Below are 139,937 nucleotides of genomic sequence, written 5' to 3'. Positions count from 1 at the left end.
CCAGCAGAGCCCTCCTGAGGCAGCCCCAGCCTCACCATGGGGAGGCTCACCTGCCCCAGCAGTGCGCCCTCACATGGCCCTGTCCACAACTTCTCTGTCATTCGCTGTAAAAATGGAGGGTTCCGTGGTGAAACAGCACCACCTGTTTCCATTCTTTAAAGCCCTCTGGCACAGCAAGCATTTGGCAGTACAGTCCAGAACCAGCCCAGTCCAACTAAGCGCAACCCCAGCCCCAACCCAGCCCAGCACACCTTAGCACAGCCCCAGCATAGCCCTGCTCAGCACAGCACAGCCTCAGCCACAGCCTCAGCCCAGCCCAGCCCAGCCCAGCCCAGCCCAGCCCAGCCTCAGCCCAGCCTCAGCTCCAGGCTAGTCCAGCCCCAGCCCAGCCCAGCCATAGCCACAGCCATAGCCACAGCCTGCCCAGCCCCACCCCAGCCCAGCTTCGGCCTCAGCCCAGCCCAGCCCAGCCTCAGCCCTAGTCCAGTCCAGCCCAGCCCCACCCCAGCCGTAGCCCATACCCGGCCCACCCCCAGCTCTAGCCCAGCCCCTCTCCTGGCTGGTGCAAGCTCTGTGGAGGGGATGAGCATATGGGAGCTCTGTCTCCCTTTCTGTTTGTCTCTCAACTCGTTTTCTAAATAGCTTCCTCTAGACCCCAGGCAGGCTGGCTACCAACGCTTCAAGCTGAGGGGATAGCTGTGACATCTAGGCCAGAAGACGCATCGCATCACCGGGTACGCAGGCTGATGGTACACAGAACAGCGTCACTGCCAGCAAACAAGTGCAAGGTACTCTGACAGCCACACAGCCACAACCCCACTGCCCATCAGACCACACGACCCTCCCCACCTTTGGTCCCACCGCCCAGCCACACTGTCCTGCTGCCCCTCAAGCCAACCAAGAACACTCCGCCACAAGCCACTCCTCTCTAGAAGATTCTTCCAAATCCCTGCTTTGATTTTCTCCCTTTCTTACAGGCCTCTGGTCAACCTGATCAGACTGCACAGCTCTCCTGAACTTAGCACACCTCCCTCCCCACACATCTGCTTGCTTTCTTGTCATGCCCTGTCTCCCCACTGGGACAGGTACCCCCCTCGTGAGGGAGGCAAGGTTCTCCAGGACCAAGAAGAGGAACAGAGGAGGTAGAAGACATGTGAGAGGGCACTTAGCAGGAGAGCTGGCTGAGGCAGGAGGCCCATCTGCAGCGTAGAGAACCTGGGATGCAAGAGCAGGCTGACCAAAGCCCTAAGCCTTGGAACCAGGCAAGCCAGTGGTGTAATTCTGGTCCAAGGCCAAAGGCTTGGGAAGCTGCGGAGGTGGCAAGGGGCAGGGCAGTGGTGCACATCCTGGCATCTACAGTCAGACGGCCAGACGCAGGACAAGGACGGCATTTCAACCCCACAAGAGGGGCAGGGGACACTTCTCTCCTTTTTCATCTCCGTTTGGGTCCCAACTGGTGTGGCTGGTGCCCCAACATGCTGAGGCAGATCCCCTCCTCATCCCACAGACTCACACATCAGTACACTCAGCAGACACCTCACAAATGCCTGCCCAGCTCACCAGGTGGACCCCTTATGTCAGCCATCACCACGAAGGCAGGCACATGGCCCAGAGTCCACTGCTGCGGTCCTGGACCCCACACACAGGAAGTGGGTCTCACACACCCAGGAGCATCTGCTCAGAGCAGGCCCTGGAGGCAAACTATAAGCAGACACAGGGCCCTCCTTGTCTTGGTGAAGGTATCCACTCAACCAGGGAAGACCCCAGGGAGAGAGAGGATGCCAGAGCAGGCACCAGGACTGGGGTTCTAGGAAGAGTCCCCAGGACAGGTGGCCCGGGGCTGCCAGACAGTTGGCACCCCAGGAGCCAGCCAGCTGGGGGTCCAGGGCTAAAAGAGGCCCATCCCTCATCAGACAGCAGTTTCAAATCCAGCAAGCATGTCAGAACCACTCTTAGAGGAAGTGCACATCTCTCCAGCTGTCCAGCTGAGGGATATTCACCCACCAGGAAGCCAGGGGCCCTGAGCTATGCCCAAAAGTCTCAGAAGGACGTGGAGGGCCGACACACAGCCTTACACTGAGCACACCCCAGCAGCAGGCCCAAGGCAGGGAGGAAGGGACAAGCCATCCTGCACGGGGAGCTCCCCCAAACACTCTGACCATGAACTGACACTGAGCTGAGGTCCCCAGGTTCTAGCACAACTCTCAATTCATCACTCATGTCGGGGAGGACAGCTAGGCAAAAGCAATGTCGCACCTGCCTGCCTGGAGAGCCATCATCACTGCCCCCTCCCACCTCCAGCCAGACAGACTCACTGGAGCCAGTTAAGGGCAGCAGGACTTCCAGTCACCACCTCACCATAGCCAGAGACCACAACCTCCAACTTAGGAAGATGCTGGTAACACTGAACTCAGGCGTCTCCTAATCAAATCCAGCTCCGGGCCCAGCATGACTTCTGACAGGAGGAAGTGGCTGGGTCCCTACAGCCTCTGGCCGGGCTTCTAAGGAGCTCACACACTGGGGTGGACACTCCACGTTGGCTGCTGTCATTGCCAAGATCTCTGGGGTCCTAGTCTCCCTCCAGCCTTCTCCAGCTCTGCATAGCTGTCCTTCCTGCCAGGTTCCCAGGCCCTAAGCCTGCAAGTTCAATTGCATTTCTCCTCTCCTTTGCCTCCAGCCAATCCCCAAGACCTACTAAAGTCAGCTCTCAGACTGGGCATGGCACGGACCTCTCCAGCCACCTCCCTATTCAACTCTGCACCTTCTCCACCCTGGGACAGTCCATTCTTACAAGGCATTAGGATCCTATGTGACTCGTGAATCCCAAGGAGCCCACACCTGGATTAATGCTCTCCATCACTGTCTGGAAAGTCATACCCCATTTTGAATGGGGTGCATTGAAAACTCCTGTCAGTCCTAACCACTGCAGGCTCCTCTGGGCGTGTGGGCCGGGCCCCGCACTGCGGCGTCACCCGGGTCAGCTCACTCCTCCCCCCACCAGGAGGGTGGCACCAGCCTTCTTCTGTTCATTTGACCTCCCCAAGGACAGGCAGCTGTCTGGGGCCTCTGGGATGGCTTACATTTCTTTGTGAGCACCTCGACTGAGAAGGAGGAGCTGAGCGATGCTGTGGCTTGGAGCCTGCACAGCAAGAGCTCAGACCCAGCTAGAACCTTCACAGCCAAAGCCTTCACCAACCTGAGACAGCAGCAACGTGCACACAAAAAGAGGCCTAGCATCCACATCAGCCCTGGGGTTCTCCTAAGACACACAGGCAGCACACAATGAGGCTTACAGCCACAAGAAAGGTGCTGTGCTATGACAGGACCCTCCCCTTCCCGTACCCATCAGAACATCCAGGACAGAAAGGCCCCATTGATTGGGAGTGCTGGAGGCGACTCAGAGGTGCCTGTTCCCTCAGGCACTACAGGCAGGGACGGGAAACTCCACAACCACCTCAGACAGTAGCCTGGCAGGTAAACCAGACACGAGCCGTGGAGCTGCCCCTATGACTCAGGGATCCTGTTCCTGGGGAAAGGATGGAGAGAACTGGAAGGAGACGCACACACTGACACGTGTGCACTTCTGTTCTCAGCAGTGTGAGTCGGACTGGCCGACACAGAAACCATCCCAGCATCCGTCAACCAAACCGAGGTACTGGACATGCATTTTACAGAACAGTGAACACCCCTCACAAGGAACAAAGCCCTGGTCCATGATACAGCATGGGGGAACCGGGACAGGACCAAGCTAAACAAAGGAAGCCAGCTACACAAGGCACCATGCAGCACAGCTGCATCAGTCTTCAACTGTCTACAACAGGTGTAGTCACAGGGGCAAACAGGAGTCGCGGTTTCTGGGGTTATGCAGAGCGGAGGGGAGCAGCTGCCCAACAGGTGAGGGGTCTTTTCAGGCGGAGAAGAGATGTTTCAGAATTAGACAGTGGTGAGGGTTGCCTGGCAGTGGGGACATACAGGGAATTCACACAGGTGCATGGTGCAGGACAGAGGGTGCCTTTGGGGCTAGTTTCACAGTGAATTGTATCTTAATGAAGTTAAAAAAACAGATATATACTAGACTGGATGGTGGTCCCCCAAAACCATGCCCTTCTTGGCACCTCAGAACATGACCAGACTTGGAAGCAGAGTCTGCAGATGCCAGCTGAGAGGAGGTCATGCTGGCACAGGGTAGGCCTGTGAACCATGTGACCATAGCCTTACAAGAGGAGATGGGGAGGCACAAGTAAGGGGCCAGGCCATGTGATCACACAGGAGAGGCCACACTGATGCACCCACAAGCCAAGGAACCCCGAGCACTGCCACCACTATCACATGCCGGTGGGGAGGAGAGAGGGCTGCCCAGGGCCTGGAGAGCGGGCACAGCCCTGCCAGCACCCAGGCCAGGACCGGGCAAAGCTCATTTCTGCCAGAAGCTACACAGGCTGCAGCACACTCAGGCTGCAGCCCTTAGGAAAGTCACATTCACATGCCTCTGTGTGTGTGTGTGTGTGTGTGTGTGTATGTGTACACACGCAGGCATGTACATATACTGAATAACATACTGCCGTTCAGATGGACTGCCAAACACCAAGCCTTGCAGCTGACAGGAGGTCAAGTCCTTGCCCAAACCGGCCAAGGGCAACCACAGACATGCAGGGACAGAGACACTCAATCCTAGCCTCAGGGAGCAGTCCGGGGCTGTGGGCATCAGGCGTTGGAAGGCAAGGAGAGTAAGGCCCAGGGCGTACTGTGTCCAGGGCATCCAGTGTCTTGTAGCCTCACAGCCTACAAGAGCTGCCGGCCCCTCATCAAAGCCCCCACTGGCCACATGACACGGACACAGGGCAAGGAGGCAGTGGCAAGTCCTACAAAGCCATGGCAGGCAGAAACACAGCCCAAGGCATCTCCTGAGGGGCATCCCCACCTTCCTGCTGCCAGCTGGCACTTCCCATACCAACCTACAGATGCCTCGGGGTCAAGGATCCCAAACTGGGCTCCCACTTCCTCCTCCCAAGCTGAGCATCTGTGCGGCCCCCACTGGCTCCCAGGTCAGACCCAGAAACACTCCTTAGGCATGAGAGCCTCAGGCCATCACTTCCGAATCCTCAGCAGGCTACTGATTCTGCAGGACTCCTGTGGCAGCGAGATTTGAGGGTCCTGACATGCAACCATCCATGTCACTCAGCCCTCACTCCTGAGTGGGAGCCATTGAGGTGAGTCCTATTTACAGAGCCACATGTGCATCCACAATAGAGCACGCACACACACACAGCGGACCCAGAAGGTGACACCACCTTCTTTGCAAGTACCTGTGTACTCTGTAGAAATAACAAAACCGCGTAACAGCACATCATCCAACAAGATAGCACTGTGGCTTCTTTCTCCCACTTCCTAGACTACTGCAAGCTCAGGAGATGCTGCCCAGGTGGACAGAGGTGCCATGTCCCCCACCCCAGGAGAGCACAGGCAGAGTATCCTTCTGCCTGCATCAGAGCTCCGTGGCTGGCTGGATGAGCCCGGGGTGCCTGATTGCTTCGCACTGGGCTCATGGCTGCCCTGGGTGGGGACAATGCCTGCTTCCCATAGGGCAGTGCACGTATCCTTACAAAAGCACACAGGCGCACAGAAGCCAGGCAGGACTGACATTCACCATCAGTAAGCAACGAGCAACAGAGAAACACACCTTCCCTTTGTTTCCCCGAGTTTTCCAAATGACACCAACCACTCCTCACACCACGTGTAAACTCCCAGCCCAACTCCGGCCAAGCCTTTGAAACTCCCACATTTCCCAGGATCCTGCCACCAGACATGCCAGGAGTTGTCCGGGAAACTGCTCTAAGCAAAGAAGCCTCCTCCACGCAGCCTGCACACACCAGCCACCAAGCCAGCTCCCGGCAGAGCATCCTGCACAACTTCCTGCTCCCTGATGCCCAGCTGGCCCCTGAACTGCCCAAAGGAGCTGCACCAACACCAAGTCTCAGCTGCAGAAAACAAGCAGCTCTACTGAGAAGGAACCTCGGCCTACGTCGTCGCCCGCCTCATCCTCGGGGAGGAAGCAGGAACTGGCCGGTGTGCATCTCTCAGCAGCTGCAGCCAGCTCGCAAGCCCAGCCAGCAGCGCAGTCAGCCAGGGCACAGGACAGTGGGGTGGCCGTGACCATGTTCCCCTCACTCACCTCCTGGCTCTGGCTTCATAGGCCCAGGGCAGGAAGATACATTAAAAACCTGCCCACGTGGCCTCCTTGCCCAGGACGCTCCCCTGCCTGGGGCTGTGCATCTCTTAGGCTCCCCACAGGAAAGCAGGTGGCGAGGCAGGTGTGGCTGCCTCCCATGTCCCCCCAGAAGTGCAGGGAAGGCAACACAGTCACAGGACTGGATCAGGAGAGGGCAGCACTCAGACCCTGCAGACTTGCTGGAGGAGGTGGTCCTCACAAACTTAGGAGAAGCCACAGACTGAAATGAAAAGGAGCCAAGCCCTATGGGGAGGCCTGGCTGGCACACCTGTGTGTGTCCCAGGAGCACAGGTGGAGTTCAGGGACTCCACCTCCCACTGGCTACTCCCCTCCCGGACCTGCTCCCAGAACAGAGAATCTGGGGGAGGAGGTGAGGGCCATCCATTTCTTTCTTCTCCTCAGTAGCAAATACTGCTTCAGCGCTTTCAAAAGGTAATCAAACTTCAGGAAAAACTTGGGGAGAAGTGAAAACCATCCTAAAAATGCAATGACTTCTCTACATAGCATGGTAGGGAACGTCCAGCCCACGGGCCATAGAAGACCTGAGGCCGTCATCTGGACTGGCCCCATCAAGGCACCCACAGGGAGGACTCGAAACTCAACACATCACAGCCTCATTTTAAGTTGACAATATTGTGTGGTCTGCAAATAATGCTATAATATGCCCAAAAATCACTGGGCACAGCGATCAGATTCTTGGTAAAACAAGGGTTCCTGGCCCACTTGTAGGGCAAGGAATGAATTTTGCCAAATGCCTTTACTTCCAAACTTGCTCACCTCGGGGGTCATCCAGAACGAAACCACGGGGCGAGCAGTGGTCTTTTTCTAGAGATCCACAGCATGAAGGGGCTAAGGGGTGCCCACAGAAACAATGACCCAAGAAGTCGCTGCCACCAGAAATACACTCTCAAAAATCTCTCATTTTGCAGTTTCAAAACCTAGAGAAAACTTGCAAGAACAATGAACTTCCTCCAACCTCCAGCAAGATCTGCCAATTCTTCCCTTTTTTCTCACACCACCTTTGTCTGTACACACAGATTTCTATAAATAGCCTTCCATTTTCACAAATCATCTGAAAGGAAGGCGTTGACATCGTGACCTCTGACCTTAAATGCTGCGGCTCTTCTCTCTTAGACCAAAGACACTCTAAAATCATAGACAGTGATCAAACCCACAATTCTGCCCGTTGACACACTCGAGTCAAGTGTCACCAACTGTCACCACAGGGTCCTAAAACCAGCAGAAACTCTTTTTTCCTGACGCAGGCCTCAGAGTGCTTAGTGAGTGTGTATAGGAGGGACTTCAAAAAGCTCGTGCAAACAGGAACTGCAAGACTAATTTATTTTGACACAAAATGTGTTGAAAGCCATGCGTGAACTTTTGTCTCCCATCCAAGTACTAACCAGGCCCGACCCTGCTTAGCTTCCGAGATCAGACAAGATCATGCGTGAACTTTTGTAACACACACTATCCTTGACATATCTGAAGGTGTAGCAGAGGCTCTGAGCCACAGATGTCCCCAATACCACGCAAAGTGTAAAGGGGAAAGAACCACCTTTGACAAACTCCAAGGCCAGGCAGCTGCAGGGAGCCCGGGCACAGGGATGGGATCATATAGCCCTCCCCGGTGGAGGCAAGGTGGGCCCTCGGGCCCTCAGGTGCCCTCTGTCCTTGCAAGCTGCCCATTGTGCACAACAGCAGGGGACCTGGCTGTGCACCTGCCACACCTACCCCCCCCCCCAGCAGGGAGCAGCACCACTGAGGAGACACTGCTGAGCCCAGGGACGTCAGAGACACCACGAAACCTGCCCATGGCACACGTCCCCACCCAACAGGACACACCTGCACTCCAAACAGGCTCCTTCACCTACCCGAACCAGCCCAACGTCCAGTCAACACCACCCACCTCAGGACACAGCTGCAGCATACACACTGAGGAGTCAGAGCCTTGCTGCTCCCTGCAAAGCTTAGCAAGCAGCTTCACACCCTCCCAGTGGGAGCCTGGGGTCAGGCACGGCGGTTAAGCCACCACTTGCAATACTTACATCCCATCTCAGGGTCACTGGGTTCCAGTCCCAGCTCTGCTTCCAATTCTAGCTTCTTGCTAATGTACCTCCCACGATGCACAGGTGATGGCCCAGGGACTTGGGTCCCTGTCACCCTTGTGGAAGACCTCAACTGAGTTCCTGCCGGCTGGCTTGTCTGGCCCAGCTCCAGCTGTTGCAGCACTGACTAAATGAGCTAGCTCTCTCACACACACAGTCTCTCTCTCTGCCTTTCAAATACATTTAGACAGTATGTCGCTATGTCTATAGTCAGTAGTTACTAAGTGACCAAGAACCTGCCAAGCCTCTAGCCAGCTCATGCTGTCCCACAGGACTCCCCGTGGTGACTGACTCCCAGGGGCCTTCCCAGCAGCCCACCTCTGCAGTACATCCCTCCCTGCCCCCGCACGTACCTGCAGCAGGCCTGCTGGTCCAGGGCTCTGCACTCCTGGGAAAACCTTGGGACTCAAGGCTCAAGCTGTTTCACCCTTAAAGTAACAGGTGTCTCAGGACCCCTTGAATGAGGTGAAGAGGTCTGACGTATACTCACTCCACAATCACTTCCCCCACTGAGGCTCTGGCCAGGCCTGAACCCCAGTTTCTGTGCCTGTACATCAGAGGCAAGGAGCTGACATGGTCCACAGTGCAGCTGTGGCACCCTGGCAAACACACACACACACAGAGCTGTGGCACCCTGCCCCCCCCCCACCACCACACACACAGTTGTGGCAGAGCAGGGAGGTACTGCAACAAGGAACATGGGAGAAAGCCCTGGAACAAGACACTGAGCACTCAAGGGAGTCAGCGAGACGCTTATAGCTACAAGGAAAAGGTCGTGTGCCCGGGGAACTTCATACTAGCTCCCCCAAGGATGATGGTGGGGGTGGAGGAGGGGAATGCTAGGGGGTGAGGGGGCTGTCTGGGGGAGGGGCTGCCAGGGGAGGGAAGGGGTCTGCCTGGGGGGGAGGGGCTGTCTGGGGTAGGGGCTGTCTGGAGAAGGGGCTGTCTGGGGGGAGAGGGGCAGCCGGGGAGAGGGGCTGTCTGGGGGAGGGGCTGTCTGGAGGAGGGGCTGTCTGGGGGGAGAGGGGCAGCCGGGGAGAGGGGCTGTCTGGGGGAGGGGCTGTCTGGAGGAGGGGCTGTCTGGGGGGAGAGGGGCAGCCGGGAGAGGGGCTGTCTGGGGGAGGGGCTGTCTGGAGGAGGGGCTGTCTGGGGGGAGAGGGGCAGCCGGGGAGAGGGGCTGTCTGGGGGAGGGGCTGTCTGGAGGAGGGGCTGTCTGGGGGGAGAGGGGCAGCCCGGGAGAGGGGCTGTCTGGGGCATGGGGTGTCCCAAAGCCAGATTACCTGAGGCCGTGTCCTCTCTGGGCAGAGGCCCACCCCGCCCCAGGGAGCCCTGGGCATTGTGGGAAGCAAAGCCATCCAGGAACGGGGACCAGGGAGCGTTGCCCAAGCCCAGGTTCGGCCCTCTGTACCAAGCCACAGGCTACATGAGGCAGTACAACGCCACACCTCCCCGTCCCTCCCAGCTGACAGACTAGAGGCTGGGAGGTACAGGACCTCCGGAGGGACACAGGGGAGACTGTGGCTGCCTCAGCGGAAGAGCCCGTCCAAATGTGCCTGGACTGGGGCAGTCAGCGGGGTCCCCGTTCGTGGCGGCCCACTCCCACCTCCAGCAGCACTGCCCGGCCTGAGTGACCAGAAAGGACCCACTTGCCGTGAACATGGACACCTGCCTGGACACCCGCTGTAATGGAAATCCAGGGTGGAGAAAGGGTTACAAGATGGAGAAAACCCTCCGCCAACAGGGACACAGGGGTGAGGGCTCGCAGTCTGGGAGTGTGGTGGGGGCTGCAGGGGACAGGCTCTCGATATTCAGCTATAGGCCTAAGAGGCCCCAACATCGGACCTGCAGACCCCAGGAGCCTCTAAGTGGCTCCAGTCCCTATGCCTCGCCCGCTTTCATCAACACGAGGCCAGCTCGGTAACATAGGCCTCACCCAGCCTCACTTCCACGTTAGACGTCCTGACCCCTCCCTTTCCGCTTCCTGTCCTATCCCCGCCCCCTGACCATGGCTCCTCTGCATCCGGTCCTAAGCAAACAGAAGCCCAGCCCTTTGGCGTCATTGGCCACGCCCACCCCAGCAGCTTTCGCTTGGTTCGCAAACCCGCCATCTTCTCTGGTCACTTCCCAGGAGACAGTTGCGCCCACCCTAACCCATGGGGCCACCTGTCCCATGCTTGCCCTTGACCCCTGCCCCCAGGGCACACCCGTTCCCCAATGCCCCCCCCCACCCTGCAGCTGCCCTGAACTCCCCAGCCCCTGCAGATGCTGTCAGCAAGACCAGGACACCAACCCACATTCCACTCTCAGCACCTCGCTGGGCGGTGAGCAATGTGACCTCCAGTTCAAAAACAGGAAGTCACTTGTCCAAGATCCATGGCACATCAGTGGCAAAGGCAGGACTCACACCCAGTCCGTCTGGTGCTAAAGCCAGTTCCTTACAGCCCAAAGAACCCTGGCAGCTCTGCGTTCTACCCCCAGGACCATCACCACACCCGGCAGATTCTTAGAAGGCACCCAAGAACATTCCAGGGCTGGACAACCAGGCCCCTCTGCACACCACGCCATGCACCCCCCACCCCAGCACATGGACAGAAACTTAAATGCCACTGGACAAGCCCTGATACTCCCATAAACAGTGCTTTTATGAAATGCTTCCAATATCCCCAGACAGCCACCTCCCCATCAAACAAACAATTCCTGATCAAACCATCACTTGCAAGAGGCAGCACCCACACAGCACTGCTGTCTCACAAAGGACACAGCTGCCTGTCGCATCCAGGAGAAGGTGGCGAAGCTTCTCTGGGGACCCTGCACATGAGCACTGGCTGTTCCTCCTCGGCATCTCACTGCAAAGCCTCAGCAGGTGCAGAACACACAAGCTGGGAGGTGGGAGTGGTCAGCAGGTCAATAACTGAGATGTGAGGACTAGGCTAGGTGACAGCACCCACCCCAGCACTCACTGTACAACTCAACAAACATGCATCAAACAGCGCAACAACCACTAGCCATCCATCTCTCTCCCAAGGTCCTCTTCCAACAATGCAGAGTTACCCAAAGCCTTGTGACTGGGGCATTCCCAGTGTCCGATTTTAGTGTCCCGGCAGGACACAGTGAAGCACCTTGGCCAAGATGAGTCAACTGGCAAGTAAGGGCGGCCAGGAAGTCCAGCGTTAGCAGCCATGTCCTTACCTGTTCTGCCACGTGGCCTCCAGAAGCCAGACCCATTCGGTGGAAGGCCAAGGCATGAGGTTAGCTAAGGCCAGGCCACTCTACATATCTGGGCGGATATGTCCACTCCCTCCCGAGTGGGGAAGGACCCCAGCTGCTTCGTGCATATAACCCTGGTGCTCACAAGTTTTTGGGTGAACATGAATGATTTTCTTCATTTTATGGGAAATCCGGTAAAGGGTTTGCTGAAGTTCCCACTGGAATGCAAGGCCTTGCTCTTTCAACTGCCACCTGCTGGTTCTATCTGCTGTCCCCCAACCCTTTTCAGATGCACAGGCTCCTTCAGAAGTCCCAGAAAAGGCCTCGGGTATCAGACACTTCTGTCCCACCTCAATAGAAATGAGTCAACAAGGGTGGCAAGAGACCACACCGTCAAGAACAAGCAGGGGATGGTGCCAGCTAATAGACAAACAGCACCTTCTTCCTGAGTTTCCACATCTGTTCACACAGTTGCTGTGCCTCGGGCACTCCTCAGCAGACAGCGACCAAACACCTCACTTGGGCACAAAGCTGTGAGACCAGCTGCTGGGGACAGGGTACCCAGAGTCCACGGGTGCCATGCCTTCTCTCAGGAACGTTGCTCCAAAAACGAGGCAGCAAGATGCTGACCCCACCAGTGACAGATCAAGAGCCCAAAGAGGGACACTAAAGACAGGCTGGGGGGCTCAGGCCTAGAGGAGCCTCCCGCCCGTTACCGCCTGGCTGCTGTCGGGGGCTGTTGGCTCGGTAGCTCAGTGCTGACATGAGCAGATGCAGACTGCACAGGGCTGGGGGTTCTGCTGGCTCCCCACACACTTGAGGAGTTCCAGTGGCATTAGGATAACACTGTTCTGAGCTCAGGCTCCTGCCCCATGCTGGGCATGAGGGCCTCAGATCTGAGTCTCATGCAGCCCTGTCATCCCAGAAATTCCAGTCCACAGGGAAGACAAGAGCCACACAGCAAGAGCAGGCTGTGACAGAGGTGCAGAAGGCAACTACACATGGCCTGGGGTTGGGGAAGGATGGAAGAGGAAGTGCCCAAGAAGGAGAATCTAGGGACAGAGTGGCACACAGGAGGAGGCATCCTGGCAGGCACCAAGGGACAGACAATTATCTTAGGGAAGATGAGCGTCCTTGTCAGGAACCAACGTGTGTGCCCTCCCCACTCATGTGCAAGACAGCCTTGGGGAAGTGATCTCGCCAAGGGGGTGAAATCCCACAGCTGCAGTAGCAACCTCAGAGGCCACTCACTTCTACTCGCTCTCACCAGCATATGAGGGCACAGCAAGATGGCCACCTACATAGCAGGACAGGAGTCCTCATCAGGAGTGGGTTCCCTTGAGCTATGGTGTTTTGGTTGTAGTGGCCAAAACTGACCAGGACAGTGTGCAAGGGCAGGAGTGTCAACGGATGAGGCCACCACACTTGGCAACAAAGACCTTGTGCTCCACCCCCAGGCCAGTGCACAGTCCCACAAGCAGAGGCAAGTGTACCTGCCCTGGTTTAACCATTCCTCCCCCAACCTCTGGGATACCCCCCTGTAACTGTAGTGCCAGCGCAAGGGAGCAGACAGGACCTGCAGACACTACTGCAAGGACAGGACATGGAGCCTGCCAGATCTGCTCAGAGATAGTAAAGCGAGCCCAGGCTCTAACCGCAGCTCCACCTGCAGCCCCCAGCTCAGCCAGGAAGGCTCCTGGAGGCTCCGGCTTGCCAGGCCTCTGCCTTCCCAACAAACACGAGAATGTGCAGAGAAGAGGAGCAGAGAGTCCACTATGACAGGCGATAACAAAAGTCACAGGTGTCACGTTGGAGGGGTGGTGGGCGACACCTCCAATGGAGTGGAACCATCAGCCCTCAGGTGCTGAGGGCTGGTTTCAGATCACACCCATGCAGGCCTGGTACTCCCTGAAGACACTTGGGGAGGGGGAACCAGGGGTATGGAGCCACACATGATTATTCTTCCTTGTCCGAGGTGTAGTAATTTCAACTGCTGACACCTTATACCAACTCGGATGGGCTGCACTCCATGTTACCCTCAGGTCTGCCACTGCAGGGACCTGGGCTTTGTGTAGTCCTGGGATACAGCCTGCTCCAGTGTGAATGTGACCCCCAAACAACTCATGTATTGGAAGCCACGTGTTGATAGTGCTTGTGGGGTCTTTAGGATTACAGGCAGTGAGGCCCCCAGGGCCACCCCTGTGGCTGCTGGCGAGACCCATACTAACACACTGGCCCTACCTAGCCCCATGACACCATCTGCCATGCCTGCTGAAGCGTGCAGCCCTCGCCAGCTGCCGACAGCACATTCTTGGACACCCCAGGCCACAGAAGCTTTAAGCCAAAGACAAGGAAACCTTGATTCTGTCAGTAACCCAGGCTTGAGAATGCTCTGGCAACAGAAAGCAGACTCACACACCACCCTCCTACCCTCTGTTTGAAACAGGACCTGAGACAGCAAAGCAAGTGGCTCACAGAAACGTCACCACGGGCACGCCTGACACACACACTATGCAGAACATACAGGGAAACCCCCAACTCTTCACAAATTCACCAGTCGGCTCTCATTGGCTGACTGTCACCAACTCCTTCCTGGTTTGCACGTTGGGGCAGGGTGGCTTCACTGTGAGACAAATTTGGGGTTTGTGTTTATAAATACTGCATTCTGCAAAGGGAGGGATGGATCCAGGGGAAGGACGGTGTCACTGTCCCATGGGTGTCGCCCTTGTCCAATATGCAGAACCCAGGCACCTGTCATGGCAAGCAGGCCCCCCCCACACCGACAACACCGGGCTGCCACCTCTGCTCCTTTCCAGAAACATCACAGCCTTCTGCCCCCCACCACAAGGAGGGAGAAAGCAGTGCCACACAGCCCTGAGCAGCCAAGTGCAGCTGGAGCATTGCCCCCCAGGCTTTACCGAGGTCCCCTCCATTTACTGTGACTCCAGCAACAGCAGAGACACCGCCTGTGGGACGGCACCGACCATGGTGAGGGGTTTTAGAAATAATGACTCAGAACAAGGCCAGCGCAGCCACCTCTGCCTGTCCTGCTTATCAAAGGGAGTGCGGGGTCTCTGACTCAGACCAGGATGGCAGGTGACCCTCCTGCTGGCCCCAGGCCCCACTGTGACAGCCCCTTCGCTGACCTGTCCACAGCATAACCTCATCCTGCTGTAGGCACTCCCACCAACAGCCCACAGCCTGCACCTCAGCAGCACATGGGATGATACTTGGTGTCTCTCACTTCGCCTCCAGGGGCAGTCACGTCAAACTGTGCTGGCCAATCACAGGAAAGAGAGAAGGAAGCAGGCCTTGCACTGTTCCGGAGGTGGTGGAGATGAACCAAACAAGCCAGCACCCTGGTTAGAGCTCTAGCAGGGAGAAGGAAGCAGGTGTGGCGAGAATCACACAGGTAGATCCACAGGTGGCAAAGTGACACACACCTGTACACCCCGCCCACCAGCGGAGGTCAGGGGTCAGCCCAGGACCAGGCAGGGCAAAGGGGCAGGATGCAGACTTGAAAAAAGAGAGAGGGAAGGCAGAGAAAGGGCAGAGTGAGCTGAGATGAGGGAGCTGGGCACAGTGGGCGAGGAAGCAGAGGGCTGAGGAGCGAGGGGCACAAGACGGGGACAAAGCAGGGGCCTCGGATGCCCGAGGTCTGGGCGGGACTGGACTGCCACGGGAGGTAGCGTGCTTGCTGCCACACCACTCTCTTGTTTTACTGCCCCAAGAGCAAAGAACACGCGCTCCACTCCTCGCTTCAAAGCGGACTGACGCTGCATTACGGCACAACATATAGTCGTCCTGAAGTGACTCAGGTGCACTTTCGAGGAATGGGGATTCTGGCAACATTGGTGGAATGTTCTACAATGCCTGCTGGGTCTGCTCAGTCCACAGCACTGTTCAAGCGCTCTGCTTCTTTGTTCATCTTCTCTAGCACCCTGGGTACTATTACTACTCAGTCACCTGTGTTTATCTGAAAGAGTAACAGAGGAGAGATTTTCCACTTGCTGGTGTCCTCCCCGAGTGACCACGATGGTGAAGGTGGAAGCCAGAGCCTGGAACTCCATCCAGGTCTCCCCTTTGGGGTGCGGAGGCCCATACACCTGGGCCGTCATCCACTGTTTCCCCAGGAAATAGCAGGGAGCTGCTTCAGAGGTGTCGATGTCGCAGGCAGCAGCTCAACCCACTTAACCCACAGCACCTGCCCTCGCTCCCTTCACATCAGTCACTGCTTGCTTTATATAGTTTAGTGCTGTGCCATGAGGTGCAAATGTTTGATTGTGATATATTATTGATGTTGCTCCTTTAATCATAAATGCCACTTTTCCCCCGATAACACTAGCTTTATTTCAGAGTCAGTTTTGGTCTCATGTCAGTACAGACAGTCCAGCTAAGATCCCTGTTGGTGTGCCCTTTCTTCATCTTCCAAAAGTCCATCTGCTTCTGGCTCTGACCCTAAGCGGTCTCCTAAAGATGGTCCTATGGTACGGATGCTTATGCCTCCCCTTCCCCCAACTCACACGCTGAAGTCACCAAGACGCCAAAGCAGTGGCACCTGCAGATGGGGCCTGCAGGAGATCATCACCCAACCAGTGGCACCGGTGTCCTTGTGGAAGAGCCCTCCGAGGCCAGCCTGGCCCTCTGCCACGTGGGGATGCCACCACAATGGGGCTTCTCAGGAAGCATGCTCAGCAGACACTGACTCTCCTGGTGCCTAATCTGGGAGGTCCCAGGCTCCAGATCTGTCAGCAAGGAATCTGCTGTGCATAAGCCAGCGCCCACAGTATTTTTCACAGCAGCTGAAACTAAGGCAGCACAGTTAGGCCAGCAGTTTTATCCAGCCTGATGCTGTCTGTCTTTAGCTTGCATGTTGTAACCCATTCACGTTTAGTGTTGTTGTGGATGAAGTTGGATTTCCACTTGCTTTGTACTCTTGGTTTTCTGTATTTCTCTTATCTTTTTTGTGCCCCTCTCCTTCTTCCTCCTGTACAGCTTTATTTTGCATTAATCAATTCTTTTGGCACAGAAGCCAACAGCCATTTCTTCTTTATATAAACAGCAAAATGACCTCTCAGATAAATTTAACCTCCTTAAATGGTTCATTCTCAAATCAATCATGGCTCTCTCTCTCTCTCTCTGGTTCCAGTAAATGGTAGCAAATCAATTATTCATTTAATAGTCACAAGATGTCATCTACCAAAATGCCCATCACCAGCCTCCTAGGCTGGAGGATTCAAAGTCTACACAGGGAGTCAAAATAGAGCCATGAAATTCTGGGACTCCCCTCCACAACCTGCGGACAGGTCAGAGCTTCAGACCAAGGTGGGGAAGGGTGGGCAGGTATCACAGCAGCATGCACCATGCATCTTCAGGTGCCAGGGCATTGTTCCTGGCACAGGTACTAAGGAGGCTGCACCCAGTGTGTGTCCTTTATGCTCCTGTGTTGGGAACAGGTGAGCAACGCCCCCCCCTGAGGGCAATCCAACATCTCCCTGTACCCCAACACCTCCCCAAGCCTCGCTGCCACTTGACCTCCTAGTTTACCTCCAAAGCCACTGGTCACCCACAAGCATAATAGGAAGCTACAAGCCAGAAGCCTGTCAACAGCAAAATCCCACATTTACAGAGTGCTGCTGTGAGTTTAGGACTCCTGAGGCATGAGGTGCCCAGCACCCCTACCCCGACTGGTGTGGCAATAGGACTGGTGGGGGGGGTCTTCGGTCTGAATGAGCACCCCAGGTACCGAGCCTTCCCTGTAGGAAAATCCATGGCCCTCATAAAGTTGTTAGTGCATCCTAGGTAACTGGGATGATGTTTCCAGGGTTAGAATGGGAAACAGAGAGAGAAGGAGAGCGGAAAGGGGGATGGGCCGATACAGCACCAGGGGCCTGCTCTAGGCAGAGTAAGCACCATGTGGGGGCAGCCAGGCCCTTTGTCTGCTTGGCAAAAGAATCTCATGGAGCCCTGGGCCAGGAAGGCTCCAAGACTTCAGCAGAAACCCAATTAGCACCAGGCTTAATGAGCTCGCTCCCCCAGCTGTCCCGGCCCAGCCGAACAGCCCTGCCAACTCCCCAAGAGAAGGCTTGCATTCTCAGAGCCCAGCTTGGGAAAAGAAAAAAGCCAGGGCAATTTAATACACCACCCCCAAAGAAAAGAAAGAAAAGAAAAGAAAAAGGAAAGACCTTCCAAAAATTCCAAGGAACATTTTTTTTTTGGCTGCCCCCAAATAATGGCAGTGAGGAATGTCATCTCCGTCTGAGGCAGGCAGGGACCTCCAGCAGCGGCACGCCGGCAGAGCCTGCAGCGGTCAGGGGTGGCGCAGCAGACAGGCCAAGCGGAGGGTGTTTGCAGGGGGAATGGGTCAGAGGTAGCCGCAAGCAAGGTCTGGCTGGCCAGAGAGAGCCAGGGGTGGCAGTGCTGCAAGCAATGGCCGGCTGGCCAGGCAGGAGGAACAGGCCACACCCTAATCCAGCCCCATGACCTCATTCATTCAGTCCACCTGTGTCGAGTATGTGTAGGGTCTCTCCTTAGAGCCCAGGGTACATGGAGAAGTGGCATTCCAGGCCGGCCTGCCCTGTATGGATGGGAAGCAGCAAGGGAGCTGACGGACTGGAGGAAGGGCAGTGCTCAGGGGATGGCACGAGGCGCATCTGGAGGGAGGGTGGAGACGGGGAGGCAGAATAACGGGTGCTGAGCCAGAAGTAAGCCCCGGGGCCTGAACACCAGCTGAGGGGGCTGTACTCCTACCTTTAAAATCAATAACAAATCTGACCAAGGGTATTTGCGGTCTAGCACATGACATCACAGCAGACATGCACAGAGTAAAATAGTTACCAGTGAAGCAAATTAACAACCCCCATACCGCTTGCGACTAGAGCAGCTAATACTACTCACTTAACACAACAACAACAACAAAATCCCTCTTCTGATACAAGTGCCTTAACTCCAATCCCCCAGGAGTAGAGCAGACACCCCCAGCCCGCCGCCCTCCCAGTTCACACTACAGATAACACTGTCCCTTCTGCACGAGCCCCGGCACTAGCTCTGCCCCGCCCCCCACGTGGCCTCCCGTATGCCACTCGCAGGGGCAGAGTGCATGGCCCTGCTGCTGCCCTTAGTCCCCTGCCTCAGGGCTGGTCTGCACCCGTCTGTGAGCAAAGCCCACTCCCTGTCCCACAGCCCTGCACGTAGCAATCTGACCCCTGCAAGAGGAGACAGAGCCTTCCCAGCACACACCCAGTGGGAGGGACCGCTAGAATTCCCAAAGTGAAGTGGCTCCTCTCCGTCACAGCTGGACAGAGGATCCACCGGCCCCTCACTCCAGAACAAGTCAGGACTAGAGGACCCCGTACAGTGCCTGGCAAGGAAGACAGACGGGCGACTGCTGGATGGGCAACCTAACAGAGGCATGAAGACGCAGCAGAGGAGGGAGCAGGTGGGACGGTGACCACCCCGTGCACTGCTGCAAAGACCTGCCACCAGTACCCAGAGAAGGGGACAACCGAATGTCCGGTACCAGGGTACGGGCCAGCACGCTGCGGCACAAGCAGTCCTAAGATGGCACCTGCTGTGGCACGGAGGGACCCTGAACACACACTGCCAAGTGCAGCAAGTCATACAGCCCTGTTCACACAAAGCACCCTGGGCTTTGCAAACCCCGGGACACAGCACAGCAGAATAGGCCAGGCTAGGGAGGGATGGTCGTGGCCACACAACCTCCTCTGGGAGCAGTGAGGATGTTCCAGAACGGACACGGAAGAGGCTCATCCAGCAGCAGCAATGGACTAAACGCTCCTGCATTTAGCCTTCACAGTGGCTAATTTTATGCCATGTGAATTTTGGCCTTCTCTCTCTCTCTCTCTCTCTCTCTCTCTCTCTCTCTCTGTCATTTTACTTTAAAGGCTTATTTAAAAGACAAAGTTACAGGGGCCGGTGTTGTGATGCACTGGGAAAAGCACTGCCTGCAATGCTAGCACCCCATATGCACACCAGTTGAGTCTCCAATGTTCCACTTCCACTTCACCTCCCTGCTAATTCACTCGGCACAGCAGCAGAAGATGGTCCTGCTACCCACTTGGGAGACCCAAAAGAAGCCTTTGGCCTCTGGCTTCTTTTCCTTAAAATATATTTAAAGAGAGAGAAAGGAAGGGAGAAGGGAAGGGAAGGGAAGGGAAGGGAAGGGAAGAGAAGGGAAGGGAAGGGAAGGGAAGAGAAGGGAAGGGAAGGGAAGGGAAGGGAAGGGAAGGGAAGGGAAGGGAAGGGAAGGGAAGGGAAGGGAAGGGAAGGGAAGGGAAGGGAAGGGAAGGGAAGGGAAGGAAGAAAGAGTTGGAGAGAGAGAAGAGACAGAGGTCTTCCATGTGCTGGTTCACCTTGTAAATGCTGCACTCGCCAGGGCTGGGCCAGCTGAGGCCAGAAGCCTGGAGCTCCATCTGAGTTTCCCCGCACAGGCTGCAGAGGCCCAAGCCCTTGGACCACCACGTGCTGCTTTCTCAGCAGCTTCAGCAGGAAGCCAGCTTGTAAGTGATCAGCCCGGACTTGCAGCCAGTGCTCGTGTGAGACACTAACATCACAGCCAGTGGTTTTATCTGCCGTGCATGATACCAAGCCTCAATTTAAAAAAATCACAAAAAGGGAGGGAGGATTTGGGTGATCCTGATAAACAAAACCCCAGGTTGGGGCAAGCAACTCCGAGTGAGCAGCCCTTCTAGACAGACGAGGACCAGGGCTGTGAGGAAACTAGGCTCAGCCGTCCCTCACCTCTATGTCAAGACCCCATGGTACCCACGGGAAGCAGGACATTCCCACCGACACAGGAACCAGGGTCAGGACACCCACACACACAGGAACCAGGGTCAGGACACCCAAACACACAAGGACCAGGGTCAGGACACCCAAACACACAGGGACCAGGGTCAGGACACCCACACACAGCTACAGGGATCAGGGTCAGGACATACTATACACAGGGACCAGGGTCAGGACACACCCACACACAGATACAGGGATCCAGGGTCAGGACACCCACATACAGCTATAGGGATCAGGGTCAAGACATACTACACACAGGGACCAGAGTCAGGACATACCTACATACACACAGGGACCAGGGTCAAGACACACCCACACACACAGGGACCAGGGTCAGGACACCCCACACACACAGGGACCAGGGTCAGGACACACCACACGCACAGAGGGACCAGGGTCAAGACACACCCACACACACAGGGACCAGGGTCAGGACACCCACACACAGGGACCCGGTCAGGACACCCACACACAGGGACCAGGGTCAGGACACACACCCCCACCCTGACACAGGGACCAGGGCCAGGCCCAAACTTCAGAGAAGGAGAAGGCTGGAAGCCAGGGAGCCGAGCCAGTGTCATCCCTCTGACCGGGCACACACAAAGGCATTACTGCCACAGTGAGTGCCTGCTGGCCGGCCCTGCAGGGACACACAGGACCCCTTTCTTGCCTGGAAGTGGTTGTTCAGCCACATCTCGTCCAGGGAATGAGAATTGCTGGTAGCCCACAACCACACAAGGTCCGGGTCCTCTGCAGCCAGCCCAGCCGGCTAGGGAGCTTCCAGGTGTAATGGGGCCTCGGGACACATCCAATCCCTAGGAACAATGACAGGGACCCCTTGGGTCACACAGAGAGGAGCCACCAGGGCCAAGGCTGATCCTATGCCCTCCCTAAGCCCCCAGGCTGCACACAGCAGGGAGTTGACAAGTCTCTGGTTTCCATAAACCAGGAAGTGCACCGCCTTAGGCACCTAAGCAGCTCATAAGAAAGGGAGGACAGTCCTACCAGGAGGTGGGAGGCTCCTCTGTAAAGGGGCTCAGAGTGAAGGTGTGCAGCCCAGCGGGCCTGACAGGCCACACACCTGGTTCACCACAGCACCCACATGGGCACAGCTGGATTCCAATAAAGCTTTATTTATAAAATCCTTGGCACTTAGTAAGTGCTTCACCAAATGCCAGCTGTTACAACCTAAAGGGAGGTTACCTTGACAGGCTTCTGTGGACACGGGAAAAATGGGAAAGCCAGCACCTGGCAGAGCCGGGCCCCGCCCACTTCCACTAGAGGGCTGGCTCCTCCCCCCAGCTGCAGGGGGAGGGTGTGGAGGAGGAGGTGACCATGCCCCAAAAGCATCTACACCTCCCACTCCCCCCGGCATGAGGGGTTCCATGCCACTCCTCCCCTTCAGTTCCACCCAGCCGCCCCAAGATCCCAGAACTCGCACACTTGGCCTTGGAAAAGTCTGAGCAAAAGAAATCCTTTCTGAAGGCAAGCCGGGTGAGAGCCAGGCCCCTATGATGCCACCCACCACTGGCCAACCCCAGGACCCTTTCCAGAGTCTCAGTGACAGCTGCCCAGGGCCGGCTTCCACTAAAAGCTCCCAAGAGGCTCCTTGGATGTCACACTGGTTCCGCAGGAAGGTCAAGTGAGTTTCACGGAGCACCTGTGAGATCTGGGATGAATCCCCTGCCCCTGCTGGCCAGGTGCCCCCATCTATATCTCTCACCTGAACACTGCAGAAACAGCGCTGTTCACAGCCTGAATGGGAGGTTCAGCCACAGCAGCTGCTCTGCTGGTGACCCTCATGCCTGGTGCCAGAAAAGGGACTGAGCAGAGAGGCTGAGCCACCTGCCAGAGGTCACCCAGCAGGGTCTGAGCAGGTCCTGGACACAGCGTCTCTGAGCCAGCCCGGACCCTCACATGGCCCAGCTCCCCCAGCCTGGGGATACTGATAACAGTTCCATCAGGTGCTCCAACGCCCAGTACCCATCCACAACAGAGCTACAGCACTTGTTTGCTTCCAGATCACAACACTCCCTCACCACAAGTAGCAGGAAGATCATCTGTACAGCTGTGACACCCCCACACACACATCAACCCCGCCAGCGACACCACTGTCCCCACACACATCAACCCCGCCAGCGGCACCACTGTCCCCCCATCAACCCCGCCAGTGACACCACTGTCCCCACACACATCAACCCCGCCAGCGGCACCACTGTCCCCACACACATTAACCCCGCCAGCGGCACCACTGTCCCCCCATCAACCCCGCCAGTGACACCACTGAAACCCCACCCCCAACACACATCTCAGCCAGAGACACCACTGGCCCATCTGCCCAGGAAATGGAGGCTAACGCGCTTGGCCAAGATAGCTGCCAAGTGGGCTCTGCTGCATCTCTCCTGTGCTGGCCGGGAAGCCCAGGAGGAGGCCAGGCCAGGGCTGAGTGAGGGCGTGGTCCCTAAGGGACCGGCCAGGGCTGAGTGAGGGCGTGGTCCCTAAGGGAGCTAGCCCAACAATGGCAGTCGCTGCTACCTAATGCTTTGGAAACCTGCCTCTGCCACTTGCCCCAACCCACCCTACACAGTAAGAGGGCAGGCCCCGAGCCTGCCACCTCCCCCAGAAGCTTTCCTGGGTAGGTGCAGGGGTAGCCTTCAGCATCGGCAGTGCCACTGGGTGAGGCCACCCCCTGGAACTACAGGGCCTCCACCCAAATGGGCCGGTTCCTCAGAGCCGACCCCAGCCATGGAGTCCCCCAGCCTGCAGTGGGCAAGATGTACCAAACGGAAACCACAGAGACACTCTGCTCTGTTTATGTGCCCAGTGCTGAGGGCCACACAGACGAACGAGCCATCGATGGGTTGTCAAGTCAGTCAAAGGAGAGCTGGGTCTTAGCAGGTGAATAGGAGTTCTCCAGACAAGCTAGGCGGGGAAATACATTTTGCAGAAGAGAGAACACCGAGTGGAGAGGAGGGGGCCAAAGCGGGAAGATGTTGCCCAGGGAACCCAGAGGTGGCACCTGTGGCTGGAGGTGGGCGTGGACACACACCAGGGGGACCAGGATGAGAGCCATGGTGGTTGTGAAGGGAGAAAGTGGCTCAAGGGTGGGGTCCACCTGCCAGCCTTCTGGGATTCTTGCTGTGGAAAGACTCAAGATGTCACCCCAGACCTGGGGGCAGGGGTGGGCGGGACAGCACATCAGACCAGGTACACCAGCCTCAATAAGCAAAAGTCAGCCGTGAGAGATAAAACAGCAAGTCAGTTCCCTGCCAGGATAGGATCCTGCCGCAAGTGGGGGTCCTGTCCCCAAACCCACCCCTCCTCCAGCTTACTGCAGCAAACGGGACCGCCACCCACCAGCCCCGGCTCCTGGGGGAAGGGCAGCCCCACCCCATCCCCCCACCGGCAGAGACGACAGCAAAGCAGGCAAGCTCAGAGGCAAGGAAGGGGCCCCCTTGACCTTGGGCTACTAGGAGCTGGTCAGATAAAGGAAGGGCGTTCCTGAGCAGGAACACCGAGCAAGGGCCAAGGACGGAGGGCCGGGGGAGCGCGCAGGATGGGCGGAGCGGCGATGGCAGGCTCCTCCGCGGAGCCCCAGAAGCCGGCTCCGAAGCGCAGGCCCAGGGCCAAGGCCGGCCCAGCTCCCTGCAGCACCGCGGGCCGAGGTGCATGGGGAGGGGGTCCTTCACGGTGGTACGCCCCAGTCCGGCGAGGGGCGGCTACCTGGATGACACAGCAGGGAGGACGAGGTGACTGGGTGTGAGGCTGCGGCGCATCAACACCGGGTGGAGAAGCCGTAGAGGGCTGCAAGGTGCGCCGGCCACGGAGCTCCAGTGCGCCCAGGGCGCGTCGGCCGCAGAAAGGTGGGTCCCAGCCTTTTTTCGCAGCGTCCACGTGGGCGGAGCAGCGCGAGGCTTTGCGTGGGGCAGGGATGTGGGGAGCGGCCTCGCCCTGCAGGCCCCCCCGCCAGCGCCGCGCCTCCATCCTCCCGTGCCACCTCGGCAGAGTCCCGGGACCACGACAGGGACCCGGCGCAGGCGGCCAGCCAGCCACACCCCCCATGTCACTCCTGAAGGCATGGGTGGGGGACGGAAAGCGGAGCGGGGAAGGGGTAGGGGTGAGGAGAGGGGCTGGGGGCGGGACGGGAGGGGGCGTAGGGAGGCGACGCAGCAGCCCAGGGCTGTCGCAGGAGTGGGAGGAGTGGGGGAGGGGAGAGGGAGGAGGATGGGGGTGTGCGAGAGTGGAAGGGAGGTCGGAGGGGTCGCGACTGCTGGAAGGAATGCAGGTGGCTGGGGAGGGGGAGGTGGCGAGGGGACCGCCTCGTCCCTCGCCTCCGGCCTCCCCTTCGGCCGCGGGGTCGGCTGTCCTCTCCGACCGGGGCGCCCCACCCCCACCACGCGCACGCACCTGTACCCACCTGCTCGGAGCTCGGGCCCGAGCGGGGCGGCAGCGGCGGGTGTGGCGGGCGCACTCTCGCGCCGCATCCTCCGGCCGCCCCCTCCCCGCCCCGAGCTGACGCCGGCGTCGCCGCCGCCCCCCGCAGAAGGACAAAACGGAGCAGAAAAATGAATGAATGCAAAAAAAAAAAAAATCGTAGCCAAGCCACGGGGGCGGCCGGGCCGGCGCGCGCAGCTCGGGTCGAGGGCGGCGGTGCCCGGGGGGACCGAGCTCGGGGCGGGCGCCCGGCGCGTGCCGCCCGCTCGCGGCTGCAGCTCCCGCGGCCACCGGCGCCCGGCTCGCCGCAGGCCCCGCCTCGGCCCCCGGGGCGCCCCTCCGATTGGCCTGTCCTCCCGCCACTCAGGGAGGGCCGCTCGGCGCCGGGAGCGGTTCTGCCTCCGGAGCCGGGGGCGCGGGCGGCCCGAGCGTGCGCACTGGCCCAGAGACGCGGCCCGCCCAGGGCCGGGGGTCCCGTCGCCCCGGTCCGCCTAAGACCCTCTGCCTCCCTGGGGAGGGACGTTCAGGCTGCAGTCTGGGAGGACCTCCCCAGGCAGGAGCTGTCCCTGCCTGCCAGGGGCGCGGGTGCCAGGGGACAGGCGGAGAAAGACCGAAGGGGGGGTTCCCCGAGGACTCCGGAGATCTACAGGTCAGAGATTAAAAGGGCGATGTCGGAGGTGACATAGGTGGCAGGTGAGTTCGGGAGCGGTGTAGTGAACTCGGCCCCAGGGCAGCTGAGACCCTGGGAAGAAGGACCCGGCCAAATGCCATGAGCTACTGCTGGGCACCCGGGCTGAGGATGCCCAGCGGACAACAGAAGGATCCGCTGCCCTTGAGCCACCTGCGTTCTAGGGTAGAGAAGGGAAAGGGGCAGAAAGAGAACCACCGGGATAAAACAGCTTGAGTTGGGGGTGGGCGACAGGAGGGACACCTTTGAGCACCTGAAAATGTGGGCGTCTGGGCGAGGTGTGGCCAGCACCCCTAAAGTCTAGCAGGTTGCCGCCATTCCAACCTTGGCATTTACCCAGAGACTGTCAGTCAGGGACCACCGTGACACTATCATATTTTCTGGCGGGATATGCAGTGTGTGGAACCACTGTAGCAGCCACACCCGGGTCTCCTTGGACTTGGGTCTGGGTCCCCCGGCACACCCCGCCTGGCTCGGCAGGAGCCCAGGCTGCTGGGGCTCGCTGTGTCCCGGCTCAGCCCCCACAGCTGGTGAGACCAGGTGCTGCTACTTCTTGCGTATTGAGAAAGAGCTCTTCTACTGACTGACTGGTTCCAGCTACAACAGCCGTGGCTGGGTCAGTGCAGAGCTGCAAGCCTGGGATCCCAGCCAGTCTCCCTCGTACGAGGCAGGAACACAAGGACCCTGGCTGTCACCGGCAGCCCCTCGGGATGTGCATGAGTCAAAGGCTGGACTTGGAAGCAAGGCCGAGTCTCAAACCCAGGCACTCTGTATGGGCATAGGACTCTAAGAAACCTGTTGATGAGCAGGCCGGCACCTGCCCTGGGACTGCTAAAGCTTCCTCCCCAGACATATTTTCTTTGACAAAGCAAGCCTCGTGGCCGTGCCTAGCCTCCCACAAGAGAAGACAGACAGACCTCCCGAGTGCCGAGGAGGTGGGGTGAGCTGACCCCAAACTACGCACTGGCTGCCGGTGACACTGGGTGGAAGGGAGCTGGTGTGGGTGCACGGGGGACAGGAGGTCCGGCTGCAGTGGAAGGGAAAAGGGGGTGAAGGGTGGAACTGGTGAGACTTATTCATGGCTTGAACTTGGGCAAGATGGAGTGTTAAGGGCTGGCCTGTGTCCCCTGAGGTCCCCACTCCCGGTGCTGTGTTTGGGTCATTACTGGTGTCGTTAGGATGAGCATACTGGGGGAGGCCGGACTGCACCCCAGGCTGGCGGGCGATCCCATCCACACTGGGAGCTGCACGAGGAACCTGGGAGAAGGTCAGGTGATGCTCTGGATTGCCAGTGGAAGGTGGATCTCAGCTCGGGCTGAGGGCCAGGGAGTCTTCTCCTAAGCACCTTAGCTTTTTCCCAGAAGGAAGAGAAAGAGGAGGAAAACAGGAAGAGAGAAGAGCCCCCCAGAGAGAGCCAGCAGTGGCCCAGCTGCTTGCGTCTGCAAGGGCTTTGAGACCAGCGGGAGAGACAAGAGGATGAGGATGGAAGTGTAGATCTGAAAGATGGGGATAAGAATTCTACTGAGTGGGAAAAACTGTGCAATTCTGGTTGTGTGACGATGAAGATGTCAGAGTAGGTAGGGATGGATAACGGGCTTGGTCACCTGAGGGTGCAGGAGAGCAGACAGGCAGCTGTGCTCCCTTGGGTGGGCTGTTCTGAATCTTGACCTTGGCGCTGGGGACACAGGTTTGCACGTGCAATGAAATGCATAGGACAGCACCCACAGTTCACGTCATGCCAGGGAATCCCAGAGCAGGTGGCTGGATTACATCCAGGGGATTATTTGACTGTAGTTTGGCGAGATGTTATCATTGGAGGGTGCCAACTTCTCAGAACCACATGCTGTGAGAATCCACAGTCCACAAGTTAGGTCACCAGCGGCAGTGCCAACATCCCGTGGTTCTAGTCCCAGCTGCAGGAGACGGGAAAGCAAGCGAGGTCCCCAGTCCAAGAAGGGGCTCGTTCTCTGCGTGACCTTTGATCACAGATGCCTCGCCCTCCTGGCACCCATGCCACCTCGCCCAGTGGGTGCCTCCTCTTAGCAGCTGGGCTCATTTTGTTTCACAGCTTCCTCGCTAAATGAGAGTGTGTCATGCACACGTACACGCGGAGGCCTCAGGACCACTATTTTACAGAATGGATCCACCGTCCTTACGCTCTGCCGCTGCTCACTGTTCATGCCAGCAACGCTACCCAGAAACGCCTCCTCGCACTGAGGGGGAGGGTGGGATCTCCTCCTGCCGGAGGTGCACACGCTCTGTCATCACCAGCAGGTGCACCCAGCTCACCAGTCACCGGCTGTGTCATCACAGCCTGGACCAGCACTCAGCATCCCTCCCCGTGCGTGCTCAGGTGGTTGTACCTCCGTGTGCATGGGCTGGGATCTCAGGTTGCCACGGTAACTTGGTCAGCATGAGCTAGATTTTGCTAAGATTCTCCTCCCCTGTCACGTTTCTGTCCTGCCTTCCCAACAGCAGCCCAGGACAGAAGGCAATGCATCCTGTCTTTCTGACAGGTGGGCTACACCCTTGCATCTCTTGATCTCAGGCCACACTGGCCCACCTGCTCTGGTCCTGTCTCATTTGCAGGTGTACGCCTGTGGCTTGTACCTCACAGAGGCTGTTGCGTGTGCTTTGGCCGGTTGCCTTTCCTAACCTTGACCTTTTCTATCGAGGGTTTTTGTCCATTGTTAAGCGCTGCCTGTGCTCCACTTCCACAGCTGCAGCCTTGTCTCCCAGCGTGCTGGCGTCTCTCCCACTCGGCACACTCTTTACAGAGTCAGATGCTTACGCCTCTTCTTTTCCTTTTCTAGATCTGAGTTTTATTCTTGGTCTCCAAGACAGGTAGATGGCACAGGCATGCCCTGAGCCTCCTTGTAAGTGTAAGACAATTTGGTTTTACTGGAGGGTTTTTCTATTATTATTATTCCAATTGGAAACTCAGATATACAAAGAGGAGGAGAGACAGAGAAGAAGATCTTCTGTCCGCTAACCCACTCCCCAAGTGACCTCAACGGCTGGTGCCACACCAATCCAAAGCCAGGAGCCCCGAACCCCCTACAGGTCTCCCACGGGGGTGCAGGGTCCCAAGGCCTTGGCCCATTCCTGACTGCTTTCCCAGGCCACAAGCAGGGAGCTGGATGGGAAGTGGGGCAACCAGGACACAAACCGTGTCCATATGGGATCCTGGTGCACACAAGGAGGACCCCAGCTGCCAGGCTACTGCCCCGGGTCCTACTGGAGAGTTTTTAATGCAATTCTTATTAATGGTAGAAAGTGGGCTTTTTTGTATGTTTGTTTGTTTATTTAAAAAATAGTTTATTTGAAAGTCAGAGAAAGATCTCCCATCCCCTGGTTCATTGCCACGTGGCTGCCACAGGCAGGCTGGGCCAGATGGAAGCCAGGAGCTTTATCCAGGTCTCCCATGCGGGTACAGGGACCTAAGCTCTTAGCCCATCCTCCACTACTTTTCCCAAGCACACTAGCCAAGTGCTGGATTGGAAATGGAACCAGCGTCCTATGGGATGCCAGCATCGGAGGTGGTAGCCTAGCCCTGCACACCACAGCGGCGACCCCCAGTGTAAAAACAGTGTTAAATGGTAGCGGCTGCCCCTCGACAGTGCTGTGGTAGGAATAGGTACTGAAGCTCGCCAGGCAGGCTCCTGAGCGCACCAGTGACTCCTGAGCTGCCTTGGCAAGAAAAGACACCGACAGGGAAAGGATGCTGTGTGTAGAGGCCTGCAGGGAGCGGGCGGGCTGCTCGGCCAGGAGTGCCAGCTGCCCTCGGCGAGAACACGGGCTGGACAGCACAGGCTCTGCTCTCTGCTTATCAAGCAGGAACTTGCAGGTTTCACTCTATTCCAGGAATGAGAAATGAATAACAATGAACCCCTTTCACACTGAGCTGTGAGCCGTGCCACGCGGCCTGTCCCTGACTGATAACTGTGAGAGGCAGGTGTGTGGGTATCTTTTCGCTGCTTGCATATGCACAGGATCCTGCCTGGACAGCTTCCTCTGTGTGTGACGAACGTCTGTGCCTGAACTGTGAATAGACATTTTCCATTTCTACTTAAATTGTGCTATAACAGCCATCTTCATTTGTATCTCTTTTTTTAAAGTAAGGCAGAAAGAGATATAAAAATGTCCTATTTTCCTTTTCACTCCCTATTTTGCTGCAATAGCCAGAGCTGGCCCAGGCCAGAACCAGGAGCTGGGAACTTGTAGGTGTCCCACGTGGGTGCAGAGGCCCAAGGACTGGGCCATCTTCTGCTGCTTTCCCAGGCACATTAGAAAGAGCATCTGGCTGGCTGTAGCTCTTTTCAGAATTAGCTGTCAACCCTTGCAAAGAGCCCGGCTGGGATTCTGATCCGCACTGCCTTCAGTGCTATGACCATGACCCTATCTCCAACCTTTTGAGTTTCGGCTGACGCAGGCCTGCTGCAGCTCTCGCGTACCCACCACGGATCTGTTCTTCAGTAAACTGTGCTTTGCCGTTAGGTAGGATCCGTGAGTTCCGGCTGTCGGGCGGGGGTCTCTGAGTGTGTTCATCCAATCAAGCCCACTCACCCTGGAGTTCCAGCCTTCTCTGGCTTCCCTGATGCGTGCACGCCGCAGCCGGCAATGAAAAGGCACTGCTGGCATGCACGCCCCGCGGACGGTTGCCACGGCTGAGTGTCCGTGTCCTCCCGCAATGCATGTATCGAAACCTCTCCCCGGTGCGACACACAGTGAGGGTCTCCGGGGCCCTTGGCCAGCCTCTACAGGAGGCCAGCCGGACAGGGCAGTGGCCATGCCTGTGACTCAGCTGACACAGCTTCAAAACCAGCTCTGCCATCCACCCACCAGGCTTATCTTTCTGGGCCTAGATCTCCTCACTTGAAACAGGGCTGGGGAAGACCGGCCTGGTCACCAGGGTGCCCGCAGGGACGCTGCCCGCGGTGAGGACCAGCTGCTTCACTCCCACCCCAACATCCAGGAGAACAGCCCACAGAAACACGGTTTCCAATCAAGGTCAGGAACGGGGCTTCCAGCAGAGGGACACTTTTGGGCAGAAACCCGAGCCTTCGCAGCGTCAGGTCCAACGTCTGCAAGCAGGGCCGGGCCACTCCCTGCTGGGTCCAGCCCTGCTCAGGCCACCGGCGACCCGGACGGACGTCGCTGGTTCTCGAAGGCTGTAGGACGGGTGAGCAGGGTGAGTACGGGGCTGCAGAGCAGAGCCCTGCGGACAAGCTGTCCGCGCCTGGCCACCCCGGGCCCGCAGCCGCCCGCGCTTGGTTCAGCACCGGCGGCCACGGACAGCGCCGCAGCCCCGCTCCAGCCGGGCCGGCCTGGGGGTGGAGGCCGGTCCCGCATCCAGGGCAGTCCCCGCATCCAGCCCGGCCCCGCTCCGGAGAGTGCGGCTTGCCCGTGCATCCACGGACCCGTAGCCGGGGCGCTGACTGACAGGTTCTCAAGCACATGTGCAGCATCCTCCCCGTGGAGCCCTGCGCTCGTGATGAGCTGGCTGTCTGCGTACCTCTCCTTCAGGCATAGGAAACTTGGTGTAAATTCCACCGGAGGAATTCAGCAAGAATAAAAAGTTGCAGAGATGAGAGAGCATTACTGCCTGATAAACTCTTTTGTCTCAACCACCAGAGTTGTTTTTTTTCTAAGGTTTATTTATTTTGGGGCGCAGCGTGGTAGCCTAGAAGCTAAAGTCCTCTCCTCTCGCATGCCACGATTCCTTAGGGGCACTGATTCTAATTCCAGTGGTCTTGCTTCGCATCCAGCTTCCTGCTTGTGGCCTGGGAAAGCAGTCTTGGACAGCCCAAGGCCTGAGGACCCTGCGCCCATGTGGGAGACCCGGAAGAGGCTCTGGGCTCCTGGCTTCAGATCGGCTTAGCTCTAGCTGTTGTTGTCACTTGGGAAGTGAATCCATGGATGGAAGATCTTCCTCTCTGTCTCTCCTCCTCTCTGTATATCTGACATTCCAATAAAAATTTAAATTAATCTTTAAAAAAAAAAAAGAAGATTAGTCAGTTGAGCCCTTGTTCAGGCCTGTCACTGTGGTTGCTTTGCAAACTGAACAAACACTCAAGGAAGATCTTCATTCCATCAGGAAACTGGACCCACAGAGGCCGGGAAGTGATAAGCTCATTTATTTTGATTTTTATGTACATGCCATACAAGAATCTGGCAAGTAATCACAAAATCATTCGGATATTCCCTCACATTTAAAAACAACAACAAAAACTACTTCTGCATGCTACAGCAGGGCATCTGAACAGGGAGAGGAGGTGGCTATGCTGATCGGGGGCAGAAGTGACATGGCAGGAGGGTCAGGAGGTCACCATCAGGAGGTGGCCGCTCTGTCATGGCCGCAGCTATGGAGCGCATCCTGCAGTGGAGATGACAATGTCAGCTGGGATGTCAGCTGGGAATGTGGGGTCACAGGTGGTGGCCTACATGAGTGCCTAGATCAGCCCGCGCGGGGCTGGGAGCTGTCCGTGGTGCTGAAGGACACTCCAGATTTGGCAAAGCCATGTGGTGGGCGAGGCTGAGTTGCTCGTTGACCTACGTTGTGCCCGGCTGGGTGCCCGGTGCCCTCCAGCGTTGCCTACCTGGCTTTCCACCTCTCCTGGCCTCACCCTTCTGCTCCTTACACCCCGACTACAGTGGCAGCCACTGCCCTGAGCTGGGTGTTGCCCAACCCTTCTGTCCACCGCCCCACACCCCCCGCCTTGCCTGGGCACCTGGGTCTGAACCCAGAATTGCACAATTCAAGCACATTCCATCCTCACTGCTGCCCACAGGTGGAGGCTGCACAGCAGGCGAGTGGCAGATGGGGCTGGGAAATCAGGCCGAGCATCAGTGGGACTCCAGTGTCAGCCTTGCCTCACTGGCCCCAGGCCCCACCCTGTGCACCTGGTGATCTCAATCTTGGCTGATTTTCTTTTAATTTACTTTTTTTATTTTTACTTTTGAAGATTTATTTATTTTTGTTAGGCAGATTTACAGAGAGAAGGAGAGACAAAGATCTTTCTCTGCTGGTCCATTTCCCAAGTGGCTGCAATGGCCGGAGCTGAGCCAATCCAAAGCCAGGAGCCAGGAGCTTCTTCTGGGTCTCCCACACAGCGCAGGGTCCCAAGGCTTTAGGCCATTCTACACCGCTTTTCCACATAGCCAGGGAGCTAGAAGGGAAGTGGAGCAGCTCGGACACAAACTAGCACTCATATGGGATCCTGGCATATACAAGGTGAGGATTTAAGCCACTAGGCTACTGCACAAGGCCCTCTTTTTTTAAAAAAAATATTTATTGTAGGAGCATGGTGGCTTGTAGCACCAGCGTCCCGTATGGACACCGGTTTGAGTCCTTCGCTCCACTTCTGATCCAGATCCCGGCCCGGCCTGAGAAAGAAGCAGAGGCTGGCCCAAGGCCCTGTGTCCCTGCACCCACATGGGAGACCTGGATGGAGTTCCTGGTTCCTGGCTTCAGGCCAGCTCAGCTGTGCCCCTTGAGGCCATTTGAGGTGGTGAACCAGCAAATGGAGGATCTTTTCTCTCTGCAAAAATCTGCCTTTCAGAGAAAAAAAAAAATTTTTTTTTTTTGCTTTATTTAAAGATAGGATGATGGAGGGAGAGACAGAGGAAAGAGAGACTTTGCAACTGCTGGTTTACTTAGCCAGTCTAAAGCCAGGAGCCTGGAACGCCCTGCACATCTCCCACGGGGTGGCGGGACCCGAGCACGTGGGTCACCCCTGCTGCTTTCCCAGGCTCACTGGCAGGGAGCGCGAGTGGAAGTGGAGCAGCAGGACCTGAGCTGGCACCAGGTATGGAATGTTGACATTACAGGCAGCTGCTTAACCTGCTTAACGCACTGCACCACGAGGCTGGCCCCAAAGTATCTACTTTCAATCTGGAGACATAGTATTTATTTACTTACTGACTGACTGACTTGTCTGTTTTGCTCTGCTATTAACCTGTCCAGGCTTACTGATCTGTCAGTCGTGCCAGCTACGGTCAGTGGTGTTTATACCTCATGTCCATTTTCAGAACCAGCAGCACAGGTTGAAGGTCGCCTGAGACCTGCGGGGCGGCCCAAGGAAGGCGTTTGAGAGCCTCGGCGTGGACCTTGTGCTGGCCATGGTGGCCTGCGGTGATGGACACGAGAAAGCTGGCCTGGTACAGCAGCCACTTCTGCTCTCCAGTTCTCTCTTCCTCCACACATAACATGCTAACCACAGACACACACGCCACCTGTAAAACCAAAAGCCCTGTGTGACGCCTGTGTGTCCCTGCACTTGTTAATACATGAGTTCACTCTTTCTTCACTCGACTAACATTCCTGCATGGCCACCGCCCCTCCCCTGCTCATGCCAGGTGCTGGGGTGCAGAGACAGTGCTATTGGCCAGGCCAGGTTTGGGGCCGCAGTGCCAGGCACAGAGTGAGTCAAGCTCCGGACTGGGGAGCCCTGGACTGGGGACCCAGAGAAGAGGGAACCTTAGCCCACAAGCCAGAGTCAAGGAGACATCTCTGGGTGATAATGAGGCTGCTGGGGTGCCATGTGCTGGGGTAGGCCTATGCCGCGGTGGAGGAGTTGCTGGGGGCAGGTGGAGACTTGTGGTGGGAGGGCTGTGTCGTCGAGGCCACAGCAGTAGTGCTGGAATGGGATGCTCACAGACACGGTGACAGGTACAGAGTGACTGGGACACAGCAGGTGCACAGTCGTCCTCAGGCAGAGCTGCCAGGGGGCTGTCCTTAGAGCATTCCCATCGCTCTCCCTACACTTCCCACCCTGGAAAGTTTCTACTCACAGATGGGTGCCTCCACATGAAACATTTTCAGAAACGGGAATTTCTCAAGCCACTACACCCCCGGCCTTGTCCTCAGGGTCAATTCCATCCCAGGCCTGTCTCCACACCGTGTACGGCCACAGCTGTCTCCCCGGCAGGCTGGCGGACCTCAGTGCTGCCAGGCCTGATTGGGCCACGTGAACATGTTCTTCCACATGGTGGGCAGGGGCAGCCTAGGCCCCTGGCGGCTGGTGGCCGCGCTCTCTGGAGAGGTCGGCCAAGGCACAGGCGTCTCCCTGGGGAGACCAGCTGGACAGTCTGTGGCTTGCACCTGACTTTGTGCCAGGAAAGCATCCAGCTCTGAGGAATGACTGACGGATGTCCTGACCTGCAGGACATGACGCTCAGACCCTGAGGGTGGATTGGGAATGCTGGGCTGCTGGCCCAAGAAACACACAGACACACGTACTTGGTGGAAGAGAATGCCCAAAGCTCTGCATTTTACTATCTATCTATCTATCTATCCCTTCTTCTCTAGGGGACAAGAGGAAGAGGAGGAGCTTCCTGGAACTAATCATCTATATTGAAACAGGGGAGGAACTAACTATTTGAGCAGGAATAAGGGCGGAGGTTCTATTCTGCTTGCTTTTCATGGGATGTTCTGACCGAAATATCCTGCTTGCTGTGGCTCTGCTTGCCCAAGGTAGGTTCTGCAATACAGCAGGTTGTCAGGCATGCCAACAAGTCTAAGGCCCGTAAGTCTGTAGCTCCTAACAGATAAATTACAGATGCATCTGGTACCAGGTCATGTCAGGACGGCAGTTTTGCCAGCTCAGCCCTGCCTACGCTCTCTCTAGCCTGTCTGCATTCCATCCACATGGCATCTCTTGAGCACCTACTGCCCAGCTGCATGCCAGGCTGGATGCTGGAAGCCCTCACAGGGCTGAACGCTGGCACCACGAGATGCACCCAGCCATCAGGGGCACTCAGGCCATGGGCAGTAGGGATATCAGATGGGGCCTTCTTCCAGACCCTGCTGGGAGCCAGGACAGGACTCCACCTTTTTTTTTTTTTAATTTTTTTTTTTTTTTTTTTTTTTTGCTTGGGTCTCAAGGCTTGGGCCCATCGCCTGCCAGATACTTGGAGCCCCAGGGGCAGGGTTTCCGGCAGTGGGGCTTGGGTTGGGTGGCCCGAGTGCCAATGGCATTGAGTGAAGCCCTCGGCCACATGGCATTGGGCTCTTGAGGGCAGAATGTGAGGACCTTTAAGGGTCAGACCAAAACACCAGCCTTTGCAGGAGAGCAGAGCTGAGGCAGTTAGCATTGACCCATGCTGAACACCACTCACTGACACACACTACAGCTGGGGCTGGGGGCTTACCTGACAGTGCTGCATCACAGTGCCACCCAGTGAAAGTAGGAACCAGGATGGAAATGTCAGTCTGGGCAAGTATGTGGGTTGGTTTTGGAAGGGGGTGGACCAGGAAGGGCCAGGACAACCTTAGCTCACTGGCAAATGCGGGAGCCAGACTGGAATGCAGAACATGCCAGGCTGGGGTGTCACGTCTACCAGTTTGGATGAGTCAGGGATGGGAGTGGACTGGGCAGGGCCACACTGTAGCACCTGCTGGCAAGAGTCGTAACTGGAGGCTGGCCGGGTCAGGCCAGGCTGGGGTATCTAATGGCAAAGGTCAAGACAAGGGCTGGGCTAGGCAGAGTTGAGTCAGACAACCACTGGCACGTGCAAGATCTGTGGCTGGGAACAGGGCTGGTTGGGGAGCCAAGGGGATGCCGAAGGCAGGACAGGGGTTCTGGTCACAGCACCAGCCAATTCACATTAGGGCCAGGACTGGGGGCTGGTTGTGCTGAGTAGGGCAGCAGTTCCCATCAGTTCAAGCTGGATTGGAGGCAGACCGGGCTGGGCCAGGCTAGGCTACAGCACCTGTTGGCAGATACCAAGGTGAGGCAGGCTACACCACACTGGGTCACAGTACCCTCTAGCACATGTGAGACCAGGAGGTTGGGATAAGCGGTGAGCCTGGTAGGGAAGCAGTGGGGACTCCCTTGCTGGGCCACTGCCCCTGCTGGTGAGTGTGAGAGCTAGAACTGGGGACAGAGCAGGCTGGGTAGGGCTACAACACCTGTTGGCCTACATGTGAAATGTAGGGGAAAGCCAGGCTGTTCTAATAAATTATATTCACTGATACAGGTATGAGCCAGAGTAAAGACCGAGGGGTTGGGCTTTGCCACAGCATCAGCTGGCAAGTGCCGGGACTGGGGGCAAGTCATCTAGCTAGACTGCAGAACCACCTGAAGATTGCAATATCCAGGGCAGGGGTTGGGTCCATGGGGAGGTTGTGGGCGCCTCTCTGATGGGCTGCAACTCCCACTCGTAAGCATGAGAACCAGGGCTAGGGGCAGGCCTGTCTGGTCAGGCGGTGGCACCCACTGGCATGAGTGTGGGTGGAGTCGGGATGTGGGACCGACTGGACCAGTCCTCTGCACACACTGACAGGCACAGGAACCAGAGCTAGAGGGCACAATGGGGGTTATTGAGGGTCACTCTGACTGGGCTGCAGCTCCCCTTGGTGTATGTGAGGGCCGAGTGTGTTGGGCAGTGCCGGGCTGGGTTGCAGCACCATTGGTTTACAGAGGAATGAGAGCAGAACAAACAGACCAACTACCCCAGTGAAGCTTGTCAGCAACCTTCTGGGCAAACGGAGACTCAGAGATGGACTATGTCAGCCAGTTGACCCCTTGGAACATTTCTCATCCTTGGAATTTCTCACCCTTGGAATTTCTCATCCTTGGAACAGCGATATCAGCAGCATCTCAGAACTATCAAAACCACAGGAGCAGAACCCTCGGAACATGCTCCACAGTAGGGACCCGGGGGCAGCTGTGGGCACTGAGGCAGTTGGCAGACTGGGCATGGATTCTCTCATTGTATCCTCCCCTCCCTCAGATGGAGGAAGAAGAAAAAGAAATTCTCCAAAAAAAAAAGATGTACTTATGATTTATTTATTTTTACTGGAAAGGCAGATCAGATTTACAGAGACAGAGAGAAGATCTTCCATCTGCTGATTCACTCCCCAAATGGGCAAAGGCTGCAGCTGATCCAGGAGCTTCTTCTGGGTCTCTCACACAGGAACCTGAGCTGCCATGGATAGCTGGGGGCTGGGCGTGTGCCCACCCAGCCCATCCATCTTTGCTGGAGCGTGGTCTTGAAAGGCTATGCCGGTGGTCCCCACAGCAGGGACCAAGTAGCAGCAGCTGGAGGCAGTGAGGAGAGGTCCAGGGGCCAGTGGCGTGACTGGGAGCCCCCAGCCCACTTCCCTGCATGGCTCCCAGAGCTCCTGCACTGGGGCAGGATGGAAGGAGCCCGGGGGACCAGCAGAGGGTGGTGGCCACAAGCAGCGCCCTCCACCTGCATCTCAACGGGCAAGCTGGCCTCAGCTGCACCCCATGTAAGCTGGAAAATACAATTTTTGTTTTAAGTTATTTATTCTGATTGGAAAAGCAGATGTATAGAGAGGAAGATCTTCAGTCTGCTGATTCTCTTCCCAGGTGACCAAAATGGCTGAAGCCAGGAGCTTCTTCTGGGTCTCTCACGCGGGTGTCCCACACGGCACCCATGCACGGCCTGCATTGTGACGGATGCTCACCCTGCCAGGGACGCGACCCCTGACCCACCGGGTGCCGTGGAGTGGGGCCGAGTGCTGTGCAGTGATATTAGGTGCCATGCAGTGGGGACTGTGCATGCCCTGCTGGGGCTGGGCCCCTGCTGCCTGCACATTGCCATGCTCTGGGGGCTGGGCTTGGCTCTCCTTCCTGGCTGCAAGCATCCTGCTTTCAGCTGTCCACACGCTGCACCTGTGAACCGGCCTCACAGGACCCTGACCGGCCGTCCTGGTCGGAGCCAGGACGCTGGTGGGAGGGACTGGCTGCGGCCTTTGCTGTGGAAGCAGACATAGGCAGACCTGCTCCTTGGGGGTGCAGTGGGTACCTCAGAACTCTGCTATGGGGTGCAGAACGGAGCCTGGCCCAGCCCTCCCAGCCCTGGCAGTTGCAGCTGCCTGGAGCATGAGCCAGCTAGTGGGGCTGTGTCTGCCTCTTTCTTAACCATGCATTTCAAATAAACAAATAGAAATCCCTCTTTTTTATGAAAGCGCAGTTCCTGAGGTGTCACTGATGGATGAATTCATGGAAATGTGAGTGAGGAAGAACCTGAGGCCAAGCCGCGGTGTCCATCCATGCTGGTTACTGGCTGCGTCTTCCCACAGGACAGCGGCCGGCTGTGCATTGCAGTGTCCTTGTCTCACAGAGTCAGCCACACGCGGTTACCAGGAGCTTTCCTCTCCCTTCCTCCCTGCGGCACAAGGGCCTGTGTGTTGGCTTTGTGCTGGGCCTCCCACGTCCCGTGGCTGGGCAGCAACGGGACAGGTGGGGACTTAGGCTGCAAGGCTCCGCTGGGCAGATTTTGAGCATTTCCCGCCCTCCAAGCCCTCCAGACTGCTACGTTCCCCAGGGAGTTTGTCACAGGTGCAGTATCTCAGCTCACTCGCCCCAAGCCTGCCTCTTGGTGAACTTGGAGTGCGGGAAGTAGCTCCGACTCCTTTGCCTGAAGTTGTTATTCAAAATGTGGCCACTGGGAGGCACCAGAGGTGAAGGATTAGTTACTCCTTGTCCAACCAGGAGTGTGAAAAAATCTTGGCTTGGCCCACACCTCAGCCCCACCCTCAAACCCTGGAGCCTGAGCATTCTGTCACCCTAACCCTCCAAAGACACTGTCACGGCAGAGCTGTGTTTGCAAAGAGCATGGTGGACCTGAGGTTGTTTGCCAGGGGCTGTGCTGGGATGTGGGGGGAGGGGGCATCAGCGTATCCTGCATCTCAGAACGCAGCATGGAAACAGAAGTGAGTTCGTCGCTCCTCTTGCACACCCCAAACAGCCTCTCCTTGTTGTCCAAGGCTGTGAGGACTCAGAATTCCCTGGATGTGGCAGGGGGGTCTAAGGAGCCTGCTTTTTGGAAACACCTGCTGGGTGAATGTAAGTGGGGAGGTGGCAGAGGGTGGCACAGGGTGCGAGGGTGGGGCACTAACCCAGCAACTTCACAGGTGGAGCTGCTGAATCCAGGGAGGGGTGTGTCTGCATCCCCGGTGCCCAGAGCCCAGAATTAACAGTGGAGCTGGGCCCAGGGGCGCACGTCTGTGAGCTGCGGGCAGCAGCCTCAGCACTGGGACTCTGGGGCGCTCACTGCTGGGGACCCAGGGACAGCTGGCACTCTCTCATGTCCCCAGCGCCACTCCAAGCAGAGCAGGGCAGGGGTCGCCCTACTTTGAATGCTCTAGAAGATTCTGCCAGGAGCATGCGGGCAGGGTGTCTACTTTCGGCTGAGCCTTCCTGCAGCTGCCCACTCCATGCAGACACCATGGGCTGCGCGGCCAGTGAGACCAGCCTTGCTCCTATGCCCCTGCTGGCTCCCCGCCACCTGGGGGAGGGGAGTAAGCAGCTGACATCCCTGGGGCATTGCAGATGCCCTGTGTCCTTGACACTGGGAACTCAACCGGCTGGGGGCACACCTCCAGACCTGGGCCAGGGGACCCACTTGTTGGGTGTCCCATGGGGGCACTGGGGGCAGCAGGGAGCACTCAGCTATAACCCACATCTGGGCTCCTGTTTTGGTGGGAGACACAGACCGACAGGGCAGGGAGGAGTGGGGTAGAGGGGGACAGCCACAGAGACCCCTCCTCCTGACCCCTCCCCCAGCTGCAGCCTGCGTGCCATGGACGCCCCTTAAAGCTGAGCTCAGGGTCCAAGCCTCCTGACTGCCACCCTTCACCAGCTACCTCCATATTCCAGGCTCCCACCAGCACCCAGCTCCTGGCACTTCCCAATTCGCTCCTGCAGTGCACCCTGAGCCCCATCTGGGTGGGCACCATGAGGTACACGCAGGCCAAGACACTGGTGGATCAGGGCACCCATCATAGAGCCCACAGCCTCCAGGCCCAGTCTAACCGGCCCACAGCTGTGTGCTGGAGGGGATGGGAAGGGAGCTGGTGGCTTGGGGGTGTGACCCAAGGCTGAGTCCATGCCCCTGCCAGGAACTGCAGGGCCTGGTTGCCACATCTCCGGGGCCCGCTGTGTTTGCCTGTGTCAGCGGCCTCCTGTGTCCTTTCCAGTGACCCGCACAGGCGGCTGGGAGACAGGCTAGGAGAAGGGCAGGTGCTTGTCCAGGGCTGCCTGGGAGGCATGGGAGAAGGTGGAACTCGCTCGCAGAATGTGTGTGTGTGTTGGTTAGGCCAAGGCTAGTTCCCAGCACAAACACGGATGTAACACGGGAAGTCCCTGCTGGCTGTGGCCGGTGGGCAGCCCATGGCAACCCCCTGCTCAGGCACCCAGGGTCACAGAGCCGCTCCTGCTAATGCAGGCCAAGGGGGTGCGGGAGTCCCCCAAAACAGGGTGCACTGGTCACGCCGCCTTGCAGAGCCAGGGCCGGGAGAGGCAGGTCCCAGCGGGGCACCTTGCACGGTCCACCGCCAGTTCCTCCAGGCCGCAAGGGGGCGCACGAGCCAGCCTGGGGGACACGGAGAATGGCCAGGACCGGGCAGCAGGGCAGCTGGACTCCCGGAGAGCAGGACACTGCGGGCGGGGCGTGAGGGAGGGGGCAGCCCTAGGCCGCTGGCCCCGTGAGGGACAGGGCAGGACGGAGCCGTTGGCAGGTGTGTCAGGTAGAAAGATGAAAACGACAGATAGGCAGGGAGGGGAGATGCTCCAGGCGCTGGGGCGCAGGAGGAGGCCTCCCCGGCTGGGGTCCACTGCCGGGGCTCTGGCTGGGGGACCGGGAGGGCAGAGGGCCGCCTTGGGAGGACTTGGCGTCCTTGAAAGAGCAGGGTGGGGCACGGGTGAGGGCCCCGGGGGAGTGGCCCGGTTTAGGAGGTGTAAGGAGTAAGGACAGTGTGAGTGGTAACTAGGGACCCGACCCTGTGTTGGGGAGGGGCGGCTGAGCTTGGTCCCTCCTTCACTGCCTCCTCCACTGCTCCCAGGAGGCCACTCAGGTCCCCTGACCTTGGGCCAGTTAACTGTGGGGTTGTGCTGTTGGTGATGGGTGAGGGGATGGGGTGGGCCAGGGGGCAGGGCAGGTGGAAGTCGGGCCCAGGACAGCAGCAAGGTCTTAAGAGTTTTAAGCCACGGCTTGGGTTTAACTCACTTGCATTAGGTCAGAAGCACCCAAAGATTCCACCCCAGGATGGCTCAGGAGCAGAGACCCCGGCGGGCCTGAGGAGGGCAGAGAGGCTGGGGGCCGGCTCCTCCTGCCCGGCTGCCCCCAACAGCTTGCCCACTCTGTGCGCCCTAGGGAGCCCCATCCTTCGGGGCTCGCTGGCTCAAAGTGAGGGGGAGGGGTGGCAGATGTACAGCAGGTCCTGTTTCACCCAGGGAGGTCTGGTTTCATCCGGTCATACACGATGCCAGTTCCCGGGAGGGAGGATGAAGCATTTAAAATCCGGTCCACAGCGGCCACCGCTGAAACAGGAGGTGGGGTCTGGCCTGCCAGGGAGGGCTGCAGGGGCGCAGTGGCCTTGGGCATTCCCTGCCGCTGGGGGGGACCGGTCGTGCCCTGTGACCTTGAGCATGCTTCCAGAGCTTTCCGAGGCTGGGCTGCACCACAGCTGTGCCACAGGTGCCACAGGCTTACCTCTGGACTCCCCAGTTCCCAGAGGAGCTGCTGTCTGCTGGCCGCCCTAAGCCATTCAGGGCTGTGGGCCTGGGAGCCCAACATCCCCAGGCGGGGTCTCCATGCCAAGACGCACCGGGCACGGCAGCCTGTGCGCGCTGCCCCAGGGGACGACAAAGCCAAGCAGGATTGAGAGCAGCCTCGGACACCCTCCTGGCACCTCAAACACCAGGAGCAGCAAGTGTAAAGATGTCACTTGGAGACCCAGCTCCACTTCCCATTCATCCCCTGCTGATGCACGCCCCAGGAGGCGGGAGGCAGCCCTGTCATGCCCCAGGAGGCTTGTGTTGAATTCCAGGCGCCTGGAATTCAGAGGGAGTAAATTGGAAGATGGATCTTCAAATAAAATGGGAAAAAAAAAAGTTTATGGGCCCGGTGCAGTGGCACAGTGGTTAAGGTCCTCACCTTGCATGCCCGATATCCCATATGGGCGCCAGTTCTAATCCCGACAGCCCTGCTTCCCATCCAGCTCCCTGCCTGTGGCCCGGGAAAGCAGTTGAGGACGGCTCAAACCTTTGGGACCCTGCACCCACGTGGGAGACCCGGAAGAGGCTCCTGCTTTGGATCGGCATAGTATTGGCCTTTGCACTCACTTGGGGAGTGAATCATCGGACGGAAGATCTTCCTCTCTGTCTCTCCTCTCTGTATATCCGCCTTTCCAATAAAAATAAAATAAATCTTTTTTTAAAAAAGTTTATGTTTGAGGGCAATGTCATGAAAAGATTGCGTTGGTGCAGGATTATTTTGAAGTCATGCAAACTCTTTTTTTTTTCTTTCCCAAGACACAGTTTCCAGGAAGTACATGAGTCAGCCAGCTCTCTGGCCTTTCACGCCCCCCTCCTCCCTGTCCCGCAAAGCAGGGCCCAGTTCTTTATTTTCTGTCTCTTGGCAGCCGACAGAGACCACAGCATGCTGCAGCCAGCACCTGCCGCTTGCATCAGGTGAGAGCTGTAAGGAAGACCTGGGCCTGCCCTCAGTTCCTGGGCCAATTTCTGTTCCCAAAGACCAACACAGAGCGTGTCTCCCGTGCTCCACTGTTCACACTGCTCCGCCGCCCTGCCCCTCCTGGGTCTCCACTGCCTTCATGTGCACACCCCGCCAGGTCCCTCGTCTCTGCTGTCTAGCCTTGGGGCAGGGGAGGAATTGACCAGACATTTGGAGAGAGGATTTTGAGACAGGAACTCCTCTTCCAGGGTTGGCTTCTCAGATTTCCTAGCGAACCAGAAGCTCCCCCTCCCAGCAGTGCTGGCATTTAGGAAGGTGAGCCCAGGGGGCTGCCTAGGGGGCCTGTACCCCAGATCAGAGCAGGGCTACCTGCTAATGTGCACCCCGGGAGGCCACATGTGATGGCCACGTGCCACCCCCTGCAGGGGTTGGGGGTGGGAGAGGGACCTGGCCTGAGGGCTCCCTTGATACCACATCCATCCAGGACCACAGTTCTGGTCTGGGGTGGTTTGGGTGGGAAAAGCTTTCTGGAAAGTTCCACTGTGTGTAGCTCAGAGCTTTGCCAACCTCAGCATGCTAAGATCCCAGGGGCTCTTGTTCCCATGAGTGTTCGATGGGGGAGGGTGGCTCAGGGTCCGTGTCTCTCACATGTGCCCCTGGGTGACAGACCATGTGGCGTGGTGGCTGTGCATCCTGGGGCCAGCACACTGCACACTGCCCATCTAGCTTTGTCCCTATGGGGTCCCCACATAGCAGAGTTTCCCGTACCGCCCCCGGAGGAGACAGAGTCCTGGCCTGGGCCCCAGGGATGTGTGCAGCTCAGATCATCCCCCACGAGGCTGATGCTCCTGCAGGAAGAGGGTCAGTGCAGACTCCGGACGCTGGTGGAGTCTGCCGCAGGTGCCCTGAGGGCCGCGGAATCTTCTGAACAACCATGCTCCCCCGCAACTCCCCATCCTGCGGAGCACACCCCAGCCCTCAGTGTCCCTGCCTGTGCTCATGGGGCTCCCAAAGGCTGCCAGGGCAGCTCAGGTCCTTGATGTCGCAGAGTGACTGGCTGAATGCCAAAGGGCTGCACACCTTTGCTCCAAGGCCACCCTTGCCTGGGGCTGGACAGGTCCATGCCCCACCCCCCGGATCACCCACCAACCTGCCTCTCTCCTGGCTGTGTTTTCAGGGTGTCTCTTACAAGCGGTGCCGAAGGGGGCTTTGGTTGTGGCCCCCATCTCCCAGGCTGTGGATGGAAGTGCCGCCCACCCACACTTGTTCTGCAGGCTGACGCAGCTCCGTGTTTACTTTTTGTTCAGCTGCACTGCTGCTTCACCCTCTGGCCACCCCCCAGCCTTGATGGTGCTTGCTGTCTTGTTCTCCCCAGCCTCCACCCACCCCCTTCTACTTTGCTAGTGCCTGCTGGCCAGCACGAGGCCGCTGGACTCCTGCTGAGGCGGATTGAAGCACCCAGGTCTCCCCCACAAGGCCCTGCCTCTCCACTCTCTCTGTCCACCTCCCTCCTACCAGAAGAGACATTAAAAGGTTCTGTCTCCTGCGCCCACCCTTTACTTCTCTACATTTGTACCCTGCTAAGTCTGAGTGTGTTGTTTTTATTCCAGCCTAGCTCCGATTTGCCTGATGGTGCCCAGCTTAGGAGCCCAGGAGCTGCACCCCGTGACCACAGGACACGTCCCTTCATCACGCTGGGGTCCCTGTTGGCCTTACTTCCTGCTCTGGATCTCCATGGTGGCAGAGCTGTCTTGCGCATTTTCCCCCCAAGAGGGAATACTGCCTGGGCCTCTGTGCCCTGCTGGGCTCCTGGGTGGGTCCTTCCCTGCCCTGATGGGTAGAGCCCCAGGGGGCACCAGCCTGGGTCTCTCTCCCCTGTCTCCTCTCTCACTGAGGTGCTGTGGGACCTACTTTCTGTCCTTGGGTCGCAGCCCTGCGGCGTGACTTCAGGCCAGGGATGCTGTCAGCTTCCGCTCGAGACACCTGTTGGAATGTCGTCCTTCAGGGCTCCTGGTGGATGTCCACCCTTCCCTCTGCATCATGAGACACTCCACAGGGCGACTGCTGGTTGTCTGTTCACCTTGAACTCCAGGGTTCTCTTTCTGAGCGTACCTGTTACTTTGTTGCTAGATGTTGCAGTGCTGGCCATAAGCAGCCTTGCATTGTTCTGTCAGATCTCCTTAGACCACCCCAAAGCAGGCGCTAAGCCCCCTTCACCCAAGGGTCTGAGCCTTCAGGGCCAGGCTGCAGTGCCCGCCTGGGCAGAGGACAAGTCACAGGGCGTGGGTGACAGGGCAGCCAGTTCTCCCCTGCAGCAGTGTTCTGGGGCGGGAGTGAGGACCAGCAGCCCAGCAGGAGTGGACAGCGGCCTCCAGGCTGAGGGCAGACGGAGGGCTGGCAGGGGAGGTGTCTTTCAGACACCCACAGGTTGAGACACAAAGGCCTCCCCAGTGTAGCCTGGCTACCAGGACAGTGCAAGCGAACTCCACCAGGCCATGGCAGTTTTCCACACTGGGAAAGGGTTTTATTAAAAAGGTAATTCCTCCCTCAGAGATAAACTGGAAACAATTTTTAAAAATTTATTTGGCTTGGGGCAACCTTGTGGCAAAATAGGTTGGACTGCTGTGTGCAGTACCAGCATCCTATATGGACACCGACTCAGTCCTGGCTGCTCCACTTCTGATCCAGCTCCCTGCATATGACCGGGGAAAGCAGCAGAGGATGGCTCAAGTGCTTGCTTGGGCCCCTGCACCCAGGAGGGATACCTGGACGAAGCTCCCAGCTCCTGGCCTTGGATGGGCTCAGCTGTTATTGGGGCCACTTGGGGAGTGAACCTGCAGTGGAGGATCTTTCTTTCTGTGTCTCAAACATGTAAATCTCCCATCCTGTGGTCCACCCCACAATGGACTGCAACAGGCAGTGAGGGGCCGGAAAATGAGATGAATGAGCTTCCGGGGGTCCCTGAGGTAGTGAGGACGGTGGACAGAATGCCACTCCTCCCAGTACCACAGGAAGCGCTGCCACTAGCAGGTGGGTGGTATTAGTGCGGGCTGCAGGTTCTGGAAGGACCAGCCAGGACAGGTACCCCAAGTGGGCTGAGGGGCCAGAGCTGGAGCAGGCATGACCTCTGCCTGCCTTCGCAGCCACACCTCCCAGACACCTGGACAGGGCCGGAGGAGGGTCCCCTGCTGGCATGCGCTGTTAAATGAATCCCGCAGCTCATCTGTGAGAGGCGCTGCAGTGATGCGCTTGAATTTTGTGCACCTAGCAGCCGCACACACGCGTGGATGTCTTCACGGACGAAAAGGGGCATTTTCTGTCGTGCTGCCGCATCAGGGGCACCCTCTGTTTCACCCCTACACCGCAGCCGGCCCTTCCACATTGCAACGGCAAATCTGAGCCGGGATGGTCAGCAGGAGTGGCGGCTGCGAGGTGCGGGTCGGCCGGGCCCGGGCGCAGAGCGTGGGGGCGGGGCCGGGCCCGAGTCCGCTCGGGCACTTTCGGCGAGAGCCGGCCGGCTCCGCCCTCCCGGGGCCTCCCGGCCGCGCAGGCGAGGCACACCGTGATTGGCGGAGGCGTGTGCCGATTGGCGGGCGCAGCGACCACTCGGCGGGCCGCATCCCCGAGGCCGCGCCGGGAGTGGAGGGCGGCCGGCGGCCCCGCCCCCGCCCCGCCCCCGGGCGCCCCGTCCCGCCCCCGGGCGCCAAGGCCGCGCTCCTCCGCGCCCTCCTCAGTGCGCCCCGCGCGCTCGGCCCGGCTTCTCCTCCGGCCGCTCCCGGGCAGCTTTGCGGCGGGCTGGGAGGCCCGAGGGCGCCGCGCGCGGGTGAGTACTGCGGGCCAGGCCGTGGGGGCCGTGGCGGCCGTGGGGCCGTGGGCAGCGGCCTGGGACGAGTCCCCGGGCGCCCCTGCCTCAGTTTACCGCTCTGAGCCGGCGGAGGACCGGACGCCCAGTGTCGCCGATGGGTGGCCCCCGGTGGTAGTGGGGGATCGGGGTTCAGGCTGACCCCGCACTCCCCGCTTCCCGCACCCCACAACCTGCTTAGGCGCGGAGGAACAACTCCTTTCCAGCTCCAGGACCCCCCTGGAACAAAAACAAAGACAGGCAGCTTGGGGGGCCCCCCTACTTGCTGCAGTGGGCCGGGCTGAAGGTGGGGGTCCCCTCTGATGGATGGTGGACGCTTTAAGCAGCTGAGCCCACCCCACCGTGTGGTTGTGCGGGAATCCGGCAGGTGCAGGTCCCGGAACAGCCTCTTTGTGGTGGCTGCAGGGCTGGGAGTTGGCTGTCTGCTGGGCGTCAGAGGCAGTGCTGCGGGCACACCCTGGGGTGAGGGCTCTGTCCACCTCCAGCCCTGCCTCCCCTCCTTGGACAGTTTGCCCTGGCATTTGGCCCAGGGATTTACCGTTTGTCCAGAGCCGCCTCTGCTGCCAGACTCCATCGCTCGGTACCCACCGGACTGCTCCGTGTGCCCTGCCCACACCCCGTCCAGGCATCCCTACGTGCCCCTCCTGGGATTCAGAGAAATTTTTTACATTCCAGATCTTTCCCTTCTCAGAAGCAGGAAGAATCAGCCAGGAGATCCCTCTCTTGCCTTGTCTCTGGAGTAGAATGGCACAGAGGGGCTCCCCATTCGGGCCAGGCCACGAGACCCCATCTCTGGCCTGTCCCAGGAGCGTGGGGGAGGGCTCCCCACTCAGCTCCGAGGTAGGTGGGCAGGCTTTAGGGCTGCACCCGAGTCCCTGCAGTGTGAGATGAACCCCAGACACCTCCCCGTGACTGGGGCCGGGCTGTATTAGGTGGAATTGTGGGCTTTTAAGTCCCCTGCTGGTGGCCTCCACGAGACCTCGAGGTGACATTTCTATAGGGCCAGCCTCGTGCCCTGCTGCTGCTTCCCTGGCACACAGAGATGTTCCAGCTACTGGTTCACTCCCCAAGGAGCCCAGGGTTCCAGTGCATGGCAGGGACCCGAGCATCGGAGCACACTGCTTCCCAGGAGGCAGCTGACTCGGAAGCAGAGTGGCCGGTGCTGTTACAGGGGACGTGTGTGTCCCAAGCCCTGGCCCAACCCACTGCACCTGTACAAAGCGCACCCCTCAGGTGATTCTTAGACCACCACATCTGCTCCCATGGGCCAGGGCCGTCTTCTGAGCCTGCCATGTCCTAGGCCCTCAGTGGGGAGTTGCCCTGCTCTCAGCTGGTCCCTCTTCCCTGGTCCTCTTCCCAGGGCTCACATCACAGCCTTAGGCCTGAGCTGCCCAGACCCCTTGCTGCCGCTCCCCAGGGTCATCCCTGGTATCCTGGCCAGGCTGAGGCCCAGCGCACTCCAGCCCTGGCAGACACTCAGCTGCTGCGGGGGAGGCCCAGCATGGTGCGGGACCCAGGTTGGCCCTCAGGCCATGCCCGCTGGCCAGTGGGGGCCAGGCCCAGAGCCAGGTGTCTGATGAGTGGTGGTCTTAGCTGACTAAGGCCCAGGCGCTTGCAGGTCCTTGCCCGCCTCTTGCTGTGGACTTACCACAGTGGGTGGAGCTGGAATGTTCCTTAGTTTGGCCCTTAATACTCTGGGCAAAAATAGGCCCCTGGGAGCCACCAAGGGCTCCCTGCCCTTGCCTTGAGGAACAGCCGTGTGTCCGGGGCTGGGTCAGGCCAGGCCAGAGTGGACGTTCCGGGCCTGGGACCTACCCGGCCTTGCTTACTCAGGACTCCATCAAAGATGGAGTATAAACCGACATTTTACCTTAATTCTAAAGGTATTACACACGCTAATTAGGGAAGCACGCCGATTAGGGAAGTGACTTTTATTTTGTTCTGTTTTGTTTTTTGAGAAAGTAGGGAAGTCGCCTGCAGTGTTTGTCCAGCGGCAGGTCTCCCGGAAGCAGTTTTACTCTCTCTCAGGAATTCACCTCCCACCCTACCCACACCCTGCAGGGTGTCCTGGGCTGTTTTAAATGTTGCTTCATCACACTGCACATTTTGTTGTCAGAGATGAAGCAGAAGGGCTGTGTGTCTCCTCACCGGTCACTCTCTAGGTGCCGCTGTGATGTTCCTGGTGATGCCCCGGGGCCAGGCTGCTGCGGGTGGAGGCCCGGGTCAACCGCCACAGACCCGTGGTGGGGATGGGGGGCTTGGGGGAGTGCGTGTCAGGAGATCTTTTAACACAGTGATGAGTGTCTGCCAGGGCTGGAGTGCGCTGGGCAGAAGGCCACAAGCCATCTTCCACGTCCCAGCTCAGTGGCTGCTGCCTGGGCACCGCAGCCTGGGGGTGGTGGCCCTCAGGCTGAGCTCCTGGGTGCTGGGGTTTGTGTTCTAATGGGATAAAAATATGCCTGTGCTCACGGGGAAAGAATGCTGGCTCTCGGCTCTTCTGGGTCTTACCCAGCATCGGCTCCAAGCCCCAGCTCTGGCCATTGCGCAGACCGGCCCCACTCCTGCCCGCATGCATGGGTCCAGTGGTGGACAGGCTGTGGTTCTGCAGCCAGATGCTGAGGGCCTGGGTCAGTTCCCAGAGAGCACCCCTTCCCAGGCCCCCTGCCCCGTTCAGGCAGCCCCTCCTGTGTGCCCTGGGACACAGCAGCCGCCTCTGGGCCCGCGGGGCCTCCATGCAGGCAGGGCCTCCCACCAGGGCATCTGGGATTCTTGTAATCCCCGTGACCAACCTCAGTCAGGGAACATTGTTTTGAATTTAGAAACTTCTGATCCAGCCTGGGCTTGGCCGTTCTCCAGGAAGCCCGCAAAGGAATCCTTCCATGTTGGTGCGGCCTTCCTAACCTGGGGCTTTGCTTCAGACGGTCCTGTTTTGACCGTAATGTCGATTGTGCAGTGTGTGGTGGGCTGGCCACAAGCCGAATGTACCTGCTGTTTTATAAGGAGCTTCCTGCCCAGGCAGGGCATGAGGCTCGGGCCTGCTTCTGACCTGCACAGGGGCTGTTTGAGAATGAAGGGCACGCAGACCGGAACCCCCAAGTTCTGTGGTGGGCCCGGATCCCATCTCTAGGGCCCTTCCAGAGCCAGGGGTGGAGCAGAAGGGCCTTGTCATCCTGGGAGACAGGCACAGGGGCCTGGGGCTCTTCCTGTGACTAATGTTTTCCAGAAACATCCACTGGACATCTGGCGGGGCCAGCTCCATGCTGGGGGCTGGGTTCAGAGGTCACTGGGCCCCTGTCTCCCTCATGCAGGTCACGAGCCCTGGTCTCACCAGTCCCTCCCAGTTGCACTGAGTGGTGGGGTTGCTCACCCCCATTATTGATGCGGACACTGAGGGAGACATAGGCTGCTGGGACCTCCTGGCTAGAGGGCACGGAGCCAAGGCCTTGGCTGGTAAGGCCTGGTTTCCAGCTGACTGGCCTCTCCCTGCTCTATGCCTAATGTGGCCGTGTGACTGCAGTGGGGAGTCATTTGGGACTCTGGGGAGCCTCCCTGGGCCCCTGAAGCCCCTCCATGTCAGCCCCGTTTTGGGCCAGTGGGGCCTTTTGTGCTGTCCTAGAACATGCATCTCACTTTGTCCCACTAAGCGTCCATTTGGTCCTCCATGGGTCAGTGTCTGGGGGTTCAAGTTGCATGACTTTGTCCTGCCGTAGGGCTGGTGTGGAAGGCTTTGGAGCCGGCCCAGTCTGGTTCTGAGTCTGGCCCCAGCAGTTGCATCCTCACCTTCTCGTTTTGTTCGACTTTGAGCTGGGGTTGAGTTGCCCGAGACCACTTGTCATTAAAACTCAGAGATGTATTCTCCGTGTCCTAGCCAGCAGGCGGGGTTCAGGGCATGGGCAGGGCTGGTCCCTTCTGTAGGCGCTCCTGCCCCTCCAGGCCGTGGTGTCCCTGGGTCCGTGGTCGCTCGGCCTCCTCCCATCTGTCTGGCTCCTCATATAAGGACCCTGATCGTTGGATTCAGGCTGCTCTGGCCCAGGATGGTCCGTTTAAGAGCTGTCACTGTGTCACAGCTTTCAAATCACCCCTTTCACTGCCACGAGGGGACAGGGTGTGTGGGAGCCCGCACGCCCGGCCCCACTCAGTTCTGGGTGGATGTCTCAGTGAGCTGCTCAGACGAGGTACATGCAGCCACCAGCGTGGCGAGCTCACAGTTGCTGTGGAACCACTTGACCTTGAGTGGATGTCTGTGATGGAGGCTTGCCTGGAGGGGCAGCGGGCAGGTGAGTGAGGTCTCCCATGTGTACCCTTTGCTGCCGCTCACCCCAGGCTGGAAGCTTGGGCAGGCGGATTTGGGCACCTGGCATGTATCTGACCATGGCTTTTCTTGCAGGCAGCATGGACCCCGGCGCCTCTGCTCCAAGCCCCTCCCACCCACAGCCTCCGACTGCACCACAGCCCCAGGCCCGCTCTTGGCTCAACGCCACTGCTCCCTCAGTGGAACAGGAGAGGGACGAGGCACCCCAAGTCCCGGGGGCCCAGAGCAACCCTGGAGCAGGTGCTGGAGATGCGGCTGCCGCTGCCAAGCCACGAGCCTCACGCTCCAGGAGCAGAGAAGGAATGGATGGGACAGGTAAGGGGGCAGGGCTAGAAGGCCCAGTGGGCTCAGCCAGGCCAGGGCTGGGGCGTGAAGGTGGGGTGGGGTGGGGTGAAGGTGGGGTGGGCGTGAAGGTGGGGTGGGATGAAGGTGGGGTGGGCATGAAGGTGGGGTGGGCGTGTGGCCCTGGAAACTGGAAGGAACCCCCCACGGGCATTGCAGGTTCTGCCACTCCACTCAGAGCCCCACCATCCCCCATAGGGTCACCTGGCTGCATTTAGCCTCCGTCTGTGTGGGGGGCTCAGTCACAGGGACCGAGGGGGAGACAAGGCCAGAGAGGCTGCAAGGGAAGATCTCGGAGCTCTGGGCTCTGGGGCGTTGGTTGAAATCCCCACCTCTTCAGGGGTCATTGCCCTCCTTCCCTGCACGCTGGCACCGTGCTAGTCTGGCTTCTCCAGTTAGGCTGCTTCCCCCTGTCCTTCGCCCTCGTGGGCGCCTCTGCCTCTTGCATTTTCTGATCTCGACCCATGCAGACAGACATGTTCTGCTGCAGCCTGGCACATGCTCACATATGCATGCACCCTGTAGCTGGGGAACTTTGTTCCTGTACACCACCGCAGGTGTCCTGGGACTCCCTCATTGCTCATAGGCAGGGGAGGGCGTGGCTTCCTTGTGCCCCCCAGGTGTTGGGGTATGAGGGAAGCAGAAAAGCCAACCTGTGCCAGCTCCCTCCAGCCAACCTGTGCCAGCTCCCCTCCTGGCCCTGTCCTCCCACCACAGCTACCCAGGGCAGCCAGGCCAACCCAGCCCGGCCTGGCCCAGCTAGCCTGGTTCAACCCACCCAGGCCCAGCCCGGCCCAACCCAGCCCAGCCTGGCCCAGCTAGCCTGGTTCAATCCACCCTAGCCCGGCCCAACCCAGCCCCGCCTGGCCCAACCCAGTGTGACCCTCCTGTCCATGCAGAGGCCTGAGCCCGTGCTGTATGCACCTGACATGTGCCAGCCTCAAGGTGCAGAGTCCAAGGGTTGTGGCAATGAGTGTCCTGAGCAGCCTGTCTCGTGCCCACAGCCTCTCTGCAGAGCAGGGTTTGCGAGCTCTGGTTGAAGGGGCCGAGGCCCCCTGGTCAGCTCTCACTGGGCAAGCCCCCTTAACCCTTGCCAACACACCCCAACTGCGGGTCTTTGTGTCTCCTAAAGGAGCGCTTCCTTCTCTGCATGGGGCTGGCGAGGCCAGGCTTCAATCTGTGTAGTGCAGATCAGGCGGCCACAGAGATACGCGGAGCCAGGAAGCAGATGTGGTCTTGGTTTGTGGTTTCCGCCCAGGAGTGAAGGGGTGTGGTAAGGAGTGAGCAGGGCCTGTTGGCCGCACAGCTGGAATGCTGTATGCTGTCTCCTGGTCACCCGGCACCAGTCCCACGGGGGACAAGCAGATCCCACCTGCAGGGCCCAGGGGCTGTGGGGAGGCCAGGGGCCTGAGTAGCCATGAGAACAGCTGTTTAGGTGGGCTGGTGGGCGGACCCCCTGGCTTCCGCAGGTAGTCTGAGTGTCAGATGTGGTGCCCCTGAGGAGCAGGGCAGGGGTGAATACAGTGGCCCCTGATCCCAAGCCGGTGCCTGGCAGGCCTTTCACTACAGTAGCCCACACAGCCCAACAGTCCTGGCCTTGGGCACTGTGGCCACCCCAAGAACAGAGGGAATGGGGGGTGAAGTAGGTGCTCCAGACTCATGAGCTCAGGGGCCTGGTCCTAAGGGGGCGTCTACGCAGGCCCTGGCGGTGGAGGACGAAGACTCAGGGCTGTCTTGGATAAGGAGTCCAAGCAGGGGAGCAGGAGGAAAGAAGTGACTGTGTCCCTGGAGGGCTGCCTGGAGGAGGCACTGAGCTGCCCCTTAGCCCGTGTCCTTGGGAATAAGAACAAAGCTGCCTGAGGGTGCCACATCTCTAGCTGCCTCAGAAAGGTTTCTGAGCTGGAACTCCAAGCTCTGCTGCTTTGTGGTCCTGGCACACACCAGCCACCTGGGCAACACTGCAGAGCCGGGGCTGCGCTTGGAAGCTCAGGTGGCCCTCAGGGGCAGACGGAGAAGGTGGTGACACCTGAGGGGTCCCAGGACCCCAAGAGTCAAGGGTCATAGAAATCTCAGGTGGAAGGGAGCACCCCTGCTGGGTGGGGGGAGCTTGATTCTCGCACCCGCCCGGACCGCTCCTGATCAGAGCCACGGGCAAGGGAGGCCCTTCGCAGCGGGTGGTGAGGGTCCTGTCATTGTAACCTGCAGTCCTGCCTTCAGCCCCGTGGGGCCTCTTAGCTCAGCACACACATGCAGACACAGGGACACAAACATATAGACACACGCACGTGCAGGGAGACCTACACATGCACACACATATACACGGATACATACACACAGGCCCACATGCAGACACAGAGACACAAACATACAGAGACCTACACGTAGACACACACATATACAGACACACAGATACACACCAACACATATACACAAATATACACAGACACACATACATAACACATGTACAGATACACACAGACACAGACATGCACACGGACACACATCGATACACACACCAGCTGAGGCCCCCACACTCGAAGTCTGCACCCCACCTCCCACAGGGGCCTGAGAACCTGTTGCATGCAGTGCTGGGGGTGAAGGCTAGGTCCACCCGTTACATGCAGTGCTAGGGGTGAAGGCTAGGTGGCACCATGGCAGAGGCAAGGCATGGGGTGGGCACAAACTGGCTGTCCCACCGTCCCCACTGGCTTCTGGAGGGGACATCGTTGACCCTGAGTCTTGCCTGTGCAGACAGAAGCTGGGGCCTGAGGGAGGTGCTGTGTGTCTCCTCACCAGCCCGCGTGGCACCTCACCAGTGTCAGTCTGTGAACAGTGTCTGTGCCAAATTCATCACAGGATGGGAGAGTCCTTCCAGCCCGTAGGTACATGCATTTTCTGTTTCCTAGTCAACTCGAGGCTGGCAAGTCCAGTATCTGGGAGAAACAAAGGCCCTAGCATCAGCTCAGAGAGCTGGGAGCTAGGCAGGGGAAAGAAGGCCACGGTCCAGGCACCCGCCCTGGACTGGCACCTGGACAAATAAGCTGGCTTCCTCACAGGCTGTGCCCACAGAGGTGATGTGGCTCACGCGTGGTCACCTGATACCCCAGTGCTGGGTCACGGTTTCTCCAGACACACCATCCCCCGAGGAGGGCCAGCCTGGGAGCCTGTGGGTTCCACGTGTCTGGCATTTCTGGGCATGCTTATGCCTGTGCTGAGCCTGCAGCCAGGGGGCAAAGCAAGGGCGGCAGGGAGGCTGGCCTGGAGGGCACAGCATGCGTGTGGGCCTGGGCCCCTCGGGCAGGGGCAGGAGCTGCTGGCTGGGCCCTGGAGCCATGCTGGAGCAGCATCCCCAGGGCTTGGGGAGTGAGGGGCAGTGCCCCTGGGCCTGGGGCCTGCGCCTTCCCCGGGGGGGCCTGCCAGTCCTGCTCCCTGTGGCCCCGCGTGCTGCCTGCCGTGGAAGCTGATTTTGGGTGGGCCGCTGTGGTCGAATGGGGAAGACAGGGCCCCAGGTGTCACTCTCTACGGGGACTAGGCATCATGTCCCCGTACTCGCCTTCTTGCACAAACATTGGGGGAACCTGTTTGTCTGCTCTGTATCCACCAAGCAGCAGGCGGTGCCCCGTGTGTCCTTGTGTGTGATATCTGACACCTGCTGAGGAGCAGTGGGCATGGTAGGGTGTAGACGGGGGCTGGCCCATGGAGATGGCTGCCTGGACCCAAGGGACTGGGTCTGTTGGTTCTCTAGAAGCTCCGTGTCTTGTCAGCCAGAACTTCCGGGAGACGATCGAGCACCAGCCACACTGGTGTGTGTGCCGTGGCCTGCCAGGCCCCTGAAGAACTGTGCAGGGGAGGTGACCTCACAGGAGGCCACTCAGCGCTGTGTAGCACATGACCTGAGCGTGTCCCCTCTACGGGGTCCCTGAGCCATAGGCGCTGTCCATGACTGTGGGCCTGCCTCGATGCCACAGTGTTAGAGACCAGGACCTGAGGAGCACACGAGGGCAAAATGGGGAACGGTGTCCTCAGAAGAGAGACCCCAGCCAGTTCCCTGGTGAGGATGCAGTGAGAGGCCCCCGGGCTCGGCAGACACGGGAGCCGCTGGCATCCTGACCTACAAGCTCTGGTCCTGCTTCTGGCGGACAGAAGTGCCTGTCCACCGTGGCCACGCAGATGAACCCAGATGGCCATGGTCAAGTGGACAGTTCATGTCCCTGGTTCTGACCAGCAGAAAATATGTCTGTCGTTGACACGGTACAGAGGACATGGACTTGTGGTCTCTTGGGATCCTGGCATCAATTGCTCTCAGCTCAGGGGCTTGCAGACCAGAGCCCCAGGATCTTTCTGGAACTCTAGTTGGGGCCCAGGGCAACAGTGGGGTTCAGGTCTGCACCCACTCTCCCCATTCACCATGCTCACCTCCATGAGCCCCAGGCTGTGTTGAGATCCCCCCAGGGGGCTGTGTCCAGACCGGGGGCCACCTGGAGCTTGCTGGGCCTGGGCTGTGCTGGCTGCCAAGGACCCGCTTTGAGACCTCCCGTCACCCCCTTCCTTGGCAGGAGACACAGAGATGCCCTTCGAAGAAGTCCTGGAGAAAGCCAAGGCCGGGGACCCCAAGGCGCAGGCGGAGGTGAGTTCAGGACACGGGACGTTGTGACTGTGGCTCCAGCCACTCGCACAGAGCTCCATGCTGGTCTGCCGGTGGGCTGTGACCTCACAGCCGCTCCCTGGGACGCACGGCTCCTCCAGGATGCCCACCCTGACTCCGCGCCTCCTTCCTCTCCACTCTCACAGCTCCTTGTGTGGGCATTCCCCTGGCCCTGCGGGGCTCATTCAGTGATGGGGCACAGACAGCCACCAGCTAACTGGGGCTCAGGGCTGTGACTGACTGCAGCATCTGCCAGGGCTGGGCTGTGTGCCTGTGCTGGAATGTGGGAGCGAGCCACAGGGCCACGCCTGGGGTAGCTCAGGAGAGTCAGGACCCCATGGACAGGGAGGGCTAGGTGGGCAAGCTGAATACAATGGTGGGGCTACCTCATCTGAGTCAGGGCTTGGGCTGCCAGCAGCTGCCTTTCCTGCCAGGCTGGCCGGCCCTGGGGGCGGGCTCCCTGCCCTGCTTCCTGGAGAGGTGGTGAGACACGCCTTGAGCAGTGGTTGATGAGCTCCGCACTGTCCCTGGTTAAGGGCCAGGGAGGACTTAAGTAGGTGACCGTGGTCACCGGGAGAGTTCTCTCTAAGGAAAAATCGTAAGTGGATCGCTTATGCCTGGTGTGCTGGTCAGGGTCTCCTGTCAGTGCCCGGCTTCTCTGTCCATCTGGAGAGTGGGCGTGTTGGGCTGCATCTTGGCTGTTGCAGGCATTCTGAGCCACACGTGGCCCTGTCTGCATAGGGTACACATATGGAGCCACGGACCGTATAGCCATGGTTGTCTATGGTCATGTCACAGGCCAGCACTGACACCCGGCCAGCTGGCCTCTCCTAGCCCTGACTTTGGGGGTCCCCTTCCTGAGAGGCACGGCCCTGAGTCACCAGCCACTGCCAGTGTGCCTCAGGCTGTCGGGAGGCAGGGTTCAAAGAAAGCAAAGAGCCTGCCGTCCCCTCCCGGGGAGGGGTGTCCGTGCGGGGCCGTGGAGGACCAAGGCCCACCCTACGGTGCAGAGCCTGCCGTCCCCTCCCTGGGAGGGGTGTCCGTGCGGGGCCGTGGAGGACCGAAGCCCCTCAGTACCCCGCCATGCAGAGCCCCGGACGATTGAGGCCACCATGTCGCCTGCAGGTTGGGAAGCATTACCTGCGCTTAGCCCACGACGCTGACGAGGAGCTCAATAACTGTACAGCCGTGTCCTGGCTCATCCTTGCTGCCAAGCAGGGCCGGCGGGAGGCCGTGAAGCTGCTTCGCCGGTGCCTGGCCGACAGGAGAGGTGGGTGGTGAGCAGGGGTCGGAAGAGGCTATGGGACAGGTACCAAGGGTGCTGCCTGTGACATGACATGCTTTGACACCGTGCAGCCAGCTCGCCTCATGCAGCTCAGCCCTGTCTTATGCCGTGTCTGCCCGCTCTCTGGGGACTTCAGGTGTTTCTGGAACTTGGAGCCACCCTGTCCCTTTGGTTCAAAATGGGCGTCTGTGCATGGGGGCTATGATGACTTTCTTCCCTTGGTTTCTGGTTCAAATTTGAGTTAAGTCTCGTGCGCATGGGTTGGGTGGCTTCACAGTGTTAGAGCCACACACTGCGCTTATCAGGGCCCTGCCCTCTCGGGAGGAGCTGCTGGCTGTGAAGGAGGAAGGGGTGTGGACATGGGACCTGCTCACTGGATGCCTGGACTGGGGCCCGTCTTCTTGGGACAGTCTGATGTGGGTCTCCAATGCTCTCAAGGGGCCTGCTCCCAGGAAGGATTGCAGAGCAGGGGTGGGCACCTGCCCTCGCGCTCAGGCCGGGCACTCTGTTGACACTGACCCAGGGAGCTAGCACCGCCTCTCCGACCCTGGCCTGCTCTGTCTGTTTCTACATAGGCAACACGGGGCAGCAGGACCTGCCCGGGGGTACAGCAGGGGTGATGGGGCAGGAACTAGCCAGGAAAGGCCTTAGCCCTGCACATAGTGGGCACTGGGTGGGCGTCGACTGTACCACGCCTGGGGAAGCCTTGCCAGATGCCCTTCTGTTCCCATGCCCGTTCTGCCCAGTTGCCCCAAGGTAGCCAGCAGACCCATTCCCCGAGTCACTGTTCTCATCCGCCTTGGAGTGGCTGTGCTGGCTCCAGGGGCTGGGGCGAGGCCTGAGCTGCCCCTCCGGCCTGAGCCCACCTGACCACTCTCCCAGGCATCACGTCGGAGAACGAGCAGGAGGTGAAGCAGTTGTCCTCCGAGACAGACCTGGAGCGGGCCGTGCGCAAGGCTGCCCTGGTCATGTACTGGAAGCTCAACCCTAAGAAGAAGAAGCAGGTGGCTGTGTCAGAGCTGCTGGAGAACGTCGGCCAGGTCAACGAGCATGGTGTGTGTGCGGCCACGGGCTGGCAGGGAGGGAGTGGGGCGGTGCATGGACCTCCTCGTGTGAACCCCGAAACCTGCCCCTGGATGGGCAGGCAGGGGCAGCCAGACCTGGCCTCACCAACAGGTGCTGAGCCTCTTCCCGTGGTGTCCCAGGTGGCCAGTGTTCTGGGAAGGCCGGGTCTGTCGCCCAAGGGACGCTGTCTGAGGGCCCTGGGGCCTGTACCTGGTAGGCTGCAGGGCTCTGTGAGCAGTCAGCCTGCCCTGACTTGCAGTCTGCTCCACCTTGTAGATGGAGGGGCACAGCCAGGGCCCGTGCCCAAGTCTCTGCAGAAGCAGCGGCGAGTACTGGAGCGCCTGGTCAGCAGCGAGTGTGAGTATGGTCACTTGCCCTCACCTGCCAGCACTGCACCTGCCCTCACCTGCCAGCCCTGCACCTGCCCTCACCTGCCAGCCCTGCACCTGCCCTCACCTGCCAGCCCTGCACCTGCCCTCACCTGCCAGCCCTCACCTGTCCTCACCTGCCAGCCCTGCACCTGCCTTCACCTGCCAGCCCTGCACCTGCCCTCACCTGCCAGCCCTGCACCTGCCCTCACCTGCCAGCCCTCACCTGTCCTCACCTGCCAGCCCTGCACCTGCCCTCACCTGCCAGCCCTGCACCTGCCTTCACCTGCCAGCCCTGCACCTGCCCTCACCTGCCAGCCCTGCACCTGCCCACCCCCCATGTTCCTACTTCCTGCTCACCTCCTGGGCACAGCCCCAGTGGTCCCTGAATTAAGTCAGGTATCCCAGGCTAGTAGTGGGACCCTCCCTGCTGCTGGGCTAAGATAGGCAAGGACTGCCCTCGTGGGCCTGAGTGAGTGGACAGGGCAAGGAGTTAGGTGCAGGTTTGGCCAGAAGAGTGCTTGAGGCATAGCCAGCAGCAGAGTGCGAGGGACCCTCCCCCAGGGTGGTTCCAGCAAGGAGTGGAGGGCAGAGCATGGGGGGGGGGGGACACCACTGAGACATCTGGGGTTGAAGAATTGAGCTTTCATCCTCCACACCCAGCTGCACATCCTGACCGTGGCTTCACCTGCGCGGGTGGGCTCCCGTGCTGTTAGATGGACCCACGAGGGATCGGGCTGCTCGGCGTGAACAGGAAGCTAGGGGGAGGCTCTCTGCCTGTGGGGGAGAGGCGCTGCCAGCTTTCACGTGGCACAACCCTTCGGGGCCAGCCCTGTGTGAGGGAAGCTCTTGGCACCCTGCCCTTGTCCATCTGCTGCTAGCTGGGGAGCCTGGCGTAAGGCACGCCCTTCGCTGCCTTCACTGGTTCTGTTCCCCAGGCTTGTTGAATAGGCCTTTGGATGGAGAGGTTAATGTGCAGTAGGTCTACGGTGAGTCATGGCGGGTGGAGGAGTTGGTGTACACACAGAACATCCTCGGGTCACGCTGGACAGAGGAGTATGTGTTAGGCCCCTGGGAATGGGGGTGAAGGGTTTAGTGGGCACTTAGTAGGCCCTCAGCAAGTGGCTGGACTTGAGGGCAGCTGTCCCCAGTGTTGTGAACAGCCAGAACAAGGCTCGAGGGATGGGGTGTCAGAGGGTACAGCAGTCTGGGGGTCCCAGGCCTGGCGGAAGAGCCGGCTTAAAGGTGTGAGGAATCACGTGTGACGAAGGCCGGGGCAGCCTGGGGCCAGCACTGGGCAAACCTGCCCTGCCCTGCAGTCCCTTGCCCTCCATCTGCCCCCGAGTTCCTGGTGCTTGTCTCAGCTGGGCCCCAGGCCGCTGTCGCCTCTCCCCTTGGGTCTGGTCCTGGTGAAGTGGCCCTTTGGGGCACGCCATACTGTTTTCTCTTGTGCCTCAGCCAAGAACTACATTGCACTGGACGACTTTGTGGAAATCACCAAGAAGTACGCCAAGGGCATCCTCCCCACCGACCTCTTCCTGCGGGGTGACGACGAGGACGACGACGAGCTGGCGGGGAAGGGCCCCGAGGACCTGCCCCTGCGCCTCAAGGTGAGCCGGCTGGCTGGGCCTGTGCTGCCACCCAGGCTGCCCAACCCTGGGGGGTGTCCTCAGGGCGCCACCAGCTCGGGGTGAGGGTGACATTGGCCAGCACATGGCATGAGATGGCCCGGGCCCTGATGTTTGCCCACAGGCACCGTGTGGGCGGCAGGGGCAAGACGAGAGCCAGGTGTCACTTAGGGGCGTAGCCCATCCCTGCAAAGTGCTGCTGTATCCCCGCTGACCCTGGATTAGGGAGGATGGGCTGGCAGCTGTGTGGGGAATGGGCACAGCCAGGCACGTGAGCTGAGTGGGCAGCAGGAGCAGGCAGTAGCAGGAAATCCAGGAATGCAAGCCCATGCTCCATTTCTTTTCCATGTGGTTGGGACTTGGGGAGTCGCTGTGGGGTATAACCCTGCAGCTCTCCCAAGGTTGCCTCCAGTTGGCACTCAGTGGGTCCGTGCCTTTGTCAGTAGAGCAGCCCTGTCCCCATGGGTGCTAGGGCCGTGGTCATGTAGCCGTGGGCAGCAGTCTCCAAGGGTAAGAGTGGGAGATGGACTCCGTCTGTGTGTGAGCTCAGCCGAGTGAGTCAGGCTCCCGGGGTCAGCCGCAGGCTGGCAGCAGGAAGTCAGCTGAATGGCACTGGGCGTGTGGGATGGCTTGGAGCAGAAGTGGGGGAGCAGGGCCGTGTGCAGGGGAGAACAGCAGCAGGAGGGACTCAGGGCCAGAGCTGGCTGAGGGGGAGGCCCAAGGAGTGTCCGGTGGCAGTGGGCGAACTGGGGCCAGGGAGCAACCAGATTGGCCAAGCAGCTGAACCAAGGGAGTGAGCAGGTGGCTCTCCTGCAGGCTCTCAGGGCTAGCCATGTCCTGAGTGGTCCACCCCGATCGTGGGAAGCTGGGGCCCCAGGAAGGGTCGGGAAGCCTGGCCTCCCTGTGGATGCCTGTCTGATGTCCTAAGCCCTAATGGTGCCTCCTATGGGTGTCGACTTTGGTGTCGTGCCAGGGCTGCAAGTCCTCCTGGGGAGGGAGTTCAGGCTTCTGAGAGGTGGTGGATGCGTGCTCATGCTGCCCCGACACAAACTCTTCCAGATCCAAGCCTACCAGTGCGTGGTGCTTGGTGCCAGTGCCCACACAGGACACACAGTTTTCTGTTCCCGAGTCCAACCTGGCCCGGCCCCGGTGTTTTCAAAACCAGACTGCCCCAGACAAGAGGCAAGGACGCTCTCAGTGTGATGGCAGGTGTGTACAGACACCGCCTTGCACTTCCTCTGACGTTACTCCCAGGACTCCTGGAGCAGGAGGCCACATCCCGGGGCAGTTACCAGGACCGCACTGGCCCTCCACGGGGGCAGATGCGGAGCGCCTGCCCACCTGCCCTGCCCCAGTGGGGTGTCCAGCTGCCACTTCCTGTCCGCACAGCCAGGTTCCTCTGCCTCACTGCAGGAAGTTGGGCATCACGCATGGAGCTGTTTCGTCTACACTGTGCCCTCTCTCCCCTCCCCTGTGCCCTGGCAAGCTGAGGCTTCCGCAGGTGCTGCCCAGACAGGTGGGGTGCATGGCAGGCTCGCCCTCCACACCTGGCTCCGTGCAGCTGCTCCCGCCCTCTGACCCGTGTTCATGTTCTGCTGTATGACCGCCGGGAGCTGCCTCTGACCTCTGCCCTGGGTGCCAGCTAAGGAGTGGACGCACGGCTGGAGGAGGGAGGGCTGCTTTGAGGGTGCCCGTGGGCAGGGGTTATGTGTCTGTTATAAGCAGCATAGAGTGTGTGTGTACACGTGCGAGGTTATAGGGGTGTGTGCATGTGTGAGGTTACAGGGGTGTGTACATGTGTGAGGTTACAGGGGTGTTTGCATGTATGGGGTTGCAGGTGTGTGTGTATGGAGTTACAGGAGTGTGTGCATGTGTGGGTTATGGGTATGCATGTGCATGTATGGGTTGGGGTGTGCACATGTATGGTGTTATATGTCTTGCAAGCAGTATGGAGTGTGTACAGGCATGTTTGGGGATCAGGTTATGTCTGTTGTAAGCAGTGTGTGTGTGCACGTTTCAGCGCGCATGCACCTGTGAGTGTGTGGACATCTGAGTCTGGGGTGGATATGCCTGTGCATCTGGTGGTGTCTGTAGGGTGTGTGTGTGTGTGCGTGTGCAGTGAGCATGGGGGTGGCAAGCTCTGCCTGCCAAGGTCTCCTGCCACCAACAAGACTTGAGGTGGCTGTTCAGGCAAGATGGGCCACACGTTGCTACACGTGGTGGTCCTGGGTTCCATCCCAAGCACTGTCCACCTGCCCCTCGTTAGAGCCCAGCCTGGCCTTGTCATGGTGACCACTGCTCAGCACATGGGGAAGCTGAGGCATGGCAGCAAGGGGTGCGGCAGAGTGGGACACGCGGGCTCTGCTCTCAGCTGGGCAACCGAGTGAGGAGCAAAATGAGAGCCACCCTGTTGGGTCCCTGCGGGTGCTCCCGGTCTCACAGGAGAGACAAGAACCCCACTGGCAGAGGGTGGTGGCAGGGAGGGACCGAGTTGTGGGCACTGTGCCCTTGCTGCCAGCCCAGCCCCACGCAGTCGCGCTGCCCTCCCCAGGTGGTGAAGTACCCACTGCATGTCATCATGGAGGTCAAGGAATACCTGATCGACGTGGCTTCCAAAGCCGGCATGCACTGGCTGTCCACCATCGTGCCCACCCACCACATCAACGCCCTGGTCTTCTTCTTCATCATCAGCAACCTCACCATCGACTTCTTCGCCTTCTTCATCCCGCTGGTGGTCTTCTACCTGTCCTTCGTGTCCATGGTGATCTGCACGCTCAAGGTCTTCCAGGACAGCAAGGCCTGGGAGAACTTCCGCACGCTCACCGACCTGCTGCTGCGCTTCGAGCCCGACCTGGACGTGGAGCAGGCCGAGGGCAACTTCGGCTGGAACCACCTGGAGCCCTATGCCCACTTCCTGCTCTCGGTCGTCTTCGTCATCTTCTCCTTCCCCGTGGCCAGCAAGGACTGCGTCCCCTGCTCCGAGCTCGCCGTGGTCGCCGCCTTCTTCACCGTCACCAGCTACATGAGCCTGAGCAGCTCGGCCGAGCCCTACACACGCCGGGCGCTGCTCACCGAGGTGGCTGCCGGGCTGCTGTCCCTCGTGCCCACGCTGCCCGTGGACGGCCACTACCTGAAGGCGCTGGGCCAGACCTTCTTCACCGTGCCCGTGGGCCCCCTGGTCGTGCTCAACGTCAGCCTCCCGTGCCTGCTCTATGTCTACCTCCTGTACCTCTTCTTCCGCATGGCCCAGCTGCGCAGCTTCAAGGGCACCTACTGCTACCTGGTCCCCTACCTGGTCTGCTTCATGTGGTGCGAGCTTACCGTGGTCCTCCTGCTCGAGTCCAGCGGCCTGGGGCTGGTCCGAGCCTCCATCGGCTACCTGCTCTTCCTCTTCGCACTCCCTGTGCTGGTGGCCGGCCTGGCCCTCATGGGCCTGGTGCAGTTCGCTCGCTGGTTCCTGTCCCTGGAGCTCACCAAGGTGGCGGTCACGCTGGCCCTGTGCAGCGTCCCTCTGCTGGTCCGCTGGTGGACCCAGGCCCGCTTCTCGCTGGTGGAGCTGGTCAAGTCGCTGACGCGCAGCTCGGTGGTCAAACTCATCCTGGTGTGGCTCACGGCCATCGTGCTCTTCTGCTGGTTCTACGTGTACCGCTCGGAGGGCATGAAGGTGTACAACTCCACGCTCACCTGGCCGCAGTACAGCGCCCTGTGCGGCCCGCGGGCCTGGAAGGAGACCAACATGGCACGCACGCAGATCCTGTGCAGCCACCTGGAGGGCCACCGCGTCACGTGGACCGGCCGCTTCAAGTACGTGCGCATGACGGACATCGACAACAGCGCCGAGTCGGCCATCAACATGCTGCCTTTCTTCATCGGCGACTGGATGCGCTGCCTCTACGGCGAGGCCTACCCAGCCTGCAGCCCCGGCAACACGTCCACGGCCGAGGAGGAGCTGTGCCGCCTCAAGCAGCTGGCCAAGCACCCGTGCCACATCAAGAAGTTCGACCGGTACAAGTTCGAGATTACCGTGGGCATGCCGTTCGGCGGCCACGAGGAAGACGACGTGACCAAGGACATCGTGCTGCGTGCCAGCAGCGAATTCCGCAACGTGCTGCTCGGCCTGCGCCATGGCAGCCTCATCGAGTTCAGCACCATCCTCGAGGGCCGCCTGGGCAGCAAGTGGCCCGTGTTCGAGCTCAAGGCCATCAGCTGCCTCAACTGCATGGCCGAGCTGACGCCAGCCGGGCGCCACGTCAAGCTGGAGCGCGACTGGCGGAGCACCGTGCACGGCGCCCTCAAGTTCGCCTTTGACTTCTTCTTCTTCCCCTTCCTGTCGGCGGCCTGAGGGTGCCCCGGCGTGCGTGCGTGCGTGCGTGCGTGCGGCCCTGCTCTAGCACTCACTGCCTTCTGCCCTTTGCACTGGCTGTGCCCGGGGTCCCTGCAGGTCACACACACAGTTGCCCCTCCCTCGGCCTCTGCTTTGCCGGGTGGAGCTGAGCTGCCAGGCCCGTGGCGGTGCTGGACCCCCTTGGGTGTCCTGTGCAGGATGTGCCCCTCCCCGCTCTGCTTTTGTTTTAGGTTTGTTTCTGAGAAAGCTGAGAGCATGGTCGTGTGAGGGCAGCACAGCATGGAGGACTCGGACAGTCCTGCCAAGCCTGGACAGCTGTTTGCCCATCCTGGGAGGAACAGGGTGCCCAGCTGCCTGAGCCCCGTCACCATCATCATGAGAGGTAGTTCTCCTGGCCCCGAGTGTCCCTCCTGTCCAGGGGGTGCTGGGGTGTCTGAATCCCCAGCATGGAGGCAGCGCTCAGCAAGCTGAGATGTGCTGGGCCATGGAGTAGAGTGGCAGGCCCCAAGAGAGCCTGAATAAAACCCCATGCTGAAGCCACAGACTCTGTAGGGAGTCCTTCCCTGGTGAGGGTGGGACTGGGCCCCCGCTGGAGGGCAGATTCCCAACTAGCCTGGTGTGCGGGGACTCATGCTGACGTCAGGCCCTGAAGCCCCTGCTGCCAGCACCCCCAGCATAGCAGCACCAAACCCTGCCTGTCACAGGAACCCAGGGACAAGCCAGCACGCGAATGCTATGCTGTCTTCCAAACACACACGTCTCTCGGAAAGCCCAGATGGGCACAGCTGTCAAGGTCACGATCCCGCCCAGATGGGGAGGGCTCGAGGGGCCGGCATTCATGATGCTCAGTCGGCACTGAGGTTGGAACAGATCCCGGAGCGCTTCCTGCCCCTGCTGCCTGGGCTGCACCCTTCTCCGGCTGGCCCCACTACTGTTGTGGCCAGGATGCCTTGAGCCATCCACGCGTGCTCTCTTGAGGTCAACCTCATGCCAGCCACCTCCCTCTTCCCGGGAACCCATCACTCGCAGCGTGGAGTACGTGGGCGACAGCTGTGGCCTGCCCGTCACACGCCAGGGTGGGGCTGCATGCGTCTGCCAGCCGGAGGTGGGCTGCAGAGGGGTCCCGTCCTGTGCTGCGCTCCTGGGCAATAAGATGAGGTTTAGGGTCACCTAGTTCCTCAGACTGGGAGGCCACAAGTGTAGCCACTGTCCCACGCTGCCACTGGACCTACCTGCTTGTCCTCGGGGCAGAGGGAGGAGCTGCAGCAGGCCCCGCCTGCTGAAGAGCACCTAGGAGAGGGGGGTTCTGGCTTCAGTGGAGCTAGTGCGGGTCCCAGGGGCGCCTTGCTGCCGCTCAGCACCCAACTTCACCTGAGCAGATGGCTGGGAAAAGGGGGCTGGCATGGCCACCCTGGATTGGCCTTGGCTTTCGCATCACCCCTTCCACAAGCCCCTGTGTGAACAGCGGCCACTCAGTGCCTGGCGCTGGCCTCAGGAAGTCGGCTTCTGGTGGTGCTCCAGGCCTCCTAACAGGGACAGCCCGGTCACACAGCTGCCCACACCCCCCATGAAAGCAAGGGCGTGCCTCCTGCGCTGACCCTGTTGTTTGGCCTGTGAAATGGGGACATATCATGGTCTCCTTGCCAGCTGGGTCGGGGTGGGTGATCGCTTCTCTCCGAAGGTGGTGGGACAGTTGGTTGTGATTCCTGAAAAGGAGTCAGACGTACAAGGAGCTTCAGAAGTAGGACCCAGAGCCGGTGAGAGCAGCCGGGCCCAGAGGGTCTGGCGCTGGAGGTGTTTGCCGTGCCCCCTTCATCCTCAGGACACAGGCCGGCCGCTGCTACCAGCGCCCCAAAGCCTGCCTTGTTTGCCTTAGCTAATCTCCCTGAGTGCCTCATCGTTTCCCTTGAACAAATATTTACTGCCTGCTGATACTCAGTGAGGTGCTGTGGTCCCTGAGTCACATGTGGGTCCAGCTTTAGGACTCCTGGGGAGTGACCATGATGGCCCAACTCAGGGACAGGAAGCCCTGTGGGAACATGGAGCAGTGTGAGGGAGGGGCTCCCAGCCTCTGGGAGGAGAGGACCAGAAGGCCCCCCCGGGAGGTGGGGCTGCCCCATTGGAGGAGCCAGGCATGGAGGTTCAGGGGTGAGGTTGTCTGGTATGCAAGGCCCAGGACTGTGGAGCCCAGGCGTGACTGGGGAGAGTGGCAGGTGGCTAGAGGAGCCAGGCCTTTGGCTGCAGGTGGCCAGGAGTAAGGCCAGGGCTGAGCTCCGGGCACATGGGCCTAGGCGCCAGGCACCTTGGAGAACACCCAGAAGGCCCCATCGCTCCTGTGCCACAGCAGGCCTGGCCAGTGCTGTGGTGGCCATTGGCTCTGGACGGGCCCCTGTGGCCTGTCGGGATCAGGACCGGGTCTCCTGTGCCTGGAGGGAGGTGTCGGATCACACGCATGGGGGGTCGAGGCTGCTGCTCGCAGGGCAGCCCTGGCCAAGGGGGTGGGGGGACTCACATCTGGTCATGTCTCTCTGCTGGCCCCACTCCCAGCGGGACCTTCAAGGTTCCTGGGGTGAGCAGCCTGCAGGGTGTCCCCAGTATGACTGGCGCGGGACCCAAAGCCTCATTCTCTGACCACAGAAAAGTCACCATTTTCCTGGGCCTGAGCTTACCCATCAGGGCACCTGTCACCACAAGCCCAGGATGATCTGGCTGTCCACAGGGCCGGTCACTGTTCAGAACCACATTAGGGGGCCAACAGGGCACAGCAGGTAAACCCATAACGCCAGCATCCCACATGGGAGCCAGTTTAAGTCCTGGCTGCTTTGCTTTCAATCCAGCTCCCTGTTAATGTTCCTGTGAAAGTGCAGAGGCCGGCCCAAGTACTTGGGCCCCTGTACCCATGTGGGAGACACGGTGGGGTCCCAAGCTCCTGGCTGCAGCCTGGCCCAGTCTTGGCCTTGGCAGCCATTTGGGGAAAGAAGCAGCAGGTAAAAGATTCTCCCTGCTCCTCCATCTCTAACTTTGTTTTTAAAAATAATCTTAAGACGCCATGTCAGGTGGCCTGCTATGGAGCATGCCTTCACACCCCCGCTCTGCCAAGCTTGGGGACTCCCCTGGAAGACCTGTGGCCAGTGAGGGGGTATTGCACAGTCTGCTACCTTGTGAGGACTGTCCCTGAGTGTTACAGGGAGGGTGTGGGGCACCGGTGTCCATTCCCTGGGCAGCACCCCTTCCCAGCTTCCTGGGGTGGAAGCACCGTTCATGGCCATGGCGCCTGCACCACCTGCTCTGAGGCTACGGGGTGGGAGTGCAAACTGATCCCAGAAACACCAGCTGCCTTCCTACAGTCACTCCTACACCTTTGTCCATATTACCCATTCTACTCCAGGTGGCTGCTCCCGGTGCCAGCCCCCGGCCCAGGCAGCTGCTCCCTGGTGCCAGCCCCCAGCCCAGGCAGCTGCTCTCCTGGCCCCTGCAGTGAGGACTGAATCCCATCTGATGCTCCCGTCTCCTGGCCGGCATGTTCACGGGCTGGGTGGCAGGAGCCACCAGGTCACGTCCTTTCCTGGTACAGCCTTTGGGTAAACTCCGAAGGACAGGGCCTTGATCGGTGCCTGCAGCTTCTCTTCCACAGCCAAGAGTCACATTTGTTCATTCAGCGATGCTGAGCGCCTGCTGTGTGCCTTGCCTTTGCCGGGATGCAGCAGTAAACAGGACTGGGCTTCTGCCAGAAGGGGGGGGGATGGGTGAGTGAGGTTTCCTGGGGAAGAAGATCCACCCAGCTGCCAATCAGTACATCACAGCAGCAGGTGGGAAAGGACCTTTTTGGCCAACATGGACACAGTGCCCTTGCCTGCCAGATGCATAATGTACACAGCATTTTCTCAGTTGGCTACGAGGCAGTCAGTGCCAGGCAGATGTTTCCACTGGGAAGCATGGGTCCATATCCTAGTCCTTAACCTATGTACATGGGACCTTCCAGGACAGAAGGGTCATGGCCAGAGGGGTACATTCAAGTCAAAGAGCTTCTCTGTGCTGGACTCCCCCTTCCAGCTGGGCTCAGGGGAGTCTCAGGTGTCTTCATGAGAGGAACAGGTGATGCCTTGGGGGGAGGGAGGGGGTCAGGGCAGTGGAAGGTCCTGGGGTTGTGTGTGGACCCCTTGGGAATGCCCACTCCCCACCCCAGCCCTCCATGGTGCTCAGTGGGGCTGTTGATCTCATGGTCTCCTAGGGGTGACGGGGACCTGGCTGGCCACAGCGGTGAACACAGCTTTGCTCAGGGCTTAGTGGTGACATAGGCAGGATGAAGTGGCAGCCCCATGAGGCAGGTGCAAGGAGAAGGCACAGCCCAGAACATCACAGCACCACAGGTTCAAATCCAGCCTCCCAGGCAGCCTCGCAGCCACTCACGGAGATGCTCTGTAAATACCGACAAGAGACGCCCCCTTTTCCGCAGGCAGCCAGAGCCCTGTCAGATGCAGGCCTGTGGGGGCGCCCGGGGGTTTTGCCAGTCACTAGGGCTGCAGCCTGCACCTGCACCTTGGTTGTCGGCTGCAAGGCTGCTGCTCTGCACGCCCACAGAGAGGAGACCAATGGCAAGCACCGCAGTCTGACCGCCGAGCACTTGACTGGTCAGTGTCCACGGGGGAAGCCTTTGGGGACTGGGGAGCCTCACGCGCAGTAGGTGACCCTCCTCCAGCTCTCTGAGGTTCTGGCCTCTGACAGAAGCCCCCACACCCTGCAGAGAGGGGCTGGGTCCTTGGGAGGCAGCCCATTGCTGTGCCACTTGCACCGCTAGGGAGGGTCCCAGGAGGTTTTTGTAGGGTTCCGTGGTGCCAGCCAACTTCCTGGGGATGCCCCTGCTGCTGGCTGGGCTGCTTCTCACCCTCCAAACCGTCCCGACTCACCTGTGTTCTCTCAGTCTCGGGGTTCCTGCACCCCACTCCAGCGTGCTGCGTGGAGTGCCGTGTTGGACCCCTCACTGTCCTTGGGTGTGAGGGTGCTACACACACACACGCAGTCCAGGATGCTGACAGAGCTCCCCGGACCCCTGCCCAGGTGCCAGGCATTTAGCCCACGTAAGTCTTGCTCAGCCAGCAGGATGAAGTTGGCCCAAGCCTGTGCTGGGCTCTGGGGACAAAGCAGGGAGTGGCCCCCCGATGTCACGTTGGGCCACGCTCTCTCCCCTCCCCATTCTGTCACTCTGCCTTTCAGACAAACACGTTTGAACACTTAAGGAAAGTGAAGGAAACCCAGCGGTTGCCACTCCTTGCAGCACCTGCCTGGGCTGGGCCTCCCTAAACAGAAACAGTATCAGGAGCCCCTGCGTGGATGTAACATTTGTTATTTTATTGGAAAAGGCTGGTATTCACATATTTATAATTTTATTCAACAGCTGATTAGCTTGTGAGACACCAGACCGACTGCTCCTATGGGCTTGAGTCCAGGGTGGCCAGGTCCAGCCCCGCAGACTCCAACCCTGCACCTCCGTCCCCTGAGCCTCTGCAGGGGTCGCCGGGAGAGAGGAAGGGGAAGCGGTCAGGCCTGGACAGCTGATGGAGGTGGCCTGCAGGTGGTGCGGGAGCAAGGGTCTGGGGCTGCCTGCCTCCCCAACTCTGATCCCCTTCTCGACACACACTCCAGGGCCCACGAGCCACTGTGGAGCTCGGACTCCCCACTTCTCTCCCGAGAAGGTGGTTCCGCCGTGTCTCTGGCCCGAAACCTGGAGGTGCAGACAAGGAAGGAACCAGGACCTGCGGGCCGCCGCCTCCCCGGGCGGTTGGTTGGATTGTGAAGTTTCATCAGAAAAGAAACGTACATGACACTGTCCGGGCCACCTGGGTTTGAAAATGAACGTGGAAGGAAAAAGAAGCATCCTTCATTCCTGTTAATTTCAAAAATAAAATAAAATCAATGGACCTTTTTCTGGGCGAGGATTATCCAGCCGGGAGTGAGTGCACATGGCATTTGTGCTTTTACACACACACAAGGGCACACGCAGCCCACAGAGCAGGGTCTCAGACAGCCTAGCTCCTGGCTGCGTTCCACGTGGTTACAGAAACACACACACACACAGCCAGGCTGAGCTGCCCAGCCACGCTCTGCTTTCCAAAGCGTGGGGGACGGGAGCCTGCCGGCTGGTGGCATGCCCCAGAGGCGTCCTCACGCGGGCCAGCAGGTGGTGTCTGTTGGGAAGCAGAGCAGGGCCCTGGGGAAGGGGCTGAAGTTACAGACACAGTGGAGCAAGGGAGGAGCCCAGGGCAGGGCAGGCTCCTGACATCATGAAGTAAAGCGAGCCACCACCCATGGGTCACAGAGCGGCTGTAACCCTTCTCCCAGGTCAGTCACTGTCACTCCTCCTGTCCGGCCTCCCAGACTGGAGAGATGCGTGCCTTCCAGAACTTCCATGAGAGACCGAACATTCGGGGCCGAGCAAGACCTGGACAGGATCCTAGCACACATGCTGCGCGCCTGTCTTGGGCCGCCAGTTACCTTTGACCACTGGCCTGTGCAGTGGGGGCATTCGGATGCCCACCAGTCACAGACAGGGCGCAGAAGGTGTTTGGGGAAGGAGGGGCGCCGTCCGTGCCCAGCAGCTGCCTGATGGATGCCAGAGGGGAGGATGGGAGTGCAGAGTGGCTGCTGGGGCTAAAGCAACTGAGCGGGTGGCAGGGTGGCAGCACTGGGGCTTGGCATGTGGCAGCGCTGGGCTGGATGTCGGCTCTGTGTGGTGAGAGGGGCAGTCCCCTGGGGCCTGGGATCCTTGAAGAGTCAGGAAAGGAGCTTGCACCTGCCAGTCCCCAGCGCATTCACCATCCAAAGTTCAAACGCGAGTCTCCACCCACTGGGAGCCAGGGCAAACTGATCCAACAGGTCAGAAAGGCTGGCTTGTCCGAGCGCAGCCCAGGCAGGACCAGCCCCAGCGTCCCCAGAGCACGGTCTGCAGGAGTGGAGAGCGAAGCTGGAGCGATGTGGGCTGACTGCGTGTAGCTGGGGCGGGCAGGGAGGGTGTGAACCAAGGAGCCTGAGCCTCAGGCTGGGCAGTCGCGTCCACTGAGGAAGTGTGGCCGTGAGTCCTTTGGAGGGGCTGGACGGGGGGACTCCTAGCGCATGTCGGAGTTGACCTTGTCCTGGAAGATGTACAGGTTATTGGTGGCCGCGATGGCGATGATGTTCTCGGCCGGGTGCCAGGCCGTGTGCAGGATCTTCTTGGTGAAGTCCAGGCTGTCCACGCTGATGTCGTCGCGCCTCCGCTTGCCGCCCACGCACACGCGCCGCGGCTTGAGCACAGCCCGCGGCTTGCTGCTCTCCCGCGACGCCTCCAGGGTCACGTCCCGCTTTGTGTTGCGGTCAAACATGCGGAAGAAGTTGTTGTAAGCGCCGGTCATGATGACGCTGGTGGGAGATGCGCAGGTGTCAGGGGACAGGGAGGTTCCTCCCCTGCCCGCCCACATGCTCCGCAGGATCTCTGTGCACCCCATGACACCAGGAGCTAGGTCCCCCAGCATGCCCCAGAGGAGGCATGGGGGCTCCCTGGCGGCTGTGTGCAGGGAGGCAACCCTGGTGGTCTGCCTGGTCCCAGTGTGAGGCTCCCTCCCTGGGAACAGCTCCCAGTTCTCTCCCTGCTGGAGCCAGGGCTTGGGAGCTTGGCAGCTGCAGGGAGCTGAGAGGCGGGGGAGTTTGGGGGTGTCCCCAGGTGGGCACAGCCACATGGAGATGGAGAGGCCAGGACCTGCGTTGTCCAAGGAGGCGAGAGCTGCCTGGAGATGCCTTCTGCTCCGTCTGGGGTGGCCTGGGCTGAGGGAGGACCATGTGGGCATAGAGTTCAAGGCCACCCAGCTGACAGAGGTGCGGAGCAGGAGAGAGGACGGGGCAGGGTCCTGCATGAGCCAGGCCGGCCAGGGACGGGGCTCCCCTGGAAGGCTGGGGGGAGGGCCAGGTCTGTGCTGGGGCCTGCTACTGGTGGCCAGAGGCAGAAGCCAACTGGGCCACAGACAGGAAATTCACACAGGTTCTGGAAGGTTGTAAGGGAATTGCGATGGGAAGTTACCCAGAAACCCCAGGCCTGAGTGGGGGAGAAGGAGAGTTCCAGGGGTGGGGAGGACAAAGGGCTCAGAATGAGGGAGGCAGGCAGCCGTCACAGCAGTCCAGGCTCTTGCCCACTGGGGAGGGTGAGGGCCTGGTTGGCCTGGCTGGATCAGCGTCCAGTGCCCCCATGAGGACTCTAGTGGCGGGCACAGGGAGCCAGCTGGGCAGAGTCCACAGCGGGTAGGGTCAGGGAGGCTGCTCTGGGCAGAAGCCAGAACCTTCTTGCATGTCGGTGGGGGGTCGGCTCAAGAGAGAGGCGACTTGTAGGGATCCCCCACCTGAGGGCAGGGAGCCCAGACGGGGGTCGCGGGTAGGAGGCCACAGCTAGGCAGGTGAGTGCATTCTAGGCCAGGCCTCCAGGGGGCAGAGCGGAGCTGACCACTGACGTGAGGCGGAGCCATCGCCCGCCCACGGGCGCCCTCTGGTGGCAACACGCTGGAGGCACAGGCAGCTGGTGCAGCCAGAGGGGATCCGTGCCTTCCCCAATCAGAACACAGGTAAGGCTCGGGACACGTGCGGGTGGGCGCAGAGGATGAGGCAAGCGTCCTTTCCTGCCCACCCCCCCCGACCCCTGAGAGTTTACAAAGGGCGGGCCCACACGAGTCAGCAGAGCCTGGGGCCGCCAGCCCCACTGCGCCCAGGGATACCTGTCACTCCCGTTCCAGGCACACTCGAATTTATCAAAGATGCAGTCATTCTCGTACAGCGAGCAGAGCTTGCTCCGCAGGTAGTCGTGGACCTGGCAGAGGAGGGGGCAGTGGTGAGAGGTTGGGCTGGGGAGCGAGCAGCATCACCCCTCGGCCCACAGCCTGGCACACACTGTCCTCTGGGCCACTGGCACAGGGAGCATTGTGGACCTGGGGTGGGGCAGACCTCCTGGGATCCGGCCCGGCCCCTCCCTGCCTGGTGACTGGGGCCAGGAGACCTCACCTCACCAAGAATGTTTCTTCATTCCTCGCGTGCCAAGAGTGCCAGCCTTGTGGGTGGTTCTGGAATAAGCACAGGGTGGGCACCTTGGAGGACCCCAGCATGGCAGGGTGGGCACCTTGGAGGACCCCAGCATGGGGCAGAGAGCACCAGGAAGGTTAGGGACTTGCCCAGGCTTCTCCAGGGTTTCCATGGCAACACCATCACCTCCTCCCAAGAGCAGGCATTGGGATCAGACACAGAGCAACCAGCCTAAAGGGCCCCAGCAGGACCAGAATCCTCCCCAGGACCACAAAGATGGGGCCCTGCAGCCACGTGACCCACCCTTCTGGTGCCTGGGCTCTGCTGGGCGGGGGCTGCTTCAGGGGGACGGCTGTGGCTGGGGACAGGGGCAGTGCACAGGTGACATGGGAAGGGCAGAATGCTGGCACACACGTCAGCCTAACCACGCCCAGGCCCAGGGACTAGGGCAGACACTCCCAGGAAGTGTGCTCGTCAACGTGGGGACACACACCTCTCAGGAGGCTCACGTGTGGCCGGGTCGCCTGGGAGCACGAGCACTCCGCCCTGCCCAAGACCCAAAACATCCTACTCTCATCCTTCAAGGTCCAGCCAACAGGACACCTCCTCCTCCGAGGAGTCTTCCAGACCTCCCCAGATGGAGCCAGAACCTGGGCTAGCTTGAAGTAGTCTCTTCAGTCCTGGCTTTGATTTAATAACCCGTGAATTTTGGCTTTCTGTCCCTTAACATAGCTGGAACAATCCCAACAGAAAAAAAAAATCCTAAATAATTTGAGGTTGCTTCCAAGAACTTGTGGGAGGGAAATGGAAGAGAGAGATATGTTGATTTTGATGAAAGAAAGAAAAAAGCAAACCGCAGTTTTCCTGATATGCGTTCTCCATGGAGACCCCGCAGCTGACACCAAGGTCAGCGTGTCTTTCAATGCACTTGCCACAAACTGTCGGAGTTGCTGCCAGGCAGGCACGGTGGCGTGTGTGTGTCTGACTGCACGGGGCCCACCTGGTAGGTCTCGATGGGCCTGGCCTCCATGTTTAGGTCCCAGACCTTGACCGTGAGGTAATCCCGCGTCAGCATGTACCGGCCGCTGTGACTAAACTTCACGTCGGACACAGAGGAGATAATTTCTGAGAAGAAGGAACGGTTGCTGGGATCCTCAGGCTCCTCAAACACTGGGGGGAGAGAGAGAGAGAGAGAGAGAGAGCTCTCACTGCTCTGCTGCCATCATGACTGACCACTCACCTCCGGCCCCCGGCTCACGCCGTGTTTGCTCAACCCCTCAGCAAACTTGGACCCAAACACCCCGCCAGGTACAGCCTCGGGTGATCTCCAGAGGACAGCCCTTGAGCACGTCCAAGCCCTCTGGTTTACAACTCCGTCCCAGCACACATCTGGGGTCAAACCCCCAATGCACCCCACCAGACAGCCAAGAGGACTGGGCCCTGGGGGGCCCGGGCCACACCTCGGGGCTCGGAACTGCTCTGCCAACAGAGCAGCACCTTGATTTCCACCTGCCAGTGAGGGTGATGCCAGCTTTCCAAAGCACCCTAGACTGCAGAGCCAGCGAGGCTCGAGGCCCTGGGACCCCGGGCTGGCAGCTCTCTCAGCGCAGGGGGCGGGTGCAGAAGCCGGGTCTGGACCCCCTGCCTCCCGCCAGGGTGTGTGGACTTGGCAGTCACTTAGCAGCTTGCCTGGGAGGAGCTTGGCATCTGACAGGTGGGCTTAGCTGTCTGCTTGCACTGCCCCCCACCAGGGTGGCTGGCCAGAAGCCTGGGGGCAGTGAGAGGAGTCCCAGAGTGCCCTGCAGCCTCTGAGCCACCCGCCACCGACAGCCACCGCAGGCACAGTGTTTGGAGTTCTGACAGTGCGAGGAAAGCACTGTCCATCTGCAGGATCTGTAACTTTTTTTTTAGATTTGTTTTATTTTTATTGCAAAGTCAGATATACAGAGAGGAGGAGAGACAGAGAGGAAGATCCTCTGTCCGCTGATTCTGCAGGGTGATGGGGCGGCTGTTCATTGTGGCAGCTAAGATGCCACGCTGGGGGATGGCCCTGTGGTGTAGCAGATTTGGGTCCCAGCTGCTCCACTTCTGAGGGGGTCGCTCTCATTGGCGGGCTCCCCAGGCACACCGTGCAGTGTGCTGCCACCAGCGCGAGTCCCCCAAGGCCACACCTGCCCGGGTGGGGCGCTCCGGTCTCCTCAGCAGTTTTGCATAATTGGGTTTCTCTGGTTCCCACATGCACACCCTCCACCCCGTTGGCGTGCAAGATGGGGGCAGGGAGTGGGGGTGTCTTGCGGGGGGCCAGAGCACCCCTCGCCCTCCCTCTGCTAGGGCTGACGTGGAGGGAGCCGAGGGGGTGCTCAGTCCCCACCAGCAGCCTTCCCCCAGCCGCACAGAAACCCGGGGTCTGCCTGCTGCATAAAACCCTCCGTGGCTCCCCCGTGCCCACAGGATGAAGGCTGCAGTGCCAGTCGTTGGGCCCAAGCCAGCCTGCTGCTCTGGCCTCACTTCTGCCCCCGTCCCCCACAGAGCCTTCTGCTGCCAAGACACCCGGGCCTCTGCAGGCTAGGACAGGAAGGCCCTGGAACCAACAGTCGGGATGGATCCTGAGCCCGTGCCATGAGCTGGGCAGCCGACTGCGACCAGCTGTGAGTGCCTTCTGGCAAGCCTCTTGACCCCTGAGAGCCGAACACGAAGGCACCTCCAGAGGCAGCAGTTGCAACCCTCCCCAACTCCTACACACCCTTGAGAACCCCAACACTGATGCCCGTTCTCTGCCGGTTGTGCAGATGCCCCCACCCCACCCACACAGTCCTGGGGGTGTCCTTGGAGGAGCCAGCAGGGAAGCGTGGTCACCATGGAGCGCTGGCCACTCCCTCTGTGGGCAGGGCAGGGCTCCTGCCATAGTCATGGTTAACCTCAGCACTTTGAACCCGCTGCATGCCCAGCCCTGCTCACCAGGCAGAGAACCTTCTGTACTTGTGGCTCTTCTGCCCCAGGCCGGGCAGCGAGCCTTCCCTTGCGTCCACCTCCACGCCTGCGCGGTGCAAGGTAGAGGGCTCCTCCGCCTAGAGTCACACAGGGCGTTGAGGAGGGGGCCTTTAGGGGGGCCTGGGGTCTGGCCATGGGCCCCACCCCATTCTGCCGCCCGTCGCCCCAGCGCCACCATGATTAAGACCCCCGCACACACTGCCACACTCCCCAAGTGCCCAAGTGGACCCTGAGATGCAGTGATCACCCACCGATCACAGGGTCCTGATTGGATAGGGGTCGGCAGAAGAGGATGGGACACCGGACACAGGAAGGTAGGGAGGGTGCCAGGGGCCCCGGCTGGAAAAGGCAGGGCATGGATTCTTCCAGGAAACTTCTAGAAGAGACCCAGCTCTGCCAACACTCGACTGCACTTCTGGCTTCCAGCCCTTGCACAGAACGCATCCGTGTGGTTTGCAGCCTGCGGGCCTACGGCCTCTGCTGCTGTGAGGTGGGAGTGAGGGACCCCCACCGGGTGGCTCTGAGGGGCTCCCGACAGGTGAGACCGAGGCCCGGCCAGTGTGGGCTGCGGCTGTGGCTCCTCCCAGAACTGGGCCAGGCACACACTCAGGGTCGTGCAAAGCGGGACCGCTCTCTGAGTCAGCCCTGCACTCTGAGCCGAACCCACCAGCCAGCCCTCCCTTCCAGCGTGTCCTGCGCTGTCAAGAACAGAAATAGCTGTCAATTCTGCGGGTGGTGTAGCGTTGCCATGGTTACCTATCACCAGGCCTGACAGACAAAAGGCAGGATCTTCCAGCACTTGGGAGCCAGGCGGGACCGTGGGCAGCAAACATGGTGGCTGCGGCCTCGTGCTTGGCCCCACCAGGTGCCCCACTTCCAGGACACTTTCTCGGGTGGGCCACAGCGTGCAGGGAGTGCCTGTCCCTGTGTGTCACCAGATCAACGCGCAGCCATGCGAGGCCCATGAATTGCCCCCACACCATTAGATCTGCCAGAAGCCGGGTGGACACTCTGTACCTGCGCTGCAGGAAGTTTCTGGGAGAGTACTGAGTTTGAGAAGTGAAAAAAAAAAATCCTTCAAAAAGGAAAAATACAAAAATGACTTCCACAGACACCTGCAGGAACCAGTGATTAAAACTGAAATACGGGCCCAGGGCAGTAGCCTAGCAGCTAAAGTCCTCGCCTTGAACAAGCCAGGATCCCTTATGGGAGCTGGTTCTAATCCTGGCAGCTCCACTTCCCATCCAGTTCCCTGCTTGTGGCCTGGGAAAGCAGTCGAGGACGGCCCAAACCTTGGGACCCTGCACCCATGTGGGAGACCCGGAAGAAGCTCCTGGCTCCTGGCTTCAGATTGGCTCAGTTCCGGCTGTTGCAGTCACTTGGGGAGTGAATCATCGAATGGATCTTCTTCTTTGTCTCTCCTCTCTGTATATCTGACTTTGCTATAAAAATAAATAAATCTTGGAAAAAAGACTGAAATACACCTGTGTGGCTGAGGCTTCAAGGAGCAGGTGTGTGACAGAGAATGAAGGGTGCCTTGCAGGAGCTTAACGAAAACCAGGCGGGTGCAGGGAAGGAAACGGAAGGCGATGCCAGCACGCCACAGGGGCACAGCAAGCCCGCGTGACCCTCAGCACGCCACAGCAGCCCTGGCCTGCCTGCTGCTTGGGACAGAGTCCTTGGGAAGGGCCTGGCACCCCACGTGAGCACCTGGGCAGTGGCCAGCAGGGCTGGCCGCACGGTTACCCAGTTATCCACGGTGGTCCAGAAGACCCAAGAGCCCTTGCTGGATACCGCTGGCCCTGCAAAGAAGCTTCCAGAACTGTAGTGCAAGTTGGGAGAGGTGGAGTTCCCCCAGCTCCCTGAGGCCTGAGGGGCGGGATGGGAAATGACAATGGGGTGGCTCCCCCAAGACAAAGTCAGGGACTGACTCAAACAGGCTCTGTGGCCATCTAGGATGTTTCTAGAACTCTCTCACGCAGAGGGGCTGCTGGATTCCACGGGCGCTGGTGCCAGGCAGAACCCAGCAGCCCAGACCCAGCCCTGCTCGGCCCAGACCAATCCCTGGGGCCATTTCCTGTTAGGTACAGTTGCCCCTGAGAGCGTGGTGGTCAGAGGGAAGTGCCCAGAGAGAGCTTGGCATGCTAGGCAGTGATGGCAGTGGTGGCTCAGCCTCGGGCCTGGCCCATGCAGAGGTGACAGGTGACAGCCTTGGAGGTATCCAGCCTGCTGGGAGAGTCAGGGTGCTTTCAGGGCATGGAGTTGGGACAGGGGTCCCAGTGCAAGGTGGGGTCATGAAAGGCTTCTTGGGAAGAGGGGACCCCTAAATGTGACGCTCCTCAGCTTCCGGATCCCTTGGCCCTTACCCAGGAAGCCAGGCAGCATCTGGGGGTGTCAGGCCCTGGCGGCGGGGGTGGCAGGGCCAGCCCTGGAGAAGGCCAGGCCGCTGCCCCAGGGAGCACTTACACTTGGAATGCTTGTCGCACAGGGCGGCCGCCCGCATGTCGCACAGCCGCAGGGAGCCCTTGCTGCTGCTGTAGACGAACAGGTTGCAGTGGTGAGGGTGGAACTCGGACGCCGTGATCACCTCCGTGAGGTCCTCCATGTTGGCCGGCTTGATGTCCACAATGTCTGCGGGCAGTGAGGTCAAGGACGTGGCCGTGAAGGGCCCAGGGCTGCCCTGCCCTCCCCGGGGAAGCCCCTGCATACCTCACCCCTACCGGAGACGACCACCTGCCGGCTGCACGGCCTGCCACGGGGGACCCGCCGGGCCTCTGCCCGGCTCACCCGCCCCTGTCATCATTGCCAAGCACCAGGAAGTTCATCAGCTGCCTCCTACTGCGTGCTGGGCGGCTGAGGGCCCTGGGGGTCGTGATGCTGAGCTGAGCGTGTGTCCAGCCCCGTCTTGGGGCCACACAGACCCCCCCACCCCCTGGCCTGCGCAACTTCCTCTGCATCACTGGGTCCCCTCCCACTCCCCCTCCCAGGAGCTGGAGTCCAAGAATGTTGGGATGGGCTGAGTGGTGTAGACAGGAGTGCCTCTGTGGCCGGAAGTCCCGGGGTCTGGGGGGAGGGGCACTGGTGCCTGTAGTGCTGGCGTGGTTGGGGGCAGCAGCTGGTCCTGAACAGGAGACCCCACGCAGCCTCACCCCCTCCCAGGCCCTAAGGTCTCCTGTGAAGCCTGAGGTCGGCAGTGCAGCTCTCCACCCCTCAGCTTGCCCATCTGTCAAATGGGCTCGACAACTTGAGCCTCCCGGCTTTGCCATCCTAAGAGGCAAGGTTCTTGCCACACCCAAGGCATGGCAGCCATGGGAAACAGGCCCATCTGCCAGACACCCTCTGCTTCGTCTCACCCCAGCCCCAAGGAGAAAGTCACTTCCGACAAGGGCCTGTAAGATGTGCAAGGACTCGGCAGCCAGTAGGACACCCTGAGGCCCCTGGGCCGGTGCCCACATGCTGCTCCCAGGAAGCCAGCAGCAGCCAGGGACCAAGACTCTCAGAGTAACGGGGTGAGCGAAGGCGGGCTCTGCCACCAGCACTGTGAGCGCCCAGCCACAGTGAAGCCGAGGCACCAGGGACCAGGCCATGGGTTCCTTGTAGGCAGGAGCTCCGAGAGCTGGCATGAGGTTGGCTGCGACCCTCCTCTGTTCCCAGAGTCCGACTGGAAGCTAACTTGTGGTGGACACAGCTGTGGCACCCGAGGGGAACACCCATGCTGCCCCAAGTCTCGGCTTGTCACTGTCACTGCACACAGCCACACCTGCCCAGGGACTAGTGACAGTGCTGCCCCCATGGGGACAGATAAACCATGACAGCCCGGGGCTGGCTGGACGGCACAGGCGCAGGCCCAGGACTTTGAGTATGGACTGCGGAGACCAAGATGTTCAGTGTGTCATCTCAGGGTCCCTTGATGTCCCAAAGGTGCTGAGAATATAGCAGAGGAAAGAAAGCTCCCTCCCGTCCCATCCTCTGTCCAGGACACCTCCACCAGGCAGTCCTGCAGGGCTGAATTCCAGAGCCATGCCCAGGTCCCCGTCAGTCTTGCCAAGGACTCCATCACCTCTGCCAAGGGCACCACCTCACCTGAAGCCCAGCTTGCGGCGAGCACTGGTTGTGTGGACTAGAGGCCAGGTCACCTACCCACCAAGTCCGCCAGCTGCTAATGGAATCAGGCACACACCCCCAGGGAGAAGCTCAAAGTGAGACACAGGTAAAGAAAACGCCAAGTGTCCTGGTGGCGCACGTGGGCTCCTGACTCACGCCACGGGGGCTCAAGTGCAGATGCTGCACCTAGCTGGCCGTTAAAGACACAGGCAGGACAAGGACCACAGCGCCATGCCCAACATGGGCCAGGCACACAGAACCACACCGGACCAGAGAGGAACCCGAGGCGTGGGCCCACCAGGAGGAGTGATGCAGGGCCAGCAGGACCACAGGGGGGCCTGCAATCCTGGCTTCCTTCCTCCCAGCCCAGTGCCGGGGGAATGGGGGCGCATTTCACACAACCTGCAGCTCTCTCCCCACAGCCCTGGGTCTGGCTCCTGGCTTCCAAGAGGCAGATGCTGGGCACACACTGGGATGGAGGAGAGAGGCCTTGGCCATCTCCAGCTGAGCTGAGCAGGGCTGGCAGGAAAGGTGGGGGGAGAAGCTGTTACAGTGGAGACCCTGCAGTGACCAGCCCTCCCCTGCAGAACCAATGGAGAAGGGGTAGGCAGTCTAAGGGTTAGGGGACTCCAACTTGGGGCTAGGGGTTAGCCTGAGTGTCATAGGAACGTGGCCACGCCCCCAACCTGCCATCTAGAGAAAGTGCTAGAAACATCAGCTAGCTGTCCAAGCCTGGGCGGGCAATGAGTCACATCCTTTAGCAAGAAAACAGCTGTTTGTAGGGGTGCTGGGTGCCCCAGGTTCCTGATCGTGCTCCTTGTTAAGACATCTGGGTCCCACTGCCTTAGGGTCTCAGCTGGGGCCAACAGGTGGTCAGCCATCTCCACCAAGGCCCAGGGCTTCCTGCAGCCCAGGCTGCTGTCAGCGGTCCTGACTCCACCGGGCACAGCCCCAATCCACACCTGTCACCACCAGGCAGTGGGCACTGCTAACACCCTCCCTCAACCAGCAAGGAAAGCAAGCCGCAGACAAGCTGGGCCAGGACTCGGCTGCACTGCTGGGGGCTGGTAGGACTGAGCTTTACACAGAACTGGCCAACTTCACTGTCACACACACTGCTTCTTGTCACAACAGCCACTGGTGCTTGAGCCTGAGTGCCCGCCCCTTGCAGCGAGCTGGGCTCTGAGAGGGAGGCTCCCTGACTAAGGCCCCTCCACATGCCCCTGGACCCTCCGATGGCCTGTCCTGCTCCACTGGCCTTTTGTTGTGGACTCCACAGTCCAGAACAGGGACAGGGGCTTCCCATAGCACTGCAGCCTTGCAGAGTCCAGCAGAGAGGGCGGGAGTTTCTGGAGGGTTCTACACAGGGGGGTGTGGGACCTGGTTCACTGTGCTGGGACGGGCGCTGTGAAGGCTGTACAGGGGTCCCCTAACGCCCGTTCCTCAGGGCAGCCCTTAAGCAGGGGTCTTTACAGGTGGAGACCAGAGGCACATAGTCCAAGGCCACAGTCACACGTCCTGTGGATCATGTGTGAATCCGGCAGCATGGGTTCCTGAATCTGAGAGCCAAAGCCAGATAGGTCAAAGTTGTGGTCAGGGTGACAGAAGCCTGGATTCCCAGCACCTGATCCAACTGTTCAAGCCAGAGCAGCCTCCCGGTCAATACTACAGGATGAGTGCGTGGGTGGATGGGTGAATGGATGGGTGGGTAGATGGATGGATGAAAGGGTGGGTGGGTGGATGGATGGAAGGGTGGGTGGGTGCATGGATGTATGGAAGGGTGGGTGGGTGGATGGATGGGTGGGTAGATGGATGGATGGGTGGGTAGATGGATGGATGGAAGGGTGGGTGGGTGGATGGATGGAAGGATGGATGGATGGAAGGATGGATGGATGGATGGATGGATGGATGGAAGGATGGATGGATGGATGGATGGATGGGTGGATGGATGGATGGATGGATGGATGGATAGATGGATGGATGGGTGGGTGGTTGGATGGATGAGAGGGTAGGTGGGTAGATGGATGGATGGGTGGGTGGGTGGATTGATGGGTGGGTGGTTGAATGGGCGGGTGGGTTGGGTGGATGAATGGGTAGATTGGGTGAGTAGATGGATGGGTGGGTAGATGGATGGATGGGTGAGTGGATAGGTGGGTGAGTGGGTGGGTGGATGGATAGAGCACAGAGAAGAGAGAAGCAGAGAAGAAACCAGAACTCAGAGGCCCCCAACTCTCACAGCCTCCCCTAGCAACTATCCAGTCCACTTCTCTAAGACGCCATGGACAGGGAGCTTTTGAGCAGGCGGCACCAGGGACAGGAAGAGGCAGGCTGGGGGTGGTGGCAGTGACCATGGCCGGTGAGGGACGCCTGTCCTCCCCACATCAGTCCCCGTATTCACAGCACTGGGTCAGAGATGGCGCCAATAGCCTGGCTGGGGCTGCCTGGGGACAGGGTGGCCTGGGCAGGCCTGGGCTCCAGCTTGGGTCACAGACTCAGCATAGAGCTGGCAGGTGGAGTCGCCTTGGCTGGTCCTTCGCCCCCAGCACAGTGAAGGAGCCAAGCCCTGTGGTGGACATGCACTGACAGCGGCTGCCCCAGCCCCCTGCAGCTGACTCAGGCCTGTTCCAGCCCACCCAGCTGTAGGGTCTACCCCTATATGGGAACTGGGAATCTGCAGATCAAGGCTTAATGTGATGTTAGCTTTAAGAATGAGACATTGCTCATAGGAGAGCAGAAAAATCAAGCAGTCATCTTTGACTTTCTCTGGGTACCCCTAGGTAAGCAGGGATGTGTCCACTGAGGCCTCCCATGCAAGGGCACTATTAAAGATGTACCGAACTAGAGGACCAGGGAGGACCAGGGTTGGGGGAAGGGGGTGGCACAGTGGTTCACAGGCGAATCCTCTGCCTTACAGCGCCAGTATCCCATCTGTACACTGGTTTGTGTCCCAACTGCTCCACTTCTGATCCAGCTCCCTGCTTATAGCCAGGGAGAGCAATGCAGGATGGGCCAAGGTTGGGCCCCTGTGCCCAGGTGGGAGACCCAAGAGAAGCTCCTGGCTCCTGGCTTTGGATGAGCTGAGCAGTGGCCTTTGAGGCCATTTCAGGAGTGAAGCAGTGGATGGAAGATCTTTCTGTTTCTCCTCTCTGTATATCTACCTTTACACGGAAGTTCAGACGAAGCTGGGGAAGAAGAGCTGGCCAAGCCCAGCAGCAGGGACCCTCAACACTCGGGGACCGGGAACATGGCACCACCCTGCCCTGACGTGGCTCCGCCTTTCATGTGAGCAGTGACTGGGCGGAGAGCTGACACTCAGGGGTGGGTGGACAGTATCTGGGCTGGGACAGGGGGACAGAGCTCCTCAGCCCTGTGGAGTGCAGAAACCCTGATGGGCCATTGGACAGTCCTGGTCCCGGGAGGGGAACAGCTTCGCCACCATCCAAGGGCTCAACTTGCTCCGGAAGGTGCCAGGGCTTGAAGCGGGGTCTCAGTGGGTCCTGTGAGCGGGTCAGGACTCTCCTTACAGGGCTGGCCAGCTGCACCTCTGGCATCTGGGCCAGGGTCCAAGGGAGAAAGGCTAGGGCTGGATGAGCTGCGAGGTCTGCCAGCGGGCCTCGACATTCCTGGGGGAAACTTGCCCTAAGTGTCTAGGGCCTCAGAGCAGTAATTTGCAGCTCAGCCAGGAGCCACGGCTGCCTCTGGCACCTCGCATGTCCAAAATGAAACACCTTTTCTAATCCCTCGCTGCCATCAGGCCCGTCTTGGCACCTGCAGCCCCACCCTCCGCCCGGTCCTGACATTGGTGAACCTGCCCCTCACTGCCATCAGGCCCGTCTTGGCACCTGCAGCCCCACCCTCCGCCCGGTTCTGACATTAGCAAGCCTGCCCCTCGCTGCCATCAGGCCCGTCTTGGCACCTGCAGCCCTCACCCTCCGCCCGGTCCTGACATTGGCGAGCCTGCCCCTCGCTGCCATCAGGCCCGTCTTGGCACCTGCAGCCCCCACCCTCCGCCCGGTCCTGACATTGGCGAGCCTGCCTCTCTGCTCTGGGTCCCCATGTCCTGTCTCCTCACCAGGCAGAGGTCCCGGCACAGCATGCCTCCCTGGCCAATGAACCTGGCAGGGGCTTCCCCAAGCCACACACACACCTGGGACCCCCATGCGTCTCTTCCGAATGCCTGGGTTCTGTGACCCAGAGCCACCTTAGGGCTCTTAATTGTCAGCAATGCACACACGGATGGACACACACATAGACAACACATACAACACTCACACAACCTTCACACATACAGTTACATTACACGCACTCTCATACATGTACAAACACATACACATGACATGTGCACTCATGCTGACACAATATACTTTCACATACACTCTGACACACACATAAATGCACACTCAAAAGCACATTGTCCCATACAACTGTCACAAACACACAGCCACATATGCACTCACACACATAACTGTCATGCATACTCTCACACTCACACACTCTCATGCTGGCACATGCACAGTCACACACACACTGTCACATTGGCACAGCACAGTCACACACAGACACTAACACACACACAGATCCATTCTCATCTGCCAGCTCCTGTTGCCCACAGCCAGGACGTGTCGTATTTCCAACAGTTCACTGCCATACAGTCGGAAGGTTGAGCACACATCCAACCCAGCCACAGTGGGCAGGACTTTAGTGGGCGGTGGCGTGGGCCTCATCCCTCCCTCCCTCCTCCCAGCCCAGGGCCCCTGGTCAACAATCTGCCTTTGTGGCCTGGCAGAACCCTCAGCTTCTGGACTTGACCTTGGAGGTGGGGCCTAGGCTGAGCTGGTGCTGACCTGCCACCTTGGGCAGTGGGACACAGAACACAGAGCAGAGGCCTGTGCCTGAAGTACCTCAATACCAGGTCGACGCATGGAGTGGACAGAGCAAGCTCCTGTTCCAACTCCATATAATCCATTTAACATATTGTCCTTGGAGAGAGGACGTACCTGATATTAAACTGATAAGAACAGATACTACACTTGATCTTGCCAAAAGGTGTTGCCCTATTATTACATAATTATGACACTACTCCCTCCATTGCTGTTACTATTATTCTCACTTCCACAATCACTGCTACTACTGCTGTTAGTACCGTCACTGCTGTCATTATTCCTCTGAGGGTTCCGAGCGGCAGGTGCCCTCCCTGCTCCACGCACCCCAGGCCTTGGAGGCCTCACTGTGCCCTGACTCCTCCCACTGTGAGGCTGTGGGACTAAAGTCAGAGCTCAGAAGTACTAAAGTGTGCTGAGTGATGGATGAATCAAGAGAATAATGTGCTAGGCAGTGGACAGGTAGTACTAGGATGACAGTAACGAAGAATAGTGTTGGGACTGGTATTAAGAAATCATTCGATAACAAGTGAATGTCTAGCAATAAAGAAAATAAAGTCAATGGCAAAAATATGTGTTAAAAGATAACAGGTGATGATAGAGATTAAGGTTAAGAGATAGCACCTAGTAGAGCGTTGGATGAGTAGCAGTAATTAGAATATAGGATAAGTAATATGAGAACGATGCTGATGACTTAATCGATGACTTAATTGCTAAGCTAGCTGCTAAGTTTGGCCTCTGCAATAAGTGCTTTGCTTGCTGCAAAGCGGAACCAAGGTAAGGCCATGAGAGACCTCGGACAGGAACAGGCCTAAGCTTGTCTCTAGAACTGAGGCACCTGCTTCCCCGAAGTGGGCCGCCACATACCCTAGACAGAGCCGGCCAGTTAGAAGGGACATGAAAGGCCCCTAGTCATCATGTGGTCATGGCGATAGAGGCTGGCCACTGGAGTGGGCATGGATAAGAGAGACCGACCACCAGAGTGGTCACGGGTGACAAAAACTGACCAGTTACAATCTTGCCAATGCCTGTTTGTAGAATCAATGGCCCATTCCTAGAATTGCAGGCAAGACCCTATATAAACCACGTGAAATATATGGTCAGGGTCCTTGTCAAGACTCCACTGCGTTGGATGAGACTTGGACCCTGGCGCACTAGCAATAAAGTTCCTTTGCTTTTGCATTATCTCGAGTGGAACTCCTCTGTTGAAGGCAGTGGGACAAATTCCGGACTCAACACCACCCTTGTGGATGCCCATGGATCAGCGATTCTTTGCTAACCAGTCTCTCGGGGGTGACACTGCCCCTGGACCCCCGTCCAGCCACAAGGACTGTTGAGCATGGGGTCTGAATCCAGCTGGCTTCTGATGCCCAGGTTGTCACTCCAAGCCCTGGGCAGAACTTGGACAAGCTCTGGGCCCAGGGCAGCTGTCCCTGTCCCTCCTCAGGGCACAGCTGGACCTCTTGTCCTTCCTGGTCCCCACTGAGGCCCCAGGGTGCCGGAAACCATGGCCATCCCGGAAGCGGGAAAGGCATGGGCAGCCCTAGGTGCCAGCATTCTTGAGTTTTCTGAACCCCAGGGTGATCCGCACACTTCCTGCCATTCCCTGTGCGTGCCAGCAGCTTCCTCACTTTTGAAGTGGAACCACAGGGCCTCGTTCCAGCCGGCTCCCCCTGTGCCCGCAGGCCCAAGCGCTGAAGGATACTGAAGCTCCTGTCGGTGACGGCCAGGTGCCAGAGGTTGATCCGCAGGTCGTCCGCCGACATGTACGTCTCGCAGTCACTGTTCACGGAGATGGAGTTGATGTGGTAGGTGTGGCCATTGGCGAATATCCTCCGTGGGCTCACCTCCACCATAAGGTCCATGGGCTTCAGCACTGGCACCTGCGGGGAGACGTGGTCAGGGCCGGCCACGGGGTGCAGGGCAGGCAGCCATGAACGGTGGCTGCACCGCTCTGCCTCCCAAACAGGAGAAGAAGCAGTGGTGTATCCCACTGACCTCCCACCAGACACATGTCCTCCCTTCTCTGCGCTCTGCTTGCTGGGAGCTGGAGGCCCAGCCTAGGACTGTACTTCCCAGCTGCCCTTGCGTGTGGGTGTGGTCACGTGACTCATCCTGGCCAGTAGAGTGCAAGCAAAGTGATGCACAGCATAGGGATCACAGTTTGAGCAGAAGGCACCTGCCCCTTCCTCAGCTGGAAGGTGGAGGCGCAGGCCTCAAGGACAGGGGCACAGGGACAGCAGAAGCCAGCAGGCCATGCCGGAGTGTCTGGTGTGGCCCAGGCACCATTAGCTGCCTGTGAGGAGCAGCCTTGCTCACTCCAGGGAGGAAATGGGATGCCAACCCCAGAGCCAGCCTTGTGGGCTTGGGTGCCAGCTCTCGGTTTCCGGCTTTGGACCTGGGTTCTCCAACCTCCTCTCTCACTTTTGCCCATGCTGGGACTCGCAGCTCCTGTCCTTAGCTGTGCTCAATTCTGCAGTTTAGTGCCATGTTGGCAGCAGGTGCATGTCCCAGGTGCCCTTCTGCCACGGTCAGGGTCTTGGCTGGCAGAATCTCCTTCCGGCCCCTGGCTCAGCTGAGTGGCTCTGAGTGAGATGCAGCCTCGCTCTGGGCCCCAGCTCCCTGCTTCGTGGGCTGTGCTGGCCACTCCATCTTACGCTCACAGACGCCCAGGACACGGTGACCATGACTGAGGCACGGACTAGGGACATGCCCTTGGCTAGCCAACCAGTCAACAGCACGGCCGGTGTCTGAACCTGACCCTGACTACCAAGGTCCACCACATCTAGAAACCCTGCGATTTGCACAAAGCACACCCACACAGCCCCGCAGCTGGCCAGCCCCTCACCTGCAGTGACGTCACGGTGGACAAGTCCTTTAGTTTCCCTTCTTCATCCTTCAGGTTGTAGCCCTCGGGCCGTTTGTCTCGCTCCGTGATCTTCCATAGCTTGATTGTCTTATCTTTAGGGACCAAGGGGACAAGACCCATAACTCACCTAGCAGCAGTTGGAACCTATCTCAGACACTCACTGAAGGTCATACCCCAAGCGTGACAGTGACATTCCCACATGACGACCACCCAGTGAGCTGCCAGCTTTCCTCAGCCCTCCATGCATGGGCCAAAGGTGACTGAGCGAGCTGCTCCCCTGCCAGGCAGCAACCAGCCACCAATACCCAGCTGCTGGTGGCCTCCCCGCCCTGCAGTTCCAGGGAGCCACTGGATGGTAGGGGATGTGTCCTTCAGGCAAACACACCCTGGACATCGCTATGAAGGACTTTTCAGATGGGACTGAAGTCCATGATCCTCCCAGGCATGGCAGGCCTTACTCACCCAGTGAAGCATGCCCACAGCTCAACAGCAACCTCATGGGCTTATCTGTGGTGGCCAGCGTCTGCCCGGGGCCTCCCACCTGCCCTGCAGACTTGGGACTCACCGAGCCTCTGTGGTCATAGGCACTAAGTCCCTACAGCAAATCTCTCTCTCTCTCTCTCTCTCCACCATCATGGATGAAATTGGGAAGAGCATGGTGGGCATGTCCTCTCTCTGGGTACAAAGGACACAGGGCTGCCCAGGCTCCCGGTCAGCACAATGCCCATGCCAGGTGAGCCAGGCTGGGTAGCCTGGGGCTGCAGGTGGGTGTTGGCATGATGAGCATGCAGTGTGTCCAGTGGCTACTGGGTTTACTAAGGCCAGCCCCCTCGGCCTTATCAGTGCTGTCTACCATTGCCATGAGTGGCTAGTGGTGGCAGTGGGGTGGAACAGCCACAGTGCCAGGCCAGGGGAGTACTGATAAGCACCAGGCTGCTCCTGGTGGGAAGACCAGAAGACTCAAGCCACACGCCCAGGCACCTGCTGCCCGCTGCCAGCGACCGTGACGGCAGGGTGTGGATCTGCTCACCGTTGGTAGACAGGAGCGAGTGGGCAGCGTTCTGCTGCGGGAGCCATTTGATCTTGTTGATCTTCTCCTCTATCTCCAGGCTCTTGAGATAGTCGAACTCAGGCTCGTGGCTCTGGAACGTGCTGTACACGTCGTACTCGCCCTGGCTGTGTGGTGCATTTTTGCTCTGCAAAGAGACCCCCCACCCCAGGGGACAAGGGCTGAGCTCCACGCCTGGACTCGCTGGACTGTGGCGAGGCCACGTTGGGGCGGGGTGGGAGTGTGCATCTGGGACACGGCCGGGACAGTGTATACCTGAGGCGCCCCGAGCCAGAAGGGAGCCGGGAGCCCCAAGCAAGACAGAGGCAAACTGGACCAATGATGACAAGAGGCAGAGGGACAGTGGGGCAGGCAGCTCCTGTCCTGTGAGCCGCTCCCCGGCACAGGGTCACAGCCAGGAGCCAGACCTTAAACTGAGTCTCCCATGCGGGTGGCAAGGACGCAACTAGTTGAGCCATTATGGCGGCACTCCAGGGTCTGCACGGGCATTTGGATGAGGCCATCTTAACCACCAAGCCCAGCAGCTGCCTCCACTCATCCACCTTCACCTTCTGGCTTTCCGGGGGACCCACCATGCCCCAGGCAGCCAGCCACTGCACAGTGAGTGTACCAGGGCCATGTCCCTGGTGTGGGGGACAAGTCCAGCCAATCTGATAACAGGAAACGGGCAGGGTGGAATAACACACTGAGCCAAGCCCAACTTCCAGGTGCTCCACGAATTTTCTGGAAGTCCCAATTTTTCATCTTGCCATCCTTTGTCTTGCTTTCCAAAAGCCTTAAAGCTCTTTGGCGTTTCTGTGGCTTCCCCCTTGACTGAAGTCTGGGCTACTGCCGGTCGGTGGGATCAGAGTGGGAACAGCAAAAGGAGGCTATGAGGAGCTTACAGCCTGGGCTTCAGCCACCTGACCCATCCACACGGGGGTGCGAGCACACCCCATCCCTGCCTGGGATGCACTGGGTCAGCCACCACGGAGCATCCAGATGAGACTTGAGTCATGCTGGGAGCACCAGCCTGTGGCCAGGCTTGTAGAGAGGGTGTGGGGCTGTGAGCAGCCGCTCTTTACTTCGCTCCGCCCCCACCCTGCTCTCACCGGAGTCTCTCAATCTGGTCCCTGGCTGTGGCCACAACCCACTGCCCCCGAGCCAGGCAGGCAGAGGTCCACCCTCCTCCCTGCAACTTGTGTGCACCTGCTGGTGCCTGCTCTCTTTTCTTATCTAGAAAACAGGCCATCCACCTTCACCCTCTGTGGCAGGCACAGAGCACCTGGCCAGGTGTCCACACATAGCAGGTGCCCAGCAAGATCCACCAGGAGGTTCTTTCACTGTCCCAGAAAACCTCCACTAGGCCAGCTGTCCCAGCCAGTCCTCAGACCTCAAGCCTGTTGGACCAGAGACCTGCCAGGGGTTGAGGGTGCATTGTGGGACCAGGGGCACATCAGGTGTGGTCTGAACATACTCCCAGATCAGGGTGAAGTCCCCCTCCATCCCCTGTCAGGCCAAGACAACACCAGATTGCCCGAATAGGGAAAGGGGGATCTGAGGTGTGCAGCTTCCTCCAGGGCTGGACCACAAGCGGTCAACATAGCTTCCCATGTGGAGGACTCAGGGCATGGCCTCGAGTGGACACTCCCAGCCTGGGCAAACCCATCCCCTCCCCTCTTTAGGGGTAAAGGGGACACTCAGGACAGAATCCTAGTTACTGGCCCCACTGGAAGTTCCTGCCCCTCCACCTGCTCCCAGATGACCCCGCATACAGACCCCACCCACTAGCCCCACCCCTGCAGATCGCGCTTCCCCCAGCTCTTCCCACCCTCCCACTTCGCCTCACACCTCTGGTTCCCGCTGGAAGATGACAACCCTGCCGCCCTTGTCGCCAGTGGCCAGCAGCTCCCCGGTGTGGTTGAACTCGACGGTGGAGATAATGTCAGCTGGGAGAGAGACGATAAAGCAGTGCTGTTAGCATTGGGCTCAGCAGTAGCTGAGACTTCGCCCCGGTATACCCCATTCCTCCCCTGCAGGCAGACACCTGTTTCAGGGATGTGTCCCTCTGTCTCTATCCCTCCAGGATGCAAGCAGGCAGGTCCTCAACGGCTAACAGGTGACTGGACACAAACCTGCCCCTCCCTAATCTTCCTGCCCATGCCAGCTCACAGCCCACTGGCCTGGGCTGCTAGGGGTGGGGGAGGGGATCTGGGCGAGAAGAGCCATTCCAGTGACTGGCGTGGGGAGGGATGCTGGGGGCAGGAACAGCCCAGATCAGGGTCCCCATGCAGCGTCTACCCTGGATCTTTGGGGAATGAGGGCCTGACCCATCCTCAAGCAGTCACCAGGAGAAAACAAGGCAGGCCCAGTGACCAGGGATCCTACAGCACTTCGTGCTCCTTAGAGACCGAGGGCAGTGTCTGAAGTCACCCAGGCACTGCCCCACCTGCCCACCGTGAAGCCCCTCGCTCTGGCCAGCCCTGCTCACACCTCTGAGGACCAACAAGCGTCTCTCTCCCAGCTTGGGGCCCCTCCCGCACAAGGTTGGAGGTGAAGTCCCCTCTCGCTTCCAGCAGGCCCCTGGGATCTCCACAGCCGAAGCCTGGCGAGGCTGCACTCTCCTCTGCCTGCCCCTGCACCTGTCCCTCCCCATCCTTTTCTGCTGACCAGAAGCTGACCACGCACCTGGGCCTTTCCCCACCCAGGGTTTGATCTGTTGGTGTTTGGAGAAAACCAACAGCCCCATGCCACGCCCCACTCCCTGCACCTGGGAGCAGAGGGGCTCCTCTCCTGTACCACATGCCAGGGTTCTGAAGGTCACAGAGATGACAGGCCAGCCCCGAGGACAGGGACATCGCCCCTTCTGGGGACTGAACCTGCATAGAGCACGATTCTGCAGCTTGAAGCTTTGCTGCAGCCTCCCCGCCCCAAATGAATTCATGCCTGACATCTGCAAAAAGAATGTGTCCTGTGCACACTCAAATATCCAGGAGGCCTTGACATATGGAAGGTTCTAGAACACCTCCCCAACAGGCTGCAGCAGCCATGGTTGGGCAGGAGCAGACGGAGCCAATCTTTGTAAACTTTATGGTTCTGCCTATGCTTGGCCTGAATGAAGCAGGCGCCCAAATCCCCAGCCCCGGCTTTTCAGCCAGCTGTGGGTCAGGGGGCACAGATGGCCACCCCAGCCCCACCTCTATTTCCCAATGGACAGCAGCTGCATCCCAGGGCTCTCTGCTCAGAGCCGTGCAGTGCTCCGTCCACCCCTCTGTGGAGTTGCACCTGTCCCACCCAATCAGCAGCACTGATGCCACCATTTGCCCCACCCTTGCTGGAGGCTGCACCCCTACAGTTGGCCTCTCCAGGCTCCCTCCCTGTCCTGGCAGCCTCAGCTTCCCTTCCAAGCCTCCAAGGGTCTCAGGTGCTCTGGAAGCCCCTCCGAGCACCTGCAGCCTTCTCCTTGGGACACGGCAGCACATCCCACCAAGGGCAGGGAAAATCTGCCCACCCCCATTGACTCCGAGCGGGCCCCTGGAGTTCACTGGAGCCCCCTGCACCCTGGCCCTCTGCCGGGAGGAGAGCAGAAAGGTGGGGGGCGGCGGACTAGTGTCGCCCAGGGGCCAGCCGGTCCTGTGCAAGGCAGAGACCCAACCCGGCCCAGCTGATTACAGAATCTGCAGGTTGAGACCAACATGTTGATGTCTCCCAGAGGTTCTTTTATGTTTTGTTTATTTTGTATTTGAAAGGCAGAGCTACAGAGAGAGAAGAAAAGACACAGAGAGAATCTCCCAACACTGGTTCACTCCCCAGATGGGCCGGTTTGAAACTGGGAGCCAGGAGCTTCCTCCAGTTTCCCATGTGGGCGCAGGGGCCCAAGCACTTGAGCCATCTTTGACTACTTTCCCGGGTAATTAGGAGGAAGCTAGATCAGTGGCGCAGTCAGGACTCAAACTGGTGCCCATATGAGGATGCTGCCACTGCAGGCAGAGGCTTGGCCTACACTTCCATGGCTCTGGCTCCTGTTCTTTGTCTAACTCATCAAACAATAACTTTTGACCCTTGGCAGCAGTGGTGGGCAGCCTCGGATGGGGCCTGCCTGGGGTGTTCTTGACCCTACATGACCAGCAGTGGCATTGGTGACCCCAAATCAGGCAGGCCAGGTGCCAATGGCACTGGGCGAAGCACTTGGGCCACCCAGCAGCATGCTCTGGGCACGTGGCGGTGTGGGCTTACAGAGGGCCTGAAGTATGGCACAAGTCAGGGCAAGTGGGAAACTGAGGGTTCATGGCCAGGTGAAAATCACTACTGAGGGTCCTCCATGGACAAGCCCACTGCACCTGCAGGTAACAAGGGGGCTGAGACCTGAGCGGACTGCCGGGGAGAATGAGGCCCTTTAAGGGTCAGGAAGAAAAACCAGCATACGTGGGAGACCTGAGCTGGGATAGCCAGCAGCGAACGTCACTGAATATCGCTTACTAACACACATTTCAGCTGGAGGCCGATCTGCAGGGTTAGATCACAGCAACCACCAGTGAGTTGGACATGGGGCAGGCAATGTTAGGCTGGCCGTGATGCTAACAGCAAGTGAGAGAAGCAGGTCTGGCGGCAGAATCTGTTGGGGATGGGTATGTGGGCTCATACTGTGAAACTGCAATTGCCACTTGCACAAGACCTGAGGCTGGGAGCAATCCTGCTTGGGGAGCTAAAGGGACAACCTGGCAGGGTTGGCGTTCCCACTGGTGAGCACGAGAACTGGAATGGAGGCAGTGGGCTGGCATGGACATGGCTGCAACCTCCCTTGGCGTGGGTGTGGACTGGGTCTGGGGAGTGCCAGACTGGGCTAGACTCCAGCACCCACGGTACTCGTGCGAGCCAGGGTGGGTGCTGAATGGGCTGGGCTAAGTCTCACTGGGACTCATGAGAGCAGCATCTGGGTGTGAACCAGGTGGGCTGTGCTGTAACACACAGCAATGAGAACCGGAAAGGGTGTGGGCCAGTTTGACAAGGATGCTGTTCCTACCAGCACAAGAGGTGGACTAAGTCAGCCTGGGACAAGGACCCACCAGTGTGTGCGACATCTGCCACTTGGAGGAGATCTGATGGAAGATCTTGTGGAACTCCTTTGTCAGGACTCAGTCCCTGCAGGTGAGCTCAAGAATCGGCAAGGAGCACACCAGACCCTGCCAGGTTACAGTACCTGCCAGCACACCTGTGGCTCAGGCCTGGGGGCCAGACCAGGTGGCGATCTGAGAATCATGACGGGGTACAGGACAAGCCAGATCGAGTGGCAACTCCAACCCCTCCAAATTAGGGTCAGGACTGGGTGCTGGCTGGCCTGGATGAGGCTGTAGCACACACCAGCAAGAGCTGGAACTGCACACAAGCTGACGGAGCCAGGGTGAAGCAGCCACTGGTGGATGCTGAGCTGAGGTAAGCCAGGCACGGTGGGTGCCAGGTCCGTGAGCCCTGGGCCAGGGCTTCCAGCAGCCCCAGCCCACCTGGCCCAGGTCATCACGCCCCCCTGGCCCACCTGTGAGACCTTGTTCTACTCAGTGGGAAAGATGGAGCATGCCCAGATACACATGGAGGATATGGCAACCCATTGCAGCCTGCAGAGGACAGCTGGTACCATAGCAGAGGAAGGGAAACAGAGCAAATTGGACAAATACCCCAGCCAAAGGATGACAGCAAAACCTAGGCGAATACTCTAAGGCCAACTGTGTCAGCCCACGCACACTGCAACGGTTTCCTCATCCTTGGATCAGCAAGATCGACAGCATTTCAGAACTACCAAACACACCTGGGCAGGACCCTCAGAGTGTGTGTCTCATCGGGACCCTAGGTTGATGCTGGGTGACGTTCCCCACCGCTGGGCACTGGGCGGCTGCGAGGCTGAGTATGCCTTCCCCTTCTCTCTCCCCTCCTCCAGATACAGGAAGAAGAAATAGAAACTTTGGAAACAATGATCACACCTGCTTCCTGACCCCTGATCCTTCCCACTCCGATCAACTGTGTAAATGTCATCTAAAATTTTAAAATGTTTAAATAAAATATAGAACTGGAGAATTCTTTAAAAATTGTAACTGTCCCCTCTTTGTCCCATTCCCTGCCCTTCCATATTCGGCCCTTGTTGAGCTCCAGCTCCTGGCCTTCCCCCAAGCCTTCCTTCCTGGCATCCAGTCTTTGCCTATAGTGGGCGCCTCCCAGGTCACGGCCCTCTTCCTGCACTCCTTGGCAATGCCTCCCAGCTGCTGCCTTCTCCTGGGCCCTACGTGGGTTTGCTGTCCATGCCCAGCACCTCCTGAACCACCATGACTCCCCCTGACTTATTCTTCCAAAGCTTTTCCTATCTGTCGGCCATCTCCACACACACTGACCAGACGCAGAGCTCTGAGGGCAGGCTTCCATCCTTTTCCTTTCACCTGCTGGTGCTAAGGACAGGGAACGCCCTGTGGAGAGAACTCCTGGCCTGCACTCGCTTGAGCCATGGGTCAGTGTCCGGGGAGGGAGGATAGGTGCAGATCTAGAAGCACGGGGCATGTCTAGTTGGCTGCCTGCCATCCCAGGGCCTTCCCCTTGCCTGGCCCTGCCCCTTAGAGGGCACAGCAGAGGGCACAGAGGGCAGAGGGCACAGCCACAGCACACTGGGTTCCCTCCACAGCAGGTGCAGCACAAATGGGTTCCACCCTGTGCTGACTTTGGCTGGAAGATGCTGTCTGCTCCAGGTCTCTTTCCCAGCCACTACCGCTTGATCCTGCTGCTCCAAGGGGCACAGCTCATCCCAGCACCTGCCCCTTCTCCTAGCTCACGTCCACAATGGCCAGAGACTCTCTCACTGTGCTCAGTTCCAACAGCATTGTTTCCACAGTGGCACAGGAAGAGTACAGGGGCTGGAGTGAGGCATGTCCCCTAGGGAGTCCCAGCTTCATTTCTGACCCAGCTTCTCGCTCACATGCAGCCTGGGTGGCAGCGGATGACGGCTCAAGCCACACACCCCTGCTGGCCAGGTGGAAGACCTGGACGGAGATCCTGGCTTCCGGTTTCAGCCTGGCATGACTCCAGATGTTCTAGATGTTGGGGTAGTGAACCAGCAGAGGGAAGAACTGTCACCTGCCTTCCAAATAAGCAAACCTAAATGAACAAACTCAGAAAAGAATGAAAAACAAAGAAGGCAGCCCAGTGGTTACACGTACATGCCCCTGGGCATGGAGTCAGCTCCCCGCTGCATGACTCTGTCCCTCCTGAGCTGGCCAGGCCTTGCCATGCTGACTACCACTTGGACAAAGCCAGAGCCTCCCCAAGTCATGCCGGGCTTCCCATATGCAGGTCTCCTCAGAGGAAATGAACAGGCCATAAAATGGGACATAAACTGTTTTAATTATATAGATCACTGATCACAGCCATGTTCAACAGCAAATAGCGCAAAAGGGGAAAACCTCACTGGGAGGAAACCCTCCCAGTGTTAGCAGGAGGGGCTGCAAGGCGGCGACATTAAAGGATTTTCCGCCTCTATTTCTCTACTTTTCGTAATGCTGCAAGGTGCTTCTGGTGGCTCTACCAGAGTGCACCCTGTACCTCAAAATGGCTCTGCTTACCGTATACCATTTGATGAAGCCGGGTCTATGCATAATGCATGCTGTGTTTACGACAGGAAAATAACAACGCCATTAAATTGCAATGTTGGTGGAGCCACGTGAGGTTGCCTCAGTAACAGACGGTGATGCACGGTCATTGTGCTGGCCACCTTTGAGCCTCATGCCAGGCCCTGAGGGAGGACGTTGCCATTATTTCTGCTTGGGAGGCAAAGGGATGCAAGCTGCATCTGGGGGTGCTGGTAGTGGGAATTTCTGCTGTGCATCCTTGGGTAATGCCCACAGCCTCTCTGAGCCTGGGTTCACCCCACACAGCAAGCTCACAAGAGAGATCTGCCTGGGAAAGGACCCAGAGAGACCAGAAGGCTGGTGTGGGGGCAGGAGGGGTCATAGCCATTGTAGAGGAGTCCATGGAAACTCACTGGGAGGGGCCAGGTGCTGCCGGCTGGGTGCCCAGGCTCCGGGAGGTGTGCAGCGGGAGGCCCTGAGTCCCGTGCTAGCCGCTGGCCGCTGGCCACTCCAGCCCCTGCTGCACACACCGATGCAGCAACTCCCAGGTCTCGGGGCCCAGCTTCTTTTTAATGATTTATCTATTTGCTTGAAAGGCAGAGTTCAGAGAGAAAAAAATAGAATCTTCCATCCACTGATCACTCCCCAGGTGGCCACAACAACCAGCAGCAGGCCAGGCTGAGGCCAGGGGTTTTCTCCGGGTCTCCCTTGTGGTTGCAGGCGCCCAAGCACGTGAGCCATTCTCTGCTGCTTTTCCAGGCCGTTAGCATGGAGCTGGATGGGCAGTGTAGCAGCCCAGACTCAAACCAGCGTCCCCGCTATACCGCTGTCAGGACCCCTCCCACATCCAACACCACCTCCTCCAGGAAGCTTCTTGGATAGCCCCTCCCTCAGCTCAGCGCGCTCCCATGACAAGAACAAGCTTAGCAGTGTCAGGGTGCCGAGCACTCCTGCATGGTGCGGTCCGTGTCTGCCTTGCCTCTAGCCTTGGCCAGAGAAGGCGCACAGCACATCCCACAACTTAACCTCATGTGTCCTTGGTAACCTCCACCGGCCACAACCTGCCACCAACGCTCCCTCTCACAGGCATGGCAGCCTTGTGACAGAAACTACCCAGATGCCCAACAGCAGATGCCTGGAAACTAAAAACGCACACACAACCAGGCCACTCGCGAGCTACTAAAAGAAGGGAATCCTAGGTCGGTGCTGGGTCTGTGTGCAGGGCTGGTATCCTATAGAGGCACTGGATAGAGTCCTGGCTGTTCCATTTCCCATCCAGCTCCCTGCCAATGACCTGGGAAAGCAGTCGAGGACACCCCAAAGCCTTGGGATCCTGCACCCATGTGGAAGACCTGGAAGAAGCTCCTGGCTCCTGGCTTCAGAACAGCCCAGCACTGGCCATTTTAGCCATTTTGAGAGTGAACCAGTGGAAGGAAGATCTCTCTGGGTCTCTCCTTCTCGTTCTCTCTCTGTAACTCTGTCTTTTCAATTAAAAAAAAAAAAAACCTTTAAAAAAAGCTGTATTGACAGGGATCCTCTCACTCCCACAGCCGGGCGGATCTGGAGGCCATTGTGTTAAGTCGAACAAGCCAGAGACACACACAGCCTGTCCCATTTCACTCACATGGAAGCTAAATACGCAGAACGCGTGTAACACAGCGGAATGGCACTGCCACAGAGCGGGGACCAGAGTGGCTGGCCTGCTCTTCAGGAAAAGTGGTATAAAGCTAGAATCCCAACCACAGCGTCATTCCCCAAATCCCAGATGTGATCCAAGATTCTCTGACAGTACAGAGATGGGAAAGCACCAGCCAGGCTCCCCGTGTAACAGCAACGGGCTCTGAAAGCGCCGGCTGCTGAGTTACAGAGAGCAAGAGAGAGAGAGATGGCGGGGAGGGTCTTCCATCAACTGGTTCACTCCCCAAATGCTTGCAACAGCTAGAGCTAGGCTGATCCAAAGCTGGGAGCTGCCGGGTCTCCCACGCGGGTGCAGGGTCCCAAGGCTTTGGGCCGCCCTCCTCTGCTCTCCCAGCAACTTCTTCTCCCTACTTCTCCCTGACCCCTGATCCCTCCCACTCTGATCAACTGTGTAAATGTCATCTAAAATAAAAATTAAAAACTTAAAAAAAAGAGTCCCCATAAGCGCCTCAGGCCTCCCCAGGACGGCTGGGTCAAGGACTGGCCTCAGTGGTGGACACTGGAGGGAAGCTTACACTCAGTCCATGCTAACATCATTTCTGGGATAAGAGCCAAGATGGGAACCACCGTGAGAGGGGTGGGGGAGGGGCACATTGTGCTGTCATGGAGGGCTTCTCGGAAGAGACGCTTCTGAGCAGAGACCTGAAGAGAGTGAAGGAAGGGGCCACAAGGTGACCTGAGGGGATGGCAGGTGCCAAGGCCACAGGGCAGGAGTGGGTTTGCTCTGTCAGGCACCAGCAAAGGAGCTGACATGTGCATGAGGGTGACAGGGGCAGGTTGTGACCTCACGGGGGACAGCTCCAAGAAGGGGTGACCTGCGAGGCCTGGATGGACCTCAGCGGTCCGGACATGTGTGCATGTGGACTGGCTGCTTCAGGCAGGGGCAGAACCTCACCCCAGCATAGTCTCTGTCTGGGCTCTGGCTGGTTCTTTAGGTGCCAGGAAAGGCACTGGCACGGTGAGTGGCATTAACGCTGGGCCAGGACACATGCACTGCAAACAGCACACTTGAGGTTCCACACACCTGCTACACTGAGCAGCCCACGCTGCCACTGCATCCAGAACATTCCCACCACCCAATCCCCACCGACCCCAGTCACCCTGCTCTCCCTCCCCCAGCACCGGGTGACTACAGATCCTTCTCTGTCTCCTCCCGTCTCTGCCCGCTTCAGACACGGCCACACCCATCAGACACGGCCAGCTGGTAGCTGCAGGCGCAAACAGATTTTGAAATCCATGCATGGTTTTCAAGGACACACATCTCTGCAAACTTTCTGCCAAGAGACCCCAAGACCCCCAGGGCACTGGCTAGAAGTTCCCTGGCCCCCAATACATAGAGCGACAGCTCAGGGTTTGTAGGCAGCTGTGCACATCCTCTGTGCACGCAGACACCACGTGGTAGGGTTGGAGTGGGGGAGCAAGCAGGAGAGGTTTGCACATGCTCCGTGTGCACATGATCCTGCTCCGTCCCAGGCTGCCTGGCCCTGGGGATGTGGAGGGCTCCTTCTGAAGCCCCACGTCCCTCAGCAGCCACCCTGACAGCTTTGCTCTGCAAAACAGAGGCAACTACGACTGCACAGCTAACTGCACCTGCAGCTCCAGCCTCGGGCGGGGCAAGGCAGGCGGATGGAGAGCAGCCCCGCCTCTGGAAACAGCCTGGGGCTACCCTGCGCGCTGGCTGAGCTGGGTGCTGGGCAGGGCGCCAGAGAGGGAGGGAGTCACGAACCAGCCAGTACCAGAACCAAGCCCCTGTGACCATGACCAGAGACTGTCCCTTGCATTCTCACCCTCGGGTGGACAAAGACCCTGGGTCCTCCTTGACAGGGCTGGAGCCAGGGAGAGAAGTCGGCTCTGTGGCCTCAAGCGAACCCTTCTGAGCCTCTGCCCATCATTTGCCCTGCCCAGGGCACCCTTGGTGCCTGGCATCTCCGGGCCCAAGCCTTGCTCTCGTGTGCCCTGGGACAGTTCACAGCAGGCAGCCCACCTGGGACCACCATTTGCAGAATGAATGTCTTGCATCCTGAATTACACGAGGGCCCAGGAGCCTTAGGCCAACATTTCCACGTCTGCTGGTGTCTCATGGGGCTAATGAGGCCACACACAGCCTGTAATTACAGCAGCGCAGGCTCTGGGGGAGCAGGTGGGTGGGCAAGCTTGCTGGCACCCAGGGCTAATGAAGCATCACATGTTCTGCAAAGATCACCGCTGTTGTGCGATCAGATTCACCCTGGGCTCCAGGTACACCTCGTCCTCCAGCCCCTGCTGCAGAGAAGGGCCCAGGGCCAGGGAGCAGCCCTCCAGCCCCTGCTGCAGAGAAGGGCCCAGGGCCAGGGAGCAGCCCTCCAGCCCCTGCTGCAGAGGAGAGCCCAGGGCCCAGGGCCAGGGAGCAGTGCAATGCGTGAGTGGTTGTGGTATACAGGTGTGCGCTGCACCTGATGAGAGGGGTCTGGGATGTGAGTCCAGCCCCACCCACTACCCTGTCTGCCCTCAGAACACCCAGGGTGTCCCCACAGGACCATGCCTGCCACCGCACCAGCATGTCCCTGGGAGCCCCCTGGTCAGGTAGGCAGCCACTCAACTCCATCAGCAAATGTGCACCTGCTTTCCTGGTTGGTTTGGCAAAGGCAGAGAAGAGAATGCCATGCCAGTCTAGCTGGTGGCCTCACATTCACCCCTCTCCCAGTCCTGTGCAGAGACGGTGGTGGGGAGGGGCGTGGAAAGGCTGGTCTCACCCAAGAGGGTCACCCTTCTCACCCTTTCTGGGGCACAAACTAATCCCCACAGCAACCCCACTATCAGGCAGACCACCAGCTAAGATTCAGGGGAGGGGAACCTCAGCACCGGAATATACAGCCCCCTCCCCCAACTTCTGAAGCATGGAAGGGCATCGGAGACCCCAGGGCCAGTGTCCCAAGTTCAAGCCAAGTTCAAGCCATCCCTGCTTGGGTTTGTACTTCCGTACTTCCTCTGCTGCAGCCCAGCCAGCAAGCTGTAGTCGGCTCCATGGACCCCTTCTCCCTCACCCACCGCAGACACCTGGGGCACACACCACAGCCCCACAACTAACAGCTGTCCTCCCCAACAGGTCAAAAAACTGTGGCCACATAGCAAAGCCACAAGAGTTGGGATTGAACCCAGGTCCGATGCTGAAACCTCCTCCCACTGCCCCATGGGGGTGTCTGTCCACAGCCCGTCTGCCAGCACTAGCCATCTGAGGCAGTTCCTCCTGCTGCCCTCAGCCCCTGCTCAGGGTGGCACCTCTCCCCTGCCCAGCGCTGTGCTGGGACCCAGCTCCAGGCCCCTTGGATGCCAGCATGGCCTCCTCACTCTCCCTCAGTTCCTTCCAACTTTACAAACACAGCTTCCTGCAGGAGGATCCCCTGCCAGGCCAAGGTCTTGCAGCCAGAACTGCTTGGGGACAGTCCAAGAGAACTTCCTGGGGCGGGGCAGAACCAGGGCCGGAGCATGAGCTGAGCAGAGCAGGAGAGTGGGCAGAAGGGTGGCATTCCTGCCTAGCCCACCCCAGGGAGGCGCACGGTGGGGCCTGAGGAAGAGCGGGAAAGGGCTGCCCTAGCCAATGCCAACGTGCCACCCTCCAAAGCCTCGGGCAACAGTGACTCAGCATGGGAGAGGGGGCCAGAGGAGGCCGGAGCTGGAGTCGCTGTCCTGCCCCTTTCTGAGCCAGGGGCTGTCACCTGCCTCCAATATCTTCATCTGCAAAATGGGTGGTCGCAGCAGCCCTGGGCATGTGAGGTTGGGGAGGCCTCCAGGGAAGGAGTGTCTCATTGCACCCAGCCACACAACCACAGAACTGCCACAGCCAGCAGCACCTCAGGGGCCAGCACCCCTGGGTGCTGGGTTGCTTTCTGCTCTGCTTACCCCTCCTCAGGAGGGCCCCACATGACAAGGTTTGCCCCCTCCCCAGAGGATGTCAGAGCCCAGCAAGGTCAAGGTGCCGGCTCAGGGTCATACGACCACAAACAACCAAACCAGATGCCCAGCTCCTGCTTGTACCCTTCTCACGATCACCCGCTTAAGACACAACACCTCTGGCTGCAGAGGGCTGGGTGGGGGTCCGTTCCAGCCCCTTCCCTCTTTCCCCTGCCCCCGTGGCTGAGCTGTCCCTCAGATGTCATAGCGATGACTCAGCCCCAGCCCAACCCTCTCACACGGAATGCTCAGGGCTCAGGTAGCCTGATGGGACTTCCAGAAGCTTCCTTTATCCTAGTAGCACACGTGCTCTGGCTCATGTGCCCAGAGATGGGGGCCAAGGATGAGGGCGGGGTCCCCTGGAGGCCTGTGCCCACTAGGGGCTACACCTGTGGCACCGCTCACCATGCCATCATCCCCCCAGATGGACCAATGGCACAGCATCACCTGTGTGTGCTCAGGGCTCCCAAAGGGGCAATCCACAACCTGAACCTGCACGCCCACAAACCGCATCCGGCCCGGGACAGCTCGCAGGACACACGGCCTGGCACACGGCCTGGCACACGGCCTGGCACACGGCTGGGACAAGTGGCTCAGCTCTTGCCCTACTTGCCAGTCCTACTGCCCACATCTTCGAGCAGAGCACACTGGCCGCCACAGGGTGAGATGGGCTGATCAGCCAGTGTCAGTCAAAAGCAGCCCTGCCCCATCTAGGGGCAGCAGGTGCTCTAAGCCAGTGCAGGGGGGCTGGCCATGCGCCCTGAGCCTGTGCAGAGGGTGAACTCCTGGTACGGCGAAACCTCCACCCCAATGCTCAAGCGCTGGAAGCCTAACCCTCGATGTGCCAGTGCTGAGCAGCAGGCAGGCCAGCAGGCTCTACCCCTGAATGGGCGCATGACCCTCCCACGGGAGGGGCTCTGTGCCCTTGTGGAGCCTGGTCCTCTCCAGTGGCCACCCCTTGGACCCCCAGCCTCCACTATTTGTTCTCTAGAAATGATCTGACCTATGGTAGAACAGATCAAAGAGAAGACCCAGCTGACATGAGGGAAGCCTCAGAGTGTCATTCCGAAAGCACAGGTGAGCATCTGGACACACCGGGCACATAGTAGGTACTGGATAGTGCATGCTGACCATGACCACTGTGCCATGTCATATGGCCACATCTCCACCTCCGATGGCAGCTGGTCACCGACCAAGCGAGAGGAGGGAAGCTGCTACTGCCACCAGCAGCTCAGCAGGCAGCTAGCTGGGTCTCCCTAGCAAAGAGACGGGCGGAGCTCGGCCCTGGAAAGCCCCGGGGCATCCCCGGAGGAGCTGTCGCCAGGACAACACGAGGCCCATTGCCACGGTGCAGGCATCACGGCATGGCCACTGAAGCCAATGGCCAGCTAGGGTAGGGTGTTGGACTCTCCTCATCTGCCTCCCTCGGGATGAGCTTGCTGGGGGTGCACGTGGGAGTGCTCACCCCACCACCACCCACTGAGGGGACCCAGCAGTGTGGGCCACATTCTCCTCCTGCATGAGCCCAGACTCAGCCAATTGTGCACCACTTCCCAGCTGGCACATGACCCATTTGAACCAATTGGCAGCTGTTCCTGGACTCATAAATGTGACTTCAATGGAGACATAGTGGCGGTCAGGTGGCTGGGCTGTCCCTCTGAAAGCCACCCACATGCTTCCTGCACATGCACTGCCTTGCTGAGCCTGCCACCCAGCCAGGGCTGGTTGCCATTGCTGGCTACATGTGGCCTGGGGTCTGCACCACCTGCCAGGTGCTGGCTAGAGGACGTCAGTGACAGAAGAGCCATCTGCTAACCAGTCACAGACAGGAGCACTGCAGACAGAGTGACTTCAGACCAGGTGGGGCTGGACGCCTGTCAGAGACCAGCACTGAACAGGAAGGGGCGGGACCTGCACCTGCAGGAGCCGTAGGGCTGCCCACCCACAGGAGTATCTGGGAGGCAGGGAGAAGGGTGTCTGACCCACACCCCCAACGTTTCCATTTCATAGCTGTAGGGTGTTCCCAGAGCCGTGTGGGTTCCCCAGCTCAACTCCAGCCCAAGGCCCAGTGGGGGAGCAGCCACATGGACGCAGCTCCTTGAGCTGAGCTTTACCTTGCCCAGCCTCCAGAGCCGGCACCGTGCTCACAGCAGCTGCCTGCACCCTCTCGCCTGGACCCGCACACGCTAGGCAAGGAAGCTGAGCCTCGGAGAGGTAAGGCGAGTTGTCTGACTGCACAGCCTGCACAATGTCCACACCCTCCCTGCTGCACAGGAACAACTGGGAGCAAGACCAGAGCTCCCCCGTGACAGGGGAGGGCGTGGAACAGCAGGCAGGAAGGTGGTGAGTGCCTCTTGGTACCTGCTGCCCAGGAAGAGACGTGTGTTTCTGTCGCAGGATGCAGCAGTGGCCGCATTCCAGGGATGGAGGGATGAGGGCTATGAATAGCTTCTGGGATGAGGATCTAGGTCGGGTTCCTTTGCCAAGCCCAGGAGGCAGAGCCTCATGGCTGGCAGGGCCGCTGGCTGCAGACCAGCATTCGTGGATGCTCGGTGCACAGCTGAAAACGTTCTGGTCTGTCTGCCAGGCAGTGCGTAGGGGGCAGCCAGCCTGGCACCTCTCTCCGGGCTCCCTCTGCCTGCACCACGGAGACCACCGGAGACACCGAGGTTCTTGTCCACAAAGCCATGAAAATGGTGTCTGTTCTGACCAGCAGAGCCAGTAACATGGTCTGGAGCTGAAGCACCAACTGGAGACCAGTGATGGTAGAAGTCTCTGCGAAGTCTGGCTTTTTGCTCCTTCACCTCTCTTGATAAACTCTTCCCACCCCCATCCTAATTTAGCCAGGAAATCGCACACAGTGAGTCCAGCTAGTCCAGGTGTTTCTAGCAACAAGCCGAGATCCTGTTCCTGCCCAGCCCAACCAGCGCTAATCAGCTGCTTAGGGCACAACAGGGGTCCACTTCAACCGGGGTTTTCTCACAAGGCTGAGTGTCTTACTAAGGCTAATTTCCTGATAAGGAAGTTCTGGTGGTTTTGTGATTTGTTTATTTATTCGGAAGGCGGACGTACAGAGTGGAGGAGATATGTGTAGAGAGAGATCTTTCATGTACAGGCTCTCTCCAAACCGCCAGCAGCTCTGGGTCTCTCATATGGGTGCAGGGCCCCAAGCACTTGGGCCATTCTCTGCTTTCCCCGGCACATTACAGACCTTTACAATGTCTACATCCAAAGCTTCTTCTAGAACGTTCTTCAAATATATTTTCACTTATTTCCATTGTCCTGTGAGCCACATCCATTATGTGCATGTTGCTACGTCACCTCTGACCTTGTCATCCCATCTTTAGATAATTCGTCTTGCTTTTTTTTTTTTTTTTTTTTATTATTATTGTTGCTTACATTGTATTATGTAGTACAGCTCCATAGGCGCTGGGAATTCCCCCCACCCCTCCCACACCCCTCCCCCCATGGTGGATTCCTCCACTTTGTTGCATAACCATAGATCAAGTTCAGTTGAGATTCATTGCTTGCAAACACATGCCTAGCATAAAGTTCAGCGTCTTATTGTCCAGATAAGTTCAGTGGCCTCTTGGGGAGACCTTCTATGGTCTGAAGATAGGTCTAACAGAGTAAAGATCCGGTCAGTTAAAAGCCTCAACAAGGCCTCAGTATCATTATACAACATTATGGAATTAATTGACATAGTATTGGGTAAACAATATGTTAAAATATTTTCTATATCCCCTACTGGGCTTTAAGTTAAAAAAAAAAAAAGTGCAAACACAGGGCAGCATCGTGCTGCAGTGCGTTAAGCCACTGCCATGATGCCAGAATCCCGTGTGTGCGGTCACGCCCTGGCTGCTCGGCTGCTGTTGCTTCTTATTTCTGAAAACACTTTTACTTATTTGGAAAACAGTTACAGAGAAAGAAAAGGAGAGACACGTTCCATCCACTGGTTTACTCCCCTAGATGGTCACAATGGCTTGGGGCTGCGCCAGGCCAAAGCCAGGAGCCAGGGGCCTCTGGGCCTCCCCCATGGGTACAGGGGTGTAAGCACTGGAGCCTTCCCCTGCTGCTTTCCCAGGAACATTAGCAAGGAGCTGGATGGGAAGTGGAACAGCCAGTGGGACTTCAGCCTGGCCAGCACTGGCCATCGCAGTCATCGGAGAACTTCAGCCTGGCCAGCTCCGGCCATCACAGTCATAGGAGAGTGTATCAGCAGATGGAAGCTCTTTGTGTCCCACTCTCACTGTGTAATTCTGATTGTCAAATTAATCTTTTTTTAAAAAGATCAGGAGGGCCCAGTGCAGTAGCCTAGCAGCTGAAGTCCCCACCTTGCCTGCACCAGGATCCCATATGGGCACTGGTTCTAATCCTGGCAGCCCTGCTTCCCATCCAGCTCCCTGCTTGTGGCCTGGGAAAGCAGTAGAGGACAGCCCAAGGTCTTGGGACCCTGCACCCGTGTGGGAGACCTGGAAGGAGCTCTGGGCTCCTGGCTTCGACTGGTTCAGCTCCGACCGTTGTGGAGTGACCAACGGACAGAAAGGCCTCCTCACTCTGTGTCTTTCTCGCTCCATAACTCTGCCTTTCAAACTAAAATAAATAAATCTGTATATTGAAAAAAAAAAGATGAAGAAGTGTAATCCAAAGAGGAGGAACAGGCTGATGACGTCAGCACAGGCAGGACGGAGCACCTGATCCAGGAGCCCGGCCACCGCCGTGTCCTCCGGGGCTCACACAGGCAAAGCTGGGCCTCTGCGCATCCGTGTTCCAAGGTGACCGGGATGGACTCTTTAAGACTCCGAAGGAAGCCTGGTAGGTGACGCACACACAGCAAAGGCTGCAGCTGGCGATGCCCATGTCCACTTCCAGCAGCAGCAGGCAACGGCCCGCGCAGGCCCATCTGCTCCTCCCTGCCTGGCCCCTGCCCAGGCCCGACCTGCAGGGCTCCAAGCAGAACAATGGATGGTGTCAAGGGAGGGGATGGCACATCTTGCCCCCGTCCCTTCTGTCCATCTCTAGACCCATCCCAAGCCAACAGGCCAGGGTCCTGCTCACACTCACGGCACAGCCAGGCCTATTGTAACCAGCACCTGGCAGTGCCAACGAGACCAACAGCAGAAGGACAGACATGGGGCGAGAGAGGCTGAGAACACCCACCCCAGTCCAAGATGGCTTTTCTCAGCATGCTCTTGTCCGGCGCCAGCTGGTGGACGTGGGTGGACACATTCCAGCCAGGGATGCCCCAGGCAAACTGGAAGGGGCCAGTGTAGGAGACCAGGCCCGTGACGGTCACCCATACCCCCTCACTGCTTGCCCCTACGTCAGCCTGCAGGTGCCTGGGCCAGCTCGCCCTCTGCAGGGGGCAGGGCCTCCAGCCCTCACTCAGTTCCTCTCATTACATAAACTAGCCTGTGCTTTTTTTTCCCAGAAAACATCCTCCGATTGCCGGGAAGTTCATAAGGACTTAAACACTGCTGTAAGCACTGCCATAGTCTCAGAAGACTGTCACACTTTTTTTTAGCAGTCTGGTTAGATACCAGCTCGGTGACCGGGGTCCATCAGCCCTGGTGGCATCAGCATGGAGCCTGCAAAAGGGGCGATCCCAGGGCTGTCGGTGTCAGAGCAGAAATGCCTGCCCTGCCCTTCTGCTCTGTTCCGGGCCTCTCTGTTGATGGGGCCCATTTTTCAAGAAGCAGGATGTGAGTGACATGCAGAAATGGGTAAGTGGCTCCACTTGCCTCGAGTTCAGGAAGGAGAAATGTGACATGAGGAAGTATTCAGTGGACGGTAGCTGAATGCCACAAGGACCAAGGGTCCCCTCTGCCCAGCGCCAGGGACGTGGGGAAGAGCCACCCTCATTCCTATTGTTACAGAGCCCTGTGGAACACTGGGCGGCAGGTACACACACCGCCTTGCCCAGCAGCACTCGTGTTTCACTATAGCTCTGGCCATGAACCTGCATGCGGCTGGCCGGCTGGCCAGGCTCAGCAGAAAGGACTAATTACCCCGACGGGAGACACGACACAGGGTGTGTTCTTGACATGCCCTGGTCGACGGTGCCACCTTCTCTGGTGACAGCTTCCAGCAGCGGAGGCCCTCGGTTGAAACACGGGTTAGAAGAAAACCAGAAACCCAACTCAGCAAGGCTCAAAATAGCTCGCTCCCACCCATGAAGAGGCGGGGAGGAACGGAGCTGTCTTCTCACCTTCTCCCCAGTCAGAGAGTCAGCACCCTGCCTAAGGGTGGCTCTGGTCGTGGCTGGAAGAACAGCCCGGCTCGTCTCCCTCTGTTCCCACCTCCAGGTTTCCCCACGCAGCCCACCTGTCTGGACAGATCTTCCTACCCGTCACGTTCCAGTGTGTACACCTCTGCTCCAGGGCTGCACCTCCAGGACCGACCCCAGGGTCCCAAGAGGCATCTCCAACCCTGCCCCCGGCTTGAACTCAGACCCCAGCTTGGCACCTGCAATGCACATGTCACATCCTCCAGGTAATAACGAACTATCTTCCCCACAGTGCTGAAGAACTCTCCTGGAAAGGTGACCCAGCTCCATTGCTGCACTCACACGGGAGTCCTTCAGCCCAGGCCCTCTCCACCAAATGACATGCATCTCCCTGGATGACCATGTACCCCCAGGGTCCCCTGTATTGGACACTTAACCCCCAATGCATGGTGTTGAGAGGGTGGGCCTCATGGGCACTGCCCTGCAGAGGGAGCAGGTTTGCTATTGAAGAGAGATCTGCCTCCTTTTACCCCTCCACATGCCATCATGACAACCTGTGACAGCCCTGCCGCCTTCCAGAGTCATGAGGAAGAAGCTGCCTTTCCTTTGAAGTCTCCAGTCACAGGCATTCTGCCATGGTACCACCAAACTGACCAACGCAGGAGTCACCCATGGGTTCCAGGGCCCTGCATGGGGGACGGAATCCACAGGAGTCTGGACAAGCCCCAGTCGCAATCCCAAGATAAAAGCAGGTGCAGGGACACCCCGAGCCCTGTCACGTCCTTTCCTTTGCAGGTTGAGTGTGGGAAGGATGCAGTGACAAGCCCTGCCACCCACCCCTGGACACAAGGTGTGGACCACAGGCCCTCCATAATGGGGAAGCATACAGGACAGATAGAGCCCAGCAGGCTTGAGACTGGACCACAGGGAGACCAAGGGAGCAAGCCAGAGGCCCTGGTGCTGTCCACGGTGCTGACGCCTGGCTCAGCACATCCTAACAGTCAAGCCTGGGGCCCCCAGTGCTTCTCCCAGGGCCTGGTAGGTTGGCAGCCCTAGTGAAGACGTGGCTAGGAAGGGACTGTACCAGTCTGCCTCCATTACTGCCATCGAGCAAGCAGCTCCTGTCCTTGGCCATGCAGAGCCCAAAGGCCATGGTGAGGCTATCTGATCACATCACAATCACACAGGACACAGCCTAGCGGGAGCCAGACGCTGGCCATGGCTGGGCAGAGGCAGCTGGCCAAGGAGTGTCACCGAACATTCATCCTGGCTGCCGAGCTCAGGCTGTCACTTTCTGATGTGATTCACAAACTGCCAGCGGCTTGGGGGATCCAGAGTGAGGACTCTGTGACCTGAGCTCCACGGAGGCCACCAGACTGTGTCTAACATGCAGTTCAGGCCTGCCGCTCTGCCATCTGCCCCCAACAGAAGGTTTGTACTCAGTGCTGAGCTGTGGGCTGCGGATGAGCCTCCTGCCCAGGCCAGGTGGGGGGTGGTGTCGGCCCTACCCACTCTAGGCAGAAAGGTGGGCAAACGGACAGAGGCCTGGGCTCAGGTCCAACCTGCAGTGTCCCAGTGGGCAACACAGCAAAGAGAAACATCCCTCCTAGGCCACCTGCTTCAGGCTTTGAGGCGGTCACCGTGAAGCAGTGGGGGAGGGGTGACTTCCAGCTCAGTTCAAGTCAAGTGCCCCAGACTCCACTGCGTACCACGGACTGGGGAGCAAGGACACAAGGGCCTTGATGATGATGATGGTCAAGGTTAACTGAACACCCACTGCCTATACAGCACTCACGAGTGTCACACTCGAAGTCACTTCGGCACTTGACAGTCTTGGGACTAGCCTTGTCTCACACATGAAGACACTGAGGCACAGAGGGAGGCCAGCAGGGGCCACACAGTGGGGGTGTGAGAGCCCGTGGGCTGGCTCAGGGGCCCACTCTGCCCACCACTGTCCTCGTGGCTCAGCAGAGCCCGCTCACAAGTGCCCTGTGGGAGCCATCACAGCCCAGGGGCCCGAGGCTCCAAGGACTTGCATGATGTGGCCCAGTGCCACACAGATGATGTCCTCTGGAGCCTGCCAGGCTCCAGCATCCATGGCCTAACTCTCTGTGTCTCCTGGTCTCCCTGTGCATCGAGCACCCTCTGCCAAAGCCTTGCAGGGCCCTCTGTTTGCAAGCTCCCAGGACAGCTGAGGCCTCCCAGCGGCCGAGGGCTAGGCCTGATTCCACGAGTGCTCAGGACTTCATCCACTGTAACAGGATGAGTCCATCCCCACAAAGCAGGCTTGGCTTCTCCATCTTCCAGCGATCACACTGGAAGGTTTCCCTAGGCAGGAGACTTCAGCACACACGCACAACAAACTACACACACACAGCATGATACACACCCAGCCTTCGCGCCTGGCCTCCAACACGGCAACAGGACACAGTCCCCACCTCAAACCCTCAAGGCCTGGCCCCTCCCGAGCGAGCCGCCCCTACCCCCAGTGTTCTCACAGCTCCTGCTGCCAGGCCAGTCTGCTATACAGCCAGCAAATACAAGCCTGACAGTCAGAGAGCTCTGGGTCCCAACCTCACCTCTGCCTCTGGCTGGCTGTGCAGCCTGCCCCAGGGGCTCATCTGGGCCCCACAGCAGCCTGCAGTGGTGTGGAGAGCAAGGCCAGCTCACAGGGCTGCAAGGAGCCTTGGGGAGACACGGGGCGCTCAGTGCCCAAGTCCCTCTCTATCCTGTGTCCCTGCATGCTGGGCAACTGGATTCTCCTCCCACACATTCCCCTAGAGTCCTCGCACCCTGGGTGCTCCACACTCCCTCCCTGGAGCACAGCCTTGAACACCATCTGGCTGGAGATGGTGCCCGCCCAGCTGTCCCATTCTGCCCACACAGGCAGGCGCCAGGCTGACCTGACACGGCAGCAGCCTGGCAGCCCACCCCTTGCCTGCCGCCCTGTGCTGGGGACATGTCAGGGACCCCAGACACTTGACTGGGAGAGAATGGGCAGGACCCAATGAGGACCAAGCACAGCCACACAGTTGCCACCCAGGTGCCCCATGTGGGGAAGTAGGTACTGGACATGACCTCCTGGTCAACGGGGGGGTCTTCCCAACTTTCCTAGGACCCTCAGACCCTGTCTGCTCCCTGTTGTTTGAAACACAGGGTAGCTGGTTTCAGAGGGTGCTGTAGGGGCTCAGCGCCTGAACCTCTTTTAACTCAAGGAAGCGGCCAGCAGGCCTAGAGTCCTGCGCAGAATGACGCCCACCCAGATGCATGGCATCACACTCAGCAGCGGCTGCCGTGACTCACGTAGGAGCTTACAAAAGTTCACAGAAAACGGGTTAGGAAACAACCTTGGCATGGAGAGTGTGAGCTTTTAGTTCCATATCACCCTGAGCTTCCTGGCATCCACCCACACTACACGGATCCCAGCCAGGTCAGGGCAATGCCCAGGGGCTGTCCAGCCTTGCCCACAGTGCCCCAACCCCAGCTGAGTAAGGATGGACTGCCTACAGGATTTCAGCCAGTGTCACAGAAAACAGGTGACCTGGAGGTCAAGTTCAGCCGACAGCTTCATCTTGTAAGGGCAAAGCTTACAAAGGGGAGAGGGGGAAGTTTTTAAAAAGAAATAGGTTGGTTTGAAAAGCAGAGTCACAAAGAGAGAGGCAGAGGCAGAGACCTTTCATCTGCTGATCCACTCCCGCAAATGGTCACGACGGCCCTGGACTCTTTCACGGTCTCCCTCGCGGGTGTCAGGGCCCAGGGACTTGGGCCATCCTCTGCTGCTTTCCTAGGCATATCAGCGGGCAGCTGGACCAGAAGCAAAGCAGCTGGGACTCCAACCAGTGCTGCTCACACAAGCTGCAACATGGCAGGCGGAAGCCTAACCCACTGCAGTCCGATTTCCCAACAAGTAGGGTTTCAATGTGAGACCCCTTCTGCACACTCCCACAACAAGATGTCCTGGGGAGCGCAGTGCTGCGCTCTCGGCCCCATACGCGTCCTGGACCGGGGGCTGCCTGGCCCCGGGAGCTGCCTGAGGTTCTCCCAGCTCAGGCAGCATATTCTGATGCTCCCGGCGGTGGGGACCCCAGGTCAAGTCCAACTCTGGACACACGTCCTGACTCCTCTTTGTCTTCCTCACCCACAGCAGGGACAGCACCACCACCAGCTCACAGGACCCACATCAGAACCAAGGGAAACCGCACACTGGACCCTCGTTGTGCCCAGGGCACTTGTCTGGGTTCCTGGGTGGGGCCTCCCCGTCACAAGGATCCTGTGGCCCAAGGTGTGGGAGACGCTGCTGACCAGCTCAGCACTCCCTGACCCCCCAGCCCACCTTCTTGGTGCCCAGTCCAAGCCCCGGCAGCCGGGCATGGCTGTGCCCATCGATGAGATGAGAAAGGCGCAGCTCCCACACTCTCCCACACTCAGAGTGCTGCTTGCTAGTGGATAATACTGGAGTGGCTGCACCAGTATTGCTGCAGGGAACCAAACGAAGCAGCCTCACCAACTTGGGCAGCTCCAGGGCGAGGTCTTGGCAGAGAACAAGGGAAGCTCCGGGGAGTCAGCAAGGCAGGGGGCAAGCCTGGCTCCCACAGCAAGATGCCTGGGGACACCCGGCCGTCCTCCCCCACCCCCGGGTTCAGCTGAGCCTCCCGCTGCTGTGGTTTCCATGGGGATCCCCTTGAAATAACCCGGCAGCAGGCTGCTCCTCCTTCCTGCAGAGGAGGGGCCTGGGCAAACGTGAAGCAGGAGGGAGACAGGCAGCAAGGCGGAAGCCCCGCCAGGATCTGGGGGAACCTGCTCCCACCAGCACAGAATGGGCGGGGTCTCGGGGTGGGTGGCACCCCAGATCTAAACCCCTCCATGTAATGAGAAGGAGGGAGCAGGCAAATCCACCCGCCTCTCTGGGAAGGCTGCACAGGGAGGTTTGCAGCTGCCGCAGGGGCTGAGGGAGTGTCAAGTTCAGGGTCCATCTCACAGGGGTAGTGCCACCCTGACCGGTCACTGCACTCCCAGAGCCCCCACTCTCTCATGCTCAGAGCCCAAGCACATGGAGGTGCAGGCACACCTAAAAATCACCACACACCACTGTGTCTGCACCGCAGCCCCCACAGGCGAGCTCTCTCAGCTGTCTGAGCAGCCCCTGCTTTATCAGCCCCTTCTCAAGGGCCAGAAGGGATGGGGCTCCCATGTACTCCTGGGACCCACGGGGTCACGTGTCGCTAACGATGACAGGTGTGCGTAGAGCGGTGCGGGGCAAGGCACCTAGAAGGGACGCATTCCGGGGTAAGAGCCCACATTGCACACCCCTCCAGCCTTGCAGACACCAGCCTGGACAGCTCTGCTACACATGAAGCAGGGCCACAGCACAACCAGACAGCTGCTCACCCTGTGGCACAGCCTCCCTGGCTGGCACAGAGCATGGGCACACTGCACCTGCCAGGCACCAAGACCTGGGTATCCTCGCTGTACCTCTGCTGGAAGCTGACCCACCTGCTACCCTGAGTAGCCTGGATGTAGGCCTGGTGCTTGGGGCAGTGGGTTAAGGTGCTACCTGCAATGCCAGCATCCTTGATGAGCACCGGTTCAACTCCCAACTGCTCCACTTCCTATCCAGCTCCCTGCTAATGTTCCTGGAAAACAGCAGGAGACGGCCCACGAACTAGGCCCCTGCCACCAACACGGGAGACCTGCAAGAGGCTCCAGGCTCCCCTTTGCAGCCCTGTGGGGAGTGAGCCAGCGCAGGGGAGACTCCATCCCTATGCCTTCAAGTAAATAAATCTTTAAAGAAAAAAAATATTCAGACATGACTTTAATTTCTCATTATTAGTGAAAACCTTAGTTTCTACAAGGTAAATTGGCAGGTGTGCTGGAAAGAAGCAACAGCAATTGGCACTGAGGCCAGCCCCAGGACCCAGGGCCACGAGGGACAACGAGGCCAGCCCCAGGACCCGGGGCCACGAGGGACAACGAGGCCAGCCCCAGGACCCGGGGCCACGAGGGACAACGAGGCCAGCCCCAGGACCCGGGGCCACGAGGGACGCCGAGGCCAGCGCAGGACCCGGGGCCACGAGGGACGCCGAGGCCAGCCCCAGGACCCGGGGCCACGAGGGACAACGAGGCCAGCCCCAGGACCCGGGGCCACGAGGGACAACGAGGCCAGCGCAGGACCCGGGGCCACGAGGGACGCCGAGGCCAGCCCCAGGACCCGGGGCCACGAGGGACGCCGAGGCCAGCCCTATATTCTGGGCTGCCCAGTGAGGGGTTCCACAGGGTATGGGCCTGAGGGGAGCACATCACTGAGCCCTCTGTTTCGAAGTTCTGGAAAAGTCAAATGCTCATGGGATTTGATTTCCAAGGAAACATTCCCTGGGGGCCAGGGGACAGGAGCTTCCAGGAAAGCCCGAGAGCCACTTTGTCCAGGGACACTCGGGGACCCCCACTTGGCTGCAGAGGCATCCCTGAGTCCCTGCCCCCTCCACACCCCTGATTCCAGCCCCTTGCCAGACCTGAACCGCTGCAACAAAATCAGCGCCGGGAGACACAGGGTGTGGTAGAAACTTCCTTCGCTCTCGGAAGTCAGCGCTAGGGAGGGTGCGGGGGGGTGGAGCAGCAGTCAGGGCAGATGGCCACAGATAGGACAGCACCTGACATCTAGGCCACGTGTGCCAAAAGCCAGATGATGGCACAGCCAGGCAGCTCTGGTGATCAGCCAGTAGGCAGCAAGCCAGTAATGAAGGCAGGCGACCGGGAGCAGCCCTTGGACACAGCCCCCACCCAGGGCAGTCACCTGCAGCCTCAGACCTGAGCCAGCACATAGAACCAGGTTCAACTCTGGCCCACGGGATTTGGAGCTTCAAAGAGCCACTTCTGTGTCTGTGTTGCTCACTGCCTGGGGCGGTATGGGCCTACTCTGGCCTCCACTGCTCACTCCTGGGGCCCCCTGCACCCCTTTTGGCAGGCCCTTCAACCCAGAACTTGGTGGGGCTTGACTAGCCACCCTCTCATCCACCATAACCCCAAACACAGGCAGAGTGTATCCACTCCTTCCAGAAAGCCCTCCCTGATCTGCCCCGCTGCTAGGTGAGCCAACGTGCCAAGCTCCAGGACCCAGTTAGATCCACCTGAGACTGTGGCAAGCACTACAGAAAATGCGCAAGCACCCCAGGGGCGTCCTCCACTGCTCCGAGCACTTCCAGTCTGAATAACTGCCAGGGGCAGGGCTGGGGAGCGGGTTCTGGCTGTACACTGGAGATCTTGTGGGGAGCATCTGCCAGGCTTCCTGCTTACCAACACAAAATGCAGAATTCCCTGGATGGAAAGGGCAGGCAAAGGAAACGCCAACCAGTCTGCAGTCAGGGGCTTCCTCCCACCCACACGCCAGGGTCTGACAAATTGGCTGAGCTGTCTGGGACTCAAGAAATGACCCTGTGTTCCTGGGCAAATCTGATCCCCTCACCCACTCACCTAAGGGAGAAGGAAGAGGATAGCTCGACCTTCCTGCCTGCTGGGCTCATCCCATGACAGGTTCCCATGCCTCCAGGGCACACAGTGGCACCTGTGGCCCTCAAGGCTAGTCCCCAGCTCACAAAACTGGCAACCGAGGCCCAGAGAGGGCCCTGTCGTGCACCTCCCTAAAAGGGCACGGCCACAGAAACAGCCAAGCCCAGGTCCGCAGCTGCTGCTCCAGCTCATCACCGCACTGGCCCTCTGGCCTCATATAGACAGCACAGATGGACAATGGTTCCAGTTTGGTGGTCCCCAGGGGCCAGCACTGTGGCTCAGCAAGTAAGGAAACACCTGGAGCATCAGCATTCCATACAGGCGCCAGTTCAAGTCCCAGTTGCTCCACTTCCTGTCCAGTTCCTTGTTCACGCACCTGGGAAACCAGTGGAAAATGGCCCAAGTGCCTGGGCCCCTAGACGCTGACGAAGGTCAGGCTGCTGGCCCGGGCCTGGCTGTTGTGGCCATCAGTGGCAGGGACAAGAGTGAACCAGTGGATGGAAGATCCCTCTCTCTCTCTGCAACTCTGCCTTCCAAATATATGAATGAATCTCTTTAAAAAGGAAAAGAAACAGGATTGCCTGCTGCAAAACTGTGATCAGCAAGGCATGCTGGGAATGCCTGCCCGCACCCACCAGTCCTGGGCACAAAACCCGAGGGCCCTTGGGGTCCCCTGGCCCAGCACACTTCTGGAGACACATCTGCCCTCTCACCCCAGCTTGGAACACCAGAGAACCGAAAAAGCAGCAGGAACTGTCCATGCACAATGGAATGGGCTGCCCCCTGCACTGGCAGAGGCATGGCTGAGGTGGGCAGGGGTCCGAGCCCTCACAAGGGCCCTGGGCTCCCTCTGCTGTCCCTGCCCATCCTTGAGAGGACCCCGGACACATGCCCATCCCTGGCCCAGAGCCGAATAGTGGAGCATCCAGATAGTGACTGCTACAGACCAAGGGCAGCCCAAAGTCCCTTTTGGGAACTCCCACTTGCAGGTCTAGAAACAAAAGGGACAGAGAGCAGGGAAGCTCTGAGTTGGGTTAATGCGAAGCTGCTCCCACAAAGCCAGACAAGGGACGAGCAGGTCAGAGTGTCCTTCTTGGAGTCGGGCTGTCCCAGCTTAGCCAAGCAGAAAAGTCAGACCTGCTCACCTGCTCCCGCATTGCATGGCCTGGCACAAGGCATCACAGCTCTGCCTCGGGCCACCACTCCCTGACGGGCAGCCCTCGAAACCCACACTCCTGCATTCCCAGCTCACACCCGGTGCACCTGCCAGGCGGCCCCCAAACATGCGCTCCTCCCTCTTCTTCTCCTGCATCGCAGGAAACAAAGGTGGGGGTTCTCCTGCCAGTTTTGAACAGCCTGTGCTGCAGGGAGAGACCCACACATCCTCTAACCGTCCAGGCTGCCTAAAGAGAGACAGAGAGAAAGAGAGAGAAACCCATACAGGGGCAGCAGCCCAAGGTCAGAAGGAGCCGTGTGGGCTCTTGGCTGCTCACCTCGGCCCAGCATGGCCATCTGCAGCCCACAGTGATTCCCAGAGCAGCCCCGGTTCCATCTCCTGTCCCATCTGCTAGTCCACGACAGGACCTGGCTCTTCCAACCACCGAGCGTGGAATCCAACTCCCCTTTGACCCCAACAGGCTGGCCAGTGATGCGCTGACACAGAGCACCCCAGGAAGTCAGGAGAAACCTTGATCCCAGACACTCACTCTGGAAAAACCACCTACCGAATGTTCCCCAACAAGCCCAAAGCCCCCTGCCCACCAAATGCCTCCCCCGCCCCTCACAGGAGAACACAAAGCCCCAAGTCACCTCCAAAGCAAGAGATGGAGATGGCCAGCTTCCTCTCGGTCCACTGAGGACTCCAGCCCCGCACCACTCACCTGCACGTCCCCTTTAAAATCTGCCAAGCAGGGCCAGGCGTTGGGCGAAGCCACCTGAAGGCCCACACCCCACACTGGAGTGCCTGGCGTGCAGCCACGTTTCTCCTTCCAGTTCTACTTCCCTGTCAGCGACAGGCGCCCTGGAGGCAGCGAGGGCTCCAGTGCTTGGGGCCCTGCCACCCATGTGGGAGACTCGGATGGAGCACCCAGCTTCAGCCTCCAAGTCAGACTGTTGTAGCCACCTGTGCGACAAACGAGCAGCAGGTAGATGCTCTCTGAGCCACTCCCCATCTCACCATCTACTTTATCTCTGCCACTCAAATGAAGAAATTATCACCCAAACAACCATTTTGGAAAATTGACTCCAGCTAGTGAACCTGTGACATCCACATCTTCATCCAAGTCTGCTCCTAACCTCACGCTGAGCAGCGCACCAGCTGGCCAGCAACGGAACATGGACGCTACAGGGACATTTACAAGGGCACCTGAGACATCTTGATGGGAAACGTCCAAAGGGGAGGCAGCCTAGGGCATCAATGGTGGGAACACTTCTCGCCTTCCCCCCGTGCACCCCGACTGGGCTGGGCTGGGGCTCCTACTTACCAAGACCACAGTGGAGGCCAGCCTCCCTCCGACACACCAGGTGGCTGCAAGCTGCCTCAACTCACTCCACGTCCCACACATTCGCCCAGACCCCTCCGCTCAGCTCTGGCCGTCTCACTGCGGGACTTCCTCAAGTCTGCTGGAAGTGCTCACCCTACTCCCACCCCACTCTACCTCTCAAGCGCTTGACTCCTCTGAGAACCACTCTGACACTTGCGGTTCCCCTCCCACTCTGCTCGCTGGCGACAACACCACTGCCCAGGATCTTGCAGACCCACCTGCAGGTGAATGAACCAACCCCTTGGACAATCACACTGCTCCTCTCTCCAGGTCTTGCTCCCCTGTGCTCCCCAATGCGGTGCTGTGTGTGATGACCTGCTTCCAGGCCACGACAGGACACCTGCACCCCAACTTCAGCACCCCTCCCTGCACCACTCCCCAAATGCCCCTACCATAGCTGCCTGGTGAGCTGCTCCCTCGCAGGATGGAATGCCAGGTGGCAGGAACAGATAGTTCACCCACTGCACCAACACCACGAGAGGTTCGCAGTGTGTCATGCATCATGGGACACAAAGGGGTACCGCAAAAATGGACATAGTCTCTGGGGTAGTGGAAGCAAAGATGTGATCCCCCCTTCTGCTTTCTGCTGAAATACAATAAACTGGGGAGAGGAAATGAGAGGCCCAGCAGCACCCATACAGGAGCCATGGGTCAAGCCCAGGCTGCTCCTCTTCCCATCCAGCTCCCTGCTAATACTCCTGGGAAAGCAGCGTCACATGCCCCAAGTGCTTGGGTCCCTGTACCCACGTCGGAGACCTGCAGGAAGCACATGGCTCTCAGATCAGCTCAGCTCTGGTTGTTATGGGGAGTGAGCCAGGGATGGAAGATCTCTCCTTTCAAGTAAACAAAATAAATCTTAAAAAAAAAAAAGCAGCAAGATGAAATGTCCGTGTCCTGTGCAGTGTGTCCACAGACACGCAGGGAGCCCCCACGCCTCGAGGCCTTCCACGTATTGACGGAGGTTCACACCGCCTTTCCCGCTGAAAGCCTTGCAAGAGGCAATGTCGTTCAGCCCTGCAGCTTCAGCCAGCCCTTGCTGTGACGGACTGTTCCGGAAGCAGATGGGTGGGCTGGGACGCGGCAGGCCCAAGATGCCGCCTTCAAGGACGCTTCCACGGGGAGGAAGCTGAGTGAGGTCACCGGAGCAGGACACAAACTGTGCCATTCCCTACAACTCCCAGCTGGGACCCCACGCAGCCCCTGGCATTGTCACGTGCATCAGCCACATGGTGACGGCACTGCCACCTGCCACGAGGGCAGGGAGGCCTCGCTTGGCACAGAACCGTCACTAATGCTGCGTCAGGATGAGACAGGCTCGCACAGGGAGGCGACAACCACGCTGATGACCACAGAACGGGGAGCAGACACCTCCTCAGTGCCGAGCACTTGCCCAAGCACCTGCAGCCCACACCGGATGTGCAGGAGCTCCTGCGCCACTTCCTGCTGCCTCACGCCTCCTGCAGCTCTGGAATTCCCTCCCCAGCCTGTCTTCCTCCCACTTGCCCTGAGTGCCAGCTTTCCCATGGCTTCATCCCTGGGGCGTCTGCATTCCTCCAGGCTCACCTGCAGACCAGGCTAAGACAAACAAAACAACAACAACAAACAGACTTGTCAGCTCTGGAAGCCAAGCAGTCCATGACCGACACATTGAGGGGGAGTTTGGTGTTGCAGGGGGCGAGCCAGACATGTCTAAAGTTTATTAAGGAGTCTTCATTAACCAAGCTTGTTGGTAACAGGGGCCATCAGAAATAGCAAACCACAAGTCCATATGGCAATCCTGTCGTTCATAACCGTGAGAGGAACAAATGGTCATTCCCCTGAAGTCCATCCGTTAAGCTGAAGGCCTATGTCGCAGCTTCCCCAACAATATAAGTTACCCTAAGAGACACACAGTGAACAACCTGGACACACTTCCAGTGCTGCAGACACTCACCTTTCCCTGGCTTCTCTGCCCACATTCCATCACTGCCAGGCCTCACCCCTCCTGAACTCCTAACAGTACACAGATTATAAACACAAAGCATCTTAGCATTGCTATCTTCACTGTCCCACCAAGCAATGAACAGAGGGTGAGGAATACAGACACACAGGGGCCATGCTCAGGGGCTACCTGTCCTCAGAGGTACTGGGGAGGCCAAGAGGTACTCAGTACTCAGTACTTAGAGGAACTGAGGAGTGCCAGAGCAATGGAAACACAGCACAAGAGCGTGAGCCCCTCCTCACCCTGAGCCTTTTACAGGGGCTTGTGAGTGGAGCGGTTACACCGCAATGCAATACCGCCCCCTCTCAGGTGACAGGTGAGCGTCACAGGTGGGCAGCAGGGAACACGTAGGTGGTGGGGGAATGACTTCCAAGCTCATGACCCTGAACTAGCAGCCTACCTCACCACATTGGCACTGTGGTTTAGCAAGTAAAACCACTGCTTGAGATGCCAGAATCCTGTACAAGTCCTGGTTCGAGATCCGGCCGCTCCACTTCCGATCCAGCTCCCTGTCTGTGGCCTGGGAAAGCAGCAGAGGACGGCCCAGGTCTATTCCATGTCTATTCGCAGGGAGAGAACGAGGCAACACCACTCCACACTTGGTTGTATGTGAGCAACCAGCCACAGACTGAAGGGCAGACATGAACCCACATTGCCAGATGCACCTGCCACTTGCTGAGTGCTCTGCAGCAAAGCGTTCACTTCCAGCAATGATTCTCACCCGCACTGTTGAGGGGACAGTGTGACAGAACTAAACTACCGGTGGCAGCTGCCAGCTGTACACCTGAGCCCACGAGGAGAGAAGACTGCCCGGCCTCGGTTGCGTGCTTGGTTAGAAACCACCTGTGCTGCTCCCCATCAGAACTGAGCCGGGGGCAGGAATGACAGGGTAGAATTGACAGCTCAACTCCAGGAAACTAAAGGCTACAAGAGAGGGCAAATCCTGGCGGCCAAACAAAGCGTGTAGCACAGGCTTGCTGAGTCGGCAGCGTGGCTAAGAAACCCAGGTCCTGGGCCTCGGGCACATTTGCCCGATCACGCTGGCAGACGCTCAACAGACAGCCCAGGCACGGCTGGCCAGGCTCTGGGGACACCCTGGGATGCCTGGGGTCAGCAAAGGCTGGCATTAGATGGTGTCACCATAGACACAGCGGGCTTTCAGAAGAAGGGTCCTTGACAGCCCCCAGCAGGGGACACGGACACAGAGTGGAGGCCAGGGAGAAGACAGAATCCCCCAAAAGCCAGAGAGGAAGTGACCCTGCCAAGATGGACTTCTGGTCCATAAGCTGAGAATCGGGTGCCAGGGAAGCCGCCTGCCTCCTTGGAGCCTCAGTGCCACAGGCTCCGGGCCTCCCACCCCACAAATGCTCACAGACACTAAGGGAAAAACAGCCCTGGCAAGGCAGGATAGCAGAGCAGGATGCTGAGGCCACATCTTCTCGGCTGGGAGCTGTGGGGATACAGACCCTGCACACACACACACATCCCCTCCTCACCTCCTCCCCTGCCCACCTTCCTCTCCTCACCTCCTCCCCTGCTCACCGTCTCCTCCTCACCTCCTCCCCTGCTCACCGTCCCCTCCTCACCTCCTCCCCTGCTCACCGTCCCCTCCTCACCTCCTCCCCTGCCCACCGTCCCCTCCTCTCCTCCTCCCCTGCCCACCTTCCTCTCCTCACCTCCTCCCCTGCTCACCGTCCCCTCCTTACCTCCTCCCTCTGCCCACCTTCCCCTTCTCACCTCCTCCCCTGCCCACCGTCCCCTCCTCTCCTCCTCCCCTACCCCCACACACCCTCTCACCTCCTCCCCTGCTCACACACACACCCTCCTCATCTCCCCTCCCACCGCAGCTCCCCCCCACACACATAGAGATACTGAAATATGTTCAGGGGGAGGGCTGGGTTTCTCCAAGCTTCCAAAATATTTACAAAGTCTAGGCCCACTTTTTGCAGTAAGACAATTTATCAACAGAAATCAGTTTCAAATGATGGCAGGGCAGAGACCTCACCGCTTCTTGGTGGCTTCAAGCCAACAGGATAAAACTCAAACTCCTTTCATGGCAGCCAGAGCTGTACACAACACAGCTCCAACTCTCTCCTGCCCTGCTGTGGCTCTTCACTGCACATACCCCACCCCAAGTCTCCCAGGTCCCCAGTGTCCTCCCCATTAAGCCTCTCCCAGGAGATCAGCTGTTCCGTCCAGGCATCCCTTGCCCCCAGCAGCGTACGTCAGGAGTGGGTCCCAGGATGGTGATCTGGACCTAATAGAATCTTCCAGAAGGGTGGGGCCTCCAGGGAAGTCTCAGCACTCAAAAGAATTGCAGGGGTTTTTCGCAGGACCCTGTCACAGAAGCCTGACCCTGGCCCCAGCCCCCCTCCCTGGCAGCTTGGCAGGTAACCGTGACCCCTGCTCCCCATGCATTCCCGCCCCTGCCAGGAGCCCCCTGCTATGACAGGAGAGGACCCTCACTGCCCCGGTGCTGCAGGCCCACAAAGCTCTCACTCTGGGAGCTCGATGATCCCTTGCTTCCCCACGACTGCCACAGGCATTCCATTGCAACAACAAAAGCCCGACTAATGAATATCCCAGCCCCGGTCCGTGCTGCAGCCAGTGCCTACCACCCCTTTCTCACCTATTGGACCTAGGCCTGCTCTGTTTGGCTTGCATGCGGGATTGAGCAGTTGTTGTGTGAAGGTGCGGGATTCTCAGGATTATTTTAGACTGAGAAGGCGAAAGTCTGTTCTGTGGGGCACAAGGCAAGAATGGCAAGCAGCCCACAGAAATGCATGCTCTGGCTGCCACATTGCCCAGTCAGGGTCTACATTTCCCAGCTGCCCTGGCAGTTAGACTAGACAGTCACATGACCAGCTTTGGCCAATGGAATGTAAGGGAAGTGACAGGTGTCACCAGAAGCCAGTGTATCTTTCCCATACCATCCTCTAGAGAACAGGGAGGAAGAGAGAAAAACTTGGAGCTCCTGCTCACTCTGTGGAAGAGACCTCAAACCACCAGGAGCTACTTGTAGTGTACTGTTCGGGGGCTGGTCTGGGGTTTCCCTGACATGTAGTGTTAACCAGCTCTCCCCACTGGACCCACGAGGACTCCTGGGCCCATGGAAAGCCCAGGCCTTGCTGAGCCTACTGACCTGTGCACACAAGGGACACTGCTGTCCCGTCCACACAGCCCTCCTGGAGGAGGGAGCACCGACAGCAACCCACACCCACGTGCCGAGCCTGGGCGGAGCTCGGACATCCACCACAGACCCACTCAACCCAGCCCTGAGCGGAAGGCACAACCACCCTCACCCCCAGCTCCAACATGGTCACTCACAGCAGGTGAAGCCAACCCCTGTGGTGGCAGCACCCCTGCGGGGGCTCCACTTCCAACCCAGCTCCTTGTTAATGTACCTGCAAAAGCAGTGGGAGATACTCGGGTACTTGTGTCCCCAGCACCCACATGGGAGACCTGGATGGGGTTCCTGGCTTCAGCCTGGACTTCAGCCTCGGCCCTGGACTTGTCAGGGTGCTCAGTGGGGAGGCAAGCAGTTACTACGAGCTGGGGTGTCCACATTGCATATTGCAGGGTCTGGGTTCAAGTTCTGACTCTGCTCTGATTCTATCTTCCTGTTAATGGGCATCATGGGGGTGGGCATCAGGTGATATGTCAAGTCCTTGGGTCCCAGCAGCAAAGAAAGCAGACTTGAATTCACAACTCTTGATTTCCCAGTCTCAGCTATTACAGGCACATGTGGAGTGAGCCAGCAGATGGGAGATGGGAAATGTCTCTCTCTCTCTCTGTCTCTCTCTCTTTTTCTCTCTCTCTGTCTCTCCCTCTCTCTGCCTTTGACCCCCTCTCTACCTCAAATAGATTTTTAAAAAATTTAAACATAGACATTTGAGGGGCAATGCTAGAGTGAGTACAGGCACCACCTGTAGCGGCAGCATCCCATACGAGCACTGGTTCTAGTCCCAGCTGCTCTACTTCCCATCCAGTTCCTGCTGTTGCATCTGGGAAAGCAGAAGCAGGTGACCCAAGCACTTGGGTCCCTGCACCCACCTGAGAGACAGGGAAGAACTCCTGGCTCCTAGCTTTGGATTGGCCCAGCTACAGCCATTGCGGCCGTTTGGGGAGTGAACCTGTGGATGGAAGATCATGCATTCTCTCTCTCTTTCTTCCTCTCTCTGTTCAAACAAACAAATAAATCTTTTTAAATTAAGTTTAACAAAGAGAATGTTTGCATAAAGAACCCCCGAACGGCCCATCTCTGGTGACAATCATGAAGGAGATGCACTGCACCCCAGCTAGGTGGCTGGGTCTTGGCTCCGCCAAAGGTCAGGCAGAGGAAGTGAGGGGACCAGAGGTGAGGTCCAGGACAGAGCAGGACCCACACTGCCTCATCTTCTCTACTTGCTGAAAACACTGGGAACTGCCAGGCCTTTCCAGAAGTCCTCGTGAGCCTAACGGTAGCTGCTCTGCTCATCTTGACAGGCAGCATCTGCCTAAACATTATTTAGTTCCAGCAAAAAGCCAGCTGGCACCCTGAGGGCCAACACCTTGAGCTGCCCTATGGCCAGCCCACAGCCCACCCCACGGCCGGCACCCCGGTCTGCCCTGTGGCCGGCACCCCGGTCTGCCCTGTGTCCAGCACCCTGGTCTGCCCTCAGGTTAACAGCTCAGTCTACCCTGGGGCTGGCAATGCTGGCTCAAAGGCCCAGGAAGCTGCCGGAGCCACACCCAGCTGGGCCAGAACTGCCGTCTTGGCCCAATGTTCCTGCTCCAGCAGCTATGGCGGCTGTGTCGTGGGGGCTCTGGAGGCTAGGCCAACTCGGCGGCAACCCTGGGACCTGCAGCTGAAGATGCCAGCCCAGCCTGCGGCAGCCCACACTGCCCAGCTCCTCTGAGCAGCTTTTGTCTTGCATCAATGGGTCATTCAGCCCGGCTCTCTGGAGGACAAGGGCCCCATTGTGCAGGGAGCGGGGCCTGTTCTGGGCAACCCAGCGGCTCTCAGGTGTGCCTGTCCTTCAGGCAGGCTGGCAGGTGCCTCCTCGGCTATGACGTCACTCCACCCCACTGTCTCTCCTGTCTAGAATGCAGTGAAAGGCCACACCCTGATGCATCCCACCCGCTGAACCTGGGCATGCCCCTGCAGATGCACGTGGGACTGGGGTGACTGTCTGACCAATCCGTCACACTTGCTCCCAAGAGCTAAGACAGAGCCGAGAACAGAGCCAGCGCCCCAGGGTTCAGATCCCAAAACCCTCCCATGCCAGACACTGAACTGGTCATGCATGTGTCCCGGTCCAGCTGGCCCCAGCTCCACCATATGGTGGTCAGGAGGGTGGAGGGTCGCTCCAGGGCACCGATGCCATCCACGAAAAGACAGGTATATAGAACTTCCTCCACTCTACCCAGAAATGCAATTTACCTACCTGGGTGGGGAGGAGCCTTGGGTCATAGAAACCTCACCCTAACTGAGGAAATACTAGTTATTACCATGATTTGTGGGATTGTCGTCCACACTGCAGGAGCCAGCTTTCTGGCTGGCCTGCCCACTGCTCCCTGGCAAGCAGAGCAGCCTAAGAAGGGACTGGACTACAGCTGCCCTTTCAGAGTCTAGCCAGGGTGACCTTCACTGCTCATAGGACCAGCCTTAGCTGGTGAGTGGCCCAGCTTTTCAGATATATATAAAATCCATTTTTACCTTTGCTTAAAAAGAAGAGGGTTTGGACTGTGCGAGATGCAGTTTCTGAGCTCGAAGTGGTGGGGTGTGTGGCTCCCAGAGCGGTGCAGCTGAGGCAGTGGGGGCACCTTCTTCCTGCTCTGCCTCCCACTGACCCCAACACTGCCCACCCCCACCTCGTTTCCTTGTCCCAGTCTGAGGCTCCTAGGCTCGCTCCAGTCTCCGGCAGTGCCTAGCACTGGGCAGGGTACTGCAGAAATATCTGTTGAATAAATGAGTGAGGGTCATGACCCCATTCTCACTTGGGCACCCAGCATCACCCTGGCACAGGAGGGGATTGGAAATCACCTGCTGAACATCACGGACAGAGAGGGTCAGCCTCTGCAACGTTCAGACACGGGTTAACACGGGTATATGTATCCAGGCTCTTTGCAGAGCCCAAGTCAAGTTCCACGGCGGAAGGCTGAGCAGTGGAAGACAGCAAGCAAGCAGGAAGGCCCACGGGTTCAACTGGCCATCACCCCGTGGCTGGCAGAAACCCGAGAACACACCCAGCAGAACTAAGATCCTGGCTCAGGAAAACTCAAGGTGCTTCAAAGACTGCGGGAATGCATCATCAACAGACAACTGTGCGTTGGTGCAGTTATCACGAACCCAGGCACCAGCTTTGCACTGCGTGCCTTTCCACTGTATAGACGCTCCCCTCCGCTGCAGGGGAGGAGCCCCCAGGCTGCCCAACGGGGAAACGGCTGACCACTGCACAGTAGTGCTCCTCCACCATCGAAGCCGTGCTGGAAGGGGGCAGGGCCAAGAGCTCCACCCCACCTTTCTCTACTGCCACGAGGAGCAAAGCTGTGAACTGTGGGGGGACCAGGACTAAGTGAAAACATAGAGCTCCTGGTTGAGAAAGCAGAAAAAGCCTCAAAGCCTCAAGCCCCCCACACCACCTTGCATTATGTGCAATCTACTGTCAATCAAAGGAATGAGATTCTGGGCCTGCATTGATCATGGGGGTGTGAGGCTGCAGGTGACCCCCTGAGCTGCACGCACCCGCACTTGCACCTTGCTCTTCAGGGGCCGCCAAACCCGGGCGCCTGCACCGTCTCCCAGCACCCTCCGCCATAGCTCTGCCACAAATGCAGGCACACAACAAGAGCCCCTAAGGGCAGACCAGTGAGAGGGAGCCCAAAGATGCTCAGGGTGATTGGGAAATGAGTGTGTGTGCCAGTGGCCTGGACAGCTGCGGCCTGTTCCACCCGTCCCCTGGCCCATCACGCTTTTCTGACGTCATTCAGCAGTTCAAGGTGGCAGCCCACAGCCCGGCACGCAGCATTCTTACCTAACACCCAGGGCAGATTAGAAAAGTGGTCAGCCAACTCACTTCTGCCAAGTGCACACAGGCCATCGCAGGGAGCTGGATGGAAGGTGGAACAGCCAGACACGAACCAGCACCCATATGGGATGCCAGCACTTGAAGGTGGAGGATTTACCTGTTGAGCCACAGTGCCAAACCCAGCTTGCAGTTGCGTCCAAAACCAGACATGACACTGAGAAGTGCTGGCCCTTGACTCGATCGTCTCCCCGCCGCCTTCCATGGAGCCCCGGGGAGCTTACATAAGACCCATAGCAACAGCATCTGAGTCAGCTTGATTTTCAAATACAGCCATTCTCTCTCTTGGTCACAGCCACAGCCAAGGCCACAGTTACCACCATTATCCTCAGCTCAGTTCGCCAGCCCCACCACAGAGCCAAGGGTCATGCCAGCTCCTGACCCTGGATTATGGCCAGGGTCACTGACAGAAACCGTGTGCCAAGCACTGCAGGCCCCGCGCCACATGTGGCAAACACACCAAGCCCATAAGACCCTGGAGTTTAGTGAGAGGAATTCCTCCCACAGGTCAGCAGCAGCAGCGTGGGTAACCCATGGAAGAGGCTCACCAGACACCTGCGCCCCACGCATGGGCGAGCTGAGCAACACCTCTGCGAAGAAAGGGTGCCCAGGGGGCTGGTGCCGTGGCGCAGTAGACTGACCCTCCACCTGTCACACCGGCATCCTATATGGACACCAGCTCAAATCCCAACCGCCCCACTTCCCATCCAGCTCTCTGCTTATGGCCTGGGAAAGCAGCGAAAGAATGGCTCAGGTGCTTGGGCCCCAGCACCCACACGGGAGACCTGAAGAAGCTCCTAGCTCCTGGCTTCAGATCAGTTTAACTCCAGCTGTTGTGGTCATTTGGGGAGTAAACCAGTGTATGGATGGAAGAGCTTTCTCTCCGACTCTTCTCTCTCTCTCTGCAACTCTGCCTTTCAAATGAACAGAGGTCCAGAGGACCACGTGTCCCCCCACCCCAAGGTGACAAAGAGCCAGGCCTCACTGGAAGCCCTGATCTCCCAACTCCAGAGGACCCCAAAACACTGAGGTAGGGAACATGATGTGAATGACATTAAAGACGACCCCTCTGGGTTCTCGGACCCTGGGTCAATCTCTGGGTACCTAGTCAGGGCTGTGAGGGGTGGAGGGATGGGGTCACTGCTGGCCCCAGGTAACAAGGACTTAGAGTGCAGGGGCAGGCATTTTGCCTGATTCCACTGTACAGGCCCTGGGTTCGATTCCCACCTCCAGCTCCCAACTCCAGCCTCCTGCCCATGCAGACCCTGGTGGACAGCGGGTGACGGCTCAAGTATCCGGGCTCCAGCCACCATGTGGGAGACCTAACTGTGCCCTCGGCCAAGCCCCAGCCGCTGGAGGCCTCTGGGGAGCGAACCAGCAGACCTGTGTCATGTGTGTGCCACTCTGCCTCTCAAATTAAAATAATAATATCAATAAAAAGATGTGCCAGTTCAGGGCACTGGTGTCCAGAAGCAGAGTGGGCAGCAAGCCCACAGCCCGGAGTCCCTGATGCCCTCGGCTCGGACTCTTTCTCTGCTCTGTATGCCATCAGCTGTGCTGGCTTAAGACCAACTCCCCTCATGATGCCAAGAAGGTTGCCAGCAACCACTTTCCACTTTGCCTCCAAAACTGACTCTCAGGTACACTATGGAATCCAGCACTTCCAGGGACACAGGCTCTCCCCTTCAACAGGCAGACCCGACCAACCATGGCCTGGGCTCTCCCAGGGAAGAAGGGACAGAGGGTCTGGGGACAACGAGCTGCCACGTCGGCCACAAGGCTGCTAGTGGACAGGAAATCGATGGTGCCCAGGATGCAGTCAGCTGAAAACCTGCAGGCAGTGCCATGCAGGGCAGCCTGCCTGGGGCCCGGGCCAACCAGCTGCTGCTCCCAGACCCTTCCTCCCTCCCACTGGAAAAGCAGGCAGCCCTGAAGTGACAGGGGCACTGGGAACACTGCCCTATTGGGATTGGCTGCTGCCCCCCAGAGTGACCAGGGCACTGCCACCTTCAGCCCATGGCTGGGCAAAGCCATCGCTTCCAGGAGCATCTGCACAGAGAAGGCCCCTGGAGACTCTGTACGTCCAGCAAACAGAGAAGGCCCCTGGAGACTCTGTACGTCCAGCGGCCGAAGGATGCCTGCAAGCACAGGCCTGCAGTGCCAAGCAGCAGGGTCAGGGCCACCCCCTGCTGGGACCCCCCCTGGCTTCCCAGGACCCCCGGCATCCTCCTACCCCAAGCGCCTTCCTCCATGGCTGCACTGTGGATCACAGCCACTCTTCGACAGTTTTCAGCCCCCTAGCAGCCCACACCTGCTTCTAACGACGCTCATGACCCTGGACATAAACTCCACTCGGAGAAAGCACCGCCACCAACACCAAGCCACGAGCTGCTCTAATTCGTATCGAGGTGGTGGGGATGACTAACAAATCCCAACTGGTCCCCAAGGCACTTGGAATTGAACAAAATGGGACTCCTCCAGCCAAGCCGACAGGGCCTCGAATCCAAACCAGGAGGCCAGGTTTTGCAGTCTGGACAAACAGGAAGTAGACCCGGATAGCCAGAGAGCAGTGGGGGGATGTGGACCCAGAGGCACCAGGAATTTGCGCACCTGACTCTGGGGCAAAGGGAGTCTTCGTCTCCTGCCCAGGAAACTCTGCCCTGTTCAGGTTACCCCTGCACAGCTTCGACTGCCATTCTCAGAAACCCTGCCCCTCCCACTTCACAGATGGGGAAACCGAGGCCGGAGAAGTGAGCGCGTCCCCGACCCACAGTCCCGCTCATGGTCACAGGGTTCCCTGGCAGAATTCCAGGGGGCACAAGGGCGGTGGATCTTAGTCCAGGCCTAAGGTGTGGTCAAGGCAGGCGCCTCCCGGGTGTGCTGGAGGCGGAGTCCAGGTTTGAACCGCCCCCTGCGGCTCGGCCATCAGCCCGCAGTCCCGCCTCCTGTCCTGCCTCCTCACCCCCAGTGTACAGATGAGCAAACAGAGGCTCCGTGGGCACCCCAGGGAACCCCTCCCACCAGCCCGCAGCCTCTGCCCACCCTCCGCAGGCTGCGAGCGTAAAGGACAGCCTAGACCCGCGCCGTCCTCGCGCGCCTGCCCCGCGCGGGCCACAAAGGACCCGCAGGCGCAGAGGTCCACGGCCTGGGGTACAGCCCGCACCCGGCCCGCAGCCCCGGGCAGCCCTGCCCCCTCCCCGCACGCCCAGCCCGCAGCGAGCGTGACTCAGCGCTTCTCCTCCGCAGCCGAGGAGCGCCGCCGCCAGCTTCCCTCTCCGCGCCGAGCCCGCAGGGCCCACGGCCTCCGCAGCGCTCGGCTCCCACTCCCTTTTTTCAGGCGGCGCCAGGCACCACCGGGGCGGTAGACACCACCCGGTGTCCGCGCCGGGCGCTGGGCCCACGCGCGCTCCCTGGCACGGTTACCCACGCGCACCAGCCCCTCCCCCCATGCACAAGGAGGAACCTCTAGGGAGGCCGCCGGTCCCCATCCCTGGACAGGTCCCCAGCACGGGAGTCCCGGTGGCGCAAGCTGGCTCGGTGCACTGCCCACCCCCGCCTTTCCCCGGGACCCTGAAGTTGTGGGACTAGTGGGGGCGGAAGCTCCGCACTCAGCCGGTCTCAGGTTGGGGATGTAAATGCAAGGCCTGCTGGGGATGGCGTGTGCCACCCCGGGAACGTAATCCGGATCCCCGCTCCTGTCCTTGGCGGAAAACTCACCAGGAATAAAGCATCAGCCCCAGCCAGCCTCCCCTTCCCTCCCACGAACGGGGGCCCCAGCCTCGGACCCGCCCTCGGGAGGCTGCGGGCAGTGGATTTCTGTCTCTCCCTCTCTCCTGGGTCCCTCTTCTCCAGGGAGTAGACAGCCTAGACGATTCTGCGGGCTTTGGAGAAGGCTAAAATGGCAAGCGTTAGACCTTCAACCCTCGGTGGTCCCCAGGATTTGTTCCCTAGGTTCACCGCAGGGACTGCCAGGGCACGACCAGGACCCTACCCGGCCCGGGAGCGCAAAGCTGCCTCCCGGAGGGCGGCGCGGAAGAGGTCGCTTGCCCTGGCCCAGGCGCCGCGCCCCACGGAGGAGGCCCCGACCCTCGGGCTCCCTCCCCTCCCCGGCCCGGGGCACACGACACACAGCGCGCGGTGCACACCTTCGGAGGGCATTCGGTGCGACGGCATCCCCACGCCGCGGCCGGCCGGAGGGGGTCTCAGACAACACGTACGTTACCTTCAGTCACATAGCTGTGGTCCCGCAGGAAGCTGTGGTTAATTTTCCGCGTGTCCGTGTCCTCGCCCATTGAAGGCCGCGCCCGGTGCCCTGGGCATGCCCCGCCGCCGCCGCCGCACACCGATGCAATCCGCAGAGGTCGCGCTGGGCGCGCGGGCCATGCCGCCGCAGCCTAGCAAGGGCGCGGGCCGCCGGGGCCCCGGGGAGCGGGCATGGCGGCCGGGGCCGGACGCGAGGGGCCGGGGGTGGGCGGGCGAGCGGGCGCCGCCGCGGTCAGGCGAGCGCGCGGCGGGCGGGCGGCGGCCGCGGCTTGGGGCGGGCCGGAGCCCGGGCGCGCATCCCGGCTGGCCCGTGCGCGCTGCGTCCGTGCGGCCTGCTGCCGGGGCGCCTGGCTGTGGAGGCGGCGGCGAGGGGACGCGCGCGGCGCTGCGCCGAGCAAGCCGGGGCCGAGCCGGGCTGCGCGGGCTGGGGCCGCCGCTATCGCAGGCCCCTCCCTCGCGCCGCCCGCTCCTCCGCCCTCGCGGCCGCGCCGGCGGCCAAGCTACCCTGCAGGTGGAGCCGGCGCCGGGGTGCAGAGCCTCCCCGCGGTGGGCACCTAGGGTGCCGGGGTGCGCCCCGGAGCAGCGACGGAAGAGATGGTCAGCTGGCGGAGATGGAGCACCCTGCGACTTGGCTGCGACTTGGGGGTGGGGCTGGGCGCTCAGATGCTCCCACCGAGAGACAGCCCCCAGGTGGGGCGCACCAGCCTGTGTCTGAGACGCTCAGCTTGGCCGGTGGAATGCAGGATCGGGAGGGCTGGGGGTGCGGCTGAAGCGCGCGTACCCGGAGAGTCCGAGACTGGGAGGGGACACAAACGCCCCCACCCCGGGCTGGGGGTGTCGGCCCTCTTCGAGGGCAAAGTTGGGAATGAGGAGGCTGGGGGTAAAGCAACCTCCTCCCGGCAGTACTCCGGGATCTCTCCTGGCGTTTCCCTCCCTTGCAAGTGAAATGGAGCGGCAGCCAGGCCAGACAGGCTCCACCTGGTCGCTGCAAGGTCCACAACACCTCTTCCCCACCTGTTCCTCCCGCCAGTCAGCACTGCCCGCTTTTCTCAGTATTTGGCTCCTGCAACCGACCAGCTGCCCCTCCTCCTGGACCCCCCCTGATCCGCATGGGATACAGGATTTTGGGGGGTGGCGAGGGCCCTCGATTTTCTTAGGGGCTTGACACAGCCTTCCTCGGGGGGCTGCTGAGAGCCAGCAAGGGCAGTGCAGGGGCTGGGCCAAGGTGCGGGGCAGATGCAGTTGACCCCTTCCTCTGTGCCACTCTATCATGCTTCCTGCTTTCCTCATCTTGGAGGTAGGGACTCCAAGTAGCCCTCGATCCCCAAAACCACAGTGGGGACAGAAGAGGCCAGAAGGTTTGGGGCCAGTGGGGGGTTATGGGTGCCAACTTAGGGGTGGTAAGGCGGTTTCACTTCACAGAGCACCCTACAGAGACCTGCAGGGGCTGTGGGGAAGGGCTGGGTCTGGGGGCACCCGCACCTGCTTGTGACGGGCGCCCTCTGCTGTGCTGGCCTGCAGGCCTATGGGCAGTGTGAGGACAGTGTCCCTAAGTCGGTGCTGCACCCACAGGAAGGTAACCCCGGATCCCTCCCCCAGAGCCAGGCACTTAGTCTTTCTCACCCCTGCTCTGCTCCAAAGCTGTGCACCTCATGCCCCCACCAGCCTTGCTCCCACCTGGATGGCAAAATGATCAAAGCCTGTAGCCCTGGGTGGAGGCAGGCTGACTGGGGACAGCCTTGTCTGCTGGGGGCACCTGTGCCCTTTCATTATCCCTAAGCTGGCTTCTTACCACTGCCCCCCCCCACACACACACACACAACTGGCCCCAGACAGCAGCCGGGTCTCCAGGGGGCAAGAGTGCCACAGGTGTTCCTGGAGGCATCAGTGTCTCAGGTGTTGCTGGGGACATGAGTGCCACAGGATGTCCCCGGGGGCAGGAGTGCCATGGTGTGTTCCTGGAACCCATGCATACTGGTCACCTCACTGATGGCCGCTGCACCTGCTGCCCTCTGGCTTCCCCTGTGCTGCACTTCCCACAAGAGGGCTCCGACTGTAAGCAGGTCCAGCCTAATCAGCTCCCTAACCCTAACCTTAACTTAATCTGACACCGCCACAACAGGGGTCTCAGGCATGCTCCATCTGTGATGCAACAACAACCTAGTGTGAGTGTGGGGGAGCCAGCGGACGCCCCACTGGCTGCACCACCTGGGACTGAGTCTTGCACAGCTGGTGGCCACTGCTGCCCATGTTTTCTCTTGTTAGGACTTTCCTCTCTGAAGCTGCACCCCAGCACGACAGGCACAAATGGTGAGATCCTTGAACCCCCCTGATGGCACAGGGGCTTTGACGACAAGAGACAGTGACAATGCCAACCAGTGCCCCTGCTTTCTCTCTGTATCCCAAGGCGAGGGACACAAGAGGCCCTCACTTGCCCCACCTGCTGGCCCTTTGGTCTCAGCCCTCCCACCCCTGTCAGCTAAGCAGCCCCAAGGCCCCATCTGAGGCCCACAGGAGCAGCAGCCCCACATCAAGCTGAGCAGTGACAGGGGTACACACCAGGACCTGTGCCCCTGGACTCGCTGAGGTCTGGCCACACACAGGGCTGGGACAAAAGGCCATGCCCACAGCTGCTGACACTGCCACTTCCACCAGCAGCACCACCCACCGGGCCCCTCTGGAACTACCCCCAGGGTCAAGCATTAGGAAGACTGGTGCCCTGCCAACACTAGAACTGGGGCGGGCAGGTCTTCCTCTGGGAAAACCCCTAGCAAACACAACCCCTTGCTCCCCACCTGTGCCATGCCTCCGGATGGGCACTGTCTGGAAATTCTGCCCTGTGCCCACGGACGTAGAGAAGAGCTTGGAAAACATGGCCCCAGTCATGAGAACAGTGTCGCCACAGGGCCTGGAGGACTCGGCGCAAGAACCCCCCAAAGCTGAAGGGGCGAGGAGACAGCCCCACCTCCTGCACCTCCTGCACGCTCCAGGGGCCTCTGCTTGCTTGGTTGGTCACTTTCTTGTATTTTGTTTAATGACATTTTCCAAACCCATGCAGGTAGTCATTGCTATGGTCCCCACCTCTTGAATATTGGTCCAGAAGGAGTCAGTGTTGGCTTTGGCCAGGGACATACAGAGCCAGGCTCCCCCACGCCCCTCCCTTGGCCTGGATCCCTCTCCCTTCCCAGAGGCAGTCTCCCCAGAGTGGTCTATTCTTTCATGCACACACACACATTCATGAGACCATCTTGTGTCATTTTTCAATTTACACAACATCCTATCGATTGCACCAAATTGCAAATTGCTTTTTTTCCCCCCAAAGCATTATGTTTTCCCAGCTCTACCCAGGAAACAATCAATGGTGTGCAAAACTCTTGCTTCCAGAAGCTTCTGGCACACTCCAGACACATTCCTCTTTCTCTGTTCAGGGTCATGGTGTCACAGTAGTAGCCAGCACTTGGCCAGGATGCACCCACCCCACCCCCAGCAAGCAGGATGCTTAAACCTCTGCCAGTGCCCAGAGCCACCACCAGCTGTGATGCACTCTGAGGCTGCCTCCAGCCCCGTGGGCTGTCTAGCGCTGCCGTGACAACCCCTTACCTGGCTCGTCATCTCGAGGGCACGGGTCTCCAAGGTGGATAGGTGGACGAGGCGTGTGTGGGTCACAGGTGTTATGACACAAGGTCACGTGCACATCTATAACCCTGCACTTGGCGCCAAACCAGAAACAAGCAGCACCTCCGGCAGCGTGTCGCACCCTGGTCGCACTCGGAAGAGGCGTGGGATGCAGGGGCAAGCGGCCGCCCGACGGGTACTGGGGCTGCATCACCTGATTGCCCAGTGCGCTGGGGGTCTGTCCTCTTGGCCCTGGAGACCCCTCTTATTTGGACTGCCCCTCTTCCTCTTGCCCTGCTCCACCCTTGGTAAAGGGGCTTCGTCTGTAAGGATTCCTTGGAACTTTTTCTGTCGGTGTACTGCCCATTCTCAGTCAGTTCCCAGAGTGTTGATATATTCTTGTCTTTCTGCTAGTTAATGACACTTTTGTCCTAACAAAGATCACTACTTTTTTAAGATTTGCTTATTTTTATTGGAAGGACTGAAAGTTACTGAAAGAGAAAGATCGTCCATCCATTGGCTCACTGCTCAAATGGCTGCAAAAGCCACAGAGATCCTAACACTTGAGCAGCCTCCACTGCTTTCCCAGGCCTATGAGCAGGAGCTGGCTTGGAAACCAAGCAGCTGGGGCTGGAACTGGCTCCCACATGGGAAGCTAGCAAGCACTGCAGTCAGAAGGTTAACCTACTGAGCCATGGCACTAGCCTCTAATTATTTTTAATCAATTTCTCAGAGAGCTAGACCAACAGAGAGAGGAGGAACAAATAGAGAAAGCTCCCACACAGTTCCCTCCCTGATTCCCCACCGGGTCAAAGCTGAGCGCTGTGGACCTTCTCCGGGTCTTCCACGGCCGTGGGAGGGACCAGATCCTCAGCTGTCCCTGCTGCCTCGTGGGATCTGCTGGGACCTGCGTTAGCGGGAGGCTGAGACAGGAGCTGAGCTGGGACCAGACTCCATGCCTTCCCGGCCGGTCGCTCACTGCTGTACAGCACAGCTCTCTCCCCTCTGGCAGGCGAAGGCTTGGGCACGCGGGTTCCCGCCACTCAAGTGGGAGAGCTGGGCGGAGTTCCTGGCTCCCGGCTTGGGTCTGGCCCCACCCTGGCTGTTGCAAGCATGTGGGGAGTGAACTGGTGGGTAGGAGATTCTCTGCCTTTCAAATACATTTTCAGAATAGCCCCCTGAGAGCATGCCGCCCTGGGTGGGGGCAGAATCTGGCGATATCCAGCTCTTTCTCGCTATGATGTGTGACATCGTTTCTTCTCCATTCACAGGAGCTCCCTGCTCCCGCCTGTTGTCTCTTTGTTTCTTGCTTTTCCTAGGCCCACATGCCGTCTCCTCCCCGCCTTACAAGTCAACGTCAAGTCCGTTGAACGTCATAGTCTTTGCTTTTCAGCAAAACCTTCTCGGCTGGTCTTCGTCACTTGCTCTTCTATGCAAACATTCAGCCGTGCAGATCCCCTGGACCTGCAGCACAGTGGATAAAGCTGCAAGTCTGAGTCCCAGCTGCATCACTGCCAATCCAGCTCCCAGCTAGTGCGCCTAAGAAAGTAGTAGAGGATGGCCCAAGTGCTTGGGTCCCTGAACCCACATGGGGGACCTAGAGGAAGCTCCTGGATCCTGGCGTGTGCCAGTCCTCTGGGGAGTGAGCCAGCAGACGGAAGACCTCTCCCTGTCTGTCTCTCACGCTATCACTTTGATATTCAAATAAATAAGTAATTAAAAAAAACTGTTGGGATTCTCATTGTCCCTGCAATTGCTTTGTAATTAATGGGGAGAAAACTGGCATCATTTGGTGCATGGCATCCACCCACCCACAAACACAGGGCATCTTGACACATACCTACTCCTTCCTGCCCTCCCACTGAATCCTGATTCTTCATAAGAATCGCAACAACCACTTATATAGGAAGGGTCCTGTGGCCACTGCTGCTCTAAACGCGTGCTAAATCACTGAGTGCCCTCCACCTGCCCACATGGGCGGTACGGCTGCGATCTCGCCGGTACGCCTCGGGGAACAGGTTAGCTCATGTTCTGCCCCCCCGGAAGGAGGGTCACGTCCTGAGGCCAGCTGGGCCTGGCGGCTCCGCTCTGGACCCTGCGTCATTGTCCTCTCCATTGGCATCAAACCTGGGGCAGCTTTTGTTCAGTTTAATCCTAAGTGCCGTCTAGAATTTCAGCCGCTACACCCTTCCTTCTCTGCGTTTTTTGTTTGATCCCGTTATTGCAGGCTGAATCCAGCAGTCCAGAACCCGATCTGGACCTCCATGTGGGCAGCAGAGGCCCAAAGCACGTCAACCATCACCTGCATCAAGAGGGCTCAACTAGGAGTTAGTAGAATACATGGGAAAAAAGACTCAGCTGGAAGCAAAGTGGCCAGGCCTCGACCTGACAGGCTGAAGTGGGCTGCGAGGATTTCAAATCATAGCTTCATCCACTGCACCACAGTGCCTGGCCCTTCCCAGCGACATCAGAGGCTGCCTTGCAAAGGACCCCCACTCCACCCAAATCTGGGCTTGTGTTTGCATTCTTTTCCAAGAGTTGCTTTATCTTTTTTGTATGCCCTTCTAGAGCACCTGCTTTGCAGATCCTATCTGAGAAATGCTTGACTAACTCAAGGTCACAGTGGGTTTTGGCCTGCAGATCAAGTGCTTGTTTCTGTATACAGAGTGTTGCTGGAACCCAGGCATGAGCCCTCACTCAGCATCTCTGCGGCCTTGTTCATGCCATGACGCAGCTGTGAGGCTACACGGAGACCACAGCCCGAAACACCCTCACACCTCTTTTCTTAAAAAAGATTTAATTTAATTGGAAAGGCAGATATACAGAGAAGAAGAAACAAAAAGATCTTCTATTCACTGATTCACTTATCAAGGGGCTACAACAGCCGGAAATGAGCCAATCCAAAGCCAGGAGCTAGGAGCTTCTTCCGGGTCTCCCACGCGGGTGCAGGGTCCAAAGTCTTTGGGCTGTCCTCCACTGCTATCCCAGGACACAAGCAGGGAGCTAGAAGCAGTGTGGAGCAGCAGCTGGGACACCAACCAGCACCCATATGGGATCCCAGCACCTGCAAGGCAAAGACAGCTACTAGGGCACTACTCTGGACCCCTTCCTCAGACCTTGAAGATAAAGCTCGCCCATCACTCTTCTGGAAGTCGGAGCGATGCCACGCTTGCATGTCATTCCACTGTGAGTCCACTTGTGCACAGTCCACTCTATCACTGTTTTTTAAGATTTATCCATTTGCTTTGAAAGGCAGAACTGGGGGGAGGGGGAGGAGAGACACAGCCAGAGGCCAGGAACTCCATCGGGGGTGCAGGGCCCAAGTGCGTGGGCTGTGTTCTGCTGTTTTCCCGTGCTATCAGCAGGGAGCTGGATCAGAAGAGCAGCAGCTGGGACTCCAACAAGAGCTGCAATTAAGCTCTGAATCATTCTGCACATGGGGTTCAGGTAAGGGATGACATGCCCATGTCCCCCCAACACACACCCCATTAGCAAGGCTGAACTCCCCCCCACGTACCCCCATCCTTTCACCCTGCTCACTCCCATCACCCCCTTTTCACATCCTTCCAGTCCACAGCAGGGAGGGGGCCCTTGCCACCTGCTTCTGACAGTTTTCCTGGAACATCCGCTTCTTCATCCACCCCTCCTTTTTCACGTGCTCACAGAGCAGATACAAGGCTATTCCACAAAGGCTGTAGGAATTGGGACAAAAAATGTCGTTGGGGCTGGTGTTGTGGCATAGTAGGTTAAGCCACCACTTGCAATGCCACCATCCCATGTGGGCGCCTGAGTGCATCCCACC

General features: G+C 59.1%; 2 protein-coding genes and 1 pseudogene across 5 annotated transcripts; 1 reads left to right on the top strand and 2 right to left on the bottom strand.

Annotated features, from left to right (window-relative positions):
• The first annotated feature begins 46,675 nt into the window (after positions 1 to 46,675).
• Positions 46,676 to 65,314, top strand: WFS1 (wolframin ER transmembrane glycoprotein). 2 transcript variants are annotated; one of them, XM_040966069.1, is made up of 8 exons: positions 46,676 to 46,748; positions 51,179 to 51,414; positions 55,998 to 56,068; positions 57,212 to 57,356; positions 58,254 to 58,424; positions 58,713 to 58,793; positions 60,263 to 60,414; positions 62,984 to 65,314. In XM_040966069.1, the coding sequence occupies exons 2-8, from the start codon at positions 51,180 to 51,182 to the stop codon at positions 64,772 to 64,774; spliced, it is 2,646 nt and encodes an 881-aa protein (XP_040822003.1). In that variant the 5' UTR covers positions 46,676 to 46,748; position 51,179; the 3' UTR covers positions 64,775 to 65,314. The 2 variants fall into 2 exon arrangements, with proteins under 2 accessions (XP_040822003.1, XP_040822002.1); XM_040966068.1 differs by lacking the exon at positions 46,676 to 46,748 and adding an exon at positions 48,305 to 51,064 and having other exon boundaries at positions 51,175 to 51,414.
• A 6,252-nt stretch (positions 65,315 to 71,566) lies between these two features.
• On the bottom strand, positions 71,567 to 132,904 carry PPP2R2C (protein phosphatase 2 regulatory subunit Bgamma). 3 transcript variants are annotated; one of them, XM_040965910.1, is made up of 9 exons: positions 132,403 to 132,904; positions 91,557 to 91,654; positions 89,688 to 89,853; positions 88,637 to 88,749; positions 87,494 to 87,671; positions 79,271 to 79,435; positions 74,814 to 74,983; positions 73,513 to 73,604; positions 71,567 to 72,172 (listed from the first exon to the last, which is right to left on the bottom strand). In XM_040965910.1, the coding sequence occupies exons 1-9, from the start codon at positions 132,428 to 132,430 to the stop codon at positions 71,881 to 71,883; spliced, it is 1,302 nt and encodes a 433-aa protein (XP_040821844.1). In that variant the 5' UTR covers positions 132,431 to 132,904; the 3' UTR covers positions 71,567 to 71,880. The 3 variants fall into 3 exon arrangements, with proteins under 3 accessions (XP_040821844.1, XP_040821842.1, XP_040821843.1); XM_040965908.1 differs by having other exon boundaries at positions 132,480 to 132,904; XM_040965909.1 differs by lacking the exon at positions 132,403 to 132,904 and adding an exon at positions 92,394 to 92,454.
• On the bottom strand, positions 85,785 to 85,958 carry LOC121146930 (annotated as a pseudogene).
• Positions 132,905 to 139,937: the final 7,033 nt, after the last annotated feature.

The sequence above is a fragment of the Ochotona curzoniae genome, unplaced genomic scaffold (genome assembly GCF_017591425.1).
Source record: "Ochotona curzoniae isolate NIBS_2020 unplaced genomic scaffold, NIBS_Ocur_1.0 scaffold_4505, whole genome shotgun sequence".
Classification (NCBI taxonomy): domain Eukaryota; kingdom Metazoa; phylum Chordata; class Mammalia; order Lagomorpha; family Ochotonidae; genus Ochotona; species Ochotona curzoniae.
Note: the sequence above shows the minus strand (reverse complement) of the source record. Positions and strands in the feature narration are given on the sequence as shown.

Coding starts and splice junctions, on each gene's coding strand:
- PPP2R2C (XM_040965908.1), bottom strand. CDS start 132,549: ATGGGCGAGGACACGGACACGCGGAAAATTAACCACAGCTTCCTGCGG. Junction 88,750..89,687: donor CTCGCTCCTGTCTACCAACG/GTGAGCAGATCC, acceptor TGGTCCCTAAAG/ATAAGACAATCAAGCTATGG. Junction 87,672..88,636: donor CCACCGTGACGTCACTGCAG/GTGAGGGGCTGG, acceptor GTCTCCCCGCAG/GTGCCAGTGCTGAAGCCCAT.
- WFS1 (XM_040966068.1), top strand. CDS start 50,677: ATGGGCAGGGCTGGTCCCTTCTGTAGGCGCTCCTGCCCCTCCAGGCCG. Junction 51,065..51,174: donor CCTGGAGGGGCAGCGGGCAG/GTGAGTGAGGTC, acceptor CTTTTCTTGCAG/GCAGCATGGACCCCGGCGCC. Junction 56,069..57,211: donor ACCCCAAGGCGCAGGCGGAG/GTGAGTTCAGGA, acceptor TGTCGCCTGCAG/GTTGGGAAGCATTACCTGCG.